The 144,179-nt window shown below is 43.8% G+C and overlaps 1 protein-coding gene across 2 annotated transcripts; it reads left to right on the forward strand.

The window, feature by feature from the left end:
• The first annotated feature begins 6,196 nt into the window (after positions 1-6,196).
• Hn (phenylalanine hydroxylase) lies at positions 6,197-89,644 on the forward strand. Of its 2 annotated transcripts, none has more exons than XM_077637154.1 (13): positions 6,197-6,421; positions 37,379-37,501; positions 39,827-40,007; positions 50,513-50,607; positions 52,336-52,403; positions 53,538-53,588; positions 59,059-59,204; positions 64,714-64,849; positions 66,373-66,499; positions 84,307-84,402; positions 85,335-85,468; positions 86,261-86,376; positions 89,382-89,644. In XM_077637154.1, the coding sequence occupies exons 1-13, from the start codon at positions 6,383-6,385 to the stop codon at positions 89,420-89,422; spliced, it is 1,353 nt and encodes a 450-aa protein (XP_077493280.1). In that variant the 5' UTR covers positions 6,197-6,382; the 3' UTR covers positions 89,423-89,644. The 2 variants fall into 2 exon arrangements, with proteins under 2 accessions (XP_077493280.1, XP_077493281.1); XM_077637155.1 differs by lacking the exon at positions 6,197-6,421 and adding an exon at positions 29,665-29,811.
• The last annotated feature ends 54,535 nt before the right edge of the window (positions 89,645-144,179 follow it).

Here is a 144,179-nt window from a genome sequence, read left to right on the forward strand (position 1 = left end):
GGGGGCACAACGGAATACCGTTAACAGGGCCCTTCAGCGATCTGAGGCCCTTTCCAGATATTTTGCAGACACGGACACTCTCTTCGGACGAGACACACAAGACTTCCCTCTGACCAAGCCCAGCGCACGTGCCTTCATGCGCTTGAGGTAGCGTGTATGACTCTGCACCCATGGGTCCCAGGTTCGATTGCCGTCTAATTACCCCAATTTCCTTTTCAGCGCCACAGTTTCACTTTGCTCTCTTACATGTTTAGTGAAGTTTGAGTCATGTACCCGATTTTTAATCACACACTGTTCGATGTGGAGCTGTGTAATCATTTTTCAATTCTACACCTCCACGTGTGACGTCACTATCTTCTCGACAAATCCGGATTGTATGGACACGCCAACTAGGATGCCGGGTTCTCTGTTGAACGAGCGTCTGAAGCTATCGCGTGGAGCTTTTACTTGCCCTTAATGCCAGGGGCTACGGGATTACGCACCGGGGTGCAACCGTACGTCATTCTGGGACCAGAATACACTGATCAATTGGCTCAGCAAAGTTGATTAGATACTAGGTTTGAACAATCATATTGCAGGAATAGTTTACTGCCTTTTATGCGGTGTGAGAAAGCTGAGAGCTGTGCAGCTGAAAGTAGACACGATAGCGACACCAACGCCCAGCTTGTAATCGAAAGAGGGTTGATAGAAGAGCACGTGGGGGCCAAAATATCGCCAGCACGCGCGAGCATATCATCGTGTCGCTATAAACGATTTCAAGGAGCACTACTATCTTTCTATTTATTGTGGTTTCCGAATGATGCTAGCAATCGAAATGGTGCCTCCGTGAAATTCAAGGCACGGATCAAATTTTCATTAATTATTTGGTGTTCAAAATTTTTTCGCCTTTATAACAGGTATTAAAGAGAGTTTTCTACTTGTTTGTTCAAGATTGCGGTTCTATTTTTACCGCACGGTAGCAAGAGCAGCTCCACTTGGCGCAGCCACACAGAAAAGAAAAAATTCAAAGTGTTGCTCGTTTTACTAACTCGAATGGAAGGATTAACCAGAGAAGGAATCCTGTGACCTCATAAACAAGCGGCAGGAAAACGAAAGTTGGTCAAGCCAAGCTTAGCACTCGCTATCATCATCGTCTAGGCTAAGTACACTTTTGGTGCAAGACCTGTGTCCCTAATCTCTAATCAACCCGTCTTGCGTCAGCTGCGGCCGGCCCAACGAAGCAATCTTCCTAAGCTCATCGCACCACCTTAGCACCTGCCGCCCTCGCGTACGTTTTTCTTGCCCTGGCATTTCTTTTGTAGCCCTCATAGCCCTTCGGTCATCTTCACTAAGCTTCACATGTATGCGACGATTCAATAAACTTTCTATTCTCAGTTATGGCGCAATCGACCCCTTTCTGGCTTTAATTTAAGCGCCTTGCTTTGGCCCTTTTAGTTATATCTAGAATTTTTAGACCACGAGCGCAAAGATCTTTCCTGACCGATTTTGCCATTGCCAGTCGGGCAAAGCAGGTTGCTACTCTTCGGGAGAGGCTCTTATTATTATTCATTTAAATTCCTCAAACTACGTTTTCCGTCCGTAAGTCGGTCAGACGGCCTGCCGTCCGTCCGTCGGTCCGTCTGTCCGTCTCTGCCTCTCACAAGCAACACCAGTGGCAGCACCTGCTTTCACAGGGCACTGGAGCACCGCTTAAGACCTGCACCACTGCAGCACTGCAGCACTGTGCCAGGAGCAGTATGACTTCCGGTTTGGTTTTGTTTATGGGGGCTTAACGTCCCAAAGCGACTCAGGCTATGAGGGACGCCGTAGTGAAGGGCTCCGGAAATTTCGACCACCTGGGGTTCTTTAACGTGCACTGACATCGCGCCGTACACGGACCTCTAGAATTTCGCCTCCATCGAAATTCGACCGCCGCGGACGGCATCGAACCCGCGTCTTTCGGGACAGCAGCCGAGCGCCGCAACCACTCAGCCACCACGGCGGCTCCAGTATGACTTCCATTGGTCTTGAAGATAAAGTAGAGAATGATCAATTACGTACAAATACTGGCGGATAGCACAGCAAAAGGAAGCCTGTCATCTGCTGAAACGGAGTGATTTATAACAATAATAGAATTACAAAGCCTGTAGAAACAATCTTAGTGAGCGCCCATTCTCACTTCTAGTTTCTCGACACGTACCTCACCTCTAAATTTTGTATTTCACGTACTAAAGTCAAGCGGGCATCAAAATGCTGAAGCAAAGACGCCATAAACGTCGTCTGTGGCGCTAGCATTCGCTGCTGTCAGCTTACATGGACTGTAGATGACATTTTAATCCATGGCATTCGGTGCTGGAGCTGCTACCTTCATGCCTGTCGCGAGAACAAAATTACTACTATTTACTCCTAATCTCTCTGTTTCGTCATTGCCAAATATTCCGCCGTGTACTTTAAAGCAGCAACCAAGCCCTTTCGAAAGCGCCCAAGCTTACAAAAACTGGTCCCACATGTTACATTAGATATGCATTTTTCTATTGATTCCCGCCTGGGGAAGACGGAGTCCTGTCGTGAATAGAAACTGCCTTCTTTCATCGTGAACTTCTTTCAGGAGATAGCAACTACATGATAAGTATTGCCACGCATAAGTACGCCTTAATGCAACGAAGAATACTGGTGTAGCACTGTAATGTTATCGACACTGAAAGTGCGCAGGAGTCTTCGAGCGCTAGCGTTTCGCTTGTTGCGGTCTCGCGTGGATCAACATTAAGCATGGCTTTCATGTGCCATAAGTTAATTGGACAGAAATGGGAGAGGTCTTTGCCCTGCAACAATCGTAGTCAGGTTGATGACGATGACGATGACTCATTCTACCTGAAATAAACAAACGTGCACTATCGTTTCCTCTCTTCCTGTCACCTCACCTCTTTCATTTCATTTCTCCATTCTGCCTGCTATCCTTCATTTTCGTTGCCCCAGCTCAGATGCTTCAGTATCGGTGGCAGATGCCGGGGCTAGCAAAAATCTTTTCCTTCCTTTTCACTATTATTTTTAATAAAGCCACTACCACCACCACCACCACCACCACCACCGTCGAATATTTTTTTTAAAAACCGACACGCTGAGACTTGCTCGGTAGGAATTGTACCCGCCTGCTCTATATGGAAAAACAAAATTAACCTTTCTACGCTTTGAACCCGTTAACGTATCATAAATAGAATATTAATGAAACTAACAAGAAGCAGAAGTTCTCAACTGCTTCATCGCCGAAAACGAAATCGTAACGAATTTCCGCCTTTCTTAATAGAATAGCACGCGCCAATATGCTTGAGTTTCCTACATTGTATTTTCAACCCTAGGCCAAAAAGATCTCGCCTCAGGAAGCGTTTCATGATGCTATCACTGCAAGCAATTGAATATACGTAATCACTGGAGCCTGAAATGTCTGAAGGAAAATATTAGGCCAGACATGGGTTTCATAGTATCTATGCATTACTAAGAGACGACTTACACAATACTACACACAGTAATAGACCCTAGATAGAAGCACGGGAGAAACTTTGCGCACCTGTCATAACATTTTCCAGTACGCTGTATGTCCGCACAGATAGCACGTTCTACCACAAGTTTGATGAAAGCCAGCAATTTTTTTTGCGTACTCTAAGGTCGAAGGCTGCAGTGCTATGCCCAAACTGCTGACAGGAGTTTAGCGAAGGCCCCTTCCCGCAGAACACGGCAACCTAACCCAAATAAAAGCGCACGGGCGATTTAGTGCGCTAAACAGAAATAAAATGCGGACCGCCGTGGCGGCGAAGTAAAAGAATCAGTTCTTCGTAGTGCGCCGTAACGGCAGCGGACGAAGTGTTCCGGAACACCTTGGAAAGATATGCAAATGAACGCAAATAAGAACCAACGATGCATACCAAATTGAGCACAGTTCATTTGAAAAGCAGCGAACAGTTTATCTCGCTGGGCGACAAATTTGTCACCGTAAGGGCTTCGAGCGAAGGAAAATTTCACCACGTCCTCCATCACGCACTAATTATCGCTGCGGACGACAATTACTAAAATCGTGGAAGCGCATGTCAGAGAGAAGGTGACGGCAATCGAACATGTTTATGAAGAGCAGGAAATGGCGCAGGTACCCCCAGGGAGTGTGCCTAGGCCGGGGCCACTACACGGCCACTATTTGGCCACGGGCAATCAGCGAGTGTTGATGGGTGAGGTTAGCGTTAGGGTTAGCAGCAAGGTGATGGGGCTCTGCCCGTTAATTTCGCAACTTGAATTGTCTCAGTATATACTCGAATCGCTCCATTCGCAATTTTGAACTTATTTCAGCAGTGATAAAAAGTTTTCCGCCGAAAATTGCTGCATGAGGACTTTTGGTTTCATTCTTGAGGCAGCAGAGCAAAGCATTCCTATCCCGATGTTTCTTGTGAACAGCTAACCTCTAAAGGAAGATAAAGGATGTTTACGGGGAGAAACGCCGATCTTTAAATATTAACCACATTCACTTCATGACAGTTAGGCTGTCAATATTTTCTATAGGAAAGAAAAACTAATTCTTTTAGGTAGAGCTCTATAATATCCGCTATATCCATGGCCGTTGTTTTCGCGTCTTTAATCTTTGACTTAAATGTTACATGTCTTATAGCTATATAGCACTGATATACGCCCGCGTGCTTTATATTCGATTCTTTTATGTTTCACTATAACTAGATGATTCACTGAAGTTACCGCAACCACAAGCTGGTTCGCAATTGAGACATAGTGGCTTCAGCAGAAGAACGTCACATGAGTGTCATGGTAGACGAGATTGGCCTAGCTACCAAAATCTTTACTCGGGGACAACTTTTTGTGGCTATGCAGTGGAAGCTGGAGGTGAACTGCATCAGGAGGTGAACTGGAATCAGGAGGTGAACTGCAAATCATGATCAACGAGTTAGACAGGCAGAGCAGATCGATGGGTCTAAAAATTAACATGCAGAAAACCAAGGTAATGTTCAACAGCCTAGCAAGGGAACAACAGTTCACAATTGGCAGCGAGAGCCTAGAAATGGTGCCGGAATACGTCTACTTAGGGCAGGTAGTGACAGCTGATCCGGATCATGAGAGGGAGATAACTAGAAGGATAAGAATGGGGTGGAGCGCATATGGCAAATTCTCGCAGATCATGAGTGGCAGTTTACCAATTTCCCTCAAGAGGAAAGTGTACAACAGCATAATCTTACCGGTACTCACCTACGGGGCAGAATCGTGGAGGCTAACGAAAAGAGTTCAGCTTAAGTTAAGGACAACGCAGCGAGCCATGGAAAGAAAAATGATAGGTGTAACGTTAAGAGATCGGAAGCGGGCAGAGTGGGTGAGGGAACAAACACGGGTTAATGACATCCTAGTCGAAATCAAGAGAAAGAAATGGGCTTGGGCAGGGCATGTAATGCGAAGGCAAGATAACCGCTGGTCTTTAAGGGTAACGGAGTGGGTTCCAAGAGAAAGTAAGCGTAGCAGGGGGCGGCAGAAGGTTAGATGGGCGGATGAGATTAAGAAGTTTGCAGGCAAAGGGTGGATGCAGCTGGCAAAGGATAGGGTTAATTGGAGAGACATGGGAGAGGCCTTTGCCCTGCAGTGGGTGTAGTAGGGCTGATGATGATGATGATGATGATGATGAGTGGAAGCTACGAGGACGAGGCGCAAGGCTTTCATAAGCGTGCTCTTATCACATGCTCACGATGGAACAAGATATGCGTTTAAACTGGCAGCGCGCGCTCGTAGCTTCCACTGCATATCCACAGAAAGCTGTCCCCGAGTATAGCATTGCGTTACTCCACTCCACATAACGCGACGCCCCTCCAGCTTTCTAAAGACGCGTCGTCCATGGTATGACGACGCGTCTTTCACTAATCTTCTCACATGCATCCACGCCGGTTCTCCAGGGAGTGACAACAAAATAGATAGCCTCCACCTCCTCTTCGAGGATTCTCCGCTGCGGCAATAGGGCAATAAGCGCTCGTTATCCGATGGCGCAGGAAAAAGCCCTTGCCCCGCGGCAGTAACACCAGACGGCTGCGACAGCCCCGTCTGCCCGAGGCTGAGATAGACGCCAGTTAACAAGGTCGCCACGATTACCGGGGGGTCCCGAGCCGCGATTGGGCGGCGCCAACGTGGTCAGATCTCATGACGGCTGGCATAAACAGGACCCCTCGTGCCGACGTCCATTCTAGCTAATTGCTGCGACGGCCAGCCGAGAGCTTCGACTCTGTTGACTGGAGAAGACCCAGACTTCCGTACGTACCCTGCTTCCCTCGCCAGATTTATCGGCTTCAGCTTGAACCAGTGCGGAAGGAAGGCGACCTTCGGCCTCAATACTATACGAGCGGAGCCCCAGCGCAAAAGGACTCCAGCCGACATGGATGCACTCATTCGTGGAGCGGAAACAGCCGGAGAGGTAGGAAGCACTTGCTTTTTCTCGGCTTAGACAGACGGGTGTGCTAGAGAGATATAAGAATTCGATGCTAGAGGGCAATGGCAGTCGTCGCACAGAGCGTTCTTGAGACCCTCAGCGACTTTCAAACGGGACGTCACAATGAAGGGTGATGTTTTCTGTCGCATAAGGTAAACGATAGAGAGCTTCCATGGAGATTTGAAGGTTTGAGAGCTGTCCAACGCGTGCCTAGTCTTTTCAGCCATAAACGAAGGCGTGGCATGCGTGCTCTTAGAAGGGAACCTTCAAATAATTTTCACGTAAACCTGGCCGCACTTATGGCCTCACGCAGTGTGTTTCTTACTGCGTCTCCTACATCCGGCAAAATTATATTACTGCGAAGATCGCCTCGTTGCTGCTGGTTTTCCTACATTTCGCCTCGTAAGATACAAGTCCAACTGTGGCCTAAAATTATTCTCCTTTGTAAACCGTTACAAAGTGCGTAGTCAGTAACCATTATTTGAAAAACCCTGTTGAGAACGTCCTTCTTTGGGGATGCTTTTCGACGAAGAAAACTATAACTGAATTGTTTCATTTTTGCTTTTTTGTTTCACACATGTGCTTTTTAACTTACCTTTATGAAACTGTTTACTTCGCCTAAAAATGCAGCTGAAAAGTTCACCAATTATCCGTAAAAATGGCCATTTATACCCATACAAAAGTGGATCGCGTAGCACAAAAAAAAACGTACAAGCTGCCTGATTCGAAACAAATGCGAACCTCGAATAACTGCCTGCAAATACAATGTTATACCTTAGCTAAAAGCTACTTAAGGGGAGAAGAGAATAAAGGCCATCAAAAGAAAGATAAAAAAGCTCGAGGATATAGTTGATTACTGGACTTCCTATATTCCTAGATTTCATTATTTCTATTTTCTTGAAAAAGAACAATTTAGTCGATTACCTTAGAAGCTTCATGACTTAAGGCTGCGTTAGAGAGATTGTGTAAGATTTTGAAGTAAGCTGCGCTTTTCCATTAATCTCTGTTATGGGCTAACACTGAAAGGCTCTTGCAGCTGATGAGAGCTCAGTGGACAAAGGCGAACGGTGTACTACATTAAATTTTTGGAGTGTCCGGATTAAAGCTCTGCTAATTGATACGAATGATTAATTCACCAAGATTTTCTTAGTAAACATTCTTTCTATTTTAGAAGAGTTAACTGCTGGGCTAGCTGGTGATCATATGTAAATACTGAAAAGATTTTTGCGCCAAAACAATACACACAGCAAAGACGACGACACCCCGGGCGCTCATTTCAACTGCTAATGAGAGTGAAAGCACTCGACATATATAGCCCTCCATAACCCCGCCATGCGCACGCGTACAAGGCAACATGGAAGTAAACAATCTTATGAGAGTATGCGCGACAGAAACTTCAGCTCAGCCTCGTAAAGGCGAAAGCCAAATGCTTGGCTCTCTGAAGAATCAAGACCAGCGTTTCATAAAGTGTGCCACAAACGTCGTATACGAAATTTCCCTGCCTTGTAGGAAATCCTACAGTGGACAGACGGGGTGTTGTTCGATCAACCGGCTTAGGGATCACGCAAAATATATAGGTAGTAATGAAGGTGAGCGACTTGAAGATCACTGCAGGGCTAGCACCAATTAGATTCCACGGTTTTATTAATACGGTTTTATTTTTGTAATGCGAGAACATTAGAAGGACCATTATGACGAGAACTCCGCTGTCGGCGTCAGTGTGAAACCACCACCAGCCACCAGCTAGAACACCTAATAGAGTGAAACAGCGGATATAATGTCACACCGGCTACGATGAAACAACGGCTCCAATGAAACACAGGGTGTAATGAAACAACGGCTATAATGACACACAGAGTATAATGAAACAAAGGCTCTAATGAAACACCGGCGCATCCAAGATGGTAGGGGCAATTTAGTGGCAGGTGAAAGCGATTGGATTCTACTGGTGATAAAGGCATAGTGAAGTTACAAGTAGCGATAGTGGTGGTAGTTGTACAGCTCTTGGTCCGTGCTGTAGATAGAAAGCACAAGGTACGACACGGTAAAGAACAATGCTCTCGCGTTTCGTCAAGAGCAGTGCAATTGATCTGCCCTGAATTTATTTCTATTTTATAAAAGCACCGCTTTCAAAGTAGCGTCTGCTTCATTGTAACAGTCTTATGCCGATACAGGCAATCCTTAAGTTGATCTCAGAGCCCAGTATGTCACCATACGGTGCCCCACCGAATGACGAGAAATCTATTGCCATTAGTTGCATCTCGTAGCTTAGCAGGAACTTACTGAAGCCATGGCGTTAAGCGTGTGCGCGGAAACATTTAGCAGATTGGAACTAGAGCCTTAATAATCGCTTTAGTAAAAACCAACAAGGATTTTGCGATATTAACCTGAATTGAAGCTTTTTTTTGAAATTTCACTACATAGAGTTATGAATTTGAAAATGATTCTACTATGAATTCACTCCCTTATATGAGGGGTTCTTTTTAGAAAACAAGGGCTGATTCTATAATCGTTAAGTCGGCTTTCTTTGGGCGATTGGGCTACGTCCAGCTGCACATGGCATGTAACTTAGATTAGTTCATTAAATGTCTGGGATGCTTAGAAATCAATTTTAATTTCCAAGAAACTCTCCAAAATACTTGGGTACTGTTAAGGAAACATTGAAGGAAATGAACTTTTCATTCTAAGTGTTGTAAAATCGTTCTAATCAAGTTGTTGCAGCGCTCCATTCGTGGGGTTAAGGCTGGCTTAGAAAACCAATGGGGACGGTTTTTGACAAATGCAGACGCATTACTAGCAAAAAAATTTAAGCCTGGCGGACGTATTGATTCCTTTAGTGGTACATAACGATATAAGAAAAATAGCGCCGAGAAACAATTTTTAATCAAAAATGTCATTGTTCAGAATTTATGGCGATGAGAGAAGCCATTCAACAGGAAAGTTGGTGACATTCGCGCGTTGCCCTATTTACTGCCGCCTCCTTTCAGCAAGCTCCATACACAGCGGTGTTTTCATTGCCGCGTTATCGCTTTTTTTCCCAACGAATATCGTACTCTGTGTTTAATAAATATAAATCAATAATTTAGGGTTTATGCGGTTTAACGTCCCAGAACGACTCAAACTATGCGCACGTCGTAGTGGAAGGCTGCGGATAATTTTGACCACCAGGAAATCTTTAACGTGGGCAGACATCGCACAGTAACTGTAGGATTTCGCCTAGATCCAAATACGGCCGCCGCAACCAGGATCGAACCACAGTCTTTTGGGTCAGCAACCGAGCCCCATGACCGGTGGACAACTTCGGCAGATAAAAGTATAAACCAATGTAAGACACCTCGTAGGATTTGCTGAAATCCCGAAAGGAATGTTTTCGCCTGTTTATTTCTCGCTTTGAATAGTTCTGTCAAAATATTAGCGTTCTTTTAGTAAACTCAATTTCTAAACTCAGAAACAGAAAACCGGAACCAAGAAAAGTTGACTGTTCGGTAATTAAAAGAAATAAGATTAAAAAGTATATTTTGAAATGCATGAAAAATGGTGACAAGCTTTAATCGGTAACAATCATAGTGCCACGTACAAAGTCCAATTAGGTCAGTTTTGTAAATGCTCCTTCATCCATAACTTTCTCTTTCTGCAGTTTGAAGTAACCAGATTATTAAAATGGTCGCGGCAAAAGCGGTTTATTGAGCGTCCTGTACTTGTCTGAGCATGTACTCCCGTTTAAGATTTCGCAGAGAAATACCGAAACCTCCAGTTCACAGAGGAACCAGTGCGTTAATTACGTGTCTGAGATGTTCTACTTTGTGTGAATCAATGTGTTCGTGAATACAGCTCACCCATGATTTTTCTAAAGAAAGAGCGGAACACTCAGGGCGTAGAGATGACACAGACACCACGAGAACACAAGAGTTAATATCAACTGCGATCATTGACAGCCTGGTAGATCATGCGGTCCTAATAGGCCAATAGAAACTTCCTGAGCTTTTTATCAATTAGCGCTAACGAAACGTTGTGTTTTGATGGTGTGTATGTACTTGCACCTTTGCTTTCCTAGAAAATGAATTTCCATTTAGCTAAAATATACTTCCATCAGTGCGAAATCAGGCATTCTTTGAAGATAAGCTGACCATTACAAATTTAGTATGAAAAAGGGCGCCATTAGGAGTTTTATCTTTATCAACAGGACTGCTCAAGCTCGCTCTGATCGTAATTGTTCTAGTTGTTTTCAGGCGACGTCAAGTCCCTCATCCCGTGAAACGGTTGTTGCCCCGTAGCCTCATACCAAGATATAAATTACTTTCGGCGCACTGTTCGGGACGCCTACTGTTTAAATCTCTTAGCGAAAGACTTTTTCGCGACACACTGGGCCGCTGTCATGGTCTACCATCACGTGACACCGTCTAGCCAGCGTGGCGCGTGACATCCCCCGCGGAAGCTTATCACAGGCCGGAAACCGGATACCCTTGAACTTTGGCGATTATCGTCGGCTGTCCAGGGGCTCCCCCCTTTCCTTTGCAAGGAAGCTGGAGCAGTTTTCGCTAAGTCAAACGGCACCGGCCACTCCTCCTCTGCTCTCTAATCTGCCTAGCCATCAGCGTAAATCACGGAGACTAAGGCGAAGGCTAAGGCCCAGTCTCGCGGCCAGAGGCGTTGCCCTTGCACGAGCAACGTCGGTGAAAATCTAGTGAGCTTTGTTTCAGCGCATCTGCTACGTCAGGCTTAAAGGTAAGCACGCCTTCTTTAACGAGCAAAGTGGCGAGAAGGATCCCGAAAGCATGCAAATTTGTTTACAGTTGCATACCTTGCTGCTTGGCTGTGCACGGCCAAAACAAAGTAGTACAAGCTCTTTGCGATTTCGTGCAAGAATTTGTTACATCAGGGCGATCTCTTCTGGAACATCTTTTAGAGCCAAGCATGCTACTGCTGCTGCCGTAGCAGGCTTTAAGAAAACTGAATGCCATTTGATCACGTCCTACGCCAAGATCATAAGAAAAAGGTGTTACTTTTGCGGTAACTTGAAGTTTTTAGAAGCTTCAAAATTCTGTAAGATTAACTAAAGGTGTGAGCACCGCAACTGGCTTCTTTCGAAAGAACTATGCGAAGGTGTCAAGCACATTTGCCGTTTAGTGAGGCTGGGCTAGCGGGATATCGACTTCTATTTGGCGACCACAGAATCTATGTTCTCTTGACGTCACCATCAAAGGCGCGATTTAAAATTAAGTACCGTGAGAAAAACACGGTCGTTAGCAACATAATTGCCCTAACTACTTTCTGTGCACAATAACATTCTCTTCTATACCCCTCCAACTAACCCTGTCCACTGACAGCAGCGGCTTTGTGTTCCCGAAAACTTTCTATCGCATTCGTCTGCTAACACCCCTTTCCGGCTTTCCATCTCTCGAAATCCACTCCGTAACCTTAAGAGACCATCCGTTACATTGTCTTTGAATTTGATGCTCTGGCCATGACCATTTTCTTTTCTTGACTTAAACTGATGTACCTCTTTTCGTACCCACTTTGCTCTCTTCCTGCATATTAACGTTACGTTGTAATTCCGATTTTCATTTCTAGCTGTGTTGTCCTCAGTTTACGCAAAAGCTCCTTTGACAGGCCCCGAAAAAGAGAAAGGAAGGTTATCAGCATATATTTCAACATCCTTTATAGGCCCTTCCCTACGATTCCAGAAAATGTTAGCACTCCTACATTATTATCGTGCGCTCGAACACGTGAGACATTATGTATATACATAGCTACCTCCGTTTTCGCTAAAACCGTTTTCGTGTAAAACCTAATTTTAACCGATTCCTGGACCCACAACGGCTCTCTTAAAAATCAAGGTAAAGTGCTGTGTGATGTCAGTGCACGTTAAAGATCCCCAGGTGGTCGAAATTATTCCGGAGCCCTCCACTGCGGCACCTCTTCTTCCTTTCTTCTTTCACTCCCACCTTTATCCCTTCCCTTACGGCGCGGTTCAGGTGTCCAACGATATATGAGACAGATACTGCGCCATTTCCTTTCCCCCCAAACCAATTATTATTATTATTATTATTATTATTATTATTATTATTATTATTATTATTATTATTATTATTATTATTATTATTATTATTATTATTATTATTATTATTTCTTTCCGAAAATACCCGTTCTGGACTGCTTACAAGGGCAGTGGAATGGAGGGCTCATAGTAGAAGAAACCGGACGAAAATTAGGGCGTAATGAGTCTTATTTCACATGAGTTTTGGTTGATCGCTAAACTGGCCTTAAACCTCCCTTAACTCTAGTTATTCACGCCTTGGCTTATTTGAGGCTACATCTGAAAATTAAATTCTAGAAACTCGTCGCCAAAAAGCGGGTACTGACCTGTCATTTATCCAGACTCATGTATCGAGAGCAACGCTCCCTGACACCTGGCTCCGGGGCTCTTTATCGTTTAAAATAGTCTCTCTGATGTTTAATTATTGCTCTCGCTATATACGAGGCAGGCAGGTCTCACATGCTCGAGCAGAAGATTGACAGTTTGCGCGACTTAACAACCGTTATAGGTGAAAAGGAAATCAAAGTTGGTGAGCATTTTTTTTTTGCCCAAACTGTCAACATTATGTTGTTTGAAAAATGTTGAGAAAAAATAGGGATTATGTGTCCGTCACACAAACGAGCACTTCTAGTAAAGTATCCTTTAGTGCAAAAACAAATAACCCGAATTATGCAAATCTGGCTGGATAACCCGATTTGCACCAGAATTTTAAGAAAAATATCGCTCCATTGTGACCCCACGAAATCTGCAACAAGCAAGAACCCAAACACGAACGGCCCTACGGAGCCAGTTTTCCCAGCGCAACATTTCCACAGTGTTAGTTACTTAATCCTCCCCTGCCGCTTTTGTCTGGGAAATGCTTTTACGGCTTCCTGTGGCTTCTTCCTTTGCTGGAGGGCTCTCACTCGAGTTTCACTCAGAGCAAGACTAGCATTTCGCTTCTTCATTCTCCCCTTTAACAGTAGAAGCTACACGAACGTTCAACAGGAAGCAGCACGAGTGCCCTCCGCGCCCCCTTAAACAGTAAGCTCCACAAATACGTGGCGCTTCAGTGTTTAAGCACGTGCAGAGTGCACTTATGGAGCTTCCTGTTGATAGGACACTGAGCGCGCACATTATCATGTATCCTGAGAGCCGCATGAGGCGGACGCATTATCGCAACCGACGATAATGTTGCTCGGTTGGGCAAGGAAATGAGTGCCCTTGACAATTTATCCAGAGTGGTGACGCCATCAAAGTGGTTGCTCTCATAGGGGCAGGCGAGGGGGAAAATTTGTGGCACAACCATTATTATTGTCCATTGTGCACACCCATGGGACGTTGGTATTCTAGGCGTTCCCAAGCAGCACAAGTAATCGGCCCAATATTGGCCAATATCGAGCCGATTACTCGTGCTCTTTGGGTTATTGTATGCCGCTGAATTCAAATCGGACGTATGCAATACATAAAAAAATGTTGTATTCTTCAGGAAAAAAGGAAGAATGGCTCTTGACGACACGTATAAAAGAAAACAAGGCCAAAAGAAAGCAACCGAAGACTGTTCCCCGAATCCTGCAATCACTTCCTCTGTCTTGAGTCGCTTGAGGCGGACTTATCTCGTTCTTTCTGCCTCGAGCGAGCACGTGGCACCAGCTCTAATTTCTCTTTGGATTGCGTAGCAATTTTCTCTGCTCGGACTGACGCAATTCATTATCGCTCGCCAGTAGACTGCACCTAAGCAGCTAGCCTGCTTTCTTTTTTTGTGGTACCTGATTTTTATGTTCTGAGGTAATATTGTAAGCGCGCTCGGCTACTCATTCGGAGTTCCCGGGTTCGAACCCGACCGCGGCGGCTGCGTTTTCATGGAGGCAAAACGCTAAGGCGTCCGTGTGCTCTGCGATGTCAGTGCACGTTAAAGATCCCCAGGTGGTCGAAATTATTCCGGAGCCCTCCACTACGGCACCTATTTCTTCTTTCACTCCCTCCTTTATCCCTTCTTTTACGGCGCGGTTCAGGTGTCCAACGATATATGAGACAGATACTGCGCCATCTATTTTCCCCCAAAACCAATTATTATTATTATTATTTTTATTATTTTATTATTCAATACTGTAATTCATATTTAAGAAAAATAGGTATCTTCCCATGAGATACTGAAACATGCTACCGGCCATAAATAAATGTACCATTAATGTGCTTCAAAGTTTATTGTAGCACAGTTTAACACTGCAGTCAAACATTTAGAGCGTAACGAGCGCGTTCTATAATGCTTAGTCTCTAATGCAGCACAGACTGTTACTGCCCTGAAAAATTTGAAAAAATAGAATTTAAATCCGCATCTGTCGTCCAGCTACTCTTCCTGCATTTATGCCGTTAATGCGAATTATGAACACCTTGCAGTTTTTAAGTAGATTTCCTTTGCTGTTTCTGCCGGTGAATCATTTGCGCATTATTGCCTCTAATAATATCAGACATAGGATTACTAGGCGTTGTCTGAGATTTAGGTTCATTGGGGTTAGTTGAACTGAAGACGTTCCATGACCGTCGCATTTAAAATCCACATTAATTCTACTATCGGAGGCCGAAATAAATGATCTTCCTCGATGTTGAGATAAGTGACAGCGCCTGTCTCAATATCCGTGATGCGTCATCAGATGGCGTCTCAATGCGCAGCAATACCTCTGAGAACATAAAGGTTGGTCGTTTAGTTTGATCTCCGACAGAATGTCATTAACATACTTGCATGGTAACAGAACACAGTAGCTACCTCTACAATATCAGCACGCTATTCTTTCATCAGAAGTTTTGAAAACGGGATTGAATTCCTCTTCCGAAAATTTAACTTTATATGTTTGTTAATGTAATTTTACGAGTTTATTGCAGTCTGTCCTAACGTACTGAGTTCCATGTAGAGCCAACAAATTACGTTTTTTTCTATACGTTACATAAACATTCAAATTGAATCCTGAGTTCGTTCGTACTAGACTTCTCAGTAACATCGCATTTTTTTTTCGACAATCTGCCGTAGGAACCATCTAGAAGCCGACATCACTTCCGCCCCAAATCTTGACTAATGAGTCATCAATTCAGCGTTTTCCGAACACTGCTATTCACCCTTGTAGCGTGTTAATTGTTCCTGCATGCCCGTTTTGTGTACGTATTTCAACATTACAGTTTGCATCTGTGAAACTGCTTATTACATTTTTGCCTTCGTAGTTATTTTAGTTCATCCCCCAATAAAACATCCTAAACAGTCCCTTAGACCGGCACACGTACAAGCAAAAGATCTCCGAACGATATACGGGTACCGTCCAACCACTTGTCATCTTTAGTAAAGCAGGGGAGCGTGACAACACAGCGTCAGGGACATTGGCCTGACAGCGATCTGGCCCCTGTACAAAAACTTACTTGCTTTTTCTGCTATACTTTTTTTGTTCACTGTACTTTGCCCTGTAAAACATGCTGTTCTATAATCTCCCGTCTCAAGAAAGAAAAGTTTCAAGGCGGGCTTGCGTGGCCCCTTTTCCGCTTCTCCTGCCCCCATGGTTACCATTTTAAGCAATGGGCCGACGTCAATAGGCTTAGCCTTCATTCATCCACGTTAGCTTGACATCGTGCCAGCTTTACCTTCCTGTGTTATCCATCATCGACGCAGTCGAGCAGTAGGTTTTTTTGGGTGGGACAGAGCGTCAAGGCTGAATAGAAGCCAAACCAAGACAAAACAAACAAAGGACAGAGACAAGGCTAGCTGATGCCGAGACTGTCGTCGCTCTAAATGACATATAGAGAGCGGGAAAGAAGTAAAGAGCAATACATGCTCTTAAATCTTCCGAACAAAGGACATGAAAACTCGGACGCCGCAGTCCAGGTTTCACAGGAAGTTCTAGACAAAAAAAAACGCGACGACGCAGGCGAACTGTGCGCTGTTCAGTGACATAGATTCTTGGCATAGATAGATTCTCCTGCTTTGATGTCAGAGATGAGATGAATTGGATAGTTTTGGCCGCGCCGGTGAGGCGGCTACTGATGACGATAAAAGGAACTGAGGCTTATCTTACACTGAAGACGACCGCGTAATTTAATATCTAGTGGTCTCACTGCCCTCCTCCTCTTCGTGCGTTGCGTCATTCCGCTTGAGTCACTTTTTGTCATATCACTGGGTGGTCTTCGTGTAATATATCTTTTTTATACAGGGTGACGTGCGTCACGACAGTATGACATACGAGCATTATACGGCGGTGTGATGGAAGTGTTGCAAACCGAGACTTGCAGCTTTAAAAGCGTCGCGCTCAAGTCCTATTTATCTGGATACTTACATCGATGAGTTATAGCTTTGCGGGCATTTGCGGTTTTTTTTTATGATAGTGTTTCTACTGAAAACAGCTAGAAATCGCATAACTAGGACATTACAGTGCAGTAATGCCGGTAGCCTCAATCCTGAAACAAATCGCTTTTGAGTTAAGCTCTTGATGATGACTGATGTGTACTATGATGTTATATGAGTGCATAACTCCTCAGGAGAAAAACATTTTGTGTCTTTGCTTTTTTCTGAATAGAGTTGCCACTGCTGCCTTGTCGACACTTCTGCGTAGTTAATCTTTTAGTGGGGGATGTGTGAAGTAAACCGTTAAGCTTTCTACTGATTCCTAGCCTCCGGCTAAAATTCGGAAACGAAGGTCTGATCACTTCAGGCGAAGTTAAAGAATGGTTATAGCTTCATAATGCAATCATAACGTGAGCCAGCTTAAGAATTAACCTTTCCTGAGAGATAGGTGCTCGTGCAGGATTATGATATCATAATGATTACGTGGCTTTTTAATGACTAACTGATTATGTCGATAATTAACCACTATTGGTGACCTTGAATAACATTTCGTTTGACAGGTGGAGCGGACACTGATTGTACACGATTCCTGCGGACAGGTCTTGCGCACACTGATGAAGCAAGCAAGGCTTTCGCATTAGAAAAGCAAGCGATTACGCGTCGATCACCCCACTCACAAGTTGGCAATTCCACGCCAGTGCCGACTCGCGCACGTGATGCATGCGCAAAGTTGTATCTCCTGCCAATTCCACAAACATATGTTCCTCATGAGTCTGGTCATGAAACTCAGTTCAAGAAGAAAAAAAACAGAGCTATGAGAGCTCGCATATATTAATCAGCGCACCCACAAGATGAAAGGAAAACTTCCAGAGAGGATCCTTTCGGGACTTGTACCACTCTAGTACTATCCCAGACTTTTATTATTCTGACCCCGTTTATACCGGAACCTTGAAAGAATGCTAAAAATATACCAACATAGCATAGTAGCGAGTTGGTATTGCATCTTGAAAGAATGAAACGGAGCAACTGAAACGAACGACCAGGGACAGGAAAGACACGTACAAGCGCTGAACTTAAAACTGGCTCTTTAATAGAAAACAAAAGACGCAGTTAAATATCTCACCACCACGGGAAAATCTCATGTCATCTTACGTGGCGTTGACAAAGCGCCAGATAGGACTCTCGGAACTCGATAAACTCCAGTAGGTGTTTACGAATCAGAGAATGAGTTATCAATTTAAAGTTTCTATTATTATTTTTAAGACAACGTGAGCTTGTCCCGCGGGGGTTAGATTATTAGCTTTTTTATTGTTAAACTGCCAGATGTAAGTTCAGCGCTTACAACGCGCGTTTATTTTCCCCTAGCCTGCGTTTTAGTTGCGCTAGTTCGTTCTTTCAAGATAATATTGTCTTAGTCCATAATAAAGGGGCTTCAAGATATCCTCAAATTGCAGACTGAGCGGAATACTCGAAGTAGCTTATAATATTCTCAATAAGATAATTGCTAATACAACCAGGACAACCTTAGACTTCACTGAACCAAAGGAAAGGCGTACTGGAGAATAGGCAAAATTTTCATTATTATTCAAATGATACAGAATTGCGCAGAACACAACCAAACACAATATATACTCTTAACAGATAACGACCAAGCATCTCACTGAGCCGAGTTATCGGCAGTCACACGGAACAAGGATGTAGCAAAGCCATATGTAAAATACTCGAAGATATCTAAAGCGTTCGCCCCAGAACCATAGTCGTCCACAAATAAAGTAATTTGATCCAATTAGTAATGATGTCAGGCAGGAAGATACGATCTCTCCGCTGCAATTTACCACTTATTTACACGAAGTATTCAGAGACCAGGATTCTAAACAGTTAAGGATAAGAGTTATAGGAGGATATCTTAGTTATCTAAGATTAGTTGCTGACATTGTCTTGCTAGGTAAGTCAGGGGACGAACTTCTAAGAATGACTAATGATTTAGACAGGCAAAGCAAAACGGCGTTTCAAAACTAATAGGCAGAAAACTACAGTAATCTTCTGCAGTCTCAGAAGGAAATAGCAGTTTACGACACGTAGCTAGGCCCTTGAAGTGGTGAGGTATTTCCTCTACTTCAGGCAGCTAGTGACCGTAGGTTCCGACCACGAGAATGAATAAACAACAAGAATACCAATGAGGAGCAGCTTATCTGGCGGGTACTCGGGAATCGTTAATGGCAGTTTGTCAGTATCTGCTGCTTCTTACTTGTAGAAGTGAACAAGTGCGGACAAAGCAGCGAGCTTTGGAAAACAAAATTGACAGTGTAACGTTAAGAGGTAGGAACAGAAAAGAGTGGTTCAGGTAATGAACGCGTGCTAAAAAGTTCTTGTTGAAATCGAGACGAAATGATCATGGACTGGGAATGACAGGGAATTCGTCCGGACAGGACAAATTTTTCTTAAACTACGAACTTTCTGAGAAAGTTGTATAACTTTCCTTTGTAGCCGTATGGCGGCGCTCGGGTGGATGACAATGAGTAATTACTCCCTTATTACAGGGAGTGCAACGTGAAGGAACGATAACCAAGAACTCGTTAAGAGTAACGAACTGGATTCCAAGAGAAAGCAAGCGTAGTAGGGGGCGGCATAAAGTTAGGCTTGTGGTGAGAATATGAAGTTTCTTGGGATAACGTGGCCGCTGCTAGCACGGGACCTGATTAATCGGAGAGATATGTGTGAAACGTTTGTCCCACAGAGGGCGTAGCCACGCTGCTCCTGATGATAATGCTTAGAAATTATTTAGGTCAAGATAACAGAGACTATAGTTAAGAAGCACTGCTCGCTTCTTTGATGCCCAGAGACCTGTTCTTTTGTGAATGTTTGCCTCCAGCGCACCAGAACTGTTGCACTTTGCCCTCAGTGTGCAATATGGCTTGAGGGCTCCTGAAAAGAAAACGCGCCAGACTCAGGTCCGGAAAGTCATTGAATGCATAAGGAAAAGAAAGAAGAAAATGATTGAAGACATCAGTGAAGGATGCCTTCTTTAGAACGTCAACATCACAGGAACAACCAAAAGAATCTCTGCATTTAAAGCACGCTTAAAAAGATCGAAGGATGGAGTAATAAATCACACTGGTGAGGCGGCGACGTGAAAAAAAATGTTCTGCCAGCGGCGACGCTGTCAATTTACGCTTTCCGCCTTTAATCAGCGTCTAACTGGAAGCGGGCCCATCAAATAGCTAGTCGGAGTCTTCGTTCAAAGTATTGTCAGTCCTCAAAGAAAGCTTCCTGATGCTAATACTCACAGTGCGGGATAATATCGGGAATATACGAAATAATCTAGGCGGCCCATGTTGCAATACCCGCATTTGTGTGTTTTTGCACGTTATTTAACACGTGTGTGACGGCGAATAAAAAAAACGCATCAGACTCAGGTTCATAAAGCGATTGAGGGAACATCAGAGAAGGCCACTCTCTTTGGAATGAGAACATCGCAGGAACAACTAAAGGAATGTCTGAATTTAAAGCACGCTTAAAAAGATCGAAGGATGGAGTAATAAATCAGACGGGTGAGGCGGCGACGTGAAAAAAATGTGCTGCCAGAGGCGACGCTGTTAATTCACGTTTTGCGCCTTTAATCATCGTCTAACTGGAAGCGGGCCCATCAAATAGCTAGTCGGAGTCTTCGTTCAAAGCATTGTCTGTCCTCAAAGAAAGCTTCCTGATGATAATACTCACAATGCGGGTTAATATCGAGAGTATACGAAATAATCTAGGCGGCGCGTGTTGCAATACCCGTGTTTGTGTGTTTTCCACGTTATTTAGCACGTGTGAGACGGTGAATAAAAAAAAAGACGCGTCAGACTCAGGTTCATTAAGCGATTGAGGGAATATGAATAATAAATAAGAAAATTATTGCAGACATCAGAGAAGGCCGCTTTCTTTGGAATGTCAACATCGCAGGAACAACTAAAATAATGTCTGCATTTAAGGCACGCTTAAAAAGATCGAAGGATGTAGTTATAAATTACACGTGTGAGGCGGCGACGTGAAAAAAATGTGCTGCCAGCGGCGACGATGTAAACTCAAGCTTTCCGCCTTTAATCAGCGTCTAACTGAAAGCGGTCCCATCAAAGAGCTAGTCGGAGTCTTCGTTCAAAGCTCTGTCTGTCCTCAAAGAAGGCTTTCTGATGCTAATACTTATAATGCGGGATAATATCTGGAATATATGGAATAATCGAGACGAGGCTAGTTGCAATACCCGTATTTGTGTGTGTGTTTTTTTTTCTCGGGGACAGCGCTCAACGAGCAACGAACACGCTTATTATATTCGATAGCTTCGGCTCGAAACAATGTCATGAAATGCAAATAACTACCATTTTCATCAGCCTCACGTGGTACTCTCTCCGTTCAGCTTTCAATGTAACAGTATAGAAGCGATAAGTTTCTGCTAAGAGTAAAGTATAAAAATCCTTTTAGTAGAACGATGGCGCAGTAGAAAGCAATTGTGAACAACAAATTTATTTAACATTGATCAGTTTCTTGAGCAGCCAGCTGAATTAAGTTGGAGCACGATGACGACGCTTTCCAATGAACACAAAAAACTTTCATTTAACGCTTCTTCGAATTTTCGTAACGCTTTTTTTTTCTCATTCATCATGACGGTCTAAGCACTTCGGTACTAAATCTAGCGACGTTGCTGGGGGGAAACGACTTGGTAGCACTGATGAATACCATGCAATGTCGCACATGAAGTCATTAAAATAACTATGAATTCTGCTTTTCGCTATTTTGTCGCACATTTCAGGAATAAGAACTGCTGGATCATTGACACACAACCTATAATTATTTGCGATGAATATATCTTAATCTTCTTCGTACGACTAGGCACAAATTTTCTCAAAATTTTTCCAAATTGCAGGACAATCTTTTTTTTTAAATAATAACCCATATAACGCGTGCGAAGTTCACGTTCCCAAACAAATACGATCTCCTTATAATCGCATGTTGTGAAAATTATTACTACCATGACTAGTAGAGGCCTCTGTCAAGAGGATTGCGCCACGTGTGCAGCATTTCTTTGTAAACACAAGCGGGCAGCACTCATATCGTCACCCTCAATTCATTGATGCATACGAAACTATTCATCAGTATATGATCTCATTTTTTGTACGTCATGAGATGTCCTAATAGCTTTGCAGGTGCAGTTCGGCGTTGGGCTATGAGAAGGAAACATTTGGATTGTAACGAGCAAAATGCTCTTGCAAAAAAAAAATAAACATATGAGATAAATCTCACCTGCATTTGAGCAAATATCAAAATGAAAGAAAAACCTTAGTCGCCTCTCTGTGCAAAGAGCTCTGAGGTAACAATAATTAGTTAGGTGTAATGAACGGCAGTACAAAATAAAGAGTTGATTAAACCGTTCCAGATATGACTGTTGAAAGAATTTGAAGCAATCAGTCCTTAATCAAGACCTCTCAAGAAATGGACTTTGCTTTATGAATTTCCGTTCCTACGGAGTATGAGCAAAAAATCTGTTATTTCTCAATAAATACTAGAATTCTTAAAAATTATTTGATGCTGACGCAGCTGTTAAGGTTTCACATTAATTATCAAGAGTATTTATTCAAAAAACGCTAAAAAATCTTGATGTCACCATGACATTGCGCCCGCATACAATATTGTTGGAATGTTATAGTTTGAAACCTGAACAATCGCTCGGTTTCTGCCATCTGTCGGTACTTCGAAGTGATTTTCGCCCACTTACTTTTTTCGCCAACACTATTTATCCTATTTTTGTTGTAATTGAATGACATGTCTACTGATATTTTTTTAATTGAGATTAAAGCAAAACCCTCTTGTAAACTAACTGGAGTTCTCCAATTTGGTAACAAATATAGTTGTCAGTATATTCAATAAAAATAGAGGCCAGAACAAAACTTTTTTGGCTCGCTTCCCACGCTTGATTCTAACTTCCTTTGTGTGCTTGAAGGGGGCTAACACTCTACAACCACACCGACTTAGTCGTTGCTTGCTGGCACATTTCTTCGCTGCTAAAATTGGACCGAACATCGTCGTTGGGGACGTGTAACTATCAACACTTGAAAGGCTAAGCAATCCGTCATGTGAAACTAACCGCTTTGCACACCAAAAAGACAATTCTTTGATACAATGGGAATTCCTAAATGCCAGAACATACAGGCGCACAGAAATAACAGGGGCCCTGTTTAGACTACGCTACCAGGCTGAAAACAACTCCGCACCCTGAACACAGTACGAGTTGTCAACAAATATGCACCTTGATTTCTAAAATATTTTCGCTGAAACCCAAGTGCGCCCCAGCCAGACAAACACGAAATTGTAGAAGAATTTTTTTTCTGCGCTAGTTAGTGCATAATCCAAGAGTGGTTTTCTAGCTTATTACTGCACAGTAATATCTTCCGAGGTTAAGTGTTTTCGTGTTTTTGTAAGTTCACCCTGTGAAATGTGCACATCTGATGATGCTGATGATTTTTTATGGCGCAAAGGCATCTGTGGCCAAAAAATGTGTACTTATGATCGCGCATCTCGATGCAGTGAAGATATGCTCCTCTCCCACAGGGCCAAGTTTCATGTGCTTGTTTTCTTAGATAAAATTTACTTGTTAGTCAGCTTCCTGTAAGTATAGGCAAGGGAATGGAAAAACGTACTCGTTATGACAGCATGACCGAAGCCAACAGTCACATAAAGCAAGGAGCATAGGGATGCCTTGTTCTTAACTTCGTAGTTCTTGTTATTTAGAGATTAACTAAATCAGAAGAAAACACAACCACATGCGGCCTGTGGGATTCGAAACCACGACATCCCAATGTTGCGTCCGGTGCTCTGCCAATTGAGCTACGGTGGCGGCTTTCCAATGCTCTGCTTTTAGGGGTATTTCTGTGCAGTGTAAGTGAGCCTTGAGAGTGATCACCAGCGTCACCCCTAGCCCATAGCAGCAGACGTAGTACGTCCTGTATTACCGCGAGTATAACGTGGAGCGTCATCGACCGGCGAGGGCGGAAGCTGTGCGAGAGCCCTCTTAGGCTACCTCCGGCATCAAGACTGCCAGATTCGAGGCCCTCGGTGAACTATTCGTCAGACAAGGGAATAGAGAGAGGTGCTCGTTATGACATGCATGACGGAAGCCAACAGTCACAGAAGCCAAGGAACATTGAGTATTACTTTTTTTTTAATTTGGTAGTTTTTATTAATGCCAGATTAAAAAAATCATAAGAAAAAACAACCACATGCCGGCGGTGGGATCCGAACAACCTGCGAATTTCGCGTCCGGTGCTCTACAGGTGCTTCCGTCATGGATGCCGGTGCAAATACCGCAAGCCAGTGCTAAGGCGCAATAATAGTCCTATTACCTGCCGCGGTGGCTCAGTAATTATGGCACTCCGCTACTGATCCAGAGTACCTGGGTTCGAACCCGACCGCGGTGGCTGTGTTTCGATGGAGGCGAAACGCAAAGGCACCCGTGTGCTGTGCGATATCAGTGCACGTTAAAGATCCCCAGGTGGTCGAAATTATCCCGGAGCCCTCCACTACGGCGCCCCTTCCTTTCCCTTCTCTCAGTACCTCTTTTGTCCCTTCTCTTACGGCGCGGTTCAGGTGTCCGCCGATACGTGAGACAGATACTGCGCCATTTCTTTTCCTCAACAGCCAAATTGAATTAATAGGCACACTACAGACGTATTAGCCAAGCATCAGCCACACACAATAAAAATATGGGAAATTACCGCTCTTATCAGGAGGTAAGTGCGGTAAGTGCGGTACGGCGACGGCGGTCCAATCTTCTGTTCCTGCTTTTATTAATCTCCCAGATTTAAATAAAAAACATTCCCCTATGCTCCTTGTTGTTCTCTGACGTTTAGCTTTCGTCACTCCTGTAAGCGTATTCGTCCCTGTGTGGCGCCCATTTTTTGGCTTAGTTCCTTCGAAAGCGTAACACGAAAGCGTTACCGCAGTCTGTCGAAAGCGTACACTGGACTTGCATCAGCACAAGTTTAAGGTATTTCTGCGGGCGCGTATCGCCAAGGCCTGGCAAACGCCCAGCAGCGTGCGATCTGTTTTCTCTGCACGTCAACACTGCCGGGCGCTTGCATCAGAAATTCTTTGGCGAAGCCCGGTAGCCACCGCACATACCTCCTTTCCCGTCTGCGCCTTCTCCGTCGGCCTCTAAACGGCTTCGCGTGAGAGGCAACCCTTAGCGAAAGACATCTGAAGAAATTACGCTGTTTATGAGAACGAATTCTTCGTCGTGCTTTCTCACTTTGCACCTTCTCAGCCCTTTGCTGGTCAGCACTAGCAGCGTGTGAGAGGGTGACTTGCCAGTAAACACGGATTGATTTCAATGTGCGTACGCCGGCGTCTTTGTTCTGTCGAGAAAGCCAGTAGGGAGGTCTGTGATGGCGGTCGCTTGACGGCATGCGGCTCACAATGCCTGAAGCGATGGCGGCAGCGGGGCTGCCGTGGCCACCAATTACCGGCGTCGACAACTGCGCGCTGACTGAATCCGCTGACGGGATCGTAAACCGGCCGATCGAAGAGAGGAGGTAGATAATGAGGTAGTTCGGCCAGTTTTGTACAAGGAAGCACGGAAGAGAACAAAACTGCATAAAGGCCAAGAACACACACACACACACGCACACACACACACACACACACACACACACACACACACACACACACACACACGCGCGCGCGCGCGCACACACACACACACACACACACACACACACGCACGCACACGCACACACGCGCGCACGCACACGCACACACACACACGCACACGCACACACGCACATGCACATGCACACACACGCACACACGCACATGCACATGCACACACGCACGCGCGCACACACACACACACACACACACACACACACACACACACACACACACACACACACACACACACACACACACACACACACACACACACACACACACACACACACACACACACACACACACACACACACACACAAAACTGCAATAGCCTAAGGCATAATAGCAAGAAGAACCGATTCATAGGCGAGAATTTTAAGAAATGAGCACGAACGGCGCATTCAAGCATCATGGCGAAAGAAAGATGGTAGCTGGCAGCGTGTGCCGATTTACTGTACCATTCACGCCACAGTTCTTTGCTTTGAGGTCAGGTCTTTCTAGTGCGGGAACAGCAGTTTCTTTCAGCCTGCGAGCCCGTCATCGCGGCCGCAGTTTGTCGGATACCTTGGCTTTTTTTCTTAATGGGCTTTGAGCCACGCTCGACGCAATGCAAACGGTGATCCGGCTACCAGTGTGTCTCCGCGGACAAAAACCACGCCTATTGTTTCGGGAAATTAGGTTTTCAATTTCATTTCTTGCTGTATATATTTTTTTCTTTGTTCTCGTTTCTGAACTTTTCTACGTGTCCTCTCATCTCTGATTTCTTTGGCAGAGAGTGTAAGGTGCAGGAAATTTAGATGTGCAAAAAATCTCTTGAAAGCTGTTATGTCACGTCTGCATGTTTGTAGACAAAGAAATTGTAGGTAAGTTCATTATAAGAGCGGAGGCCTGAACCTGTGCTTTCAGCAATACCTCGTTTTCTTTCGGTTCCGGGTTTTAAAATTCACCCATCTCTAGAGCGAGTACAAGGAACTCGAATGAGGCTCATGTTGAAAAGCATTATATAAAGTCATTATCTAATGCATTAGCATCGTTCACCGCGGTTGTGTGCAGACATGACTGTGTAGCATCTTTTGTAACAAATTATTTCTCCATATCTTTTATTAATTTGGTTTGAACTGAAAAGCTGGTTTGTCTTTAAAAAGACTTTGTATTTAAATACTGGAGCCTGAAATGCAATTTTACCAGCGTAATGAGAACGCTCTGCTTCCTTTATGTCGCACTCATATTTGAGTTTTTTCATGTTAAAAACAGGCTTCAAGCTGCGGCGGAACAAAATGAATGATGACATGCAGTGTACAAGCGGCCACGTTGTATTTCTTTGGCACATTATTCGACCCTCACAAATACATACAATTTGAAACTACAGCATCAGAAGCACGTCTGTTTCCATGATTAAGACTGTGGTGTCTAGGTAGTCTGTTTTGATGTTTTCGTTTTCTTTGTTAGTTTGGCAATGTAAGAAAGGACTACCTTTTTCAGCACGCTCACTTGCGTCATAATTGCCAATCTATGCGTGCACCATTGCAGAAATTGAGACGACGTGTATAAAAGAAGCTTTTTCTTAGCGACCACTACTACAACCTCCGTAAAATGAGCGCTTGCTCCGCCATCTTCATCCGCCATCCCCCGCACATGGACTGTTTCACTAGCCTAGGTTCAACAAGACAGTCAGGTGTGCTTGGTCGTGCAAGCCGCGGAGATTTTAAACATTTATTTTATATTTCTTTAATCAGGACAAATCTTCATCTCTGTCTGTCCTCACTAATTAGCCGAATGGCAGGTAAGAGGAGCACTCCAGCTAGAAGCTGGAAAGCATGGGAAATAGAATAAATATATTTTATTGATTTATTTATTTGTAACAATATTTCAGACACAAACGGTCTAAGATGAAAGATTAAAAGGCAGATGCTCTCTGTCTGACGAGTACCCTGTCACCCATACAGTGCTCAGACATGTACAAAGGATTACAACATTATGCAAGTGCTAACGCAATAACAAGAAAAAATAACATCCAATAGAGAGTTCGTGAATAAGCGTGTTACAGGTGACGTACACACTAATTCAAAAACAGCGCTAAAAGCCTATATTCGCCCTTCTGTACACTGTATGAAAAAATCACGGAAGGAGGCAACAGGCAATATCTGGGGATGCTAATAATGATAATAAGCGTGACCACCGTCTCCCCAGAAAAGGGACGTTAAGAGAGAACGTCCGGGCGAATTGTACGAGCGAGACGCCACTAACGACATCAGCGAGATCAGCATTTTTTTTGTCCTTTGCGTTCTTTTTCGATAGCTTCGTTACGTATACAGCAATGTAGGCTCGAGTGCATCGCTGGTTTGTTGAAACGACGGAAGGGTTCCTTGTAGAACGTCTCATCCTACAGCTCCGAGAACATACTACGGCGAGGATCCAGCCGACTTAGCAAGTCGTGCGAAAGGAAAGCACTGCAGTGCCTAGATTCGGAGAACGCGGAAACCGGGAGTGTCATTGCACTAACGGGCGTATATTGCTCTGCAGAGAAGAGATGAGGACAGCAGTGGGTAGTAGCTTGCGCTTCTTCAGAATCCCTAGTGCTCGGTAAACAAAAGGATAAGAGGTTGTGCTGCAAGCGTTGCATTGCAGGTACAATTTCACAATCGCTCGAGGTTTGGGAGGCAGCAAAATGCTTATAGAAGAGAGAGAAATAATCATCACGGCGTGTATTGCATGCGCTCTGTGGTCGCAAGGGACTCATTGGATGCGGTGTCTGAACATGCAACGGTTGAAGGAAGGAACGAATTTGTCTTGCGCTGCTTAACGACTGATACGCTACAAACAGGCACTTCGCTACAAACAGGCACTTTAAAAACAAAACCTATGCAAGGGACAGGACACAAGAAAGTAGACGGGACAAGCGCGTACTTGCGTCTGTTTATTCAAGGAACGCCTCCTTGCTTCGTCAACAGCAATACGCACGTGCTTCAAACACTCACGGGCTTATCCAAGCAGGAAACGAGTTTAATCTGGTTCAAGTGAACAGAAGCCTCGCTGACACACTTTTCAGGGCCATGTATTTGTATCTGCAAGGGCTCGAAAATTTCCTGCGGCTTTTTGTCTTTCGCACCACAGATTATCATAGCGTGCTTAAAAAGCGGTGTGTATTTGTTGGCACCGGATTGGCAGTGTTTTAGCAAAACAGCCCGCAATGAGAACCGAAAGATTTGGTGTGCTCTTGTATACGCTAATTACTGTACTGTCCCCTTTATCTTTAGCAAGGGCATCTGCGGCCAAAGAGCGCCATGGCACAAGGTAGGTTTCATTGCACAATGTGGGGACAAAGACCCGTTTGCCAAGCATTTCAACCTAAAGAAGCAGAGCACCAGGCAGGGGAAAGCTTGTACCCATTGCATCACCGGTGGGTACCCGGAGGCACTGGGGATCGAACCCCGCACCTCCCACATGCGAGGCGGATGCTCAACCAGTGGGCCACCGCTGCGGTCATAGACCGAGTCATAGATGAGCACGATATCGTGTGTCATTTACATTCTGCAGGGCACAAAGAACAGTGTGGCTGATGCCTCACCAGCCTGCTTTCCTTCGCGTATCTTTCTTGGTTAGTAGCCACAGATCATTCAGCATGCAAGGCGCTGAATAGAAAATATCCGCACCGATTTCTCCTCCCACAACACCATCTTCAAGCCAACATCTTCGCGTTCCTTACCTTGGTGATCGATTAGTGCGGGCCCGTACAATAAGGAGCTGGTAGTGATAGAATGTATCAGCGCTATGAACACACAATGCAGTCGCTCTCTCCACACCCTTTACAATCATTAGTGTATGCTGGACGATAGCAGTGAAGTGTCTCGAGGCTGATGACAGATAGCGGCGCTCAGTTCAAAACGTGCGCTGCAGAACAACTCGAAACTGGCATTCAGACAAGAATATGGCGAGATTCGCTTGGAGGTAAGAGACGAATTCGTACCACGACGCAGACGGGACGGAATGAGACGCGGAAAAAGAAAGAGTTTTTAGGAGAGTAAGTCGAGCAATGTTCTCTGCACTGCCCAGAAGGCCGGCGGGAGACTTGCCAAGAAGAAAGAGGGGCAAGGGTGAGGGTGCGCAAATTACCTACTTGGAGGGCAACTCACGCAGCCGTCTCGCAGGGCAGACTGGGCGAGGCTGCATAAAAAAAAAAGATTCCGGTAAAAACCTCAGCAGAAAGAGAGAACCCGTCGAACCTGACAGTAGCTCTCGCACGAACCGCAGTGTCCCCGATAAATTCCGACAGTCGGCCAGCGGACGCTGAACACAAACAACGCGCTCCTTCTGGGATAGTTCTCTTCCTGTGCTCTTGACATGTCCACTCAGGTAAGCTGAGAGAAACACTCTTTTCCGTGCTAATAATCTGCACGTGTCTCCAACGTGTCTGCAAGGCATTTCGAGTTTTTTTCGTGCGGCAAGGGAAGCATTTCTTTCGGGATGTCGCTTTTGCTGAGCCTCGGTTTTCCTGCAAAGCTTTTCCTTTTGTTTCCGTTTGGCGTCGTCCCGACAATGTACGGCTCAATGATCGAGGATCGATGTACGTCAGCAACGACACCCACCACGTTTCGATTCCCTCCCAGCTTTCATTTCCATCCGAGCTGAAGGAGCTCTTAGCGCTGCTTGCTAATTTAATTACGCCGGGTTTTCCGAGGCATGATTTAACACACAAAAGAGGATAACTTGGAGGATGCGGGAAGACGGGAAAGAAAGCCTCGAGAGCTTTTTCTTGTCTCAAAGAAACAGAGAACACAAAAGTGCGCTTATGAGCTCAAGAAGATCCGAAACTTTCGGATGATTCCGTGGGTTCACTCATTCGTTCAAACAACAGGGCTCACCGGGAGCTGGAGAGCAAACGCACCTCGCTGACATGCCTTGGAGTGAACTAAGCTATCGTTCTCACGCGAACTGACGCCAAACCGTGGGACTCAATACGGAAGCAGCGGCCTCGAAACAAAAATGAAAATGAAATGAGGCAGTCTGTTTTCGCCTTCTTGGAGCACTAACAGTAAAGCGTAAATAAAAGCTGGAATCAGGCGGGAGATGAATACATAAAGAAAGAGGGTTTGATACTTTGTCGTCGTTCCTCACTCTGTTTATGCGCGGTTCTGCACCCTCAAGCAAATATACCAAAATTGCTAACATTAACTTTGCTTTCTAAAAAAAAAATGATGTTGCGGCGTGAACAATTTGCGGAAACCTCTTCGCTTCGCTAGATCCCGGACGAAGTGAGCCTTTAACCACGATATCATTCTTGCGCACAACGCTCCATGCCTTGAACTTTTTTCTTTTGCGATTGCGAAACGTTCTGCATTCATAGTCAGCTTTTACTGATCTTACGTGTGGCAACGTTATTATCTGTTCATCACACTGAATTCTAGTTTTTTCGCCGAAATATGGAAAATCAGGACAGTAAGAAGAGCGCTGTCATATCCTTTCTTTCTAGAATTGAAAAGTAAATACCTGAAAGCGTGAGAAAGAAAGACGCTGTGAGTGAACACAACGTTGACTTCGTTCCTTCGGAATTATCTGCGCATTGTGCGCGACAAAAAATGCCGTCTTGAGATTGTTCTTCGATCTTCCTTTCCTCTTCATTCTATCTTCTTTCGTTATAGAGAGCAGAATTTCATAGTGACACCATGCGGAACATGTGCCGTTGACCTGCAATCTCCAAGACATTCACTTACAGGCCAAAATTACGGACCACAAAAGAAAGCAATCAAATGTCGTCCCGTCAAGAATGCGCTGTAGGGGTGACATTTTGTCTAAAAAAACATTCTACACGGTGAATTCTCTCTCATAAGAAAGTAACGCTCGGAACGTTCTCGGAACTCTTGTAATCATTAGAATCTTGGAAATCTTGCTAAGCTGGTGATGGTTGAACAGATAAACCGGGTTGCCAACACAACGATAAGCTAGCTGGAACCGTCATTCCGCACAGAGCCACACATGTGATCAGGTAATGCGCTGCACATCTACAGGTTCACTGGCAGTAGATTCCAGCTCTTCCCGATATCCCGCCCTTAGTGACTCCGGATACCGCACTGCTCTGCTAAAACTCTCTTATAGACGGTTATAGCGCTACCAGCGTAGCACAGTGCATCGCACGTGGATGGCTGTTTCAGGACAAGTAGATTAAATTGATTTTGGCGCTAAGATTTAAATGTGTCGACAGGTATGGGATAACCATGTATTACTTATTCCTATATTAACGCGAAAGCACTACTAGTTCCATTACACAAAAACCGGGCGGCGTGTATGTGTGTCAGTGTGTGTACATGCGTGTGTTCTCGCAGTTTGTACAAAAATCCCCGCGATGGCAAGAAAATTAGTGTGGTGTCACTAACCGACCGTATGACGTGCACAGCAATCCCAGATAAACCTATACATGTAGCCAAACGTCTAAAACCATGTAGAGCCGTTCGTCTTTTTCTGTTCGCAAAAAAAAAAAAAAGCAGACACGATGCCACGGACAACAAGCCAAAACAGTAGTGGTAAGTCGCCTAGTCTGACACCGAGGAAGCTTTTGAATTCTGGTTTGAACGACCTTGGAGGGGCGGAATTCATGCGCGGCCAAGCCTCACACTTGACAAAGCGGCTTCTCGCCGCACCTAGATTCGGCTGCTGAGCCCCAATACAGGCGCTACTAGAAGGGACCTAGCCAATTTCCTGGGGATCCGGAACTGCCTGCAGCTGGATATCCCAAATGACTGTCATTTTCCAGCTCAGCGACGCGCCTTGGAGCTGGGACCGCTAGAGGGCAGTGCGCAAACGCAACGGGGACACTTCTCGACCTGTGGGAGAGTGCATCTAAATGCGAGTTGGAAGTAATCAGCCTAATGAAGAAGTAATGAGCCTAGTGACGATGAGCCTAGGCGACTGTGTATTGAGATGCCCCAGGGGGGAGTACTGGCTATCGACAATAGGAGCTCACGGAAGGAACGGCCGACTCCCGGCACTTCTCCCACCGTTCTCACTCCTCCTCCACCCTCCTCCCCCTTTCATATGCGCAAAGGTTTAGTAAGAGACAGTCATTAGAGGCATGTTGCAGTTGGTGTTACTTCCGGAAAATAAAGACAGGAGGGTTACATTTTGCACTACAGGGCAGCGTGAAGATAATTATTCTGACACTTTGTCTTGGGTCTTGTCTTCATTTCTTTTTCTTTATTCCTTCTTTATCAACAATTTGGAACTGTTCATAGCTAGCACCGTCAAGCTTTGCCTACCATAGCTCTTCAGTGCAAGAAGTAGTGCTTTTCGGTGTCACTAATCGTACGGACTGCGAACTATTTTTTTTCTTTTGGATTTATATTTGGACCCATGATTTTCATCAGAACTTAGAGCCAACAAAGCTGACAGAAACTCTACTTTGGAAAAATCTGCTGCTAGAATCTATTTTCGCCAACGGCTTTATTTAGAACAAAGGATGGGCTTTCGTTTATTCAGTACCAGGTTGGACGAAATGAAGGAAATATTTGCATAATCTTAACTTTTTCACACTATGGTTACCTTATTCGCGCTTTATGGCTAAAATCCAAAGCCCACATGCGTAAATACGGGTGGTTCACCTAAGACGTCCTGCAGTTATCGAACATAGAATTTTTTATTTTTAAGAGCGCTCTTTTCTGCATTGCATCGTCAGTGGTGTAGCTCAACAGGTCACAGCTAAGACATACAATTATTAAGCTGCTTAACGCACACAGAGTAATTAATGTTCTAGCAATGATTGTTTTTCACCCTATTTTTTGACGGGCGAGTAGCCCACCGTAGGTAATATCTTTAGTAGTTTTTAGAACTTATAAAACGCGGTTACCCACGGCACTGTTGTCCAACAAACTCTCCATACATTGCGACAAATTAGGCTACATGCACTATCGAGAAGATTGAAGGCAAAAGAACCCCTTCATTGCATGTCACTTGTAGAGATAGCCAATACTGGGTTGGCCACAGCAGCGAGAGTAACGCGTTTTCGAAATAATAAAATGGATGTGAATATTATTTGCGGTTGGCTACACGTCTTTCAATATATACGGCGACTAACAGTAACACTAAAACGTTAACTACCTAGTATTAATTAAGAAGTGTACTATTTAGCACGTCTTAGCTATATTCTTAGCTGCATTCGGTGGAGGCGAAATGCTCAAGGCCCGTGTACTGTGCGAGGCCAGATCACGTTGAAGAACTGCAGGTGATGTAAATTATCCGGAGTTCATCACTACGGCGTCCCTCATAGCCTGAGTCGCAATGCGACGATAAACAACATAAACAAAAAATCAGATACCCAAATCGGGCGTTGTTCCTCGTTTTCAGACAAAATAATTCGTATAACTCAGCTGCTCCTCGAGCGCACATTGGCTTAGTGATTTGTTGATTGACTGAGAAGTATTGTTTGTTGAATGGGTAGGCGTAAGGTCACTACGGCGGCTGATGCCAAATTCAATTATGTTCGCCTAACCGCATGATGATGTCTTGAATAATGAGTGAATGAGCCCGTGAGTGGCCTGTTAGGAACAGGCAAGACCGGAGCAGAAAGGGGTTTAGTCAGCTTCTGTTTACAGCCCTTAACAGGCCGCTTTGGGTCTCAAATTTTGCAAATGAAGTTTTTTCGGGAAATGAATTTGTGCGCACCTACGCCGCGAAACTTAACTTGTAAGCCGTCATAATTGCCTTCCTTTCTTCGTTTATTACGCCTTCAACCTATTCAAGGAGTTTTATTGAGAAAAAAAATTGCCTTCTTTATGCACGTGCATGTTTCATGTCTCATCGCATAAGCCGAGATTAGGCTAGCCTTTCTTTTTTGCTAAAGGTTTTTCTTTCTTCCAGTCCTAATCAGTCTGCTCAGTCGGTTCCCAGATCGCAAAAGCCCTGCGCAGCGTGGTGTAAATACTTCTCCCAACGAGTGTGCCCAAAAGAAGTTATCTTCGACTTTTGCGCTCCTCCAGATACAAGCTGATTTCTCAGAAAACCTCTTTGTTGGAGAATGTTCCGTTCGTTCGACAAATGAAAGGCTTCTTCCGCTTCAGTAATGAAAAACAAGAGTTTGAAGGCGTTGCTACTTTGTCATTTTTCTTTGTGCACGCGAGTGTATGCGTGTGTGGGCGTGTTCTTTTCGGCGGCTGAACATCATTGCTGAGAATGCGCTAGTCGAATAAGAGTTCTTATAATTAAAAAACCTGATGCTTAAAAGATTCTATTCCAAGTTCTGCGGCTTAAAGCACTCAGCAGACAGAACCTTCCGCGCGAGCCTTTTCTTTTTTGGTTTCCGTACGCATCAATGAGTGGCTGTTGTAACTCATTCCTGGAAGGTACTTGCATGAAGTGTCTGTCCAAATAAACGGCTCACGGACACAGACGTAATCAGATATGCCGCGGGCCCCCAGCTGCTTTTATATGACCATCCCTTCCTTTGCGGCGATTTAATTGAATTTCGCATAAAGGATTACAGACTTCGGTACCACCAGCCACCGATGTCAAGCAGCTCTCGCGTGTGAGCTTTGTCTAGGATTCTCAGAACAGGGTCTTGCACCACAAAATAAACCCTTGAGCAGCTTGCAATCCCGGGTATTCTAAGAATTACCATGCGTAAGGTGGAAACGAACTTCGCTAATATAATGAATTGTAATACCGGATGAAAGACGCCTCCTGGAAATTACAAAACAGGGGCTTAACACTTCGCTTCATTTGGTCGGTCCGGCAAAATATAAAGTTCTTCCAGCGAAAACACAGGAATAAAATATGCATGCCGAAGAATAAAATTAAGATTGCACGCGGTGCAAAACCTGCTTACTATGGCAATGTATGTGATAGCGAACCTCCAGGTTGTAGCAGCCTGAAATTGCTGACCGGTCAATTTTTCTCTTTGCATAATGTGTATAACCACAATAATTTCTCGTTCAAATTGGTTGAAGTCCATCGCTAAAGTTTTCGTCACTCTAGAAGAGCGATATTTGGACTGCACTTCTTGCTTGCACGGCATCCTACTTAATCATGCGCTCAAAGATATTCAAAGATTGCCACCCCCTCCCCCCAAAAAAACATTGGGATTTTGGCAGTGTGTTTTTATCAACCTAAAAGGTAAATTTTCGAGGCAATGAAGAATACATAGCAAGAAGGAAAACGCGCCAACCACTTATCTGCGGTTTTTAGGAAATCAGGAGGTTCGCTAGTCTATTCAGCGCTGTAGTGGACTGGTTTCCCACCACATGGAATCTTAACTTTATAGCAATGTCATCATCAACATCATCATAATCAGCCTGACTACATCCACTGCAGGGCAAAGGCCTCTCCAACGTCTCTCCAATTAAACCTGTCCTTTGCCAGCTGCATCCACCCTTTGCCTGCAAACTTCTTAATCTCACCCGCACACCTAAACTTCTGCCGCCCCTTGCTGCGCTTACTTTCTTTTGGAATCTACTCCTTTACCCTTAAGGACCAGCGGTTGTCTTGCCTTCGCATTACATGCCCTGCCCAAGCCCATTTCTTTCTCTTGATTGCGACTAGGATGTCATTAACCCGCGTTTGTTCCCTCACACATTCTGCCCGCTTCTGGTCTCTTAACGTTAAACCTATCATTTTTTTTTCCACGGCTCGGTAAGTTGTCCTTAGCTTAAGCTGAACCCTTGCAATGTAATCTGCTTATTTTATATATTCTGCGCGTTTTCTTTAGCGCATCTGTATAGGGGCATGTCGCCTACGGCTCAAGTAAAGTTGAGCATAGTTCAGCGCTTGTAATGCCATTTCTGGTGTTAAAGCTTTCGCTCTGTTTCATTCTTCAATATGACACCCTGCCGGCACACTACCATTACTCCTAGCTGTCTCTAAAGCTAGACTGCATTTTGTTATGTGTGCTTTGTCTAAAGAATTCAATGACATAGTCATGCATTCATTGCCGTCGGATGGTATTACAGCTCTTCAAATTAAGTGATGTCACATTTATCATTCATGTACTTATATATAGGTCAGAAATTTTCTAATTTTCCTACTATCTAAAACCACTGAAAACTGGTAAGACCTGCCAAAGCCGTAACTTCACTACATAAGCCTACTTTGCCTGTTCAAAACTATATCACTTTTTTTGCTTTCAACGTAACATTACAATGCAAATAACATTTCAGAAAAAGCTTGTTCAAAATTATGCCACAGGGTCTAACTTACGGTAAGGCATGCCATTTTTATTACCATCAAATTTTCAAGTTTCTCCTTTTATACAAGCGATAACCTGAACGAACTTACAAATTTTGAAAAATTATTTCTTTTTCTTGATTGCTCTCAATTACGCATATGCGACAAATTATTCATTCTTAATATGCAAAACATAGGCCTCTTTTGCGCACAAAATCAAATTGTATTACCGCTGACATCACAATTTATTCGTTCTTTCCCTTTATTAGACATTAGAATCAATATACGAAGCATTCTGAATGAATTCTATACAACCGCCACTGACAATATAATTTTGGGTCGCTTCTTTCACATCAAGCCGAGGTTCATAAATGGCACAGTCCGTAAATATTTCTTGTTTCTTCGTATTTGTTAGTGTATATTAGTTCCGATACACTTCAGATTTAGGGCAGTTAGCCTTTCATCCTCGAGGATTTATTTTGCGTGAGATTAGTTGTGCGCAGTGTCTTTGGAAAACAACGTTGTAGTTCACAAATACAATTCGCTTAAGAAAATGACCACGTCGAATGCGCTTTCCAATGCACAGCTTCGAAAAACGGGAATCGTTTGATATGTAAGATGGAGTACGCTTTCTCATTTCTCACGTTTCAAGGATTAGTTTATTTTAGCTCTGCTTGAGATGTGACTTGCTCAATATGCGCATCTCTTTGTTTGACGCTCACTGCGTGTTTATGCCGGCAGTGTTGTAAAATGCTTCTATTGGCCTCCTTTGCAGCCAACACGAATCTCCAAGGGCTACATCATGGAACCCAAAAGCAATGCTAGCAGCGCAAACTCGGTCATCTTCTCCCTGAAGGAAGAAGTTGGTGCTCTCGCTAGAGCTCTGCAGATATTCAAGGTGAGATTGATTTGTTATCTCTATAGTTGGCTCGATTTAGGATAATTCTTTCGGTCTTGACATATAATCAGGCATGCGCTTCATGCTAGGCAATTTGTCCCTCTAGGCTTTTCAAGCTCTCTATTATCCGATGAGAGAAACAATGGGCCACACAAGCTCACGTATTAAAAACACGTGCACTACAATGACAGCCACGTATTCATTTCAGCCATCAATAACGTAGTATTGGCCGCTACGTAACACTCCATAAATCGGGCTCGAATTACGTTAAATGTTATAAATCTCACACTGTAACCCAAGGTGCAAGGCCCCATGGGTTTTTAAATCAAAGTATCCTTGTATAAAACATATTGCTGGGACTTACCCAGGCAATATTGATCCGTTTTTGCTCAGGAATTCACAGAGCATCCTTGGAGTCTCGCCTTGCTTTCTGCAAATTTAAGAATGCATTTGGTGATACATGTGACTTCAACACTTTTTTTATACAGTTACGCTGCCGTAAAACTCCCCACATTTTTTGTTTACTGATGCAACTAGCTTTGTTTAGAGCAAAGCAATTTATTCGTAAATGCATTTACGTGGTAATTTGCTTCCGCTTTTGGCGGGGCATGTTCAGTAGTACATTCGGGCATATATCTATTCAGGTATAAGTGCTGGTCACAAGATAAAGAGTTGAAATAATAATAATAATAATTGGTCTTTTGGTAAAGTAAGTGGCGCAGTATCTGTCTCATATATCGTTGGACACCTGAACCGTGGCGTAAGGGAAGGGATAAAGGAGTTGAAAAGCATGCGAACACATTCGGCAAAATTTATGATTTGATGAACACAATGCTTAGAAGTCTGAGCTTGCAGATATAATACATGCTTCAGCGAGGAGCTTAATTAAATGTTGGCGAACTGCTTTTGAGCGCAACAAATACGACTGATGGTCTTAAAGGTTCTCTACGAATTCACACGTGCTCAGCACATATTTCCATATACTTTTAGTGCTAAAGCATTTCTAGCCTCACAACCAGGGGTTCAGCGGCGTGCATCTGTTTGAAACCTCTGACTACCAAATGTAACTGGCTCACTCGGTCTATGCACACCTCGATCGCGCTTTGAGTATGCTGTAACGTCCACCAACAAACTGCGGCAGTTACGTGTCTTTCCTTTTCTCAAATACCGCGGAATCTATAGACGCCGTTGATTTTGAGAGACCTAAAGGCGCCTAACTGGCTCCCTGGTTCAGTGGACACCTCAATCGCGCTTTCGGGTACGCGCCAATAGTGTCCACCTGCAAAAACCCGTGCTTTCGCACAATATTTCGTGCTTAGCAATATTAAACCGGCAGTCAGTTTAGTTATTCTTTCCCCACCTATTCCATTTCTTGTAGTCACCAATCTATGATAATGTTTGCATTTATTTCGCCCAAACTGAATTAATTCATTCGAAACGTCCCAATCTAAGAAGGCCTATGGAAGTGCAATTTGCAAACAAAGTAAATAATTAGCGGTGAACTGTTCTTACTTTACCTTTCCTATCGAGGAGTCTAGAAGTCAGCTCATGGCACGCATGGCATTCTCTTCACATTCATTATGGCCGGGCTATCCCGGAACTTACTTTAAGGTCTGCTTGTAAACGCTACATGTGAGATTCGCTCCAAACCTGCCACCATGCACAGAGCACAACGTTTAAAAGCGTACTACAGTTGAGCTAAACATGGCTTCGAAATGTTTAGCACGTGCATGCTTGCTCAGAAGCCACGCTGTCCGCCAAAGAGCACTAATCTCCACTGGCGCCTCATGCAAATTATACGGCCTTCATTATTATGAAACGACACACTTCAGGACCAGGTTCTTAGTCCTAGGACCTGTATGAAGGTGCAGTAACTAACGGTCGAAAATTAACTCCATGGCACTGGCCAACGGAAAGTAAAGCGTATGTACAGTCGTGGACAAAAGCTTGCGGGATGCGAATTGACGAGAAAAAAATTATTACTGCGTTTCCTCGCTAACAAGTCATGATGTTCCAGCAGATGGAGCACACCTGTCTCGTTATGCTTGTATGTATTTCATTCATCTGCAATAACAAAGTGCGCCACAATAATTTTTTTTCCATGAATCCACAACCTGCAAACTATTGCCATGACACTACTGTGGTTTCTTTTGCTCGGTTTTTCTCTTTTGATGGTAGGTGAACGTGGAAGGTTGGGCTTGGTCATGACTTGTTATGTTGCAGATTATAACATTAAGCCCACCTAAACGACGAGTGACGTTAGCATGTTAAACTCTGCTACATGAATGTTCAAGGGCTAGCATGTAAGGACTCTGCAAATTCCAGGACAATGGCGTCAACTTGGTGCATATTGAGTCGAGGTCTTCGGCTCGCTTCAAGGATGGCTACGAGTTCATTGTGAACTTCAGCCCGACCGAAGGCAAAGTGCACGAGGCCCTGGAACAGATTAAAAGCATGTCGCAGTACGTGCAAGTCATCTCCAGGGACCTGCCACCTAAGTCCGATGGTAAGCGTGCTTGCTGCAGTACCTATGAATATTTTTCTAATTTTGTAAGATCACTGCAGAGCTGATGACAGGCTTGTCATGCCTCAGCCTTAAAACTGGGACTTGAAGCACCGCAGGTTGTCGTTAACGGATATTTTGTCATTAAGATCACCTTGTTTGCATACAAAATGGCTTCCATTTGTTCAGCTGGGTGATGCCTGGAGAATAATTGCATCACTGCAAAACAGGTTAGACTTGGCGTTGTTCATCGACAAGAACTAAGTGGCAAACACCTTAGGCAAAATGCACACAAACACTCGCTCACTGCCTTTGAAACGCGGTTTCCAGAATACGACCTTTCGTTAGAGTTCTAACCCAAGCTTCTGCGTCACCAGAATCAGACCTTTGAGTAAGCGATGTCGTAATCTTCCTACTTATGCCTAACCGAACAAGCAACGGGTAGTGGGAGAGAAAGAATAATAATAAGGAGGAATGGCGGGCGGCAAAACCGTCTCAATCTAGCTGCACGCCCGAACTATGCAGCAAAGAAGTGAATTATTAGGATGTAGAGTAAAAGAGAAAAAATGGCGCTTAAAGGCGTTAACTCAAGGAAAAGACCATTTCACCCACACACGTCATGAATCCGTACATTATGCCGGTGTCGTCCGATTCATTAAAACATCTGCAGTCTCCCTAGACTGCAAAGTGCTGGGGAGGGACTATTTATTCAGCCAGGCGGAAAACAAGAAAAGTTTACCGGGAAGATAAGGGTTCCGTGATGCTTGCTTCGGCACGGTAATTTATGTGTGTGTGCTGGCGCAGCATGAGGGATGCAGTGAGCTCACCCACGTTGACGTATCAGACGTTGACGCTTTGGGCCACCTCGACCTATCTCCGTATCGGGAGTGCTTTGTATTTTTAGCATTAGGGTTTCACCCCTAAATGCTCTCTCATAGGCCATTGGCTGCTCTGAAGATGATTGAACTCTACGTTTATAATGGCGCTGCAATTACTTTTAACAAAACAACCTATGGCGGTGGCTATTTTTGTAGACCGCAGTTTTGTACTCTCCACTATTCTCCTGTCAGTTCCAAGCTCATGCAATTTTCATGAAAGCTTTGTGATGGCTGTCGCACCTGTGTCTAATTCCCTTCCAGCTTTTAAATCATGACATTTTCGCCAACCTGCCTTCTCAACACGTCTCTAGTTTTATGACCTTCAACCTACCCACTTTCTGAGGCAAGAATGGCACGACAAAAACAAGACGCTGGAAGAGGAACACAACCTGCGCGTTATCAACAAAAAAAAAACGATCTAGTTTGTTTTGGGTTATGGAGGTTTAACGTACCAAAGGGACAGAGGCTATGAGGGACGCCGTATTGGAGGGCTGCGGAAATTTCGACCACTAGGAGTTCTTTAAAGTGCACTGACATCGTACAGTACACGGGCCTCTAGATTTATTTCTTCCTGTGAAACTATGCACCTGTCAGTCTAAGTAGGCACTCGCCTCTATCTACTCTCTTTTCTAACTATACTAACTATTAGGCTCAGCTTTAAGTCTTCTGAATTCACTGGTTGAGAAAACACGCGCCGCGTAAACGAAGGGTGCGAAAGAGAGGTGAAGGTTTGCCTGTGAAATCTTGATTTCTAAAGTAAGAGGGTAATGATAAAGTAGTCTGAAACACCTAAAAAAACATGGCTTGTTTCAGATTTTATTTTCTTCAGTACATTTCATTATTCCATGAGTTACAACTTTTCCACCGATTTTTACTATTCATGGTCATTACTGCGAACTGTCTGGTCGAAAGGTAAAAGCTGCTGGCTATATTACCTTTGTTTATTTGTTTTTTCTTATAGTTCCATGATTCGCATGTCGAAGCCAATATCTCTCGCGCGCTCCACCAATACCACCGTTTTATTAAAGAGGCTCATATGAGGCTCGTTTGAAAGTCAATGTGCACCGGCTGTCTTTGGCCTTCTGTTTAAAGACAGCAAATGAATTTCTCACTTCTGTGCTCCCTTGCTTCCTTTGTGAGGGATGTTTACACCCGTGCAGATTCCATACAGCTCTGCAGGCGTCCAGGAACACTAGAAGGAGTATGAAAAGAAAAATAAAGCCAGCCATGTTCAGAAGTTTCGACCAATATCCATGTCCAATAGCACGCAGATGACAGCATCATGTGAAGATTATTCTTGTTTCCTTGGATGACTAAAATATTCGCCTTTTTTCTGTGCGCTTGTTTCTTACTTCAGAGCCTTCACACTAAGCGAGCTTCCGCATGCCACACCTAAGACAAAGCACGCAAAAACTAATCGAAAGAGAGAACAGTGGACAGGAATCCCAATATTGTGCCAATCGATATCGAGCTTCCCATCTAGTGAAAGCAGCACGCGGAACAACTTCTTCACCTCAACACAGCCCCCCCCCCCCCCCCCCCCATCCCTGGCAAACATCCCTTCCTGTTGTTCACCCATTGTTGCCGTTTTCTAGATAAGTATTTTCCGCCTTGTGCCATGAAAAATCGATCAGCAGACGTGTGAACGCCAGAACGCAGCCAGTTTATGTCGTGTAAAGGTGAAGCCCACTCTCAATAACGATCTTTTGAGACCCAGCCCGGCGGATCCGAGGTGTTGCGGCCAATTCAACATCGTTACGCCATGTTTTTCTCCTCGCCAATGTCTTTTTCAGCTCGTGAGTTGGGTACCGGGATGGATGTGGGCTCCGGAACAGAACATTGATATGTAGGCACGGTTCGGGCCTTTTTACTTAAAGACATGGGGGTCACGTATGCACAATCATCAGGTTATATAAGCAACGATTTTGCATTCATCACTTTCGCTGCCTGAATTGGATTCACTGCAGACATAACCAAAAGCTCTTCAGGTCTCACTTCCTGCTAAAAGCCGCGGCAAGACTGTTGTAGGACATTTTCAAATAACTACTTGCCTGCGTCATGTCACGTCACTACCGGCTACAATCCCCCTTTATCGTCACAACCTACTCTATTGGCGTTATTTAATATTGCGTTTCTTCTGGCATTCAATTTCGCATACTTCAACACTCAAAGTTACCTTGGGTTCCTAATTCCTGGTGCTATTATAGTGTGTCTCACGTTTACCCCTATAAATTCCGTCCGCGTAATACGCTGCGAGGTCTTCGGTTTATTTTCATGCTTTTTTGATGCTTTCTAGTTAGCCTCAGTGTTTGCGCCCCATTGGTTACTAAATTGTCATTGGCAGCAACAATTGTTCCACAGGTTTCTTTGAGGCGCATCGTTAAGCTGCTTGCTTGGCATGACATCAGCAGCCGAATGCATTGCAACGTACTTTTCAACTTGTTAACTGTTTCTTGCTGTCGTAGTCTGAGGTCACTGCTTCTCAGCCTCGGCAGGTAGACTCTCATACCGCTTCCAAACCTTCACTATCTTTCGAAATATGTAATTCTCTTCAAAGATTACTGAAAATTAGGGTCGCCATTAATGTCGTCAGCCTAACTACGTCCACAGAAAGATGAAGTGTCCTCCTATATCTCTCGATAACTCGGTCCCGCGAACGCTGCTGCCCACATCGCCATTTCCTAATCCCATCTCAAACTTTCTAACCTCACCCGTCCACCTAATTTATGCCGTCCCCTGCTACGTTTTATATCCTTAGAATTCATTCCGTTTCCCTTAGCAACAATTTGTTATCATTACTCTTCATTACATATCCTGCGCATACTTGTTTCTCCCTCACTTTAGTTGGTTTATTCTTGACACGCATTTATTGTTTCCTCATTTCATGTACTCTCTTCCTGCCTTTGCCGTTACCCCTATGATTTTTCCATCCAAATCTTACTTCCCTTAGCTCACTTTATTTTGCGTTAATTTGCAGGCCTACTTCTTGTTTCTTTTTTCAACGAATGATATGCTTGTTTATAAAACTAAGAAAAAATCCTTAATGTCCCACCATCCTTGGCGATTAATTTGAGGCATCGATAGATGCTTTGCACCTTACTACCCCCACTGCATGAATAACTCTTTCATGTAAAGAAGGGACCACAGTGCGGCTACTCTCGACATTATTAGTGTCGGACCAGGAAGTCCATTATGGCTCAGACCTGCATAGGCAATATTTTGTTTTGATAACAGCTACACACGGAACAGTCCAATCAAGAAACCCTACAGCGGGGGTCGGGCTATAACCCTAAGATGTTCTTTATTGTGCATCTGCTCTAAAGGCCCGCATAACCAGCAAAATGAATGTGGGCTGACATTATGAAATTAACAGCTCTTGCAGAGATCCAACGGCAGGTATGTGTTTGAAGCCGAGTTAATGCCAACACCAAATCCTGATCATCGACAGCCTCACAATTCCGCCTACCAGACTTTCATTTCTACTTGCCAGCTGGGGGAGTACGGTGCTTGCGCTAAGCACACACTACGTCTTTCCAGCTGCGCACGCAGTCTCAGTGGGGAAACGGCCGTGAGCAAACAATTGGGCCGCTGCTTGCCGCGTGGGATTCGCGTTCACCATCTGCGACTGCTGTTGGAATTGTTTAGTAAGGAGGCACGCAGAGCTTCACCGATCTTGCCTATTGGTTAGCGCAGTCTGAGACCCAGACTGATCGAACATGGACCAGGCACTAGACTGTAGAAAATTATTTTGTTTGTTTGACTCTCGCCGATCCAGACATACCCTTGGGCGCGGGAGCTAAGGACAAGAGTAACGGAATATCTGACTGAGAAGCGTTTATTTTTTTTAAGCTATCTTAGTCTTGTAAACATTAATTGATCCGGGAGTGGGGAGGGGGGGGGGGGGGGGGGTCCAATAACTCTTCACGCTATGTTTTAGTGTTTTTTTTTATTATTGTAATGCCGAGACAGCGACACGAAGGCGAAAACAGAAAAAAAACATAGATTCCAAAAACTAAAAACAATTGCTCTTCTAGGACAAACCTCCGCTAGAAGTTACTTTGTGCAAATTTAAATCTATATCCCTCCGTCTTTAATTCCTTTACTATTATTCTCCAAGTCATTATAAAAGTTAATATCATAGTCTTTGCGAACTGTTTCATATTGTTGTAATGTGTCTACTGCATTTATTATTAACAAACCATTTGTTTGCTTGTTTCTGTTGTGTTATACTGATGTATGCCTTTATACGCTTTTTTATGTCTACTCCTGCATTGTTCATGAATTGTTCATTCGTTTCTGTTTGCTCCTGCCATGCCATGTTTTGTTTTACGGGGCTTTTGTCAAACTGTTTTGTAGAGATTTGAGCCTCGGCGAACATCCAGTTTCAGGAAAATAAGTTTCGTTTGATTTGGTTTGGAACACAAAATGATGCCAGCTCGTTGCGACAGTGCTCCGTACAGTTGGTACACTTCGCGATTTTTCGGCCGCGCTTTATTTACGCGCACAAAAAACCGTGAACGGTGCCGAACACGCTAGAAGCTGATATGCGTGACTGCAACTTTTATAGAATGTTTTAGTTGTGTACGATAATAACACGAGAAACAAAGAGAGCATAACTGCAAATATCGCTTTTTAGGGGAATGGAAGTAAGTTTGCAAGTATTTTTTTTTTCTGTTCTGCAGCAAATTAATATGTGGTGCTGCAATTGACATTTAAGGAGCAAAAAAAAGAATTGTCGTATATAAATGCCACGTTGCATTCAACTTCATCAAAATTTAAAGAGAGGAACAATGAAGCAGGAAGAACCATATTTGCAATCACAATAACTTTAATGCATCGTTAGCCGTTAAGCTAATGACTATTCATACCTATCTTTTGTAACACCTTGGAACGCCGTATAACTCAATACCCGATCGCACCAGAAGACGGAATTTCAGCCTGGACTTTCTCTATAAACTGTATCGTGGCTGCTGTTGACTTAGAGTAGCTCTTCTTGGCTTGGCATACCATACATCGTTGCGCTTGTATCATCCATAAAGATAGACGCCATCTTTGCACGCTGCAATTATTTGAATATTCGCCCTCCTCTTTACCCCTTCCCACTGAGACAGCGTGCCCAGAGCGACATCCACGATTTCTAATCTCGTTCTTTCTTCACGCCTTGATATATTATCATAATAATAATCTCTTCATGTTGTGACAACTATCTTATTATGGGTATATATCATATAATTACATTGCTTAATGTTTTCGACTAAGAATGTGTATGTAAAGATAGCGCGAGTGCAGATATTCAAGTAGCTGCCTACACCCCCCCCCCCCCCCCCACTTGTTATTAAGGTGTAGCTCTGAATATATATTTTTTTATTATTTAAATATGGTTCCTATGAATGTCGGTCCAGAATTTGTATAGCATAGGGGCGGCCAATTACTTCTTATCAACAATACATGAAAGACAAGAAACAGAATAAGCAGTGATTAGAAAGTAAAAAAAGTACAGCCACTTGGTTGGAAGATTAAGCCAGACCACCCAAAAATTGAAAAAAAAACACACGAAAGACCTTGAGGGACGGTAACGCTATCTTCGCATTGAAAGCAAATATATTTTCTTTTTAATTAAGCCGAGGAACTTAGATTCCTATATTCGTGAACCATTAGGTAGCATTCAGCCCATACAATAGCGCAAATTGGCTCATGGGCGCCAATTTATGCCCAGGTGATATTGAGTTAAATTATTTCTCCTTCCGGCAGCTGCTGCAATATTCCGGCGGTAACATCGGGCACAAATCTAAGAGAGTAATTTCTGCCCCATTTCAGTAGAACCCATTGCACAACGGCCAAAAACAAAAGCGGCTGAGCACATAGGGGTGCGATAACTACGATGAAGAAAGAAAAAACATCCACTTGACGATGGAATTTCTTTACGAAAAATCCAATTACTGGTTCGCATGGCAGTTTGAGGCTTTCTGCAATCCTGAACAAATACGTTCATCTACCTGGAAAGCAATGAAGGAAGTTTTATGCCTCTGTGACAGCTTGTTTGAGAAAAATGTCGAAAATTCACGTGGAATCCGATAATTTTCGACGAACCCAGTCGTCCTCTTTATCAGATTATGAATCCACAGTGCATGTAAGGCTGATTTGAAAACTCCTGAGGAATGCTGGCGAGGTTTCAAAACTTTTTTTTTATTTTCACGCACCAACGCTTTCTTTAGCTTTTATAAAAATTGAAGGCCTCTGGTCAGAAAGTATCAAAAGCCTTACTTTTGAAACGGGTGCCTTCCTGCTTGTAGCTGCTTTTATGAGACCGGAGAGCAGGGTTATTTTCTCTCAGTAGCGGTTTACTAACCCATGGCTGTAGGCGCCACAATAACCGAAATATGTCGCGTCCTTAAGAAAACAAGAGTAAAAAAGTTCGTTTAAATGATCCACATTACAGTCTGTGGTCGCGAGGGAACTCTGTAGTGACAGTGGGGACTGTTGGAAACATGCTGCACATGATGTAGACGGTGCTAAGGGAATAGAGGCATAATTACCCTTAACGGAGAGTACATTTCTTGTAGCTAAAGCGAACTTTAACGCGGTATTACAACGCACATACACAAACACAGCATTCGAGTTATTCTGAGGAACGGAAATGGCCCAACAATCGCCAAACAAGGCTAATCTAGAAAGGACCCACTACTGATGAGAGTCATTCACTGCTACAGGGAAAACAAAAGTTAATTCGGCTTGGTAATGGGATGGTTGGACTCGCCCCATCGGCTGTTCTGCACGCAGTCAGAACAATTTAAGTATTCAGGCACTAATAGTACCGAAGACAGGATGCTCTTCTGGGACTATCGATCATCCCGGGACTCAATGAACTAAGCCCTGATGAGAATACAACAGCTGCTGAAGCCTGGAAATAACCTGATAACGGGAATTGCTGATAGCCATTTTTGTTCAACTATTTGACCTCGCTGGCTGGTTTAGCGATTTAAGCCCTGCATTGACGTACGGTATTTTACCTTCCGCAGCAGAGTAACTGCTTTTAAGAAGTTACCAACAAATATCTCCTGTGCGTAGACGTCTACTTACTAATTCCAATCGGTCAATTATTTCGGGACCAATGATGGCTTACCTGGCGAATCAGGATTGTAGTGTGGCGACTGATCTCGTTGTCGTCTTAAGAAGCGCCTTCACAGAGGTCACTTCATTAAAGCTTTCACCAACTCTTAAATGGGTTTCGTAATCTGTTGTTGAAATTTGTTGCATGCCTTTGTCAGGTAGTACGGCTGCAAGATACGCCCTTTATAAGCACAAGAACGATATACGATAAGCACATAACTAAGCACAAAATACCCGATTTCGAGCCACACTGTGGCCTCCTCCATGTGAATAGAGTCATGCGAGGAACAAGGGGAACGGAAGTGAAGTCTTTGTAAATAGTCATATTCGAAGGCAAGGTTCTGGCTTCGTTCACGAATTTTAGCAGCATGCTAAGCCGCTACAGCATATTCTCCTGGAGCGCTCTTTGGAGCGTCACGCGGATTGAAACTCATCAAAGCGCCCTTGAAAAAGGTCACAGTAGTTACTTCGAATTGGTTTTGGTCATCTACGATCTAAGCCTCGATTGAGCGCACCATATCAATACTTCTTCAAAGGAGCAGGTTTGCTAGGATGAGGCTACTCTCCCTGTCTACACCAATTACAATATATGTTATTAGGTGCATGTGCCTTGTGGTCTCCGCTGCCACCCTGTCTTAGCACGGGAAAATGATCTAATTGGCTCATGCTTGGCAGAAATGCGGGATTTTTACTAGTACAAAACGCCGGTTCACGGCTTGTCTATATACATTGTATATGCATAACAACATGCTTACCTTCAGCATATGCTTGCCTTAGCATCAAAGGGAACCCTCATTAATACAAAGTGGAGTGCCCTTCGAGCAGGCAGCTATCATGCAGTATGCAAATCTACATTAGCGCCGGTGAACTTCTGTTTCGAGGTGCCTGTACGCGCGGTTTCTGCGTGTAAGGGCGACTAATCCCTAGTACTCTGCCAAGCGAGAATGTCTTCCTATGCCCTCAAAATCACACACACACACACACACACACACACACACACACACACACACACACACACACACACACACACACACACACACACACACACACACACACACACACACACACACACACACACACACACACACACACACACACACACACACACACACACACACACACACACACACACACACACACACACACACACACACGCACGCACGCACGCACGCACACACACACACACACACACACACACACACACACACACACACACACACACACACGCACGCACGCACGCACGCACGCAGCATACACACGCACGAACACACAAACACGTGCGCGCACACACACACTCAGAAACACACACACACACGCACGCACACGCACGAACACACACACACTCACACACACACGCACGAACACGCACGAACACGCACGAACACACACACACACACACGCACGCACACACGCACGCACGCACACACACACGCGCGCGCGCACGCACGCATACACACGCACACGCACGAACACACAAACACGTGCGCGCACACACACACTCAGAAACACACACACACACACGCACGCACCCGCACGAACACACACACACACTCACTCACACACTCACACACTCACACACACACACGCACGAACACGCACGAACACACACACACGCACACACACTCACACACGCACACACACGCACACACACACGCACGCACGCACGCACGCACACACACACGCGCGCGCGCGTACGCACGCACGACCGCAATGCTTGCGTTATCGACTATATATTCCTTTCTCCCTGAGATGATTTCAGGAAGGGACACATGAAGTAAAGAAAGCAAAGATATGGCCTAGTTGGCGTTTTTTTTTACAGAGTGTGGCCGTGGTTTTTGAAGGCAGAAGAAAACCATTTCAAGAATATTGCCCCCGCGGTGGCGTAGTGGTTATGACGTTCGGCTATTCGCCCAAAAGACGAGGGTTCGATCCCGGCCACGGCGGTCGAATTCAGTCGAATTACGATGGAGGCGAAAATCTAGAGGTACGTGCACTGTGCGATGTTAGTGCACGTTAAAGAATCCAACTTGGTAGAAATTTCCGGAGCCCTTCACTACGGCGTCCCGTATAGGCTGAGTCATTTTGGGACGTTAAACCTCATAAATAAAACCATACCATTTAAAGAATAAAGTTCGAACAAGTGGCATGTGTTGTCTCAATCGACAGAAACAAGGAGTCTGGGCCGTTCACCCCAACTTGCGTGCTCTTAGGCTCCTTGTTTCTTCAACAAGCGGGGTTCCCCACTTCAATACAACCCCTATGGCACGCATTCTAGGTGCGTACAAAAATAATTCAAGTTTCCGCATTTTCCACCCATTGTCTAAACCAGGGACGAAAAAAAGGAGTGAAATAAGAGGAAGTTTAACCAGCTTGTGCTTGGTCCCATAGGCTGGGGGGAGGCGAAAGGAAGTGAAAAAAAAAAGAAAGGCAGAGCGAGGAGTGAGACGTGAGGCTAAAGCATATATACCTCAATGCGAACATACAAGGGTACTGTTTTTATTGGTTATTTACTTTTTCCAGACGCTGTACCTTGGTTCCCGAGAAAAATTAAGGACCTGGACATCTTTGCCAACCACATCCTCAGCTACGGATCTGAACTGGACGCTGATCATCCGGTAGGGGTCACCGTGTGCGGTGTGTGGCAAATGTAAAGCAACAATTGAACATCTCATGCTAGAATGTCGCAGTATCCATTCGGATGTCGAGGCAGGCACAGTCACTGTCCTTTTAGGACCTAGAACTTAGACATATCAATCGTAAAGTGAAAGGTAACATCCAGGTGAAGAAGGTAACAATCAGCGTTCGCAAAATAGTTGGATCAAAAGTATGGCGCTGACGCAGGGTAACAAGTTAAGAAGTAAAAATTCTACTCAAACAAAAATAGAAAAATCTTTATTAACATCATACTTTCAACGGACTCCTTGATGAAACACAAGGCAAAATATTTTATGCGTGGGGGCAACTGCCACCACCACATTTCAAAGGCGACGCTCCTCACTTCCTTTCATCCATCTATCGCTTGTATGCCGAGGCCATGTACTCCTTTGTGAAGTTATTTTTACTCGGTATTGAGGGTTCACACGCCTTTTTCAAGTCTACTTAGTTTAGCGGCGTCCTTTATGACCGTCACCTTCCCACAGTAAGTGCAAGAAGGATAATTATGGCTTTTAAGATTGCCCCCTTACTAAATGTTAATAACATTCGATCGTATAATTCTTTAATTAAGAAAGCACTCTTCTAAGACTGAAATCAGGTTTGCGTTTTTTCTTATATTATTTTATATCTGCCAGTTTTACAGAAACCACTGTCACAACTGAAATCGATGCACACTCACAGAGCCGAGACAACGCATGATTGAGGACTGTAAACCTTAGTATTAAGTTGATTATTCTCCAAAGTGTCTTTAGAACAATTTCTGATGAAATAGAGAGAAAATAATAAAAATACAAATCCTTCAGGTTCGAAATGAGGTGTTTCGTAATTTAGAACGCTTCAGTTAAGCTTGCGCGTACAGACGACAAGGCTTCCTCAGGAAAGAGCTCTTGTTACTAGGTTAAGCTTAGCTTGTCCGCGGCTTAAACTAAGCAGCTTGCAACAGGAGTAACGTTAGGCTACTCAGCTTCCAAGCGCTAAGTGGCCATTGGCCGTGTACGCTTGGGCCTCCACAGGGATTATGCGTAGAGTCGCCGAAGAAAATTCTGCTTCAATAAAATAGCTAGCTTCATCTCAACTGATAATTACGAGCGGAAAGCGTTTAGTCGGTTCTTATGTTTTGTTTCCTGCTGTGAAAAACATGTTCTTTAAAAGTTAATGGAAAGAAACCTTGAGCGCGCGTCAAATTTTCGTTATCTCTTATTTGAGACTGTATGGGATTTAAATCTCATCCGGCAATCTTCGCAGGGCCGGAAATTTACATTACCTCGGGTTCCAGCGACTAACTTTGCAAAATGACTCCACCAAAACCAGCCAGAATCAAAGTAGAACCCTGATTCCCCCCCCCCCCCCCCAATCACTTCCCAAACGCTTACACAGCCGCTCTTTCCCAGCCGTATGAGAAAATAACAAAATCCAACGGGGTGACAAATTAGGCTTCACGCCATGCATTCAATTTACATATAATAATGCGCCATTCCAGTGGTTCCCACCCATCCGGAACGTATTTCTTCAAATCAGCAGCGCGTGTCGGCTCTATGCGGGTACAGACATCTAGAGAAATACTTTCATCATTACAAACCTCCAAAGTTCCTCGGAGCCTTCGCGATCTTTTTTTTCGACATTCGTCATCTTCTTGCATCAGTTATCTTTACTTCACACTTTCTCTACTCTGGTTTCTTCCTCCAAAGGGATTCACCGACGAGAAATACCGCCAGCGACGAAAATACTTCGCGGACATTGCCTACAACTACAAGCAGTAAGTTTAATTTTTCCACTCCCTGGGAAAACGCGGGAATAAAAGGTATTAGTGCTTGAAAAACCTAAAATTTTTTATATGTTCCGGTGCCACTTATCGCTCATAATTTCTTCCCGAAAGGAATGATATTTTTTGTCGTAAGATTCATTCTTCAATGCTGCGTTTGACTCCACAGCTGAAAAGAGAGCGCATTAGTGGTGACGTTCAACTGCTCTGGAGGCGGGAAAAACACGTAAGCTAGCAAAAGAAGAGCCCTTCATAGCAGACACCTCAAAGTCTAATTTTCAGCCGCGCAGGGGTTTCTTTCTACAGAATTTATCTCTAAAACAAAAATAATGAATCATTAAGTTTCAGACAGAATAAAATATTCTTGCTTCAACAAAACAACACAAACTTCCTCATGAAAAAATTATTTTTCTAATGCATCCATACTGAACAATTGTGAACAAAAGCATTTTTGAAATGGAAAGAGTTTATGAGAGCAATTTTTTTATATATTGTAATTTTCCCCTATAAAAATCAACATATGCAAAGAACTCTCGACAGGCTTGCAGTTTTTGCTGTTAATGTTTTTGCTATCGTCAAAAGCGTCCCCGACTGGTTTTCTAAGACATTATTAACTGCTCCATTTGCGCAATACAAAAAGTTGAAAAGATTTTGCTACGCGTCCGAGGAATGTACCGTTACTTTTAATATTTTCATAAAAAGAGCTTAAAACTTTTCTATATTCAAGATCTTTATCGAGGAACGTTGGACAAGCCAGTGTCCGAAATGCTTACAGTAAAATTTTAAACAAGCAAATTCCAACGGGTAAGTATGACAGGAATGGCTGTTGAATCGAATTTGAAAACATTTTGAGAGCAAAGAAAAAATCGCGCTTCAAGGCTAAAGCTTCCGACTTGTTGCTTTCGAAAATAACCCAAAAAGTCTAGATCAGTCCAGCAAGATTCCCAGAGACGAGTTTGATGTGTCATCTTAGGCCCTCTCAAGTCTGCGAAAATTCTATTCGAATGATTTTTCAGTGTTCTCAGCCCCACAAAATGTCCGCGAAGTACTCCTGTATAAAATGCCGGCAGTCACCTTATTCTGGTTCCTCGCTGCTCACAATTGCATTCTTGCATGCTATTCTTGCAGTGGGCAGCCAATTCCCAGGGTTGAATACACCGAAGAAGAGACGAAAACTTGGTATGTACTTACTTAAGACAAACTTCAGCAGACCGAAAATTTTACCTTATAAAAAACGGTATGATGTTAGATAATACGGAATGCAATAACATGTTGCCAGCAACACAACATCTTTAACGTGCATATTTTGTATATACATAGGATATATAGTGCTCCACCTCTGGAGCATTGGACTTGCGTTCAGTACGAGAAAGTGATAAGTAAAACTCTTGCTTGGGCTATTTCGTTCATGCTTCAAGATGTAACGAAAATATACTTCAGTAACGTGTTGCTGGGCTAGTTGGGTATGCATGTTACACTTCAAGAAATACGGCGCTACAAAACACGCGAGACGGGCCAGCACATCGATACAGGCGGCAACTTCCCGCTGTTTATTTGGATAACGAGGTACATACAACCCAGAACCACCCGCATTCACTTCTTTCGGTGCTTATCAGAAGCCACCACTTATCGAACTGCACTAACGTGTTGGCACAGAAAATCGAACTCTGCCATATACAGGTTAGTTTATGGATAGCTTACGCACGCATCAGCCTTTTTCTTGATGTGAAACGCCTCTCCTTTCGTGTACTTTGCAGCGCCTTATTTCTTGAAGTGTAACATGTAATGTCGAACGGCGCGACGAACGACGACTTAAGTAGAACACACAGGTAAGGACCAGTGCCTTTTTCTCCGACTTCAGTATCTTTCATACGCGTCTGACGTGTCGTAAAGATGGCTCCAAAACGCCTAAAATAGACTGTACTTCCAATGGCGCTGGTCCTACCGCGTGTGCTCTATTTTGTCCTAGTTTGTCCCGCCGTTTTTATTATATCTTCCAACACTGACAAACTGAATTTATCGCTATATCGCCTCATTAAAAAAACAAAGTAACGCGGTTTTTTTTTTTTGTGCCAGTAGCAGAAACACCACGATGAAAGTATTTATTTTTAATTGTCTTTTATACACAGATTAGGTGTTGCAATAAGTGCTATTTGCGCCAAATAAGTTGAAATTTTCGTGTAGGAAATCATACAGATTTTATGCGCCGTGTGCCATTTCAAAGTTTTATCAATAATATTATTCTTCTCATGGCAAAATGTTTGACAGAATTAATCGACTTACTCAACGAGCCATGAACACACTTCAGACGTGCATAAACTAGAAAACAAAATAAAATATTAAACGTTTACCTCTGCGTTCGTCACTCAAGCGAAGAAACACATGGATAAGCACTTGATTAGAGCTCTGCTTTTCATATTCTCATAAATTGTCCGCTGCTCTGCTCACAGATCTTTGACCAATATGCATAACAATACAGTAACTGTCGCTGCAGCACAGGCATGCGAGGAAGATAAAAACCTGTCGACTTACGTTTACCATAAAAGTACTACTAATAATAATAATTGGTCTTTTGGGGAAAGGAAATGGCGCAGTATCTGTCTCATATACCGTTGGACACCTGAACCGCGCCGTAAGGGAAGGGATAAGGGAGGGAGTGAAAGAAGAAAGGAAGAAGGAGGTGCCGTAGTGGAGGACTCCGGAATAATTTGAAACACCTGGAGATCTTTAACGTGCACTGACATCGCACAGCACACGGGCGTCTTAGCGATTTGTCTCCATAAAAGCGCAGCCGCCGCGGTCGGGTTCGAACCCGGGAACTCCGGATCAGTAGTCGAGCGCCCTAACCACTGAGCCACCGCGGCGGGTGGTCTTCAAGCCTAGCATGACACACGCGCAACATTATTTTACTCTGTATTTATTTCCAAGCATGGGAAACGGTGTTGAAAGCCTTTGTCCTAAGCTGGTGCCTCAGAGCGGATGCTTATACCTCCTCATTAAATTAGTTCAAAGTCATATACCTACATATCCTTGCAGAGAAAGGTTCAGTTCACTAGCCTTGCCGGTAGAGGCCTTCTCTGCCCATGAAAAAGAAGCTGCGCTTGTGTTGGTGTACAAGAATTTGCTTAAATACCGACAGAAAAAGTGTGTCAGCCTGTTGTATATCAAAATTCTTGAATTACGTATGATTGTCTTCGCTTAAAATGAATCCACATCCAAACTCACAAGCAAAAATTTAGAAACCTAGAAAAAGGAGAAATTTTGACCGAACGGTTGCTTGCTTCTGGAAAGGGGTTCATGTTCGTATTGCAATCCGCAGAAAAACAAGTGGTCTCTAAGAACTTCATGAAAAACAAAGAATAAATACACTAATGTGTCAGCAAAGCTCCAGGCTATTATTTAAAATGCGGCATAAAATTGCTAGAATTTTGTTTATGAAGACAAAAGATGGCGCACGAAGAAAATCTGGATCTCAGGCACTTAAGCTCATTTCTGATATTTCGGCTTCATTGTTAGTATATAAACAGACTTGATCATCAGTAAAGCTGAAGAAACATTTTTTTTAAATTTACGGATGCAATTTCAGTCAGTGGCTCGGCCTTTGTTTACTTTATTGTTTAAAGGAAAACAACAAGTCTTCTCGGTGGCTCAGTGGTAGGGCTCTCGGCTACTGGTCCGGAGTTCCCGGGTTCGAACACGACCGCGGCGGCTGCGTTTTTATATAGGCAAAACGCTAAGGCGCCCGTGTGCTGTGCGATGTCAGTGCACGTTAAAGATCCCCAGGTGTTCGAAATTATTCCGGACCCCTCCACTACGGCATCTCTTTCTTCCTTTCTTCTTTCACTCTCTCCTTTATCCCTTCCCTTGGGGCGTGGTTCAGGTGTCCGCCGATATATGAGACACATACTGCGCCATTTCTTTTCCCCAAAAAACCAATTATTATTATTATTATTATTATTATTATTATTATTATTATTATTATTATTATTATTATTATTATTATTATTATTATTATTATTATTATTATTATTATTATTATTATTATTATTATTATTATTATTATTGTAACGCAAAACAAAAGTGTTAGAAAATCGTGGGCCATAACATTTATTAGGAATCATCGTTATTATTGTTGAAGAACAACTTGATCTGCTCTTTTCCAGTACTCCGGCGGCTACCAAAACAATAAATTGGGCACGAAGTAATGTGTGCTAGGCATACATAAAGGTTACGTATGCTACCTTTTTGGTTTGTAAGCAAAGGCCATCGAATTTCTGCCCTACTCTAGACGAAGCGCCCGCTGCAGGGTCGAGGCACGAATATAATAACAATAACTTGTACTTTTTGACCTACTTTTCATCTTTGATTTTCTTAGTGACCGGGTGCTTTTTTTTCCAAATATTAGAATTTCCTTCAAACTCTGAATTGTGTTCCTATCCTACTTTTACTTCCAGCGCGGTGTAGGAAGCTACTTGTCTGTTCTCTTCTGTGGGCACGCCCGCAATAAACGTAACAGTTTATTTTAAGACAGCCAGATGTCCTAACGAGGGGCAGGAGCCTCGTCATTTTTCAAGCAGATAATCGGAGGTGGCATTACGTAAGGCTTCCTCCTGCAGAAATAGTGCCCGGCTGCCACACTGCCTAACACCACAATGCGCAATCAGTGGTTAACAACGCGCAAGCGTAGAAAGGCAGAACCAGCATCGCGATGGTGAAAAAAAGCCCAGCTACAAATTCCTCGCAACACCTTTCTGCGTGTGCTACGATGGCCTCAGCGGAGACCAAGGGCCACTCGATAATCTAGTGCCAAACTAAACTGAAGCAAAAGCTAAACTAAAATTCAGTAAATAACACGGAAAGAAATGATTACCGAAGCCTGCGATATTTCCTTTCTCAATGAATGAGAAATTCGCTGAGGGAGCCTCTACGCATTCCTTCCGTGACGTGGGCACACCATTTCTATACAGTGTTTAGTCGCCTAACAACAGACCCTTCATAATTTCTCCGATCATCGATATAAGCCGTTAGTTAGAAGGCCTGTACAATCGTCGCACTGATGTTAGCGTTCGAGGGGCTAAAGGTTTATTAAACAAAACCACACATCACATTTGTTGTCTTTCACAGCCTTCCTCATATCTTCACAGAGGAAGAGTTAGTTTACCCCTCTCAGTGATAAGTCTTTTGTAAACCCATGATTTACATGGTGCACTCATTACATCAAGCAAGCTGAATCCGCCTTTCTGCGAAGAACCGCCGGGCTCATGAATGATGCTAATCTGTTACCATCAAAAATTTCCGCAAGTAAAAAAAGTTGCTGACAGTATTCAGTGTTTTTCAGTTTTTGAGCGGGTGATACTTCATTAAATTGAGAAACTAATACCCAGGATGACGCTGATTATTTATTTAAACATTTTTGTGTCTTATTTACCTGTTCCAACTACAGAGCGCCTGTGCGCGAAGTTGGACGCCGTCTCTTTCAGTGTTTCACGCCCTGAGATGCGGATTAATTAAGCCGTCTGAATTCTGAGTTACAAAACGACCGTTCATCGAGGCTGATCTTGCAGCGAATGCATGGGGGCAAAGAAAATTAATTTTCGCCTCGAGATTGCGAGTACAAGTTAAGAAAAAGTTAAACATGCGCTGGATTCTTTCATCTGAATTTCCGCACACTAGTGGTAGCGACTCAAGCATAAAGCATTATCGTAAGCACTAGAAAACAACCTTTATTGAAATCCGTCATGATGGAAAAGAAGGAACAATGAAGAATTTTAATGAAAAATTGATGTGCGCTTCACGCTAAGCCGCAGTAGAAACAATGAAGAAGTTAATGAAGAGCCATATCGTCGCTTCGCGCCGTAACTTTGCATCTCTAACGTAATAATTTTCTACCGTGCTCAGCGCAGAGACTGGATAGCTGCTAGGTCGACGAATAAAAAGAAAAGACGAAATGTAAGCGACTTTGCTTTGTGGTATGATAGTTTCATTTCATGTCGAGCCGCAATGGAGACGTCTAATATCGCTTACCTCTTCTTCAATGCATTTGCGGTTTCAGCCGTATCCGGTGAGTATTTATGCGACTGAGGTGCTTTGTACAGGCTTCATTTTCGGCAGAAAAAAATATATTCATAAAACGACAAGGCTACGCTCTGCTCTCGGACTGATGAAATTTACGTCATTTATACGGTTGAATACATTATCTGAGCTCAGCCTCCAAGAAGTATAAGGTCGTGTTAAAAGAAAGTCACAATGTTTTTGTACTTTTTCCTGTTTTACACAACCGAGGCGCACCGTCATTCTTTTTCTTGTTAAACGTGTCCCTTCACTGACAACAACTCTCCTGGAGGCATGTGAAGTACTTCAATATATTGTCACAATCGCTATTTAGGTGCCACTTCACAAGGCGGTCCTATTTAAAGCCGCATCTTGCAGCCGATGTCTTTACAACCCAGACATCCACCAAGCGCAACGCAAAGCCTTCAAGCTAATACTCTGTGTTAAACGTCAAATGCATCCTTTTTGGGACTTTTCAGCTAGACTGCAGCATGATTTGAAAGAGTGTGCTGTTATCCCTGCGAATACCAAGACCGACAACAAACATGTTTTTGAGCTTGCATTCTTATGTCAATCGTGCTCTCTCTTCGACCGCCAGGGGCACGGTGTTCCACGAGCTGACCAAGCTTTACAAGACACACGCTTGTCGCGAGCACAACCACATCTTCCCTCTCCTCATGGAAAACTGTGGCTACCGGGAGGACAACGTGCCGCAGCTCGAAGACGTCTCCAACTTCCTCAGGGGTGAGAAACATTCATCTATGGATAACCTTTACTCTCTGATGTCCGATATATTTGACGCAGTGACTTAGAACCCAGAGATATCCACGTCCGGGCTGCGGTGGCTCGATTAATCAACGGCTTGTCGGACCGTTCGTGACTTCGCTTGCTGGCCCTGGTGGTCCCAGCGAACCACTGCAACGATACAGTGACATTTTCCGCGCGGTGCAATCCAGACGCAACGTATGAACCCAATTTCCTCTAAACAGAAGAGGTTGAAATCAATGAGGAGCCTTCGATAAAATAACGTTTAACGTAGGCTTTTGGCCGCATACAAAATCAACAAAATCAACAGTCTCTGATAGGGTAGGACGGCATCAATGCATGACAGTGGGGTCGACATGCACGTTGCCGGGCCTTTTGCATAAAGACTGCAAGCAGCACAGGCCATCGACCAAATATTGGGAATCTGTTGGCACAGGCCAGTCGTACAACCATCAGCCTTTGCCAACATACTTCCAATATTGTGCCGATGCCCTGTGCTGCTAGGGACAGGACTCATACGGTTTTTTTTAATACGCCTAAACGTAATAAGTGACAAAGGTTATTAGTGAACAGATATCTGCTAAAGCTTATACTATGCTCAATTTCTGAAAAGAAATTTCAGAGAGTCCCGCGGAAAATAAGACGGTTATTTCAATTTTTCAAATGAAGTTGAAATTACTTTATTATTATCAAATGTATGCCAAGAATAGATCACAGGTTAAAGCCTAAAAAACTGCTAGTGAATACTTGTCCATTAAAAAAATACCAGGTTAGAAACTACATTGCGCGCTGGCAACGCACAAATAAGCGGAAAATATTAGCGCTATACTGATCACGAAAACAAAGCAACTACTCCTACAAAGAACGTTCACTAACAGAAGGTTCATAATAAAGTATGCCTCTATGGTGGGGCGCCAAAAGCTAAAAATTTGTCTGAAGTGCTAGGTGGGTTTGAATTTGGGCCGAAAAATTTTTATTAAGTGGTAGTGTTTATTCGCTCAGGGATGGGTTGGAAAGGAGCATGCGTGAAGGCAGCGAAAAATTATAACGTTAATTAAAGCACCTTTTCGGGAAAAAAAATGAGGCCAATGTTCGTTTCAAGAGAAAAGTTATTATAAGATGCTCACCTCCGTATTTTGTCTGAAAACCAGTGACCATCAGTGGAAAGAAAGAAAAATGTAATGAATATCTAATGTATTCAAGAGCAGATCATTGGGAAACGCCATCAGCAACTCAAATCGATTGCCTCTAAATGTTACCGGATTGTATATTGAGAGTGCGTTCATTCTCTTCTGTGAGGTGTATGATGCCTGGAGGGGTTCCCAGGGGTTTCTTTCACACTTTCCTTTTTTCGAGTGGCACGTGGTTCAGGAAAAAAAATTGCTTATTGTCCCCTTCTTATTAACAACTCTCGGAACTGTAGGCGTCTGTCATTAAATTCAAGTCGGCTCTCATCCCTATATTCAAGATACATTCACGTCTTTTTAAGTGTCTTCACCATATTAGCTTCATTTAAAAAATATATAAATGTCCCCTAACGCAAACTACATGCCCTCAATAAATTTGGTAACATCTTACCAGATGATGTCAGCAGGCTGACGAAGCTTGCACACCAAGCTGGAAAATTGCTGCACTGCACAGCAGTTACGGTTGTTTTCTGCTTTGCCAGACTGTTTACTTTCCACAAAAAAAGAGAAAAAAATATCTCAACTACATTCAAGTCTTGTTTTGCGGAAATACGCAGTGCACTCCATGGTTTCCGTCATATATCAGCCTCAACATGATGCCACAACAAATGGCGCTGCCTTGTTAAAAGCCCTTATGTGGCGGAGGCGACTGGGGTTGCGTGCATAGCCAACATTAACATCGTTTTGATACATGGCCTGACGTGGCGCGTACACGGCATGCTGTTGACAAATGTAGGGGAAAGGTAATGGGTCCGCTATTTCCCTCGAGTACACTTTTCAGCTTAACTCGTATGTGTAAGCCCTCCTCGCCAGCTCTGGAAATAACTTAGAAGGCAGAGGAGGAGTCTGTGATAGTGGTTATCCCCATCCAATCGTCCCAGTCACAGCGCCATCACCTGCCGGTAGGAGTGCATCTTGTATACAACAGCTTCTAAACAGAGGAATCAGTATGTGAACTTTTAGTTACCTTCGTCTAATGTGAAGTTTCATAATAATATAAACCGCAACTTCGCAGCCATGCATCATAATCAATCGAGCTGCATTTTAGGCCTACTGTGTGCCATGCAAAACCTTTTTCGCATTCAAAAAAGAACAACGAAACAATCGCTAAACATCGACGCCGTTTGCTACTTCGGAGACTAGTCCCTCCGCTCGTCGTGCTTTCAAATAGTCCCGGCAGTTCGAATGAAAAGCTTGCGCACAACGGCTACTTCATCATAGTTCTTGCGACAGCGCTTTCAGCTTTCTTTTCTTTTCTTTCTTTCTCTCTCTCTCTCTTCCTTTCTTTCGTTCTTTATTTCTTTCTTTCTTCATTTTCACTTCAGATACTACGAAACGTTTGCAAAAACTGCTGGGCCAATAGCCGAAGCAAGTATAGGCCGAATGCACACATTTGTTTTTACACCAAAAAAAGGTACCAATATGAAACTCGGTTATAAATGATCAGTGAACAAAGTAATAGCGAACAACACTCAACAGCAGACATGAACAAACTAACAAACATAACCCTCAATCTTCGAAAAGTAGAACCGCTTGATAGAAAAAAGGAAATTGTTAGCCATTTTGATATAAAGTGGTACACTATTCCATACTTTTGCCCCGCAATATTGGATTAGGCGCTGACCATTGGCGTTCCCAGTTACAGGATAATTAAAATTATTAATGCTTGCATTTCAAGTATTCCTGTTAGGCAACACAAAAACATTAATATAAAGCGAGTAATTGTTTTCTATAATGTTATTTACTACCACTGCGTTTCTCGTCTCATATAACAAAGGAAACTGCAAAATATGTAACCTATTGAACGAAGGAGCACTGGACTGATACCTGTTCGAATATGTTATTATCCGCAGTGCTCTTTTCTGCAAAGAGATAATTTGATGAATCTAAGATCTGTATGTACTAACGCATGACTCGCAGCAGTAGCTCAAATGACAATGAAGAGAAAAATAAATGATCTTCAGCACAGATATGCGCAGCAACCTCCGTGTTCTTTATATAATGTAACAAGATGAAGCAAGCTTGGATAACAGGGTATCAAGATGGTTGTGCCAATTAAGGTTCTTTTCTAAGTTTACGCCGAGGTATTTAGTTCCGTAAACTTGCTCAATTAAAACATTATCGAGGCAAATATGTAATTGTGTATCTGTTGTTAGTTTGTTCTTTAACCTAAACAGGATGTACTTTGATTTCACAGCATTTTGTGTCAGTTTAGTAGCCTTAAATCAGGCAGAAATATTACTTAACTCGCCCGTCTTAGCCTCAACTTCAGTGAGAGTGTTGCCTGTAAAAACTACTGCAGTGTAATTAGCGTACATTAACGTTTTGAATTCTGCAATCACAGAGGAAAATCTTTAACATAAATAGACAACAGCACAGGGCCTAGGACTGACCCCTGGGGCACTCCAGCACAGACAAGTTGTCGAGATGATTTTAAGTGTTTTAGGTGGACAAATTCTTTTATTTTAGTAAGGTAGCTTGTAAAGAAATTAAGAATGGAACACCTAAAACCACAGTGTTCTAGCTTCCGAATTAAAATGTTATGATTAACAGTATCAAATGCTTTCTTCACTTCTAGGAACAAGGCTACAGATATTTCATTATTATTATGCAATAGGAAGCGGAGTTTTTAACCAACATATGAAAGAGCTGCTGAGGCAACCGGTTTGAGCGCATGGTAGTGACAAACGGTGCATTACAACGACACTGATATCCTAGGCACACACGAGCAAAAAAAATTCTCTCGAAGTCTGAGAAAGTCCTAGGGGGCTGTTCTCGTTGCGAACTGCAGGAGGTGGTAAGCTGAAAGAAGTCCTACGCTAACTACTTCCCGACAAACATGTGAGAGCTTGCGAGTTCTGGTGCAGTCGCGTGCAGTTGACATACCGTTCAAAGAAGTCTTCTAACCAACTGGGGCGATTTCTTTATCGAGCATATGTTTCTCAGCTGTTTCTGGCAGCTGTGAAAAGCTTGCCTGTGTAGAGTAAAATACGAATAAATGCGTTGAATAAGAATAGAGCATGAGCCCTGGAACAGCCTAGGGAGCAAGAAAGGCAGCTCAATATTTCTCGCTTTTTTAAAGCCCTTAGAAAATGGCGTAAGCGACAACTGCGCGTGTTGAGGCAGATTGCGAAATAGAACCGTGCCAGCGAGCAAGCTGGATTATGCATACAATCTTGAGTAAATCCAAGGATATTTCGCAAAGACACAGTACAAAATTGAACTCTTCAACAGGAAAGCTGAGCTGTGCCATTTCAGTGTGTTACTCAAGAGCTCTTTTTACGCAACAGATCACAGTTATATTACAATACTTAGTTTAGAAGAACTTCTTGTTGGGCTAGTTGGTGCATTGCTCTGAAGAACCACTCTTCTTCTTCACTCGTCTTCTTGTCCTTTTCCTGTGTTTGTCTCTTTCGAATGCGCAATGCGGTTCTTCAAATTACAATACTTGCACGCATACGCATTTAATGAATTTTTTCTCTGAAAGATCTCTTAGACTCTGGGGTGTCATCCTTTATTCAAAATAGAGCTTGGTGACATTTTAAGACCATATTTACGGAAAGAAATATTAACCCTGTCGCGTTTAAGAGACTATAGCGTAGTCGACGCTATTGCTTCAAGTCTAACTCCCAGTTCAAGGCAATATTTATTGCGGCCTCTACACGGCCGTCGTTCGAAAATAGCTTTCATTAGTCTTCATTTTTCTACAAAATCCACGCTAAAATTGTTTGTCCTCCTGTAGTGGATATTGATAAAGTGTATCGAAGCCAAGTGTTGCAACTGAGGTGACATCTGAGGTCTACACGGGCTAATACAAAATCATTAATTAAAAGACTAGCGCATAAAACTGGGACGCAGACAGAGAAGAAGATAGGACGAGCGCTGATGATGACATACCAACTAGCCCAGCTTTCCGCATTGCTAATAAAAAATCTTGTGCGAAAAAATATAGCCCGCTTAAGGGCTAATTGTCCGACTTTCATGAACAAGAGCATTGTCGTGCAAGTGCTTACGTATTTGTGAGTTTCTCTGCATTTTTCTGAGCTTTTCCGATTTCCTGTCACGATTTTAACTTTTGAAATTTTGTAATAGGCCTTTGAAGACGTTGCGATTAATCTTTTGTTAAGGATCTGTGTAGAAACTAATAAATAAAAACAAGTGTCTTAAACGCACACAGCACTACCATTGCGAACCTAAATCATGATATAGAAGGCGTGCGCAACAATTGTGCACTTGCTTGCAAAGGTATGGCAGCAGATTTAATTACTAGTTTGATCTTGCTTCCTGTTTTTCTTGCACAGACTGCACTGGATTTACGCTCCGACCAGTCGCAGGACTGCTCTCATCTCGTGACTTCTTGGCTGGACTGGCGTTTCGCGTGTTCCACTCGACACAGTACATCCGGCATCCATCCCAACCACTGTACACACCAGAACCGTGAGTACTTTTCTCGGATCAAGAGGAAGCGTTACATCCTGCATCAATCCATATGACTGGCAACAACAAGACGCTCAGCTACAGCTGCTCTCTATTCCTGAGAGCTTTATTTTTTTAGTTATATCATTCTTGCACCAGAAACGCGCATGAAATTAACCAGCAAGTCGCTATCCAGTGTAATTTAAAGCTACAGCTACATCTTCACCAGAGAGCTATGGTAACACACAATACGCCTTGAATTACTAACTGCCGTGCAAATTGGAACCCGAAAAGTGGACGTAACTGGAACATTAGTAATAATTACAAGTTGACAGTAAATAATTTCGCCTCTGGGATATCTGTAGAAATATTTATTCCAGAGTCAGGCCAAAAAATAAAGCAGTAATTTCCTTAGCGGTCAGTATACGACTCAACATCTGAACCATACCAACAGAAAATAGGCGGCCGAAAAAGCTCCATGTGAAAAGGATAAACCATACCACCCTGCTGTGGAAGTGTCGCTTTGTGGTTGTTTTCTATTTTTTCAATCATTATCAATTAAGAACCACCTTTAAAATTTATATGAGATACAGTAACATGAACGAAAGTATTTGTGAGGCCCGTGCACAATTTTTGTCGGTGCAGCTACTTATTAAAGACTTTCCCAACAATACTCTACTAAATCCTGAAATTGATCGGACTGCAAAAGTCATTAGGCTACTGAAATTATTTGTTCCTTTATTACAGCCTTCATGTATTGGTTCTGTCGGAACCTAGAGTCCTCTTTCTAGCTGAAATAGAGTTCTTTTTACTCCACTAGTATTTTAATAATAACTAAATATCTTCATTGTGTCTTATATGCTTCAAGTGGAACCATTTTTTCCTGTGACGAGTATACTGACCAGCACCGAGGGTAGGCGGCCCTAATAGAAGGCGGTTCCTAGTGGCAACCATCATTTTTCGCGCAGAAAACCCGGAGTATTCTTTTCGCTACAAATTTCTCGTGCTTCAATACTAAGTTTCTTACTTAGGTCAGAAGACACTTGGTACAAAGAATCTTATGTGTTTGCCAGTAAAAATTATCCAGCAAATGCAGATCTTTCTGCTCGTTCAAGCTCCATCCTACGTCCTAGGCGCCATTTGTCCATGCCGCAGTGCGCCATTCACGCAACATTAATCAGAAAAATCGATCTGGCAATCTTTTTTTTTTCTTGGTAGTGTAGCCTATATTAAGAGACAGCTAATGTTTTTGGGCGCCCATTTGTAAAAGACGAAAGCTCTTCTTTATGTTCATAGAACAACATGTGGATACATTAAAGAGAAACGCGTCATTTATTTTCTGCTGGTTCATTTAACTCTTCCAAACTCTCTCCCACTCTGTTTTAAACGCATATTTGTTTAGTTGAACTCTTTTTGTTTCCTGTCTTGCCGTTTTTTCACCACTAACTACGGTGTACGAGAACGCTCTTGAACTTCGCTGGCCATTTAGATTAACGAAATCATATTGCTTCACCCCGTTCTGGTTTCTTCTTTCCACTGCGCAGTGACATCTGTCACGAGCTTCTAGGACATGCGCCGCTGTTTGCCGACCCAAGTTTCGCCAGGTTCTCGCAGGAGATCGGCCTCGCTTCTCTGGGTGCTCCCGATGACTACATCGAGAAGCTGGCCACAGTAAGCGTCCCTCATTCTGCATGGAGGAGCAAAATAGACTTGCGCTCGCGAGCAATAACCGCTGTGCGGACTGAGGTAAGTCAGTGAGAGAACTTCACTGACGAATTATCAGAGTATCTGGCAGAACAGGTACGAAATCGTTTACTTGCTATATTTTTTTCATTCCCTCCTCATCATTATGTATCGAATTTTGGTGACAGCAGGGCAATCAAGTATTAAGTTAAAAACGTTTGAGGTCACTGCGGTAACCCGCATTATAGCCTCCTCGTTTCTCTTAGCCCCTCTTTGCCTTTCTTTGCCTCTCTTTGCTTCTTTAGTCACCTCTCTTTGCTTCACTCGTCCCTTCCGCTCACATTTACTCGATTAAGCACGAATGTATATTCATTGAATTTCTCAATTACCACATTAATTGTCTTACTTAATCAAGTTTCATTGATTGCCCATTTTGAGTTTTCAAACGTGGCACCACGCTTCGTTTTCAAATTTGGCGCCACACTTTGCACTGGCTCCACCCACTTTTCGGACATTTTCGATCTAACTAATTAGCTAATCACCCCCTCGACATAATTTTTTTTTTGCGCAGCATCCTCACATAATCTTCGTTCGATTACAACTATTCGTATGGTGCTACCTCTTCTAAGTTGCTCAGTACTCATGCCGACACTTTTTGTGGACACGACCTTGCCGACATAGCCTAGTGAAGCTTTCGCTTTAATAATGCTAAGCTATTTTGACACACGATGGTAGCCAGGTGGTATTGAGGTGAACTACAATTCGCCTACAATATCTACACAGCCTAGAAAAAATCGGTTAGGGATTCGTAGGCTGACGATAGGATCTCGGCAAATAGCGACAGCTGAAACCTAAGAGCAAGAAGCCAAATTCGGGCTCGCGACCATACCTGCCGCCAATTTCATGCATATTCAGCGAAGGTTCGGACCCTCCATAACTCAGATTCGTAAAGCAATGCCACTTCGAATCACGCACTACTAATGCATTAGAAGCCTCGTCTTGAAGAAACGGCGGCTTCTGGCGTAGCGTTGTGTGTACTTTCCGCTTGCCGCCTGACACGTTTGGTACAGAAGTGGAGAGAGCGAAATCCTTCTTCGTTCTTTTAGAGAGAGGGCGAGAGGCTGCAAGATGGCTGCCAGGGGAAGAACCCGAACGTCTATATATATAAAAGAAAGTATGAAGAGAAAATATAAAGAAGCAGACAATCAATTAAAAACAAGAAGAAGACCTGATGCTACGACATGTCCAGCACATATTGGTAATTAATGTCCCCAGTAATTTTTATTCATGTCAATCTGTAACATGCCCAATGGCCTAAAACCATGTGACCCAGTTTTCATCTCTTCTGTTACTGAATTACCACTGGGAAAGCAGGCTTTGCCATTGGAGCATTTTCCGGCCTGAAACCCTATTCGATGAATGCGCGTGCCCCTCGCCTATTGCTCAGCTAACAGTTAAACTCATGCACCAACAGTTAAACTGAGTAAAGCAGACAAAAATTGCTTTTTCCCAACACTGGGGCCAATGGCGAAGAGAGATATTGGGTCAAGCATTAACTTTCTATTGAAGACCCAGTGTTCCACTTACAGAACCGTCAGCATGCCAAACGCAGCTCTTATCTTATGCCGTCGAGTCCTAAAGTACAGACTGGCAAGCATCGTTCTTGGCTCGCAGGCTTAGGAGCAAACTGATGAATTCACTAAAGTTGGGGCTTGTTCCGGATACTCACGAAGAGGAAACGTATCTAATCAAGGTTACATTTCAGGAAGCAATTACGGATGAATGGAAATTAAGTGCCTTCCTCGATCAACATCAGTTCAGTTTAATTTCTTTTTCAAACCATTGAAATGCTGCTAAAGCAATGTTCACTTTAAAATTGCGCCTTCAGTAGACAGCACCTCAATCTAGTGAACATCTCGACTTTCGGCGAAGGCAGCTTGGCTCTATATGTGCATTAAAAAATTTAGAATTACTCAAATTTTATTATTATGGCATCATAATCATTAGGTTGTTCAAAACTTATCATTGTCGTCATCATCAGCATAAGGACTTAACTACCATAAACACGATTAAGGGTTATTCGACAGTGCTTAATTATATTCGATAATAGGAAACAAGGTAACACAACTACTATTCCTTGAAATGCAACGGAAAATACAGGCTTACGAAAAAAATAGTACAAACCGACCGTGATCAAGACGTGCGAAGCCACAGTAATCATCGATTCCTGACAGTAAAGCCAGGAAAGTGGGGCTGTTTATTCCTTTTTTTAATGTTCATAATCTCTGTTCGTCCTGTTCCTTGAACTCTTGCCGCCTCGGAGTTTTTAGCCTGTAGAAAGTATTTTAAGCGTATTAGTGAACATGCTTTTACTTCAAGTGTACTCCAAGTCTCTACTAGGGAAAAGGAACCTTAGCGTGCCACTGTGTTTTTCTTGGCTCCTTAGGTTCATGCCTTGCCTTTCCAGTTTTACGCCGTTTTCTAGCTGATTCGCATATGGCGTAGGCAAAGCAACGCGAATGAATGACCTCGAAGGCTAAACAAAGATGAGACAAAAAATAGCGCTCAACTGACAACAGATTTTACTCAGCGAAATGTAGACAGTAGGCCTATATAGGAAAGCAGCGTCAGTGGTAATCAGATGCAGTGAACGTCACTTGGGGTAAGGGACCATAAACGCGATAAAAGCAATAACAACAGGTCAAGGCAAAGAGACGATGAAATCATAAAAGAGTTGGTACGAAACATTAATATGCACTGGGTGACTGTATAAGTTGATTTCACGTTGAGTAAATTGCCATCAAATCGATAAAAATCATCTATAACCTAGTGTCAATGTGTCTAGATAGAATCTGACAAAATTATTGGTAGAAAAATATGCACCCAATGAATATATCAAGGTTGACTTCCTCTGATCAACATTGCCACTGGTTTGAAATACACTGCGTACGTTTCACTCAATAAAACCAGTTGTCAGTTCTGCGCTCTGTCATGTAAACCTTCGTTTAGCCTTCAGGCGCCTTCATTCGCTTTGTTTTACTTACGCCAGAACGGACGGACAAGCACTACCGGAAGTTATACTTCTCCATATAACGGGTGTTTCAAACTATTCAAAACAGATTTTTCTTTGTAAAGCCTTGTAGGATACGTCACTAAGGTTTGTGCAGGTGGGCTCTATGGCATGGCGGGCATTATGCACTTGATAGTGCTCTATACCATAAGGATTAATTTAAGTAATCAACTTTTGTGTTTCTTATTTAGGGGCAAGATTATATTGCGAAATTCAAGGCAGCCAACATCGCTGCGTAGCTTACTTTTTAAAATTTCTTATTCGAAAGTATGGTTCAAAATATCGAACGTCAAAAATACGCATTTGAAAGCAAGGTCAACTGGCTTTTGCGCATTGCACCTTTATAAAATGCGGTCGACGCGCGTAGGAATGCCCCAGAAATCACTTCAACTGCTTCTACGTCAAGAAATACACGAATGGCGTCTATGTTTGCTGCACTTAAAATGCTAAAAATATTTTTTTTTTAATGAAACAAGAAAAAGTACCACTCAACGAGCTTTCAAATGAGTTTTTTGACGGTCGATATTTCAAACCACATTGCAGATAAAGAAAATTCAGAAAACTGGACTCACTTCAGATTTTGACGGCCTTCGTTTGGAAACAGAATGTTGTCTCCTAAATTAAGGTTGATTAGATAAGTTTAGTCAATTCATCTTACAATTATATAGCCTTATTAGATACATGATGTCCGCCATGCTCCACAATCCACCTGCTCAAAAAAAAAAAAAGATGGCGGCCACCGTCTGGAAAACGTTGAAGTAAGGAGTGTTAGCTCTTTGGTTTACTAGATGAGGAAAGCGAAGAAGAACGCACCGCTCGTCTCGAGAAACGGATTGTAATACCCTTTGAAACGGGGTGGATTGCCACCATGCTCGGCTACGCGTGCACGCGCGCCACCTAGCAGAACCATAGCCACCTAGCGCCATCTAACAGAGAAATTACGATGGACGTCTGCCCGATTGTCGAGTTGCACCCCCTCAAGATACGTTCCAAACAAAATTTGCTTCCTTTGGGGGGTCGAGGTGGGCCTAGAATTCAGCTTGCGATGCGATATGGCAACACTTCAATTAGTATTTGCATGTCTGCAATGTATACCTATCATTATTTTTTGTGGTTTTGCCTCCATACCACAACCCATAGGATTTTATTTGCCTACCAAATTCGGTATACAACTGTCCCCGGATGGGTGCCCTTTGTTGTCGGAGTATATATATACTCAGCGAAACAAATGTATACATGTGTAGCGGTCCCGTAACAGGACAGTTTTCCTACCCGTTTTAGCATATTTTTTTGGAGAGGGGGGGGGGGGGGAAATGGGAGGGCACAACCAATTTTAATGGCCGTGACCTTAATTCGAGAAACCGAAACTGTGCCACCATTTTGTCCACTGACGTCATACTCACATAGTTCCACCTGTATCCACAATATTAGACCGTGACGTCATCATTGGCACTCGGCAGGTAGTTGTTTCTACATCCTATTGTAGATGGCGCTACAAGTCTCAATGCGAGAGGCGCTGTTTTCTAGTTGCAGCCACAGATGATGCTTTGATCTCAGGGTGGTAGCAGACCCCACTAAATCTAAACATGATGAATAAGAGCTAACGTTCTTAAAAGTGCATTGTCGTGTCTCTCGGGACTTAATTTTAAAAGAAAAATTGGTATTAAAGATACCTACGCGATGCTTTCACTACACGCCTTTCTTGTGTTTGTCGCTTTATTTAACGTTTCGCGCGACATTCTTGGAAGAAAATTTTGGCGACAACCCCTCAGAGGCACGTCTCCCGAGTCGTTACAGTACTCGCCGTGCCCAAGCTTTACATTCCAAATGCCGGCTCTCTTCCGCCTTATGCAAATGCATCGTCCGGATCGAAACTGCGTTTGTAAGCGAATTTAACGATTCCCGCAAAGCAGGTCTCGACGTTCGCCCAGAAGTATGCGGCACACCTGCGCCACTTCTCACGACAGATACAGCAGCGGGAGGAGCACGTTCAACGAACTTTCGAGCAGTTTTCAGCTCCAGTACAAACAGACCACGAAGAAGCGGCGATGCAGATAGGACGGAAGAAAGCATGAAACTGCTATCAACATCAACATGACAGCCAGAAGACATTTGCATGTTTAGAATGCACGACGTGAGATGCGCAGCCTGAAGTTAGCGCTTTCAAAACTGTGTGCTTGTTTAGTCAGCGAAAATAACGGTGAGCACTAGGCTGGTGAAATTACACGTTGGCGGAACGCTGCTTCGCTCAAACTCTATTCGTTCATTCCTTTTTTCCTTCCTTCAAAAGCCGCGAGCTTTTTGCTTTCGTTTTGTTCAGAATGCAAGCTGACAGGAAAATGATGTTATTTCTGGCTTTGAAAACATTATGGTTGTTAGCACTTTTAGTTTTTCACGCGCAATGGAGAAAGAGAAGAGTGCGTAGCAACTTGCGTGCAACGTGTTGGTAAAGCATGACTGGATCTGCCACATTTGTTTGCTTAGGAGAATGTGTTGGCACTCCAAGAAGCAGATATCCCTGCATGTGTGTGGGTGTTCCAGATCAGGCACCACACAAACAGACACCACACACACATATATATATATATATATATATATATATATATATATATATATATATATATATATATATATATATATATATATATATATATATATATATATATATATATATATATATATATATATATATATATATATACACATATAAGGCTGGTCCTCCAGCCGAAACGTCGTGAATTAAATCCTGTTATGTTTCTTCAATTTTCGGTGATTATATATATATATATATATATATATATATATATATATATATATATATATATATATATATATATATATATATATATATATATATATACACACTCAAAGTATACGCTTTGTTTAAGGAAACGTTTTTACTCGATGCTTCGACCGGGCCTCCGATCGAAACATCGAAAATGTTTCCTTAAACGAAGCGTGTACTTCAATGTATATTATTTTAAGCAGTCAAGTACCTCATGTTTTCGCAACTGCTATATATATATATATATATATATTTTATGAAGGGAGCCAACAGTCACCGAAACCAAGGTGCATAGGGGAACGTTAATTTTTTTTTTAATGTGTTATGCTTATCAGTAGGGTAATAATTCTTAAATTAATAAATCGCTTAAAGAAAATTACTTATAAAGCAGCAGAAAAAACAACCATGCCGCCGGTGGGATCCGAACCCACGACCTCCGAATATCGCGTCCGGTGCTCTTACCAACTGAGCTACGGCGACGGCTGTCCAATCTGCTGCTCTCGTGGGTATTTATGTTTACTGGGTGTAAGCGAGCCTTGAGAGTGTTCACCAGCGCCACCCTCGACCATAGCGGCGGACGTAGGACGTCCTGTAATACCGCGAGCGTGACGTAGAACGTCATCTAACGGCGAGGGCGGAAACTCTGCGAGAGCCCTCTTATGCTACCTTTGGCATTAAGACTGCCAGAACCGAGACCCTCGTTAAGCTATCAGCAGACAAGTTAAAGGAAATGAGGGGCCCGTTTGACAAATTTTATGAAGGGAGCCAACAGTCACCGAAACCAAGGTGCATAGGGGAACGTTAATTTTTTTTTTTAATGTGTTATGCTTATCAGTAGGGTAATAATTCTTAAATTAATAAATCGCTTAAAGAAAATTACTTATAAAGCAGCAGAAAAAACAACCATGCCGCCGGTGGGATCCGAACCCACGACCTCCGAATATCGCGTCCGGTGCTCTTACCAACTGAGCTACGGCGACGGCTGTCCAATCTGCTGCTCTCGTGGGTATTTATGTTTACTGGGTGTAAGCGAGCCTTGAGAGTGTTCACCAGCGCCACCCTCGACCATAGCGGCGGACGTAGGACGTCCTGTAATACCGCGAGCGTTCTATGTCACGCTCGCGGTATTACAGGACGTCCTACGTCCGCCGCTATGGTCGAGGGTGGCGCTGGTGAACACTCTCAAGGCTCGCTTACACCCAGTAAACATAAATACCCACGAGAGCAGCAGATTGGACAACCGTCGCCGTAGCTCAGTTGGTAAGAGCACCGGACGCGACATTCGGAGGTCGTGGGTTCGGATCCCACCGGCGGCATGGTTGTTTTTTCTGCTGCTTTATAAGTAATTTTCTTTAGGCGATTTATTAATTTAAGAATTATTACCCTACTGATAAGCATAACACATTAAAAAAAAAATTAACGTTCCCCTATGCACCTTGGTTTCGGTGACTGTTGGCTCCCTTCATAAAATTTGTCAAACGGGCCCCTCATTTCCTTTAACTTGTCTGCTGATAGCTTAACGAGGGTCTCGGTTCTGGCAGTCTTAATGCCAAAGGTAGCATAAGAGGGCTCTCGCAGAGTTTCCGCCCTCGCCGTTAGATGACGTTCTACGTCACGCTCGCGGTATTACAGGACGTCCTACGTCCGCCGCTATGGTCGAGGGTGGCGCTGGTGAACACTCTCAAGGCTCGCTTACACCCAGTAAACATAAATACCCACGAGAGCAGCAGATTGGACAGCCGTCGCCGTAGCTCAGTTGGTAAGAGCACCGGACGCGATATTCGGAGGTCGTGGGTTCGGATCCCACCGGCGGCATGGTTGTTTTTTCTGCTGCTTTATAAGTAATTTTCTTTAAGCGATTTATTAATTTAAGAATTATTACCCTACTGATAAGCATAACACATTAAAAAAAAAAATTAACGTTCCCCTATGCACCTTGGTTTCGGTGACTGTTGGCTCCCTTCATAAAATTTGTCAAACGGGCCCCTCATTTCCTTTAACTTGTCTGCTGATATATATATATATATATATATATATATATATATATATATATATATATATATATATATATATATATATATATATATATATATATACTTATGAAGGGAGCCAACAGTCACCGAAGCCAAGGTACATAGGGGAATGTTTAATGTTTTTTTTTAATGTTTAGTACTGATCAGTGCGATAATAATACTTCAATTAATCTAACGCTCAAAGAAAATTACTGATAAAGCAGCAGAAAAAAACAACCATGCCGCCAGTGGGATCCGAACCCACGACCTCCGAATATCGCGACATGGCCGCTCAAACAAGCCCCTCATTTTTTCCTAACTTTGTCTGCTAATAGCTTAACGAGGGTCTCGGTTCTGGCAGTCTTGATGCCATAGGTAGTATAAGAGGGCTCTCGCACAGTTTCCGCCCTCGCCGTTAGATGACGTTCCACGTCACACTCGCGGTAATACAGGACGTGCTACGTCCGCCGCTATGGACGAGGGTGGCGCTGGTGAACACTCTCAAGTTTCGCTTACACCCAGTAAACACAAATACCCACGAGAAGAGCAGCAGATTGGACAGCCGTCGCCGTAGCTCAGTTGCTAAGAGCACCGGACGCGATATTCGGAGGTCGTGGGTTCGGATCCCACCGGCGGCATGGTTGTTTTTTCTGCTTCTTTATAAGTAATTTTCTTTAAGCGATTTATTAATCTAAGTAATATTATCGCACTAATCAGTACTAAACAATAAAAAAGAACATTAAACAGTCCGCTATGCACCTTGGCTTCGGTGACTGTTGGCTCCCTTCATAAGTTTATCAAAACGAGCCCCTCATTTTAATATATATATATACATGAAGCAAGCCAACAGTCACCGCATCCAAGGTGCGTAGGTGAATGTTTCTATATTCTTTTAATTTGTAAGGAAATCAATTGGAGAATAACACATCGATTAATATGTCGCCCAAAGAAACTTACTGTTAAAGCAGCAGAAAAAACAACCATGCCGCCAGTGGGATCCGAACCCACGACATCCGAATATCACGTCCGGTGCTCTACCAAATTCTATAATATATGCCCTCATCTTGAATTCAAGCCAAATTCATTAACTAAATCCTATCGTTTGAAAGGCTTGGGGAACAGCCCCTTATCTAGAGATTACGCCTTTTTAATCACACCTAGAATTGATGATGCGTCTACTGTTTGAATAGAAGTTTGGGCACGTTACAAGAATTGACCAATCAGCACGATCTTACAGCCAAGTACGAAGGTTTTGCTGCTTCTGTTTGCAGAAGAGGCAGCACTACGGCAAAAAGAAATTTACAATTTTTTTACTTCCAGCTTTTCTCTGTTTACGCAATTGGCGAAATACTGCCCACAGCAAAACATTCCTCCTAGAGAGCAAACGCGACACGTTAAATTACTTTCCTGGCCATGTTGAAAATGTGCGCTGGTTCCACGAAGGGCAGAACGTTTTTAGGGACGTCTAGGCACATCACACTATGCAAGGAAAATGCAGGAGGAAACGTATTTTCTTCGTCGCTTGAAACAGTGTGTGAAACCTCCTACGAAAAATGCCCTCGCTACTCGCGTGGCTTCGTACATCCTTTCTTAGTTGGCGACGCGTTGCTCGTTCGCTGAGAATGGCGGTACATCCGAATGGCCTAAAGACGTGTACCACGTTCCAGGAATCCTGAAAAAGGGAGCCCCTAGAGAAACACACAGGTGGCATTCAACACACCACAACGGAGCCAAAGAAAATCACTCTTTGAACTCTTCCTTCCTGCTACTTCCCAGCCAAGAGCGCTCAGTTTAAAGTCTGAAGACATCCAGGTTTTCTTTTTTCTCGTATAATCGGGTAATTGAGAGCAAAAAAAAAACGTTTTTTGAAAAGTACAATTTTTCAGCACTCGACATTACCCGCGTGCCATGGGTTTATACTATGAAAACAAAAGAGAAAATGTGCGTGGATGAATAGGTTATCATAGGAGAGAGGAGAGGCCGAGGAGCTACCTTTGCGACAAGGCTTAGGACACGAACATTGCTACGAAACTACGAAATCCGGCACCGTATTTCGTTTCGTATGCAAAAGTGCGCTCAGTGAACATATTCTCGAAAAAAAAAACATAACGCTTCGGTTACTTACACTGTGTTAAAAAACGCGAAGAATGCTGGAGCACCCTATTTGCATACAATTCTCCAAAAACTTTTTTAGTACATCTGAGGCGGAACACGTGCTCTTTCGTAAGGCGCATGATGAAAGGAATTAAAATAGCAATCAAAGCATTCAGAGACCCGGAAAAGTGGATATGGCACGAGGAACTCGTCTGTTGAGACTGATCCATGAAAGCGCCCGCATGTATTCGTCTCTCCTCAGAATAAAATTGCGAAATTGCAGAATTTCGCGTCTTAGAAAACGCATTACTCCGCATCAAAGAGTCTTCAATGCTGCGAGCGTGGAGAGAGATGAAAAATCAATTTTTGCGAACGCGATCTTTGCGCGCTTACCTTTACTCTCTCCTAAAAGCGCAGTCGCGATTGAAGCACTCAGAATATTGCGGGAAAGTGGTTCGGGGCAAAAATTTTCGCATTCGTTTCAAACCAACAAAAAGGAAAATGAAGACTAATCTCCATCTACTGCGAATACGTCTTCGTGGCAGGTGCAAACGCCGCTGGAGTCATCAAAAATGCGTGCTGTACCAACATAACAAACAGAACACGACACAGAAACCATTTTGGCTCACGGTGAAAAAATAAAATAGGGGGTAAGTGAGGGGGGTGGGGGCGCTGAGACAACACGGACGACAGAAGAACCGGCTGCTCTAATTGAAAAGTCTGATTGCATTCCGGAATCGTAATCTACTGAAGTGAAATATCTCGGTCCCCTACTGGTTAAACTTAAGCACTTGTAACGCTATTGAGTGTACCTGCAAATGTCTCTCGAAATGAGCCAAATGCCACAACTGCCAAGAACAGTTTTAACTTTCACTTCAAGCAGTATGCTCTTTTAGGCATGAGAGATTATTTTTTATTTTTTATGTAATCCTGCCACCACCTGTACAAACGCGCATTGACGTAATTCCACGTCTTTACGAATTTTGATATGAACATTGCGGCTCAACCATTACTTACTCGTTAATTTAGAGTCTTGCTCATGGCAGGGATTCGAACTGGTGACCTGTGTTAGGTGTGTCAACGCTCAATATTCGATCGCTGCCTCAACGTCCGCTAATTTTTGAATACCGATTTCTTCGGTGGTAATGAAACTAACTAAACAAAATTGCGGTACGATGACGAGTGATAAAATACCGATTGCTCGCGCGCCTTTCTTAATTGCAGTAAATACCGTTTCATGGTCGCTTGAGTTTGCATATTTGTTTAGCCGCAGTAACCCTGTCGGGTGCTTTTTTTACGAACACAATTTTTTTTTTGTAGTTAGCGGCATGTTTTTCAGCTAGTCCAGTCTTCATGACAAAGTGCCAAAGTTAGAGGTTTAGTGATAAGTACTAAAGTCAAAGTTCGTCTCAGAGTCGACCTGCTTACAGACATCAGTGGATGCTCACCTAGAAAGGCTGATGCACACCATTCGGAACCAGTTAGACATGCAGACTCTCTAACATCGCTTTTGTAAGCACCTCGACACCAATTTATCTACTTCCAGAGCACTGCACTTTTGATTTTCTCGGAAGGTGCTGTTTTAACGAGTTAGTTTCCCTACATTGAACAATGTCTCGTGTAAGGGTTGGCACCCGCGCTGCTTCTTTATTTATTTGTTTTACAGTTTCCAATAATGAACGATTTTAGCGAAAATTTATACAGTATATTTTTTTCTATGAACTAACCGAACTTCAAAACAAACTAGCACTGCTCATGATCGGTTACAGCAAAATGGACTTGGTAAATTGAGCACGAATAAGATTAGCGAGGGCCTTTAAAAGAAAAAAAAAACTCCCTGAAGGCTGCCCACGTTTGGCAGTTCTGCGTCAATTTTTTTCGTTGGTGATTCGACGACGAAAATTTCTTCCTGATGTTATGCACTTTTTTTTGGTTTCTCTCCGAGCTTTTGTATTCACATCTATGACTGGATGTATTGAAGTAAACGGAGTAAAACTCGCCTAAATTTTTTAATGAGTTTAATGGGGAACGTTTCAAGCATATAGTGTTCGTGTCGGCGTGTTTATTTCCCCGACAAGTATTTACTTTTTAACGCGTTGGCGTTAAAAGCCCCACTGCCGAGAAAATCCGGAGTTGGCATTGTGAGCGAAATATCATGAGCCTAACTCTGGCAGGTGTTGCCTAGTGAGCAACCTAGGAGACAGGTAGGACAACTGGGTCACGTGACCTTGCAGCCACAACATGACCACCGGATAGTTAGCAAAGTGCCCACCGTAGCACTATTCTAGTGCAAGCAGTGGCCCAGGAGTATTCATTGCATTGATAAGGTTTCCCTCAGACGCCATTGCTTTGTTAAGGAATGGGAAGGCTTCTTTCATCCATGACTGCTTGGTGTCATTGAGACATTGGCAGAGAATTTTCAGAGCGAAAGCGAAAGGATGGCATTAGTTTCCAGTTAAAGAGTAAACCCAGCTTTATTTCGAGGTGGTTGCTCGACGGAGCGCCCGCGGGGTTTCTTAAAGTAATTATGCCCCACGCCGCATGCAATATTGATATAAACACCCTGGCGGCTGGACCCCAATCTCACACACGGAATAATTGTCGCTCATAACCCTCATGGACTCACTGAGCGTATAACAGCGTTCCGACACCTGGCGTGGTGTACAACGTAATAAGCCATTCCCCGCAGCGTAAACGTGCTCTCTTACTCCCAACATGAACAAAGAATGCTAGCACCGGCTGTGTAGGAGTATTCTCATCACCGTTCTCGGTTGGCCAAGCAGGTTTCAATGCCTCAACGTGACTGGTAGAGATCACACTCTTAAACTGTGCCATACTAATTAGCCCAGCAACAATTCTACTGAAGAGGGTTCTACATCAGTCCTTTCAAACTTGAACATCGCATTTCGCGCAGCCGTGCGTCTGAATATCTGGTGAGATTTTTCTCTCTGGAGCCGGTCTACATTGAGGCTAATGTAACGTGACAGCCATACCCTGAGCAGCTCTTCATTGTAGCTGCAATGCAAGTTTCCTTTTCTCGAGGAATATTTTATAGCAAGCGAGTAGGTGAGACTTCGAGCGATCTTTTTTTTTGTTTGTGCAGCTTTTCTTGACAGCGCCTGTTCGTGACATTACCACGCAGGAAAGCGTTCATACTGCGGAATTTGCGTAGCGTATGCCTGAGAGGAAAAGTAAAAAAAACAGTACAACGTGCAGGATTCTGGTGCGTTCGTCGTTTCGCATCGCTCGCCCACCTTGCTTTAAAGAGCTGTGTTGGCAATGGAGAACATTTCAACAGTGATGGAAACGTATTCGTTCAGTGTAACGGTAAGCAGTACAAATGTTGTAAGCCTGGCGCGCGAAGTATATGAAGGTGTAGCTAACTTCAGCCCCTGTATTTAGATTTAGGAATAACGACATGAGGGGCGAGTTGGTGCATGATGAAATGAACGGCTGTGCAAATCAGGACACAGACAAGAAAGAGACACCACATGCGCACACTACCAACTGTTTATTCTATGGAAAGGTGGCATATTTAAGCAGTTCCGCTCAAGCATGATACTCATCCCATTATCACTTCGAACCCAGCACGTGGTATGAAAAGCCGCTACATCAGGTTAACAGACTATATACTGCAGATTATACTAACAGATATCTCTGATCAAAGCAATTAAAAAAAACGAAACAAAGGGGTCATCTCTTAGCGCGCATGTGGTGTCTCTTTCTTGTCTGTGTCCTGATTTGCTCAGCCGTTCATTTCATTTAGATTTAGATTTACTAAGACTTATGAATGCACTGCAGCCAGCCGACCACAAAGAGCCCATTCCAGCCCGGATACCTTTTGCAGGGTCCTCGAATCTTGCAATAGATTAAATTCGGTAGTGCATACTAACCCACCTTCACTTCTTAATCTGGTGGCCTATTGCAAACACGACCATCCCTGCACCACACATAAACGGCAGTGCAGTCTTACTAAAATCCAATAGGTGGGCTCGGAAATTGTAATTCGCCAAAGCGTATCCGCTGAGCAGAGCTACGGCTTCAGAATTATGCTGGAAACCTTGCAGAAGTTCATTGCTTTCACCTCGTTTACACCTTTTTTACCTCATCCAGGTATTCAGTCGCTTACTTAAGCTTTCTTTCTTACAATATCTATTTTTTTTTAATTTTACAGTGTACTTTAGACATTGTGGTCACAAAAGAGCTATAAAAACGTGCTCATTTTGGATTCTCGGGACACGTATTACTCAAACACAGCCCATGACTGCTGCACTGACGAGAAAAAAAAGAAAAACCATTCTTATCATGCAAACTTCGAGAACAGGTGAAATGCGAGATTGAAAGAAAACCTTCATGTATGCTTTATTATTGTTTCCTGTCTGGGAAAGCGTTAGCTACATGCAGTTTTAAACTTTTATTTCGTCGTATCAGCATACCGGGGGAAATATACAGGCAAGTGAAGCAGCAATTGATCTGGCTTTCAAGTTAAGAAAGCAATCTCTTTACCCCCCCCCCCCCCCCCCCGCAAAAAAAAGTGCTGCAGGAATGCCAACATTAATAGGCGCGATCTTACATGAAAGTGAAAACTTCTCGTCTGTTTTGTCCGATATGCTTCGGAAGAAGTATTCCGCGCCTCAGGAAGTTGGAACAGGGAAAATGAAAACGAACAACAATCGCACAAACTTTCAGGACCGGATTCAGTTCTAACCAATGCAAGTAGTTCTTGCTTCATTCTTACAAGCTAATGTTTCGCCATTTCTTAACTGCATGCTAATACACGGTTGTCTACTACGCCAGGCGCTAGACTGTCTTTTCTGCCTAGCATTACTTAAACCCTAAATCGCCTCCCTCGGTTGCTATTTTCATTCAGTGGCGATGTCTCGTTTTTTCATGAACATTCCTTCTAATAATAATAATAATATTGGTTTTGGGGGGAAAGGGAATGGCGCAGTATCTGTCTCATATATCGTTGGACACCTGAACCGCGCCCTAAGGGAAGGAATAAAGGAGGGAGTGAAAGAAGAAAGGAAGAAGAGGTGCCGTTGTGGAGGGCTCCGGAATAATTTCGACCAATTCCTTCCTTCTATCGCTGTCTTCACTTTCACTATCATGCCACTTTCATACTGCACCGACGCAGCCATTTTTGCTACTTCAAGGACGAAACCGAGCTGCAGTCTTGAGAGCCGAAAGTATATGCAGCATTTATATCTCCAAATGTTTGGCACCGCTAAAGGGTGCACAACCACTTGTCTTTCTTGCAATCGTCCCTGATCAACCGTCCCTCATAAAAAGAGCGATTTTACTCCAAGAAAGTCACACGCCATTAAAAAGTCATGAACCATCGATTACAAAGGGCGTAACAGCTACCGACGTCAATCAACGTCGGCTAGTGTGCACATTTCTATTTTTTGCATGATTAGGCGTCAAGCCATATTCTTGTATCTTCTTCACCTTCTTTAGTTTTCAAGCAACGATTTCTATTTCTAAAATAATTTATTTCTTTAATATCACAAAACTGCTTCTTCAGGTCGCTCCTACATGTTTCTCGCCGCCGGAACGGGCCTTTGAGTAACTTAGTTGCCCTTTCTTAATCAGCAAGTACTTCAAACAAACTGCACTTTTCCTCAAGTTTAATTTGATTTTCCTCTGCATGAAACGCCCTTTTCACCCCCAGAACTTCATATGAAAAAAATATGAAAAAAATGCTTTTTATCAGGTATTTTTTCAGTTTTGTTTGGTTTCCTTCTCTTTTTAGCATTTGCACGTTTCCCTTGAGGCGCAATAAATTTTATACAGTCGCCCCGTTTCTCAACAGACTTTAAAGATAACAAACCCCAAACCCATTACCTGTTTCAAACTAAAGTTTGTCGCACACAGAAGTCTCAGCGACTGCTTTTGTCGGCCGTTGCGAGCTGGTTTTTTGTGAGAGCCCACGTTTGCTGCTGGCAACACTGTTATAAAAAAAGCGAAAGTCGTCTCAAACAAATCTCAAAAGGGCAGACTGGAAACTAAGCCGGAATGATGGAACTGATGGTGGAGATCCTCGGAAAGATTTCACGTAGTTTATTTCTTTCTGTGCTTTACCTCTTATTACAGCTCACGGGACTGAGCTCTTAGATACGGGAAACGCTTCTCGTTTTCTGTTTTTTGACTGGGTTTCTATGTCCGCTCAAAGGCTTTCAGAAAGGATGGTTTCGCTCCTAGCACGGGGAGTTATCAGGAGGAGCCAAGGGGGCAGGTGACGTGTGTATGGGGAAAGAAGTGCATTATGCCATTTCCTACCCTAGAGGAATGCACCACTTACTCCCTAAGCGACTCTAGTTTGCCGAGAGAACTTCATTTCGTTCTTGCCTTTCGACCTGTTCTTTGTGTCCCGCTAAATTGAACTAGAACGTGTCTTTCATAGTTGAGGGAAAAAAATTTTGACGAAAGATTCCTGCTTACAATTTTAAGTCGCGCTCGCAGAATTACGTCACGCAACGCAGGCGGGCGCCAAAACATGATGACGAAATAATGAACAAAAGCTACAGACTCAAAGAAACTAAGCAAGCTTCGAGGAAATGGGTTCTTGCTATATAAATTGGATTTATGGTTCATGGGGGTTTAACGTCACAAAGCAACTTAGGCTATGAGGGACGTCGTAGTGAACGGGTCCGGAAATTTCGACTACCTGGGGTTCCTTAACGAACACTGACATCGCACAGTACACGGGCCTCTAGAATATCGTCTCCATCGAAATTCCACCGCGGCGGCCGGGATCGAACCCGCATATTTCGGGCCAGTAGCCGAGCGCCGTAACCACTCAGCCACCACGGCGGCTAATATAAATTGGCCTCAACGCGCTACAAAAATAAATCATTTTCAGCATCTGTCATTGCTCTGGTATTTAACGGCTCTTCAAAATTTCCCGCGTTATATATATTGCAAAATTAACGCAGTTTTGAGAGCGCTATACTGACTTGATAATAGCCTATGCTGCTGTGTTGGTAAGAAGAAATGCAGCTCTAAAACTTAAAATCTGACAATCAGCAGAAGAAAGAAAAATCTTGGAAAGTGAAGGCGATACGAAAGACAATCTGTACTGGGTCCGTCAAAAGTTCCCAAGCCACAGGGTCTGCCTTTGAGCAGCACAGTCAGGTAGTTACGACACCCTCGATGCTCAAAATATCTGGAGAGGATAAAGGAAATATTGTTTTAACCTCTGACAACATTGATAGCTTTAACGAAATCTCAGCTGCTAGGATATGCGGAAGAAAAGCAGACCCTGTGGCATGGAAACTTTTGACCAACCCTGTGCCTGGTCTTAGTGTGTAATTTTATTCTTTAGGCGCTTTTCATGGTTCCTTCGTAAATTGGACTGAAATTACTAGCCAAAAAGATGCGGGCCTTTGCAACCTCAACACTGCGGACCTAAAGGTGTTCGTGCAAATTCTGTAAATCTTTTTCTCTTTTTTGTTAGGGGGGTGGCAGGCGGAGATATTTAGAACGGTGCTGCCGTGGAATGCGCTCTAAGCCATGTTTCTTGACTGAAGCTGTGCTAATGCTTCCACTGACGCCGTTTACGAGGTGCATGCATCTTCATGGCAGACTTCGTGAGTCGTGCATTCTCCTTCAAAAGGGCGATATTGCAGCAATATTTATAATGCATGTTTATAGCAATTGACTAAGCGAAGGTAAAGGGCGAGGAGTGCTTCTTTTCTAAGCTACTTCTGCGTGTCTGTCTTGTCCTGCCACAACACTACGGGTCGTTACCAATTAGCTAGCCCGAATTTCACCCCTTTGTTATTTCAATGCGATGCTCTCATTTTTCTGAGCTCTTCTTTTCCCCTTGCAGTGCTACTGGTTCACCGTGGAGTTCGGAATCTGTAAACAGGACGGCCAGCTCAAGGCGTATGGCGCTGGTCTGCTGTCATCATTCGGAGAGCTTGAGGTGAGGATACCTTTGTACCCTATATATAACAGTTCGAACGAATGTGGTTTTGAACGTGATTCAGAGCAGCCTCTTCTTTTCCTAGCTTTTAGTGTGATTGAATGCAAGTTTTTATCTCGCATCTAGCAATCGTAGTCGGAGTTCAACTCACGCTACAATTTAAAAACAAACATTGCGCGCGAATGTGCACGTAAAACGCAGTGTGCCATTGCTGCAGCAATGCATTCCTACGGAATGCCCGTAAAACAGTCGCCCTTTTCAATCCACTATATCTTCTTCTTGGTGTACTACTTCTTTCCCTTATATGCTTTCCAATTCTTCAAGCTCACCTGAAAAACATCGCAACTTATCTCCGTATATAGCCTGGCATGTGTCCACTATACACGATATGTGGACATTATTGCAGTTTACCCTGTGCACTATGTATCAGGATGCATTGTCCCTAGACTGTTATCTAACCACTGCTGTGGTGAATGAGAATCGTCCCACACATCGCGGACGCAACTCTCGATCAGCGAAAATATACTGAGCATGATCTAGAATGAATTGCCAGCATGGACAAGAAAAATTCGTTGCTGTTGATGCTGTGGTTGTCATTTTTGTGGCCCCATCTTTTACGTCCTCAAGCTGAGATTCACAAAATACAATATAAAAAAATATCGTGTTTTCTATCCCACTTTTTTGTCGCTTCAGTTTCTAACCCGAAGCAAGCAATGTTTTATCAAGGCTTAAAATTCGTTCTCTTTTGTTCGGGCAGCTGTATTGATTACTGTTCTGTTGTACTTGGTGTCGCGCTTTTATTTGCATTGATCTTACAGTTCCCTCAGGTACCCACCCAAACTACCTTAAAGAACAAGAGCGAAATTGCAAATCTCCACCGCCGCTCACCTTTTTCTCATAGATTTCGTGTTCCCGTTTTTTTTTTAATGCAGTACTGCCTGAGCGGGAAGCCGGAGATGAAGCCCTTCGAGCCTGCCGTCACCGGAGAGCAGAAGTATCCCATCACTCAGTACCAGCCTGTCTACTACGTAGCCGAAAGCTTCCAGAACGCCCAGAAGAAAGTCAGGTAACGCAAGGCAGGAGCTCTCGCTTTAATCCAGAAATGTCACATTTTTCTGTGCATCTTTTGCACTCACGAGAAAAGAAGCGCTGATGTGTTTGACTTGGAATAACATTTAGGGCTCCTTATTGTCGTGGTCATTCGCCCTCTCTTCTATTTCGCCGTCTGTGCAGTCTACAGTAAACGCCAACTCAACGGTTGTCTCCTAGCTGAAAGTAATGTTATTTTGTTGGGCGCCGTCTCTGGAGAGGGTGCACGGTGCTCGCTGCCAATTTATTCAATTTTGATGAGAGCCAAAAAGCCAGTGAGCTGGTGCTTTCAAGATTGCATTGTTCGTGGTTATGTCGTCTGTGCTGGTTTCGTAATGAGCGCTTTTGAATCAGCTTTCCACTTCTCCATAAAACATAGGAGTGGTCACTGCCACTTATGAGTAGTACATAGGCAAGGTTTACCAATTTTCTTCTGTAAGTTTCTTTTTTTCACTTGCAATGAAACGTGCAACCAAAGTTACCGAATTATTATTGAGCCCGTGCTCGTCACAAAGGCTACTAAAAGGTAAAGTTGTGAATCGGTATCTTGGGATCTAAACGCATGTAAGCAAGGAAGGCCTCGCGTTCAAAAAATCCCGCCCTGACGACATGACACACTGAGTTCTCAGATACAGTGGATCTCCTCGGAACCGTGCTCGAACGCTTAGCGCACCCACTGAATAATAAATCTATAGGCAATATGCTCAAAGTGCACCTGCTCATCTCTCTAACCCGACGCTAGCTGATATTTCCTGTGCTTGTTTTTCAGAGAATACGCCCTGTCTATTCCGAGGCCATTCACTGTACGCTACAACCCTTACACACAGAGTGTCGAGATCGTGGACACCAACATTCAGGTGCAGAACCTCGCCCAGGACATCCAGTGTAAGTACTACAATCGGTGTCTGTCAAAATTAAAGCAATGCGATATAAAATTTTGGAAATGATTCCCTAACTTTTAGCGCACTTGATGTCACGTTCTGAAGTACAAGAAAGGCGCGTCCATACTAATCAGCTGCTGTACCACATCCTATTATTTCAGGGATAGAGATAAGTAATAGAAAAAATGGTAGGCAGTAAAACAGCGGAGGGTGCGCTGCAACCCATCGCACAGTCTATGCCTTGCACCCTCTAATACTTGCTGTTTTCTTATACCGAGTCAGTATACTCTACGCAGCAGAAGGGGTCAAGCACTTGAACTTTTTTCCAATTCTAATAAAGAATGGCTTAAATTTATTTGTTTTTAAAATATCATTCTTATTCAGCGTGCCTTCTTCATCTTCAGCATCTATAATCTCCAATAATTACGAAAGGTTGTTACTGAAAATTCCCTGAATTCATTATATTCAGCAGAACCATTCGCACACGTTTTCTCTGCTTCGCAAAGTGTTCTGTTGACGCCTAATTGAAAATGTGCTTCAAGAAAATTGAAGAATCTGTTTCGAAGTAGTCGATGATAGCTTATATGAAGCAATATGTTTCATGGCTTATCTTCAAGAACGGTGAGAGAAAAAAAAATTGAGAGCAAAAGCAAGCCCCTTCACGGTGGTTTTAAAGTGAAAGAACCATCTAAAATCGGTGAAGAGAGATTCGCATACCGAAGGAATAAGGCGGCGTTCCCGTGACTTCTAAAAACCATTGATTTTAGTCAGATTATATTTCTTGCAGTCTAGCGCAACAAAGTACCAAGCAAAGTAATCGAGGTCCACACTGGCCTGCTCGGAGGGAGGAGCTTGTACGGCAAGGAACACTGATTCGTGGAAGTTGTCTGTAGGCTTCAGCCTAAAGTAGTTTTGGGCTTCGCTATAGATTGTACGCCATGCATGATACTAAGACGTTGCAAAAGTTTTATCATCTGGGTTTACAGGCAGAGTGCCCTTAGTTACGCAGCAATCAAAATTAGTCATGACGCAAACGGAGGAACCACGGTATCCCCAGCAAATGTTTGATTGGAGTGTTTTAAAGAAATATTCTTAGTATGATTTGAACTTAATCATTTGAGAAAGTCGTATAGCATTGTCTTGTCACGTAGTATTTTGATTAAAACAGCAAGCTCCTCTTTCTCGTTACTCAATTCAGTGCAAACTAACTGCAAGTATCCAAAGCACATCTGTTCATCAGGATAAACTGACGCGGTAATACTAAAAACTTCGAGTATATAGCTTCAGATATTAATACAAGAGCACAGTCAGAGGATCACTCTACAGTGAAAACAAACGATTCACTTGACTTTGAGACTGTAAGTGCAGACATTTTGTGTGGCCAAATAAACTTTCGACAGGTTTGCATGCTCATAACACTAAACAGCCCCTTGCGAATCCTGCAAACAAACAGAAAACGGGGATGGCAGCAAGTCAGGCAAGAACTAAAAATACCTTCTTGACGAAAAGTCTGTGCAAGCTTAAGCCGTCAATACAAGTGTCGTCCTACGCTTTTCTACGGCCTGCAATACGTTTGAAAAACATGCCAAAAGGGCACCGCGCCATCTGAGGCAAACGCGTATTTTGGGAAGACGAGACTTTCGAGAGCAGGACCACTAAAGGAACTGCCGCCACGTCCAAAAGGAACGGATGCTTCCGTCATAGGGCATGACAGGTTGTTGCCGGCCGCCCTCGGGCAAGTGCGAATGTAAACCTTCCTCCTAGCAAGGGACACTGCTTCTCGAACCGGCTCATGACTGTAGCCGGCCGATGCAATACTGCACAGGTCCTTTCCACAACGTTTCGCTTTCACGTTTTGACACGAGCATATAGGATCAACGGTTTACCTTCGAAAATAGCGTGGCACTTTATTTGCTTGCAATTTTTCCTGTACATACTTTCTGTCATTGCCTGCGCTCACTAGTCCGAAAAATCATATTTGACATGCAGAATCTGAAACGAAAGTCATCTATGCCGTATGCTTCGCCCAAGATTTACTGAAGATTCTTAAAAATCGACTTTTTTTTAGTTCAAATGGCGCATTTTTTCCAGATATCATTTTCAGCGGCGTAGTGCGCCAGAATACAGCTAAATCGTGCTAACAATAGGCTGGTTGAGTTATACATAGTAGTTCACTTTTTAACTATAACTCTTACTCTGCTTATGCACTGAAAGGCGTGTAGCCAAACGTATTCATATTAGTTTCAGAATTTCGAAAATGCAGTTACCCTCGCCACTGTGAACACATTTTGGCTATTTCAAACAGTTAGGTGAACTGGAGAGGTTGCTGTTCCTGCAAGCTTCTCGAAAGCGCATTTGTTTTTCCGCGATGTTGCCAGAATTTTTTTGGCCGCCGCACAGAGGGTAAAACTGATCCAGGTGTTACCTACGGGGGCTACACGCCCCTCAATCAATAAGGACACAAACAGTAATCGTTAAAAGGTTACCTACATAATATTAGTCAACCAGCCTCCTAGTTGGCACGTCTTAGCTATGTTATGAAGCGTTACATCGCCAACTATGCAGTGCCAAAAAACGTGCCCTTCTAACTCAAAAATCCTAACTTAAAAATTTTCTGAACGCATGAAGTAAAACGCCTATGTGCGACATAGAGGCGAGAGTAAATACTGGGTAATCAGGGTCTTGGAAAGGCAAGCTTTTCTTCACTCGTTTTCTTCACAACCACATGCCGGTTCCTTCGGCTTGCGGTGTAACCCTGAAGTCAGGCGCTGGTGGCTTTTAAGCTGGTCGATGTGTTTGCGTGCCTAAGCTGGGCAGCTAGAAAAGACAAATGTTTTTATTTCAGCTCAGACTCTACAGCTTTTACTTAGGTCTTTTAAAACACCCAGTTATGTAACAGTCTTGGAAACGACAGAAAATCAATGAAGAAAAACAACGTGCAGAAAGTTTTAGTCCGCAGGAATAATGCTAAGCAGGGTATCTAACTATAAATTTCTCTTTTTCTCATAGCGGATATGACGCTCCTGGCTGATGCCCTGAAGAAAATCTGAGCAGGCGCCCAACGGTCCAGATGGTCTTCATCCAAGATGGAGGGTCTGGCTATGAGAGAATCATGACTACTACCAAAAACGAAGCTTCTTCAAACACGAGGCGACCGAAGCCAGCGGCAACTTTTAAATAAGCTATCGCTTCGGAACTGTGTACAACAACTCACGAATAAAGCTCCTGTATTCTGGTAATATTTGTCATCGGAATACAAATTGCAGCCCGCATTGGTGATGGATTGGCTAAAGCGTACCAGTAGTGAGACCGTGGTTACGGGATGAAACCACAGTCGTGGCAGCCTGGAAGCAACCTAGACACCGAGGGCAGTGCCAAAAGGCCTGAGTGCTATGCGATGTCAGCAAATATGACATAAAGCCATCATGTCTAAACCATTCTAGAGTCCTCCACTGCGCCGTCCATCATGGCTGCTCTGTTGCTTCGGCTCTTCAAACCATACACATCAAGAGATAGCAGGATCCAAATTTAGAAATGCAATACAGGAGCCTCAAATTTTTTCTGTAGTCCGGACATGCATAATTGAAGGACCTATGTAAGTGAGACAAAAGTCAGTGAAATCGATAAATAATATTCTCATTTTGCGTGCCATTTAAACGTAGCCTACCCGAAGTGTCCAGATTGAATGCAAAGTCACTGCGCTTCGTCGCAGATGAGGAGGTTAACACGAGGCAGCTTACTCATTCGCATTATGATCTTAATCTAATATTTTAGGTTATTCACTCCAAAGAGCAGATAATTGAAGTTCATTAGCCTCCAATTAGTGGTAGCGAGCAGAGTCGAGTGAGAGTGCGTATGCTCAAACGTATTTTTTTCTGGTTTCCTTGAGAGATCAAAGTCACGCTTGGGGTATTATGATGAGGGGAGCGGACATAGTGCGAATAATGTGATTAAATCGGGAGTCTTACGACGAAACAAAAAATTTTATCCAGTGACACGTGGCCTCACCTGAAAGCATCCAGCACAGCTTGTTTTACTGGTTACAAGCATGTACAGCAGTACACTTTGTCTATTCGACAAATATTGATTCACCAACCTGAAATAAGGGAGCACCCGAAGAGAAGCCGGGTGCCAGCTGGGACCAATTACAGTGTATGACCTCGTTACAACGGGGCTGTCATCAACGACAAGGAGCATAACGCTGATGTTTCGATAAAAAGGCTGTTTCCAGAGACTCTGGGTCAGAAGAGCAGTGGCGGGCGGGCATTATTTCTAGAGGTCGCAACCATATCTGTGAACAAAGGACCCGTTTCCTGTGGTGAGCCGTTCTTCGTCGACAAAGGAAACGCGACAACTCGCCTTCATCTCCGAGTTAGCTGCGGACTTCTGACTCATCAGTAGTGTTGAACACTTCCGCTGACGCCCTCAGTCAGTTCGATGCCCTCACGGCCATTCTTTCTAAAACATAAAGATAGCGCTCTTTTTACATTCGGGACCGACTGCGACCACCACATTTCCAAATGCGACCACCGCGGCCGAGATCGAACCCGCGTCTTTTGGGTCAGAAGTCGAGCACCATAACCACTTTGCCACCGCGGCGGCCAAACGCAGCGCAAAATTTGATCAGATCTGGTTTTGTCTGGGCCCGCATGAAGGATCAATCAATCAGGCGTTAGAGAGATGTGCATAATATAACCAACCCCTATGGATACATAGCCTTCATTGATTACGAGAAAGCATTCGACTCACTGGAAACCTCAGCAGTCATACAGGCATTGCGGGATCAGGGTGTAGAAGAGCCTTATGTGAAAATACTGGAAGGCATATAAAGCAACTGCATAGCGACCATATTCCCTCATAAAGTCAGCAGTAAAATTATTATGAGGAACGGCGTCAGGCAAGAAGACACGATCTCGCCAATCCTATTCACCGCCTGTTTACAGGAGCTATTCAGAGGCCTGAATTGGGAATATTTGGGGATAAGAGTTAATGGAGAATACCTACATAGTCTGCGATTCACTGATGATATTGCCTTGCTGAGTCAGTCAAGAGGTGAACTGCAAATCATAATCATCGAGTTACACAGCCAGAGCGGAACGGTGGGTCTAAAAATTGAAAAGCAGAAAACCGAAGCAATGTTCAACAGTCTAGCAAGAAAGCAGCAGATAACAAGTGGCAGAGAGGGGCTCGAAGTGGTAAAAGAATACTTAGGCACGTGGTGACAGCTGATCCGGACCATGAGAGGGAAATAACTAGAAGGATAAAAATGGGATGGAGCGCATATGGCAGGTTCTCTCAGGTATGAATGGCAATTTACCAATATCAATCAAGAAAAAAGCGCACAACAGCTGTTTCTTACAGGTGCTCACCTGTGGGCCAGAAACGTGGAGGCTAACGAAAAGGGTCCTGCTTAAGTTAAGGACAACGCAGCGAGCCATGGAAAGAAAAATGACAGGCGTAACGTTAGAAGACCGGAAGCGGGCTGAGTTGGTGAGGGAACAAACGCGGGTTATGACATCCTAATCGTAATCAGGAGGAAGAAATGGCCTTGGGCAGGGCTTGTGACACGAAGGCAAGATAACCGCTCGCCCTTAAGACTAACGGAGCGGATTCCAAGAGAAGGCAGGCGTAGCAGGGGGCGGCAGAAAGTTAGGTGGGCGGATAAGTTTAAGAAGTCGGCGCTCATACGGTGGGCGCAGCTGGCAAAGGACAGGGTTGATTGGAGAGACATGGGAGAGCCCTTTGCCCTGAAGTTGGTGTAGCTAGGCTGATGATGACGATGATGATGATGATGATGCATTAAGGCTCACATTGGCTCCTAGGCACATGCGTGAACACCATACGAGGGTGCGAAAGTACACCGCTACCGTGCGCCCCAAGTCTCGCGTTTTCTGCATCCCGACGAACCTATCGCAGTGATCCACATAGAGATCTTCGCTCCACTTACTCCTTGTCAGGGCTGCTGGTATTTGTCGACCTGCATCCACTGCTTCAGCCAATGGCCTGAGGCAGCAGCGAGCCCTTGCATCATAGCAGCCACTATAGCCGCAGTGTTTGTCTCAATATGGGCAGCGCTGTTCCGCTTTCCGAGAACTATTTGGACGCACCGCGGCCGCCAGTTCAAGTCATCGCTTTTCCGAATTCCTGAATCCGCTTGTAGAAACGCTGATACGGGCCGTCTGTTGCCATCTCCAGACTCGTGGAGCGTTTCCATGGCAACCTGGAAGCAGCACTTACAGCGCACAGCCCCTTGGCCATGTGAATCGATTCTTCTCCGCTCTCGAAGCTCAGAATCCGATCCGCGTTCAAGGAAGGCCTTTTGTGGGCCAGTGCCGAACATGTTTCTAGAACCTCTCTACGTTTACCGGCCGACTTCTTCGAACCTACCTAACTCGCCGCCTCACCCAAAACAAACAAATACGTCGACAATCTGCGCGATGTTCTCCGCCATCTTCGACCACAGCCGCCGAGAGCAAGCCAGCCGTGCAGTGTGTACGTAACCCCAGACCTAAAGACAGCGACGCCAGTTTCGGCGCGTTAGGGCACTGTGCGGCCGCTGCCCACTACATTATCGCGGCCTCTTATCTGTCCTAGAATCGCTTCCATCAACTTTCATCGCCGACTCCAACGGAATACAATACGCAGTAGTGGTCGAGCAGCTCAAGCCAGCGTACAGCGACGCCACTGCTTCTTCTGTTTCAGTGTCTGGTACATTAGCGCACCCGGCTACTGCGTACCTTCCTCGCCGACAACAAACCCAAGCAGCACAATGTAATTGGCCCAATATTGGAATCGTATCGGCAAAGGCCGGCCCTACAAAGGACCAAGATGGAACCGTCTTGTTGCAGCATCGGGCCGATTACCTGTGCTGCTTGAGAACACATCCGTCTCGTGGCGCCCCCTAACATACTGGCTAGCCACGGGAGTAATCATTCATCCCCTTGGCTTCCGCTCTCGACAAGTTGTCGTGTAGTGGCGCACGGATCAAGAGAAAACAGTATAAGTGTGTTTCCTTCCCACGCCTCCGACGCCTGTGCTGTGAACGATGGTGCACTTGGACTGTACCATGATTACGTGAGACCAACCAGAAAACTCGGTACACGCTATTGCGTTGGGCGCATTCTTTTCTTCTCCTTCTCCATTTTCTCCCTCGCAGTGGCAGTGCACACCTCACGCTCTGGTCCGTCGCAGATTACTTCACACAGTGAATAAACAGATACCGCACGATCTTCTCCTCTCGGCCTCCTTCTGATGCATGCGCCCTGCACATTCATGTTTTGCTAAAATCCTGAGCTGCAGCTCAGTCTGCACTCATCCGTTGATGCTTGAAGCACCCAAAAAAGTGCCTCATCCCTCGCTTGCAGAAACTGGCAAGAAACAAAGCGATGAACATCACTTGCGCAAGACTCCTCAAGTTATAATTCAATTCAATTCGTTTATGTTCCAGAGTGGTACAAACAAAAACTCTGAATGGTCCCCTGGACTAAAAGTTGCACCAAGCAACTTGACGACGGCCCAGGGGCCACCTTACAAGACAGCAGTCGACGCAGATTTTCAACAAAAGAAAGAATAATAAGTTTCCTTGCGTTGCGTGCTCTCCTGGTTGCAATATAACATGCATGGGCTACGGCCCTTGAGTACTGCTTCCTTTTAAGAAGAAATACCGAATAAAGGTTTAAAAAATTTTTGCGGCGGTTCACAACCACAGGCAGCAGAGGTAACGTGCTTAAACATTAGTCCGGATATCTGGTCTTTGACATATGATCCCCAAGAATGCGGTAACGCTTCCCTGCGAGCATTTTCTCTGCGAGTCCTGCACACAGTCAGAGCACGAAATTACGATGGCGATTCTCCTCTGGAAAGGGAGGCCTTCGGTAGAAATGATAGCAGCAAGGAATCTATGCTCTCTAACGGAAATCGAAAGATTTTAATTTGAGATTTGTTTGCATGTTGTTTAATACACGAGGGTTTCCGTGCATTCTAAAAGTCGCGAACCTTTTCGGTTGCTGCAATGCATCTTCCGCTTTGTTTTTGTGTATTCGAATGAGATTGGATTCCAGAAAATCAGTTTCGATTGTAGACATGTACGATGCACAAGACATGTGCGGGTTGCTTTAATAATTGAAAGTCATCAATATTCGACCTGGGGCAGAGTAGATGGCGAACCTTCAAAGAAGATGCACCCAGCGTAATCCTGTACAAGCAGCGAAGCACAATAAAACGCACGTCAGTTTTTAGTTAGTGTTTTTTTCTGTAGTCTCAACCCTTCCCAGTATTAGACCCAGAAGACTTAAGTTTCTCCTAGTTACTTCAGAATCACTAAGGTATAGTCTAGACCACCTCGAGCCAGTTCCGAGGCTTTAATTTTAACGGTATAACATCCCATATTTGAAATCTCATTTTGATATTTATGTCAGTTTTTAAATTACTTGCTTTTTGGTTTGCAGCTCAGACAAATTCACTTCAGTGACGTTTCTGTGCACGTAGTCTGTAATCTACCCTTGGGTGTTTCACTGTGCATGAATTATTTGTCAGTGTTTTCTGAGCACAGCTTGAGTGTATTTGCTTGGTAGTGAATATATATGCAAGAGTGTTATGCCACTTGGCCAAGGCGACTTTAAAAAATGCCAAATAAATGCGACTTGGCTGCATCGTGAGACCACCGCAAAGTGTTTGCTGGTGTTTGTTGAGAAATCTAGTTCCCAAAAGGATGACAACTTTTTGCATGGTTTTATAAAAGCCTCATCCTTGACGCTGAATGCTACTGTACTCCCTGCTGAGAACAAGAACAGGGCGATACGGTGTATCAAGCATAGCGTTTTGTGCTTGGAAGGCAAAAGAAAAGTGAACCGTTGTTAAAGCGCAAACTCTCGTTCTCGTCACACTTCTTAAGTTTGTGTTAACGCGCGATATTCGGTGGCTGCCTCAGCATCGGTTCATTTTTTGTGTATTCCATGCTAACTTTGAGCGCTACTGCGTAGTACAAAGTCACATTGCTTCTTTTGCGACATAATATTTCTTCTTCTTCGTCACAATATTACCAGTGTGGCGGACACCTGAAACTTAGCTAATTTGCACTAACTAACTTAGTAGAGTTTGCGCTTAGTTTTAATTAGAGATTTTTATAGCCGGACGTTAGCAATAGCATGTCGAAAGCACTACGCCGTTCCCACCTCTACTCTGTAGCTTCGGGTCACAACCGTACACATCAAAGGACAGCAACATAGAAATTTTGCAATGCAGTACACGAGCCTCTAATTTATGCTATAGCCTGGCCATACATAACTTAATGATCTATGTAAGTGATGCAAAAGCCAGTGAATCGATAAATTATATTATCTTCTTCTATGACATTTGAACGAACCCGACCCGAAGTGTAACGTCAGAACTCAAAGTCACTGCGCGTCGGCGCTGATGAGGAGCTTAAAACCAAGCAAGTTACTTATTCGCAGTATGATATTTATCTAATATTGTAAGTTTTTCACTCCAAAGAGCCGATAATTAAACTTCATCAGTTTCCAATTAGTGGTGGCGAGCAGGTTCCCGAGAACGTGCGTATGCTTAAACGAATTTTTTTTTTCTGGTTGGTCGGGAGATAAAGTCACGCTTGGCGTTTTAATTATGATGAAGGCGGAGAAGATAGCACGAATAATGATCAACTATAAGCCTAACGACGAAATAAAAAAAATTGATCCAATGACACGTGGCGATCATTTCAGGTTAAAGAGCTTCAGGCCTAACTCGGTATTTTATTACCGGCACTATGTGCAGGCTTTTAAATCAACGTGTAGATAGATCAGTTTATGTTAGATATAAACTGAACATATTCCTTCTTATTATATATCACGGTGTAAGTTGTAATATTTAAAAAATAAAAGATCTTCAAACTTCTGGACAGCTACACGAGGTGCGAAAATATCTTATAACAGGAAAAAAAACGGGAACAGCTTTAACACACACAGCCTTAAGAAATAAAGGCTTAAGAGGAGCCCTCCTTTGTTTTTTGAAGTGACTTCACAACTAGTCGGCAGTTTTAGTAAGTTAATAATAGCCAATCCCATCCGCTATTTCTATAGCAGTAGTACAAATTTTTTTTTATTGACAGAGCTGAAATATCAGTGACGGTGGAAATGTCCATGCATGACTCCCTAAAGTTAATCAGCCATTGTTTTTTTCTTGTCAAACAGGGAGTTCTAAAAACACTCAACCAAACCTGATGATTTATCTCGATAGTGCAACATAATGCATGCCTAACAAACGACCCCACGGACACTGACCACCAACGACTGGAGGAGCGTGCGGTGACGATGGCCGCGACATATGGGGCCCCAGACTGGTGGCACCAGCAGGGGGACTTCATTTCCAGTAAAGGTAGTGTTACTACTAGTAGAAATCAACCTAATGAATGGCTCGGTCAAAACAAAGAATATAAGATAATGTGATATGCGGGCCAACTAATAATAATAATAGTAATTAGTTTTGGGGGAACGGAAATGGCGCAGTATCTGTCTCATATATCGTTGGACACCTGAACCGCGCCGTAAGGGAAGGGATAAAGGAGGAAGTGAAAGAAGAAAGGAAGGAAGAGGTTCCGTAGTGGAGGGCTCCGGAATAATTTCGACCACCTGGGGATCAACTCCAAGCGCAAGCGAAGGTATGAGATGCTGTTCTCATCACACTGCTACTTGATCACACTGCTACAGGCCACAGGAGCGTATGGCAGGCAGAGGTCATGCTGATAGCCATGCCCCATCTGTGTGGTTGCCGCTTTTGCACTTAACGCATGCCCCAGTATGATTACTGCCTGCTTGTGACTTCTGCCGCCTGGTTCACATGTTTTGTTTTCCCGTACGAGGCATTTTATGATTCGGCACAACGCCATCACTACTTGCAGTTTCCTACCAAGCTTTGGAAGTGGTGCGCGATGCTGAATGGTAAACTGAGAAGTATATAGTACGCCGAAATTTTAATATTCAGAGAGCAGTGCCGTGTCGGACTGCGTGAAATTGTGCTGAAAATTTTGCCATCGTTCTTAACTCTCTGCTGAGTCTACGTGGCTTATTAATCACTGCTTAGCAGGTTGCTGTAGCAAATGTTGATGGATGTCAATGTCGAAAGTTTTGCGGCGTTAATAGGGCAGGAAATAGAATGTGAACCACGAAGGTACACATAACAAGTGCATGTTCCAGTTACTCAGCCCAGGCATCAATCTTGTATCCAAGAACACATAAAACTGACATTAAAAGACTGATAAATTCGGCTCTTGTTAGCAAGCGGTGATTCATAGCACTCATACTACAAGACGCAAAAAGCAATTTCCACAAGGTACGACATCCATTAAGAAATAACTACTATGCTTGAAGACATTGACTTCAGTTGTGCGCATTTCAGTACCTAGAAAGCTGATGCATGTTTTAGCCTTCTTGAGTGCATATCGGGACTTCTGCCATGGAATTCTGCGCTTAGCGGTCACTTGCTGGTACAGATTTTGAACGGCGGCTTCGGACGATCTGTTGCATGTAATTGTCAGGGATCTAGAAAAATCAGTTCAGAACTGATTTGTTAGGTGTGTGTGCCACACAAAACAGATGCCGCACATATGAAATAATTTTGCATTGTATTACCTCAGCGTGAATGTAGGCGAAAAGTAAACCCTTAGTTTTATTGACAATCTTTTCTTACGTCACCTTGTTTCTTGCTTTGCAAAGAATAAATAAAAAATAGTTTATACACGCAGCAAACTGCCAGGTGCATGAAATCTGTGTAAAAGGTGCTTAAAATCATACGTTTAAGAGAGAGGCATGTCCTTTATTCAATAAGGCCCCCCTTATAAAATTGATGAGTTGAACGTTATCGCCACTTTATCCAAGCTTCGTGTGTTTGATGAAAGCACTGACTATATGATGGCAAATTGATGACTATGAAGGAGCGTTTTTATTTATGAGATATTGACAGAGACTCTTTCATTTGCTACTTTTACCCTGCATGTAGCGCATAAAATCACTACAAATGTTGCGCGCCTTGTGCATGGCGCCGAAGCAACAATAGCAAAAAGCAAGGAAAAGAAATATATTATTGACGTCAATCTTCTGGTATTTTTTAATATACTTGCCTCAGCTTCTTTAGTGAACAGAACACTACTTCTCTTATTTGCTTTGCAAAATGGTAATAATCGCGGAGCTATTTAGGAAAGCCATTTTTGTTTCCAATGTAAACACCGCGCTTTCATTGACCCGAGTTTTGCACATCACCTGTAAAACACTCTCAGGATTATAATAATTGCACCGCGTATTATGTTTAGGTCACACGGGAGTGAAAGTCAAGCCTCTTCTTAGGAACTAAAAACCCGAAAGGTCTGAGCCCCATCTACTTCACAGAAGTGGTATGAGCTTGACAGGATGGTGTTCGCTGGAAATCACGATTGGCGGGATGATAGGCGTGAGCCATGCATAAACATTTTTTTACTGGTGAGATATCTAATTCTGACTTTGATTTGCCTTCTATAGTTGGCTCTCACCTCAGCGCCATCACTTCATGAAAGAAGGCACAGCGATAACCCAAGGAATTAGAGGATCACTCATGACAAGTTGGAATTGGTCTGTAGAAATGTCTTACCTGTTTGTATTAAAAAAATATATTCTTTCAATACAAACAGCAGTTTCATAGCATCTAAATGGTCAAAACTTGAAATACAGGTATTCCCATCGCACCAGGGCCATTCTGTCGCAATCTTAGAGCGATAGCGCCAAGGAAGATTTTCTCTGTGCGCGGATTCCTGTAAGTACGCTGCCCCACCATGCTTTTCAAGCCTTGATTACAGAATCCTGCCCGATCACTAGTTTGAATCAAATGAGGAGGAATTTTTAAATGTAATTTCCACAGGATTAAAATCCTCTTCTGTTGGAGCAAAAAAAGTCAACATAAGAATCAAGACCCCCGAAATCAATTTTGTGAACAACTGAATTTCATTGGAGCTCTCCTCAGCGTCTATAAAGGTTGAATCTTGGAAAAAAAAACAAGGCAGCCAGTTGCAGACAACTCTTCGCGATTATTCACCGGGCATTGGTCTGCTGCTTTCGATTTTGATGCCAGTGCCGAGGAAATATTGAACTAGGACATATATGTTGGAGTGACGCTCCCTTTTTTCATTCTTCTGCGTGTTTATCACACGCTCTGCTCACTCAAATACTGGGCATTAGCGATAGTATGGCTTCGCGTAAATTAGTGACCGTGGCCGTAGGGAATAAGAATGAAATAGGGCTGAAACTGGCTGAACCTATTACCGGGGCCTATGTTTCCTGCGTGTGTGACATCCAGCATATCCAGTCCCACGTGACCAAATTTCAGAGTTGTCTCTGGGCACCGTGTGCGCACTTGACGTGAAGTTGGTTCTAGTTGAGCGCTCCGCGCCTCTGTAGAGTCCCGGGGTAATCAATACAGTCATTAACAATCGGAAGCAATTGGAAAACACAAAGGAACTATTGAAAGTAATTTTAACAATGCACGTTGCACGAAGACTAACGCGCGGGTTACGCTTAGTTTAATTCGAAATGGTGACCGTTGTAAAAACTGGAGGAGAACCCTGGGTATGGCATTTGCAGGATTAGAACGAAACCGTCCATCCATGTTAACTGAAGCAGTACTCGCAGTTTTTAGCGAACAAGTTTGCGCGAGTTAGAATTGTAATGATGCCGGTAAATCTAATAGTTCGTTCCTGAGGCACAATCTCTTCCGAACTAAAATTCAAACCAATAAAATACTAACAAGGTTTCCAGTTTTAAAAAGTGCTCCTCGCTTTCCGAGTGAACTTCAGGGCATGCAGCGCAAGCAGTTACGAAGTGCGTGCAGAACTGCGTACCAGAACTCCTTAACGAATGGTTAGCCTTAGCGACCACTCGTGCAATAATAAAACTGGACATGTCCTACCTAAGTGCGTTAAGGAGATGATGCTAGGCCCTATAACTGTTTCCTATTTACCCTGTCCTAATTGGTAGCTAAGCAGCGGTCTAGATATTTACAACGTTGGCTTAAAAACGATCTATAACGTCTACATAAAACAATGAAACAGCTACAAAATGTTAAGCCTTTCGGTATATTGAACCTATCGCGAAAACATCTAATCAGAATCCCATCATGCGGGTACTCTCCAGCCTTGGATGTCTTCACTCCAATGCGTGAAAAGCTTAAAGGGACACAGATAAAAGCACCTTGCTGTTTTCTAAAGAGTAAAAATGTATTCTAAGGCCCGCTTGTCTAGGTTGGCGTCTATTGGGGGACAAAAGACACGTTTATTGCTCAGATAATTGCGCCTAAATGTTTTCCCGACGCTGGATTCAACTTCGGGACGTCTAACCGAAAAAGGACTCCGCAGTTAACGCTTCGAATCGAATGAAAGTGCTGCCTGACGTCTGAAATACGCTCACCAAAAATTACAGGATGGCACTTACGTCCGCTTATAAGCGCGAATGGGAAAGCCTTTCAATGTCCTCTTTCTCTCTTCATGCATGATTTCCTATCATTTTCTGTAAGTTTTGTTCTTCTCTTCTTTTCACTTCTGTTTCTTTTTATAATTTATATATATATATATATATATATATATATATATATATATATATATATATATATATATATATATATATATATATATATATACATATATGTATATATATATATGTACATATATGTATATATATATATATATATATATATATATATATATATATATATATATATATATATATATATATATATATATACATATATACATACATATATATATATATATATATATATATATATATATATATATATATATATAATTTTTACTTCTAGCTTTCGTTTTTAATTTTTTTACATATATATTGCTTACGAACTGTTGCGCAATCAATTATTACATTTTCGTTTCACTTATCACACAACTTACGACGGACAATTCGTGCAGACAGCCTCAGTGCACAAACTTCCGTTCACTAACTTCCGTTTACAACTTCCGTTCACGCCACTGATGAGCCAAGAAAGGCTTTCGCCCCAAAAAACAGCGTTCACGCACTAAGTTAATTTATACATTTATTTATTTATTTAGAAATACTGCCAATCCCTATCGGAATCATCGCAGGAAGGGCAAAAGCAGAATTCAACAAAGCAAGTACATAAAACACAGCGTTGAAACTATATGTGAACAGAGACAGTTAGGTTAATAGCAATATTAATAATTGGTGAGAAATAACTTGTGCGCAACAATTAAAAGAAAAAGAAATGAGAACAACATAATGCATTACGCAGTAGAAAGAACAATTTTCATTACTTAAGATAGAGCACTGGAGCGGACGAAATTAAGTTTAGAATGCACATTGTAGAGCTTGTAGGTGCGCTTCATATGTCTCTAAAATTTTTTCTAAAGGTGAGCTGCTTACACTTGATGCAAGGTTATTCCATTCTCTAATGGCTAACGGAAAAAACGAATGTCTAAAGCAGTCTGTGTTGAATCGAGATTCTTCCAGTGTTTGTGAGTGGTTATGTCTCGTTGTTGTGTCTCGTTGTCTCGTATCGTCGTTATGTATCGTCGTTATGTATCGTCGTTATGTCTCGTTGTTATGGCTCGTCGTTATGTCTCGTTGAACTATACCTTGTACTATCCATGTTCATCATGTTTCAAATAAGTTGATAATTTTTTCTGTGGTGCAAGCCTGGCGCGGTTTTGTCATGTGTGTATTTCAGCGTTGTTTATCAGTTTTGTGGGTGATTCAGTTCATCTGTATTTGTCGTAGATAAATCTTACAGCTTTCCTTTGAACTCCCTCTAGTTTCATTATTAGTTTATCTGTGAGCGAACACCAGGCTATATTCGCATATTCTAGGCTATATTCGCATAACTTCTATAGTAGGACGATGATGGCGACAGCTATGTTAACGTGATAGCGCTAGCGTTGTTGGGGTCGTCGATGGTGCATGCGGGAAAACCGAATTCATCGAGAGGGCCGTGGCGCCACTTATTAATTGTAACATGAAAACTGATTGTGTAAAAGTGAAAAATGAAAAGACAAGTGTGGAAGTGCTGAATACAAGTTTGCAGCATACTAAATGTCGTTAGGACGTCGAAATGTGCAAAGCAAATGATGTTTGCTTAAAGTAAAATTTCGATATTTTGTTGGGAATCGAAGCTCCGGCCCTCTGATTGCAAGTCGGACACGCGACCCATAGACAGCGCTTAAAGGTTCGTGCGGCTTAGCAACAGCGGGATTTTATATTGTGTAGTAAATACATCGTTATTGCCGTATGTCGTATAGTTCTTCACATAAAAAAGAAGCAGTGTCTTTGTGTGGGCAAAAGGAGACACTGAAAAACCCATTAACTGCTTTGCGTCATACCCTTCAAGGTAGAGATTGTTCCACCAATATTTTTCATCTCGTGTATGTATGTGTGTGTGTGTGTGTGTGTGTCCCCTTTCTTGTGCATCTTTTTGTGAACAAAATTTCTGTCCACTACAACCAATACTTGCTTTATACAAAGACTAGGCTTTACCTTCACATAAAAAAGAAGCAGTGTCTTTGTGTGGGCAAGAGAAGACACTGAAAAACCCATTAACTGTTTTGCGTCATACCCTTCAAAGTAAAGATTGTTCCACCAATATTTTTCATCTCGTACCCTTTTGTAGCTTATAAAAGCTGCGTTTCCTGTGAAATTATAACGCGTCTATTTTCCACAATACAGTGCTATGTGGACAGAAGCCAACATCAAATTGTTCTGAGTACTCCTTTAAAAATAACCCGCCGGCAGTATTTTGTATTGTTCACGTTTCGAGTTGCGCGAAAACTTTGCAGCACTGGTCGCCCAATGTTACGCATAAAAAGATGCCTCGTTGAATACGCCTTTACACTTGATCGTGCTTGTCTCCATGTTAGATCGTCTATTTAAGCAGGTATACGTATTGAACTTCTAATATTTTATAATCTTGGCAGCGGGGTTTGGTAGAAAATTTTCATACATTAACAAAGGGATCAAGAAGTGCAGTGACAAATTTTTTTCTTTTTGCGAAACAGATGCGAGAGTTCCGGTATACATGTGCTAAGTATTTGTTTTGCGCAGCAATTAACTGAACTATTTATCTTCCGTAAGGTTGCCACTCTTATCACCATTTATTATAGTATGGCTGAGAATAGAATATTCGCCCATGGTATAGTTTCTCAGGCCGCAGACTAGCTTTTAGCTTTATGGCTCTGGATTTTCACGCTGTTTTCTTCTAGGCGTGCTAAGTTTCATCTTACAACCATTTTAATGTTGTACTTCCAATTACTCTGCTGCAGTGCATATGTTGATGATACTGAGTCATTATTTGTTGTCATTATTGGTACGGTGCTAGGTACTGATGTATACAAGTAATTTTCCTTCAACTTGTGCGCTTAATCCAGACGCGTTTTTCAGCATGAGCAATATATCGATTCTCTGCCACCCCAACGACGCTTCGGCGCCAACGGTACCCTTCTCGGCTGCATCGTTTTCCATGATGCATTAACTTTTTAATCCTCCTTTCTTGAAATGTTTAAAATATGTCATCACTTGACATCTTTTCTTTCTTTTTTGGAATAGATGCTGTTTGATATTTGTGCAATTTCAAATGCGAAATCTCAATTTGGTTACCTCAACCATTTTTCACAAATTTCTGTTACATTCCACAGCCCGTGTTCTCAGCGAACTTGCAACAGAAAACATTGGCTGTAGTATTTTTGTGTATAGATATTGGTAACTTTACAGATGACTCAGAAAAGCACACTAACGCGTTTATTTTTTCTGCTTTACTTCCTGTAATCTACTGACATTGAAACTTTCGAATAAATAGCATGAATTTTCATAATTTCAACCCCAATTGTCCCTTCATTGCGCAAATATAACACACAGGTGTATTTATGAAGACCTGAAGGGCTACTGCATAACAGAATTTTGCTGAATTTGATGGCTTCTGAATGTCTTTTGTCCATAAAAATCTACGCAAATACTCAGACACATGCAGTAAACGTAGAACAAAAACCAAAACTGCTCATCACCCACCAATGCAGAAGAGAATTGCGGCCCCAGAAGAGTTAGGCAGTTTTAACAATTGTAAAAGCTCTTTAATGAATTTATGCTTCTGCTGATGTCGTGCGTTCTGGACAGATGCCAAGTAGATAATCCTTTCTTAAAAATTTCTGAAAAAATCTTTTTGCAGTTACGTCACAAACACATGATGTTCTGTGAACATTAATAGAAATTATTCACATTTACACAATTGACATGCCAGTCATTACACCTATTTTTGCACAAATAAACTTCTGCTTCAAAATCACTACATGAACCCAGACTGAGAGAAAAAAACTTGTTCGCTTACTAGTTTAAATACCCTAATACTCGTTTCACGTTTTCGTAGTTGTCTTAAATTGACTCAGGTGTATTCGTGTGAATTAGCAAGCCAATGTGCTTTCAATATTTAGGCCCATAAACCGTTCGCAAATCTTAACAGCAAATCCGACGGAAACAATTGTTGCCAGAAAAGCCAAAACATCTTGTCTACACACGTTATGTAAATATTGTGTGCCTTAAAAATTTGTGTCTCCTTCACATATCTCACACTTCCGGCATGTGGAACAAAAATGGGCACCGTTCAGCGCGTCAATTTTTTTTCACAGTGCACGAGCCAATTTCTCGAGAGATTGGAAATCTATAATCTCCCTGATGAACACTACTTCTAAAAATGTGAACAGGCTACTAAATATGATGAACAAAAGCAAATAATGATTCTTACGGTCGTAAAAAAGTGATTCTGTGACGGCGGACACCGTAATCAATGCTTCAGCATCTTTACGTTTTGGGCAAGTTGGCTTTTCATAGTGGACGGAAATTTTGCGCAGACAAAAAACATCTACAAGAATCGGATCACATAAAGGCGCCTGTGTGTGTCCCCTTTCTTGTGCATGTTTTTTGTGTGCAAAATTTCTGTCCACTACAACCAATACTTGTTTTATATAAAGGCTGGGCTTTACATTGAATTCATCAGGAACTCCGCCAAACCTCTCTGTAAAGCGCTTTCGGTTTCAACCAAACTAGAGCAAGCCATTAGGCAAGCACAGTTCCTCACGAGCGCCACTTTATTACGAACAAAGCACCGAGCGGCAAGGAAAACTCTACAAATGATATCCAATGACTTCACTTCGACTCCGGATCAACGCCGAGGATTCCTTTTCAACAAGAAAAATATTCTATGCTGAAAAAGATGTACTGGTCGCAAGAGAGAATAAACCAAAAGGAACACAGTGAAATGCAGCAGCGAAAGACTGACTCTGTAATTCGACTGAGCGAGTTCCACTTGGCCAGCTGTAGCTATCGCGTCACTGCAGGTTTAACCAGAGCGAAACCACAGCCACTTTTTTCCCTCTCTCTTATATTAGTTCAGTTTAGGTGCAAAAAGTTTGTTAAGTTGTAATCTTTCTCGATTGTTACTTTGCACGAGTTGCATTGCATTCTACATCACTGTGTATGTGCTCCTACGAGTGATTCTGAAATCCTCTGTATCAGGTCTTTGATATAAACTTTTGTTTGTGAACCTATGGCTCCAGCCCATTCTCTGGCTTGCGACCGGCGAAAGCTCGGCACCAAACGACCAACCCTATTTTGTCACTTGGTAGCTGGTCTCTGGCTGAGCTTGCCACGCTGAGGCGAGGTCATCTCTTTTGTGACCGAGACCACTGCCCTCCACGTTTTAAGGGTGTCTAGGAGTGCTGCACGCCTTAAAGTGCGCGAAAACGTGACACTCGCCTTTTTATTCTTTACACTTATTTAACGATGTAATATGTGTGTTCAGAAATTCTCCGTCTTCTTCAATTACGTTTTCAATCCTAGCTCGCCAACCTTAGGTAACCGGTCTGCCTTTTAGCTACCAATCTTTCAACCGCTTTTTCTCACTTACACAGCGGATTAAATCAATAACTATTGTTATCTCTAGACCATAGGGCTTCAAAGGAAGTGTGCCTGCACCGACATCCGGATCCGTGCCAGCACATTCGAATAGAGATTTAACACACACTGCACATCTGTCTCTTCTCCGTTAAATTATTTTTGTATCTTCGCGTTTTAATATTCCCTGTTCTCGCTTCAAACAGTAAGGCACTACCTCTTGAGTTAGCATTTAACGATTACTTTCTGTTGTGCATTTTCTAATCGCAGTATAATTCTACACACTACTTCTTTTCTATTGAATTAAGACAGTTTTTGCCTGTTGCATTTTTACCTATCGTTTAAAGCTCTATTTCTCCGCAGGTACAACCATACTTTAGAATCCTATTCTCTTTCCGCCACACTGAGCGAACGATCGTTCTGTAGAAGTACTCAAACACCTTTCCTGCCCACCTGCTGTCGTCCAATTTATCCCACATAACATGGAGTCACGCCTCCCTGCGGCACATCGTGTTGTAGTTCCAGTTCAGATATGCCTGCTCACTCCACGTCGACATACAACATGTACGCTCGCAAACTAGATACCGGCCATTTCTTTGTATTTTAGCTGTCTTGCTTAGACAATATTATGATGTGCTGTTCTTGTGGCACTTGTCTACAGAATACAGTTCACGTGGCCTGCACCTCCTAACGAGTTCAGAGGCCGGCCAGTGAAGTTTGTATAAAATATTATGTAAGGAACTGACACTTTGGCTATGTATTTCGACACACTCGATTGCGCCTTGACCTGAAAAGGTGCTGATATGTTTTTCACGTGAGTAAGGTAATAATGGCGCAGTAAAATGAAAACATTCTTTTTATAACTCAGTCTTTACACTAAGGGAAAGGATAGTTGCCGGGAACACCAAACAAATACTGGATGACAATGCGAATATTGGATTGGATAATCTTATGACTGCATCCAAATACGCCTTTTCTCAAAAAGAAACGACGCTAACCTGTCCAGCTCCAAGCCCGTTTGCATATTTTAGGCCTGTTTGCCTTCCAGGATAAAACTGCATTTCCAGTTTAAGGAAGTGTAAATTGAATAAACAGGCATGATACAAACTAATTGTCGTAAACAGGGTTTTTACCTCCTTCGCACCGTATACCGGACTTCTACGCTGATACTAGAAAAAATAACCCCCCATAACAGACGCAACCATAGAACGAGACACGAACCACCAGAGTTCTGTAAAGAGTCCACACCTTCAAGAAAGCAACGGGGCCGGCCCTCTTGATTTCTTGCCTTCGGGGCTACTTCTCTGTTCGCTGCAATCAGCTGACGTTCTGGAACGCCAGGCTCCAAGACTTTAATTGTGCTTTTCTGCAGGAGACGCGTTCGTTCTCGGGAAAGTAAACATCCCGTGTTTTTTCGCGGCTACTGCTGGCTGGGTTTTGCCACTGCTGCTGTTGGTGGTTTTTGCTACTGCTACTACTGCAACTACTACAACTATTACTACTAACAGACGCAACCACAGAACGAGACACGAACAACCAGATTTCTGTAAAGAGTCACCACCTTCAAGAAAGCAACGGTGCCAGTCCTCTTGATTTCTTGCCTTCAGGGCCACTTTTCTGTTCGCTGCAATCAGCTGACGTTCTGGAACGCCAGGCTCCAAGACTTTAATTGTGCTTTTCTGCAGGAGACGCGTTCGTTCTCGGGAAAGTAAACATCCCGTGTTTTTCCGCGGCTACTGCTGGCTGGGTTTTGCCACTGCTGGTGTTCGTGGCTTTTGCTACAGCTACTACTACTACTATTACTACTAACAGACGCAACCACCAAACGAGACACGAACAACCAGATTTCTGTAAAGAGTCCACACCTTCAAGAAAGCAACGGTGCCGGTCCTCTTGATTTCTTGCCTTCAGGGCCACTTTTCTGTTCGCTGCAATCAGCTGACGTTCTGGAACGCCAGGCTTCAAGACTTTAATTGTGCTTTTCTGCAGGAGACACGTTTGTTGTCGGGCAAGGAAACATCCCGTGTTTTTCCGCGGCTACTGCTGGCTGGGTTTTGCCACTGCTGCTGCTGCTGCTTTTTTGCTACAGCTACTACTGCTACTACTACTACTAATACAACTACTACTAACAGACGCAACCACAGAACGAGACACGAACCACCAGATTTCTGTAAAAGTCCACACCTTCAAGAAAGAAACGGTGCCAGGCCTCTTGATTTCTTGCCTTCAGGGTCACTTTTCTGTTCGCTGCAATCAACTCACTCTTACAAAAATGCTCGTTCAGGCCGTGTTGAAGTTCTTCTGAGCGGGCTCAACATGCTATCTTGAATTCATGTTGAGATCAGGAAGGGCTTGCGTTGGTCGATTGTTGAGACAGCGTAGAATGTCAACAGAAAAGAGGCCACCGTGCAAGAGTTGAGCATTCTCAACACAATTTCTGCATTGCTTTTATGTTGAATTCAGGTTGAAATTACTGGGTTGGTTGGTAACAACTTTATCTAAAAGTCCTGCAGAGCTTTCGCCGACAAGGCCTTAGGTCTCCCACGTGGGGACGTCGAGGTGTTGCCTCGCCGTCACCTCGCGGGCCTGCTGGAGTGATTCAACAAAACATTCTGAATCTCGCCTGTGGTAATAAAAAAGAATTGCTAGGAATACATTCGTATTGCACCAGATGACCAACTACCGATGCAATTCTCGCCGGTTGCTGCAATTTCACGTTAACGTGATGCTGACAGCCTCAGTCATGTAGTGCTCAACACATACGCACAGACACACGTGTGTGTGTGCATGTATCCATAAGTACATACACTCGCCTATACAATCACCAGATAATGAGCATGGAACAGTGTAGCATAAGCGGCTGCAACACGAAATGACTAAGAGTTCAGAACTTCTACATCCTATGCGCTATCTGAGCTTCACCCTTATATACTCTTACACAGGGGTGTTCGTATCTACGCAGGTAGTGGCCTGCCGATCCGCAAAGTTATGCTATTTTCTGTCTCCTAGTTCAAGGATATGATGTTCTGCTTACTACAAAGTAAAATGAAAAAATGAAAATCGGGTTTTGGGGCAAAAAAAATGGCGCAGCATCTCTCCCATATCTGCGGTCTCCTGAACCCCGCCGTAAAGGAAGGGATAAAGGAGAGACTAAGAGAAGAAAAGAAGATGGTTTATGGTTTATGAGGGTTTAACGGCCCCAAGCGATTCAGGATATGAGAGACGCCGTAGTGAAGGGCTCCGGAAATTTCGGCCACCTGTGGCTCTTTAACGTGCACTGACATCGCACAGCACACGGGCCTCTAGAATTTCGCCTCCATCGGAATTCGACCGCAGCGGCCGGGATCGAACCCGCGTCCTTCGGGCCAGCAGCCGAGCGCCATAACAACGCAGTCATCGCGGCGGCCCAGAAGGAAGGAAGGAAAGCAAGAAAAGGGCGCCGTAGTGGAGGGCTCCGGAATAATTTCGACCACCTGGGGATCTTTAACGCGCACTGACATCGCACACACACACGGGCGCCTTGCGATGTCAGTGCACGTTAAGGATCCCCAGGTGGTCGAAATTATTCCGGAGCCCTCCACTACGGTGTTTATGCGTGCTGGGCTACTGATCCGGAGTCCTTGGGTTCGAACCCGACCGCGGCGGCTGCGTTTTTCTGTGGGCAAAACGCTTAAACACCCGTGTGCTGTGCATTGTCAGTGCACGTTAAAGATCCCCAGGTGATCGAAATTATTCCGGAGCTTTCCACTACGGCACCTCTTTCTTCCTTTCTTCTTTCACTCCCTCCTTTATCGCTTCCCTTCCGGTGCGGCTCAGGAGTCCTACGATATATGAAACAGATACCGCGCCATTTCCTTTCCCCAAAAACCAATTATTATTAATATTCTTTTTGCGTGCGAGTGTGGATGTTTCATCTATATGTTTGCGCTGTTCTTTTGTAAAATGTGGCTTGCCTACATAATGAAAAAAATTCTGTTGTGATCTATCTGATGAATCTATCAGGAACTAAATAATATATATAATCTATCTACAGAAATAATAATAATCTTCATGGCCACAGTGAATCGGCATTTCGCCTCCTCCGACAAGGTGTACGGCGCAGTAAATAAGAAAATATTTTTGCGCCAGTGAGAAAAACAAAATTCAAGACTCCTGTAGAATTGCAGCGGATTTTCTCTAATAGTTCAGAAAAGAATTAGATTTTTTCTCGCAAGGGGTTTTAATTCTCTGACTATTTATTTTGCGGGGAGCTCGTGCATTGCACTGTTTCCGCTCCACAGAAGCACATGGAAGCAAAACAAATTATTAATTATTTTAATTATGAATAATTAATTATGTTGGCCCTTGGTGCCAATGCTTTTTATATGTTTACATGGAAGGTCTCTTTCAACATGGATCTTAGAGTAAGTCATTTTCTAGTCTGTAAACGGATAATCGAAATTTTTTTATTTGCATTAATTTTTTTTATTCAACATGCCAATTACTCCTGCTGACAATGGCGTCAGTAGGAGCCTAGCCCTGATGATGCGCTGAATTGGACGCGAAACGGGTACACATATATGCAATATGCAGTACAGATAAAATACACATGCAAGTGGAAAATGCACGTAAATTATGCCTCTAACTAGGCTAACCTCACACTTGGTTTCTTATGCCGCTATTTCGCAGCTGGAAACAGTCCCGTTAAACTTCATTTGTACCGGACGTTAATGACACCCAAACTAGAATACGCATGCTCTATTTGGTGTCCCAATCAAATATCTCCAATTAACACTGTAGAGTTTCAAATTTTTGTTTAAAGTTACTCACGAACAGCAAGTGTATCTGCAATAAAGTCAACCCTTTGTCTTCCACTCATTCTCTGCGCCGTAAATATTTTTGCTTATGCCTTTCCACCGAATTTATTATACTAACCTTATTCTCAAAGATCAGTTACCGCTTTGTCCATCTTATATATTCTCACATACTGATCACAGCTTTAACGTAAGAATCCCACACTCCAGAACTACCCTTCTCTTGAATTAATATATTCCTCGAATGAATGCCATCGCCGATGTCGAAAATTTCAAAGAAACTGCTGCTGATTTGACTCCGGGCCTTTAGAGTATTGAAAATACACAAATAAATGCGCTAAACTTTACCACTTCCAAAAAACTTTTTTTTTATCTTTGTAACATTTTTCTTCAGCCTTCTGGGAGTTTCGTTCGGAGCATTGAAGCTCTCCTTATAGTGCCTTTCTGTGTTGCTACCCTTCGTTTGTAAGCATTCAGAAAGGTGTATCCTTTTTTCTAAGCACAGATCCCTACTTCCAAACTTGGGCAAGTGTATATTTTACAAGCTTTCATCTGATTGCATTTCTTCTTTGTTTTTATATCCGCCCTGCCTTTCGGTTTGCCTCGATGACGACGCTCTATCAGTGTTTTTGACAGCATAAAATAAATAACGGCAAATTTTGTCCTTTTTCTCACTTGTCTTATGATCGCAAAAAAACAAAATAAAAAGAAAAAGGGAGATAACTGTCGTTAGCTTCAATATTAGCATATTTAGACAAGAACCTTGAGACTGAACTAAGCTGACAACACGTGGAGCAAGAGCATTAGGAGCATTATAGGTTACACAAAGCGCAAGTGTCTGCACAAACGCTGCGAGGCCTTAAAATGCTGCTTCTAGAGTTCATTTCTCTATCTTTCTATTTTTCATGTTAAAACTTCAGTACTTCAGGCGGAAATGCATGCATCGTTACGTCTCGGGATCGAGAGGGTGTGCGGACATGCATTTCCCCACATCGCCCAACCAGAAGCCGTTCAAAAGGGCAACCTTGTCTGGGTGGAAGTTTTATGAAAAAGCAGAAGAAATGAAAAAGATGTAATCGAAGAGAAAAAAAAATGAGCCACGTTGAAAAGCGCTGACATGGAACCGCCTTACGCTCCAGCACTATGCAGCGGCTATCGCGCATGGCAACAGGGTTGTTTCTTTACTTTATGATAGACCACTGTGTTTATACGGTTCACCGGGTTCGAACCCGACCGCGGCGGCTGCGTTTTTATGGAGGAAAAACGCTAAGGCTCCCGTGTGCTGTGCGATGTCAGTGCACGTAAAGATCCCCAGGTGGTCGAAATTATTCCGGAGCCCTCCACTACGGACCTATTTGTTCCTCTTTTCTTTCACTCCCTCCTTTATCCCTTCCCTTACAGCGCGGTTCAGGTGTCCAACGATATATGAGACAGATACTGTGCCATTTCCTTTCCACCAAAAACCAATTATTATTAATATGAGTTTGACACGCTTAGCTACGACATACCACATCCCTACCACCAGTGGCGCTGCTGTCTAAAGCCAGAGGAAGCGGGGAATGCAAGTGGAAGTGGCCAAACGAAGAAAAGGAGACAGGCGATGCGCTGTGGGCGGAAATCTGATAATAATAATAATAATAATAATAATAATAATAATAATAATAATAATAATAATAATAATAATAATAATAATAATAATAATAATAATAATAATAATAATTGGTTTTGGGGGAAAGGAAATGGCGCAGTATCTGTCTCATATATCGTTGGACACCTGAACCGCGCCGTAAGGGAAGGGTAAAAGGAGGGAGTGAAAGAAGAAAGGAAGAAGAGGTGCCGTAGTGGAGGGCTCCGGAATAATTTCGACCACCTGGGGATCTTTAACGAGCACTGACATCGCACAGCACACGGGCGCCTTAGCGTTTTGCGTCCATAAAAACGCAGCCGCCGCGGTCGGGTTCGAGCCCGGGAACTCCGGATCAGTAGTCGAGCGCCCTAACCACTGAGCTACCACGGCGGGTTGCGAAGGTAGAAGAAAACCGGTTTTATGTCAGCTGCAGCCACGCAGAAAGGAATAGAACCGTGCGCGCCAGCTGCAGCCGAGTGGAACGGAAGGTAGCGTGTCATCTGCAGCCTATTGGGGACGAACTTGGTGGAAACTTAACTTTTCAGTTGGGTTGCACTGGGCTGGGTTCTCACTAGGCTGCATTAGGAATCCCAGTGCAGCCTCGTAAAAATAAACGCCGCGACCGCAGTGCGCCAGTTGTCGTTTATAGTGTCTGTAAAACCGTGATAAGCAATATACCAGGTGTTTCAGCAAAGGTGAACGAGAATTTTTATAAATTTTGCTTTTGGAGGTGTGTAGGCGGCTTCTGTCGCACAATAACATCAGCAAATATGTAAGTGATGTTAACTAGTTAGCAACTTGACTAGTTTCTGATAATTAACTTTTTAGCTATAGCAGTTAGCCTACTACATGCAATTAGAGGCTTGTAGCCGGTCGTTAGTAATAGCCATATTAGTTTTTAAAATTTCGACAACGCGACTGTCCTCGGCGCTCTGGCTCAAAAAAAACTGGCTACATCAAGCCAAAATAGATGCACTTTCGAAAAGCACGCAGGCAAATAAATCTGTAATTGCAACCAGTAGCCTAACTGTAATAGACAAAAAGTTAACTACGTGAATTAGCTATGCGGCTAAGTAGTTAGCATTATTTACATGTTTTTTGATGTTCACCAACACAGGTGTTACTGAGCCGCAGAAGCCGGCTTAAAACATGAAAAAGCCTTTTTTTTTCAAAAATGTTGCTTCACGTTCGCTGAAATACCTGGTATATACGAAGGGTTATAACATACCGTGCTGGCGCAGCTTCGTCCCACTTAGATTAACGAAGTAAATCCTGGTTAATTTTTCGTCTTCCTCTAATTCATTTTTTTCTTTTATTCACCAAACAACCGTTGCAACACTGATGCAGAGATTATTGAACAAGTCCCAATGAAAACGCATAAACGTAAGAAACCCGGATGGAGAGCACTTACGAAATTACGCCGGCGGCAGATTTTGCTCTTCGACCATGTACCGGTACTCTTCCAAGAACCGTGGCACTAATCCGAAACGATGAGGACGGATGTAACTAACGCTCTGGAAAGGTGGGATAGCTGTGGTGAAAAGCAAAGCTGCTCCGCATCAGCCGGACGTAGCCTACGAGGCCTGTATAGTCTTTGCAAGGTTTTTCCCCTTTGCTGGTACAGAAACTGTGCCTCTGGGCCCCCAAGTTTGTTCTGAGCCTTTTAAGAGGAGGCCCCACTTAGTGTAAGTGGTGACAAGGCCTATATTGCGCACGAAAAAAACCTTCGGTTAAGGTGGATTCAGGAATCTGGGAAACCACTTCCTGTTTCGATGCTGGCCCGGGCGGATTAAGTAAAAGCAAGTTAGTCATTTCTGCCCACAAGTATAATATCAGTATGTTTCTGACTTTCAGGCAGGAATGCCTGACTTGTGGAGCTTTGGCTGAGGTACTAGGACAAAACTAGCAATTTCGTAGTCGCAAACGTTGAGCTAAATGAGAAATCATGCATGGTAAAAGTCACGATTAAAGTCACAACACCCACAACACCCGCTGGGTTTATGTGCGCCCCTAGACAAGATAGCAAGGTATTTGTCTCAATTACACACGGTAGTACCATTTATGACCGCTAAGAAAGTTCGCGTTAACTGTTCATTTCCTATTTGGATATGCGTTGTGCTCCAGTACATTAACTACTGACGGAATCGAAGATTTATTCAAATTTGAGCCATACAACTTCGCTTCCTGCGCTCAGTTTTCTACTCTCAAGTCCACCTTTCTCGGGCAGAAATTATGAAAATCAGACGTTTGTAAGACACTCTTATGGGATTATTGAACGTAATGACCCATTATTCTGATATGCTGCAAAATATTTCTCTTAAAATGTTTCCAGCAGTCGAATCGAACAGTTAAGACTGCCATAAAAAAGCAATGAGGAAAGCTTTTGACGAGAGCCAAACGTGAATGGAAAAAAAAAAATACAGGACTGCCGTCGGGTGATCTGGGGGTATATTGATTGTTATGGTGAATTCTTACATTATATGAAAGAACTGCGTTCATAAATGGTTTCCCGCTCAAAAGTGCTTTTGTCCAGGATATTTAGGTGTGAAATCTAAAGTCTGACGAGAACTCGTCTGGTCGGGTAGAAGAGTTATGGAGGAAAAACGCTAAGGCGCCCGTGTGCTGTGCGATGCCAGTGCACGTTAAAGATCCCCAGGTGGTCGAAATTATTCCGGAGCCCTCCACTACGGCACCTCTCTCTTCCTTTCTTCTTTCACTCCCTCCTTTACCTTTTCCTTACGGCGCGGTTCAGGTGTCCAACGATATTTGAGACAGATACTGCGCCATTTCCTTTCCCCGAAAAAACCAATTATTAATATTATTAGAAGAGTCATGTATGAAGAAAAAGGAACGCCGACCAAAAGGTTGTTGTTTAAAACGAAGACGTTCCGGCTTCCATACGGAAGCCTTGATCACTCTTCCGATCAAGGCTTCCGTATGGAAGCCGAAACGTCTTCGTTTTAAAAAACAACCTTTTGGTCGGCGTTCCTTTTTCTTCATACATGAATATTTAGGTATGGTTTAACAAGACACCTGCACTTTTTGGTTGAACCGAAATTATGAAGAAAATCGAAAAATCCACAGCAGCAAATTATACCGGACATGCCGCCGCGGCTTTCCTGGCGAAACTTCACACAGGCTCGCTAGAAGTAATTTACATATCATGCCCTTCAGGCTACAAATCCCGCTCGAACTCAGTTTGGCTCCTGTGATTCACATACGAAAGCGCGTACGAGTCGTCTTGGCTGAATCGCTCATATTTAATAATAACAACAACAACAACAGCAATAATAATAATAATAATAATAATAATAATAATAATAATAATAATAATAATAATAATAATAATAATAATAATAATACTTTATTCAAACATCATGCGGTACATGATGACAGGGAGCCCAGAGTAAACGCTGCCCATTGTCAGCTTCACTGACTGCCTATCACGCAGCTAGCAAGATAACCTCCTCGGCTCTAACTTCTGTGCAGTTCCTTGCATATTCGCCTGAAAAGAAGCACTTGAAGAATTAAAATTATTGGAGTTTCAAAGTGGGAATGGGAGAGCGGCTACCATGCGGTCGCTAAGTTCTCCATTCTGCTTTCTTGTGCAGATTGCTGTCTACGGGTTCCTGTTCTCACCGACTGGCATGTGTTATGCATCGATATCTGCTTGGGAATTTGGCCTGGATATGCGACTACCAACAGCTGACAACGGGCCTTATCTGAGCACAGTAGGCGTCATCACCTTCTCGTCCGAGTCTCGTGGAACATCGACGCATCCGTCAGCGGCAGCATTGCGCCGCCTCTATTTAGGCAACTGGCATCTACGAGGCGCTTCCAGTGGGCATGGGAGAGCGGCTACCATGCGGTCGCTAAGTTCTCCATTCTGCTTTCTTGTGCAGGTTAGTCAACCTGAATCGCTATTTTGCAAACGTACAAGCAATGTATGTTTGCTGCTCTTCCCTTGCCCACAAGTGCTTGCTGCCACCTTGAATGATTGTGTATCCACTGCAACGTTGCTGTTACTTTCCGGCGATGTAGAACTAAATCCTGGTCCTACCAAGGATGTGGACCGTCAGCATGGTGAAGTTATGGCCGCGATAGCTGCTTTATCGTCCAAGTTTGATACATGACATGAAGAAATGATGAATGCCATTGCTGAACTCAAGGTTAACCAGGAAGCGCTGTCCGACACTGTTTCAGACCTTTCTAATAGAATGACTGCTATGGAAGCCGCGGTTGAGTGTCTCGAAAACACGCCTTCTAGTATCGATCTTACTGCAGCAGTCCAAGAGGCTGTTTCAAATGAGAGCGTTGCGCTCGCATCCAGACTGGACAAGCTGGAGGACCAGTCAAGACGCGACAACTTAATATTCTATGTCATCTCTGACAATTCGTCAGAAACGTGGACACAATCGGAAGCCCAGATCCAACACTTTCTTTCCAAATGTCTCAATCTGAATTCCTCGGAAGTCGCGATTCACAGAGCTCATAGGTTAGGCAGCTTTGGAAATGGCAAAACACGACCTGTTATTGCTAAGTTTGCGTCCTAGAAAACTCGCGAATATATACTTTAACAAAAATCAAAGTTTAAAGAAGAAGGCGTTTCTATCGGCGAAGATTTTTGTAAAGCTACCCGTAAATCACGGAAAGCCCTTAATGATTTCGGCAAGGCTAGCGGCCAATTCTATTACGCCACCACAAATTGATCATAGGTAAAAAATGCTACGCTTATTGTGCAGCTACTGACGAAGTATGCGAAATCGGACCAGCCAGGAGTGCAATTACCCCAAAAAGAGACATCACACCACCAGGTTCACCCACCACACATTCAAGCTCAGCATAGCTATCTCATGATCAAACGCAAACCGACTGCATATCGCTTCTTTTCACTAATATCCGAAGTGTCATCAACAAACGTACATCACTATCGTCACATATCGATGCATGCTCGGCTGATATTGTTGTGCTCACCGAAACTTGGCTCTCAGCAAAAATAAAGAACAGCGAAATACTAGACTGCGAAAAAACATATAAGGTTTACAGATACGACCGCGACTTCCGATCAGGCGGAGGTGTACTGATTGCCGTGAGCTCTGCTATCAATTCCTTTGATATCTCTATTGATTCCCCAAAAGAAATCGCTTGCATCCATGTTAGCTTTCCAACGGGTGACCTTATCTTTTGCGCTTGTTATAGATCCCCATCCTCACCTACTACCTTTTGCGTCGACCGTAATGATGCCCTGAACAAATTAATTGTTATAGATCCCCATCCTCACCTACTACCTTTAGCGTCGACCTTAATGATGCCCTGAACAAATTAATTGTTCGACACCCGAAATCACACTTATTCCTACTGGGTGATTTTAACTTCCCAAACATAGTGTGACGAAACTGTATTCCCTCCCTTAAGCAGCCATCCTCTGAGTGCACTAATTTTTTAGACACCTGCGCCGATTTTAATCTAACCCAGCTAATTAACAAACCCACACGTACCACCAGCACATCGTCTAATATTTTAGACCTCTGTTTTACTACAGCTCCAGATTTGGTTTCTCCGCCAATGTACCTGGAAGGACTGAGTGACCACTCACTGCTTCACTTCACAATTACGAAGAATGTTCGTCCTAAGAAAATAATTAAGACCATATGTGATTACAGCGCCGCCGATACCACGTCCATCACATCTGAACATGCATCATTTTTTTCCGACTACACTCAAAACTTTTCCGAACTTACTATTGAAGAAAACTGGTCATTGTACAAAAATAAACTGATAGAATTAATAGATAGATACGTACCTAAAGTTAGGATTGTCTCAAATACTACCTCTCCGTGGTTTACCAAAACCCTACGCCGCTTATGCAACAAAAAGAAGCATATTTTTCGTCGCGCTAAAGCATCTAACCTTCCTGAACGCTGGACAGCATATCATCGCATTCATGCTGAATATTTAATAGCTGTTAAAGATACAAAACAGAACTTTTTTGACAACACCCTCCCATCACTTCTGCAATCTAATCCGCGTAAATTCTGGAATATTGTTGGGGGCAAAGAAGATAAGGTAATTCAACTAACCCGTTCTGACAATATTTCCATTCCTCCGAACTAGTGTTGTTCCGTTTTAAATGATGCGTTTGCTTCCGTTTTCCAGAAAAGTGCTAATATTGTACCGTCTGTAACTACTTTCTCTTATTTGCCAATGGACCCTATCAGTATTGAGTGGGTCGGCGTGCAAAAGTTGATTGGAAACTTGAAAATGTCTTCTTCACCCAGTGACGATGCAATCAGCTCTAAAATGCTAAAACTCACTGAACCCTACTCTTCTATTATGCTTTCAATGCTTTTTTTCCCAGTCACTCTGTTCCTCAGTACTTCCAGGCGATTGGAGGGTTGGCAAGGTTGTTCCAGTACCAAAATCAGGTAACACTCATTCTCCCGATAACTATCGTCCTATATCACTCACAAGTATACCATGTAAAATTTTGGAGCATATCATATACTCTCATCTGATTGATTTCCTTGAGTCTAATTCCTTCTTTTCAGCAGAGCAACACGGTTTCAGAAAGACATTTTCATTTGAAACACAGCTTGTATGTTTTACTAATGACCTTTTTGCTTACACTGACTTGAACATAGATGTAGACTGTGTGTTTTTGGACTTCGCGAAAGCTTTCGATACTGTTCCCCACGATCTCCTAATTTTTAAGCTTAGCATTCTTAACATTGACCCTAACGTACTTAACTGGATTAAAAGCTTCTTATCGAATCGAACTCAATATGTCTCTGCTAACGGCTGTTCCTCCTCTCACACCTCTGTGACATCCGGTGTACCACAAGGGTCGGTACTGGGACCTCTTCTCTTCCTAATTTACATTAACGATATTCCTGAATGCATCTCTCATTCTTTTATCAGGCTTTTCGCAGACGACTGTGTCATCTATCACAAAATATCTAACCAAACTGATTCTATTTATTTTCAGTATGATCTCACAAGCATATTTAACTGGTGTGATAAGTGGTGCATGCGACTAAACGTTAATAAATGTAAAACGATGCATGTGTCACATCGCACTAACATCACTGATAACAAGCTTACTTACGTTCTTCACGACATTCCCCTTGAATCAGTTAACTCCTATAAATACCTAGGCGTACATATCTCACGTAACTTATCATCGCATAGACCCGTCGAACATGTCGCAAATAACGCCAACAGGACTCTCGGATACTTGCGCCGAAATTTCTCTACCGCCCCTCTGCCGATAAAACTAACCCTTTATAAAACATTAGTACGACCAAAGTTAGAATATGCATCTGCAGTTTGGGATCCTAATATAATCACACTGTTAAACACACTAGAATCCATTCAAAATCGTGCAGCGCGTTTTATCTTATCTAACTATTCCCGTTACGCCAGCATTACTTCTATGAAAAACACACTTGCCTTACCAGACCTTTCTTTGCGCCGAAAGTGTTTTCGACTGTGTCTTTTCCACAGACTGTATCACCATAACCCTCTGTTAAAGGATCATCTTTTTTCGAGCCCTTCATACATTTTATCCCGTTCCGATCATATATTTAAAGCCGGTGTTCAATTTTCGAGAACAAAATTGTATTATGATTCTTTTATTCCTAAAACCAGCGTTCACTGGAACGACCTTCCTCCCTCCATCGCTGCCATTACCGATGTTGAGAACTTCAAGAAAACTGTGTTTTCTGCCATCATATAACTTGTTTTGTGTAACTATGCACTGTATTTTTTTGTTTTGTTGTACCACTCCTTTCTGTAATGCCTTCGGGCCCTGAAAGTATGTGAAATAAATAAATAAATAAATAAATCTCGATGATTACACTTTGAAGAAACGCGGTGTCTGTGTGCAATGCATGTGACTCATTAATGTTCATAAAAAAAGTGCACATTTTGCTAGCTCCATTCTTTTAAATACCCAAGTGCCCTTGGTCGCGAACAGAGCAACGCCATTCTCCCCTTAGCGCTGGCTCGTATTCTGTATTCACCCTTTTCCTCCCAATAATTATATTGCACAAGTCGAGCCAGCTTTTCAAACGTGAGATATTGTCTGCAAACGAAAGTTATCAATCCTTTCATTTAAATTCCGCGCACAAGAAAAGAACCCTCAAAACCTCCCGTGGTGTGAACAAATATTTAATTTTCTGAAACTGGTGCGCCTTCCATCGGCGTGAATATTTCGCACCTCTTGTTGCAGGTCGTCGAGCTTTGTACGAGTGAAATTCGAATACATTGCACTCACACGTCCGCACGAGAATTACAATCACATGAGAACGAGAAAGCATTGCTTTATATTTTGTGTGGGGAAGGGGGGGGGGGGGAGGAAGCTGAGAGAGGGCGGCCTTAAAGCGAAAGCCCCCCTCCCCCGGTCTGCGGGCGCTGCTGGACCATAAAATGCATTGTTTCACCGGACCGGGGTGGACCCTGGCTTGAATCTGGAGGCCAGGTTTGGACTCGGTATTATGCACAGAAGGCCTTTGTCCTGCTTTTGATTGATTATTGTTAGATGAAGTCAACCTGGGATCGGTTTAGAAGCACAAATCAGGAAACAGGCCCATGGTGTGGGGTGAGAAAATAGATTATTCAACGCTTATTTACCTACTGTACGACGATTTCTACCGTAAAATCTCGAGCGAGAGAAATGACAAAAAAATATTTTTTTTTTATTTTGACTTTGAACACGCAACCCCTTTGAAATGAGAGCATACTGGCGCGAAAAGTCTTCCCGAAGTGTTTGTTGTCGACTCGGGATGACAAGCTCAAAATGCTTCAATTGAAGATGGAGTTTCATAGAAAGGCCCATAGTTCGATCTGCTACAGACGCTCGAATAGTGAAATATAACATCGTGGAGTAATTCAATTACTGCTCTATTCATGCCTCAACTAGTTCGCGTATTACAGAAATAATAAAAAAAAACATTAGTTTTAATCAGGAACTCTGCATTTTGTTGACTTAAGGGGCATGTACAGATTCAACCAACAAGTGACAAATGCTCCACCAGGTTCCATTTAGTTATCCTTATGATCAGCCTGAAGCCCAATTTTTTTACTTTAATGGAAGCTGCCTGAAGGCACTATTGGGAGCAGGGCATGTTCATATGACTCGAACTTCGGTTGCACTCTAATGCAGCGCCACTTTTTAAGATCGCCTTTTGTCGAAACATACGACAAAACTAAGCGTTTTTTTTTATTTAGCGACATGTATTTGCATTTGTTGCTAACGACGCACTTTCTATTTGGCCATAAACTTTGGAACTTTGGAAGAGCATCGAATTAGAGTTGCATACAACACTAATGACCGAAGCACATATCATCGACTTTTCAGTTCACTGACGCCCACCTCAAAGCGTTTCCGCAGTTCGCTCTGTTGGCGATTTTAGCAAACAAGGCTGTACACCTCCGTGTTTAGAAAAAAAGCTCTCTTCTCGTGGCTGAAAAAACGGAAGTGCGTTATTGGCGTCGATGTTTTCCAGTTAGGGATGGCAGGAAGTCTTTCACAACTGATAGGTGTTTTTGAAGAGGTGTTCACGTCTGAAATGTCTGGATGCTGCTAGGAAACGTTATCACGTAGATTTTGCCCGAAAAAAAAGATTTACATTTTTAATACATACACATTAATGTTCCGAAGCGACTCGAAGGTGTTGAGAAAGGCCGGTACGCGTCTCAATGGAAATGAGATAGGACTTCCATCAACTTTGTTCTTCTTCAGTCGATGGCCGTAGCGTGAGAATATGATCATTTTTGTTCGCGCCTAAATTGGAATGCATATGCTACGGGACAGTTTACAACCTTGTACCTTGTGTCATGAGTACTCCACTGCTGCTCAGCTACCTCTGCAAGCTCTTAATGTTGCCCTAATGTTACGAAACATATATGCTTTAAGGTACTGCTGGAACTTGGAAGATTTTGAATACCTTAAAGGAAAAAAAAACGCTTTAAAATTCTTTTGTACCACCCTTTTGACAGGCTTAGTATCGCTGGGAAGAACCAAGTAAAAATCCGTGATGCCACTGTGATAGCTGCAAAGACCTCTGAAAAAAGTTAACGAAGTGAAACTCCCTCAGAAAGGGTGGTTGATGTAAATACCAGTGTTTTTAACATGGTCATATTGTCACGTAGTGGTGACGGCAGTCGAAGCAGCGATGAATACGGACGAAAGGATCTTCTAAAAGAACTGTTTATTGGGCTGACTTGCACCCAAAATGGACTGAATCACTCGGCGGCGGCGAAGCGACAAGCGTGCTCGGCGGTCGTCGAACAGAATGCCCGCCGCTGTCGGCCGTGCTCAATTTAAAGCTGATAGCGAACATTCGAGATAAAGGGCGCAAAGTTACTAGAACATTCCGGAACAACGTAGAATCAGCTTTGCCTGGCTGCGATCAATCGAGATAAATCTAGTCGCGTCTTGCGTCGCAAACAAAGTGATAAGGTGGTGTCGCGGCAGATTTGAAAAACGAATAAACACTGCAAATATTCGCGGCATTACTCCCCTCTCAAAGAAGCATCGACCCGATGCATTAAAACAAATAATGCGACTAGTAAGGGAAAAAAAACGGATCTTGCGAAAATAGAGCATGGAAATGCAGCGGCCTTTAGCGCGCATAATACGGCTTCAGACGAACTACATGGACAACTTCTGGTCGTACGCGGCGTCGCTGGGATGCAGTCATTGCGTCAGGGATGACTTCATAATCCAGTTCACCCAGCCGACGAAGAACCTTGTACGGGCCGAAATAGCGGCGCAAAAGCTTTTCACTCAATCCACGGCGGCGAATGGGTGTCCACACCCAGACTTGGTCTCCTGGCTTGTATTCCGCGTTGCGTCTTCGTAGGTTGTAGCGTCTGGCGTCGGACCGCTGCTGATCTTTGATCCGTAATCGGGCAAGCCTTCGAGCTTCTTCTGCGCGTTGAAGGTAGGCGGCAACGTCGACGTTCTCTTCTTCTGTAACGTTGGGCAGCATGGCGTCTAGCGTGGTCGTGGCATCCCTGCCATGGACGAGCCTAAAAGGCGTCATCTGGGTGGTCTCCTGCACTGCGGTGTTGTAGGCGAAGACGACGTAAGGCAGGATGACATCCCAGGTTTTATGTTCGGCATCGACATACATAGCGAGCATATCGGCGATGGTTTTGTTCAGGCGCTCGGTCAGTCCGTTGGTCTGCGGATGGTATGCAGTTGTCCTCCGGTGGCTGGTTTGGCTGTAGCGCAGGATGGCTTGCGTGAGTTCCGCCGTAAATGCTGTTCCTCTGTCCGTGATGAGCACATCGGGGGCGCCGTGTCGAAGAAAAATGCACTCCACGAAAAATTTGGCCACTTCTGCTGCTGTTCCGTTCGGTAGGGCTTTCGCCTCGGCGTAGCGGGTCAGGTAGTCGGTCGCTATGATGATCCACTTATTCCCACTTGTTGAATGACGCCACGAGTCGGCCAGAGGGATCCTTCAAATTGGCAAGCCAGCAGAGCGCGTGGTGGTCGCTGACCACCTTGAACGGCCGTCCGTAGAGGTAGGGGCGGAATTTCGACGTAGCCCAGATGATGGCAAGGCACTCCTTCTCAGTGGTCGAATAGTTAGCCTCGGCCTTGGAAAGGGAACGGCTAGCGTATGCGATGACCTTCTCCAGCCCGTCACTTTTTTGAACGAGAACGGCGCCTAGTCCCACGCTACTTGCGTCGGTATGAACTTCAGTATCAGCGTTTTCATCAAAATGCGCAAGGATCGGTGGGGACTGTAAACGACGCTGAAGTTCCTTGAAGGCTTCTGCTTGCGGCGCTTCCCATTTAAACGGCACGTCTGCCTTCGTCAGTTGGGTCAGGGGCTCGGCGATGCGCGAAAAGTTTTTCACAAATCGTCGGTAATATGCGCATAGTCCGAGAAATCTGCGCACTGCTTTCTTATCGGCCGGCGGTTGAAACTGTTCAATAGCGGCTGTTTTCTGCGGGTCTGGGCGTACTCCTTCCTTGCTAACGATGTGGCCTAGAAACAGCAGCTCTTCGTAGGCAAAGTGGCATTTCTCTGCTTTCAAGGTTAGGCCAGACGACTTGATTGCGTCTAGTACTGTTCGAAGTCTTTTGAGGTGCTCTTCAAAGTTCGAGGCGAAGACAACGACGTCATCTAAATATACCAGACAAATCTGCCACTTCAGGCCTGCCAGCACTGTATCCATTACTCGCTGAAACGTCGCTGGTGCGGAACAGAGACCAAATGGCATCACCTTGAACTCAAACAGCCCATCCGGAGTTATGAATGCTGTCTTCTCGCGATCTCTTTCGTCGACCTCAATTTGCCAGTAGCCGCTCTTGAGGTCCATCGATGAGAAATATTTGGCGTTGCAGAGGCGGTCCAGTGTGTCGTCGATGCGGGGGAGGGGGTAGACGTCCTTCTTTGTTATGTTGTTCAAGCGGCGGTAATCCACGCAGAATCGAAGTGCGCCGTCTTTCTTTCTCACTAGAACAACCGGTGCCGCCCATGGGCTGTTTGAAGGCTGGATGACGTCGTCGCGAAGCATTTCTTCGACTTGGTCCCGGATGGCTTGTCGTTCTCGCGGAGACACACGGTAGGGGCTTTGACGGAGAGGTCGGACGTGTTGATCCGTTATAATGCGATGCTTGGCAATTGGCGTCTGTCGCACCTTCGGCGATGTCGAAAAGCACTCACTGTAGTTTTGAAGCAGATTGCGGATCTGGTCTTGTCTGTTCCGGTGCAGGGCTGGGTTGATGTCGAAAGTGGGCGAGTTCTCTTGGTCAGGCGGATCTTCTGCGGAGGGGTCGGAGAGGGCGAAGGAATCTCGTGCGTCAGATATTTCGTCGTAGAAAGCAATCGTCGTTCCTCTGTTAATATGCCGGTATTCTTCGCTGAAGTTAGTCAGCAGTACTTCGGCCTGGCCATTGCGGAAATGTGCGATGCCTCTTGCGATGCTGATTCCTCGGTCTAGTAGCAACTGCATGTTCCCCTCGATGATGGCTTCAGTGTTTATGGCTTTCGTGGCGCCTACCGTCACGATAACGCTTGAACGGGGTGGGACGCTCACTTCTTCTTCCAGGACACTTAGGGCAACGTGATTTTCCCGAGTTTTCATCGAAGCGATGGCTTCGTCCGTCGAAAGCGTGATCAGCTTGGATCGCAGGTCGATGATCGCCTGATGCTCATTAAGGAAATCCATACCCAAGATCACTTCGCGGGAGCATTGCGGTAGCACAACAAAGGTCGCAGGATAGGTATGTCCTTTGACAGTCACTCGCGCTGTGCATCGTCCTGATGGCGTAATGAGGTGGCCCCCAGCGGTGCGAATTTGTGGGCCGTCCCAAGCCGTTGTGACTTTTCTCAGCTGCGCAGCGAATGTTCCATTCATCACCGAGTAATCAGCTCCTGTGTCGACTAGAGCGGTCACTTTCCGGCCGTCGATGGTCACATCTAAGTCGGAGGTCCTGGCTCTTGCATTGCACGTCGCTCTCGGCGTTGGGTCACGGCTTCGTCGCGTATGCGAGTCGCGGGTGGGGCGTGTGGTCGAAGCTGTTCTGGGTGGCGGCGTCGTGTTCAAGGCAGCCTGCGTTGTGGTCGGGGTTCTCATTGTGTGCGGCGTCGGTGCAGCGAGTGTCGGTTCTTCATGTGGCGTCGCGGGTGCAGCGTCTTCATGGGGCGTGGTCGGTGGAGGATCTTCGGCGTTTAGCTCGTGAGCAACCTCACCTCCAGAGGTTGCTGCCTTTAGTTTCCCCTACGGGGGCTGGGCGACCTTCCTCGTACCGCGGCTGCGTAGCTGCGGCGTGGCGACGCAAAGCGCGTGGTTGACGGCGATGGTGAGCGCGAAAAGCGGTTCGGCGTGTACTCTTCTCGACGCAGGTACTCGTCGATTTCGTGCGGACGTTGTCCGAAGCGTGGTCGTGGGGCGTTAACGGCAAATCCTCGAAGACCGATACGTCGGTACGGGCAGTGACGAAGAATATGGCTGGCCTCACCGCAATGGAAGCACAACGGCCGGTTGTCGGAAGTCCTCCAGGCGTCGCATTTCCTGGGGCTTGAGGGTCGGTCATAGGCTGGGCGGGCGGGGGCTGGGAGGCGGCGTTGTGGACGAAGTGGCTCATTTCGGGGAGGACGTGGGGGTTGTCGTTGGGGCTGAGCAGTCCTTACTGCAGCGGCGTAGGTCATGGCCTGGGGTTCTGTGGCCGTCGGGGTGCCAAGTGCCTGTTGCACTTCTTCCCGTACCACGTCCATCAGAGTCGATGCTTGTGGCTGTGGGGAGGATGGCAGTAATCGGCGTAGCTCCTCTCGGACGATTTCGCGGATAACGTCCCGCAAGCTGTCGCTGGTGGTGGCCGGCGTGTCCGAACGGATTGTATAGGCAGAGGAAGGGCGGTTGTACTGCCGAGCTCGGACGTCGAGGGTCTTCTCAATCGTGCAGGCTTCCTGCATGAATTCTTCGACCGTTTTTGGCGGCTGACGGACGAGGCTGCCAAAGAGTTGTTCTTTTACGCCGCGCATTAAGAACGGAACTTTCTTTTCCTCGGTCATCCCGGGATCGGCGCGGCGAAATATGCTCTTCATCTCCTCGACGTAGCTGCGGACGGGTTCATTCGGAAGCTGGATCCTGGACTCGAGGAGTCGTTCGGCTCTTTCTTTCCTCACGACACTGGTAAATACCTTCAATAGTTCTCTCTTGAATAGCTCCCATGTCGTAAGGGACGACTTGTAGTTTTCGTACCACGTGCGTGCGGAGCCATCCAATGAGAAAAAAACGTGTCCAATCTTTGCCGCATCATCCCACTTGTTGAATGACGCCACGCGCTCAAATTGATCCAACCATTCTTCAGGGTCTTCGCCTAGGGATCCATTGAAAGTTGGCGGCACCCGCGGCTGCTGCAGTATAATCGGTGTCGACATCTTCGGCGAGATTGCGGTGCTCGTAGCCGCGTCTTTTCGCTGTCTTGTGCGGTCCGGCAGTTTCCCGAACTCAGGCTCCTCTCCCTGGAGACGTCGGCTGGCTCGCTGAGCTGCTGGCTCGTCCTCGGGTGCGAAGCGCTCAGGGCTGGCTTCACGACTTGAAGGGGGCGTCCGGAACATGGAAGGCTACTCAGCACCTCCACCAGATGTCACGTAGTGGTGACGGCAGTCGAAGCAGCGATGAATACGGACGAAAGGATCTTCTAAAAGAACTGTTTATTGGGCTGACTTGCACCCAAAATGGACTGAATCACTCGGCGGCGGCGAAGCGACAAGCGTGCTCGGCGGTCGTCGAACAGAATGCCCGCCGCTGTCGGCCGTGCTCAATTTAAAGCTGATAGCGAACATTCGAGATAAAGGGCGCAAAGTTACTAGAACATTCCGGAACAACGTAGAATCAGCTTTGCCTGGCTGCGATCAATCGAGATAAATCTAGTCGCGTCTTGCGTCGCAAACAAAGTGATAAGGTGGTGTCGCGGCAGATTTGAAAAACGAATAAACACTGCAAATATTCGCGGCAATATTATTGACACGACGTCATGGTGATATGGCGTCATGGACACTTCTCTAGTGGAAGCGCCTGTTAGAGACAACTCCATGAAAGAAATAAACTGTTGTAACTTCCTATTATCCAACATGTTCAACGAGGTTGCAGGTTTAGGGCTGTTCGCGCTCTCTATGTCATTTTAATTGGAAGTTCTAAACCACCACGGGAGAAAGTGAAGAAGCTGCTTCAAGAGCAGCCACTTAAACTTATATTGCCACGATCAGCCATAATGGCCTGGTCGCTCCGGTCTCATTCTCAACGCCTCCCATACCGTCGAAATGATTTTCATAGACCAAGGCATCGCCCTATGACCCTTCACTATAGACACATGAAGGCGCCGTTCCCCAGTGCACCGGTGCCATTAACAGGTGGCGCTTTAATATGAGAGCTGCTTCCTTCATGTCATATTAGCGTTTTGAATTCCGATTGATACTAGGCGCTTATCTCCATAGCGAACTTGATCAACCAACTTATGTCTTTGTTGAAAAAACACTTCTTCAACCACTGTCTCTCACTCCCATCTTCCTCCAGGCGCGGATCCGTTCGGCCAGTAAACTTTCTGCGATTATCTGTTTCCTTCGCTTGATATCCGCCAAGCCCTTGAATATCATGTGTTCTTCCGCTTCCATTAATCAGCCCTCCAACTTGCTCGCAAGCCCTTTTCTTCCCTCCTAAAGAAATGAGAGAAAAAAGAAAATTCTTCCAGAGGCAGCCTGAGCACTTCTAGCACCTTGTTCCTAAGAAAAAAAAAGATTACTTGCTTTGTTGGAAGGTTCCGAAAGAACCGCTAAGCGGAAAAAAACAAAAACTAAGGAAGTACGCGCACTGCATCGCACTCAGCGGAAGCATCCAGAAATACCCTTAGTAACAACGGTGAACAATTAGCTGCCTGAGCGGCCAATCAGGAGAACACAATGCACACTGGACAAGATGTCTGTGTGGCGAAGCACTCTGGTAATTATGGCCTGGAAGGGGCGCGAGAACAGAACAGGCGTGAGAACACACCACATCCGAGGAAAACGCCGGGATAAAAAGTTGCGCCGGCAAAGCAAGGTAGCAAGATAAATACCCAGACACTCGAAGGTTTCAGCATGGTGAAAGCGGGGAAATTCAGGAGTGCGCCTTGAGACGTGGGCGTACAGACCAGCTAAGCCTAACTCAACAAAAGGCGCCCCCACCTTCAGCTACTTCGTTCCACCTCACGGTTGGAGTGATGCAACATAATTGCTGAGTGGAAGCACGCCGCTCTATCATGCACCAGTTCAATCTAGCGGTTTCTTCTTTGAGTTATTAAGAAGGAACTTTGTTCAGATACTTTACCTCAACCGCTGTGGGTCAAAACTAGCAACATGCTTTTGGAGCCTGCAAGCGATGTACTTTTCCTGTGAGCCCACACAAACTGCAGAAAACAAATAGTCTGTTTCAATTCTTTTTACGAACAAATTAGCTGGCATCGTAATATAAAAACGCTAATGCCAGTATACATATTTCAAACTGCAAAGAAAACATCTGGCTTCTCTATTCAATAGTGGCTGATCGATATTATTTTCGCCAAAGCAATACTTTTTGCATATTGTGAGGTTGCAGTTTGGTTCTTGCGCATTTTAAACTCTGGTTATGCTATTTATCCACGGTTGCATATGTATGACTAAAAATATATTATTGGATTCCTAATTAAATCATGGATTAGCTACAAAATCTTCCACTTCCATAATGGCTGACGCTGTTCAACTCTATCAACATTTTATGCAAGTAAACTTGTTACTACTCCTCCTCCTATCGTAATAAAAACCTGAGTTTTTCATAAATAGACTGTAGAAACGCTGCTTTCGAGGGTTTTCTTGAAATGCTACGAAGACGTCGTGATTAACAGTGTCGACAGTACAGTAAATATTGTAGAAGCAGTTTCCTAGTCTAACATAATGCCAGGTGCAACTCCTGTACACAGAGCGAGAACGGCATAAATAACAAGAGATCTGCAAAAGACCCGCAACTGTGCGGTGTTCGCAGAAAGGCTTGCAGAAATATATTCGGTTGTGGGCGATAAAAAAAGACAGATGACAGAACGGGCAAATTTTTTTTTAAGATTGTTATGATTACCTCCACTCTGATCTTAAGACCCAAATAATCACAATATTCATCCCTGAAATATTATGCTGCGCTTTTTACGCATACGCAATTATGCGAGAACGCTTCCTTACTTCTTCAGAATCTCTAACCGCACGGAGTGTCCGTGTCAGAAGAAGGTTTTGTAAGAGTACAGCCTTATTTAACCGGCTCTCCAGTATACTTGTTTTCAGTGCCTGCCAATCTTCAGAGAACGCACAGTAAACCTCATTCAACCCACCGTGTCCTCAAACCCGCAATTTTTTATAAAAGTGATTCTGCCAGTGAACAACTCCTCAGCGCCCCCGGTTGAGATACAAACATAGTATGGTGCCAGGCCTTCACGCTGAAATAAAAAAGGTTCTTTTATTCTTCGTTTGGCCGCCTCTTTTTATCCCCTGTGTCAATGCCCTCTTTATCATCATGCTTTTCAGTCTTCAGTAAATAGGCAACATATACACCATTGTCCAAAATGAAGGCTCTCCAGCCAGCGGCTAAGTGATAACTCTGAGACATTACTCGCATTCTGAAAATTAAATCCACGTTCTTGTTCTTAATATTATAAGGAAGTTCATTCCACGGCGATTATAATTACAGCTTTGGGTCACATTAACAACGGTTCCCACAGACCAGAAGATCAAATGCTAATTTACTCGTTCAAATACACGCCACTTCTTTACGCTGCAGAACACTGACGTGAACTTTACATAAACCTGTTAATCTCCGAGCCAATATGGCACAGGAACTGTAGTACAGCCAGCTCGACAAAGAAAAAAGAGACACAGACTCACAAAGAACAGCAGTCATAAATATTCCACGATTGTACCACTGAAGATTTTCTTCCTGCGCTATCCGGACGCTGTATGACTCCGCCCATCCTGATTTTAACACAATTACCAAAAAATCTGCATTGAAGGGGACTTGCCACTGAGTTGCCTGGCGAAAAATAAGTAAGCCTAACACTGAGTCCCTTATGTCGTCCGTTATCAGAAATCTGGGGTTTTGCTCTGATTGACTTGTTGTCTGCCAGGAGGCGCAAACCAAGAAAAGAATGGCTACATTTTTTAAAATAAAAATAATGCACGGCGGCAGCGATGGTTAGATATGAGAAACACTCTCTTTGATGTAGTGTAGACCACTCAGCTCCGGCGCGACATATGTTTTGTGTTAATGCGCGTTGACTCGTACACCACCCAGCGGAGCTACACTCTAATCAGAAATACACCTATATGGTAATAAAAAGAGAATAATGTCTCCTCTAGCACACCCCCTCTTATGAAAGGGAGTGTGCTAGTTGACACCTTGCGCTCTTTACTTCCTTTCTTAATGGTTTAATGTGAGGTTTAATTGTTAAAATTGGACAATTTTCCTTTCTGTTTTTGAAAAATCGACCCTAAAAAATGAAAAGCTTTGCTCCAGGTATATTTGAAGCCACAAGGAAATATGCTCTGGAGTAGTATATTTTTAAAATTGTGTTCTTAACAGGCTTTTCGTTAAATGTTTCAAGATTTTGGAGCAAATGCTCAGTAGGGTACCGAGACGCCACTGCCGATGACTTGTGCACCAGGTCACCCGGAATCCTAATATAGGTTACATTATGTCCGTTAATTAGCGTTTAGGTACACAAAAAAGGGGTCTGCAGTGATGAAGTACAATCCGGGCCTAAAGCTTCGCGGCACTAACTGGGAGCTCTCCGAAATTTCTGATGACGTACTGGGCCAAGTGGTAATGCGGGAAATGAAGTCCAGTGGAAAATGAGATGCCGGTCTATACTGGAAAAGCTGAGCTCGGTCATCGAGTACGGAGGGGAAATATGAACACGCTTTCGTTACAGTGACTACTAATATCTGCAGCCATATATTAAACACTTATAATATTCGAACGATGGGGGGAACCAGTGAACGCTCCTCCTGGCCGATGCCTTTGCCCGAGAAACGGGACTGAGATACGCAAGTTTCTGCGAAGAAAACTCCCCAGATTTTTTAATGCCTAGCTTCGTCGCAACTGAGTACACAGCGAAGGTTAACCACAAAAGAAGGTCATCAGACAATCACATTCGGATACACAACTGGAAGTAATCTGTGCCAAACGATGTCTGGTCGAGAACCAAACCAGAGCTTACTAGAAGTCTTAATTAAGTCCTTTATGCTTCGCAGTGTTCTTTAGAACCAGACATCCCACTCAGGGAAAAGTGGGATAATTGGGAAAGTACAGAGCACGGAGGTTGCATCCTCATTTGAAGAATCCGCCCGCATCTCTGCTTTCAACTCTGGACCGCCTGAAGCGCGCGTTCTTACGCTGAAAGTATCGCGCAGTGCCGTTAATATACAGCCTAGTTACAGAACCTGCGACATTTCATATGAAGACTGAAATGTGCTGGGTTTAGTCAAATATCTCTCGGTTGAATATAAGATGCCTGCTCTATCATTACCTTTTGAGTTAGCGCACGGTCAAGCGTTAGTACTCCCGCTCAGCAGGAAACTGCCATATCGTTACTCTTGAACGTTGCGCGGCCACGATCGAAACAACATAAATAATGAAAAAAAAAATGTGCGAGCCTAACCATAAAAGAACCCAAGAACTTCAAACGTCCTTCCTCTTTTGCAGTAGTACTGAATAAATAAGCTAAACTGAAAATCAGACGACCTTTCGCCCAGGGGTTTTTTGTGACGAACATTAGGCAGGCCGCTAATGAAGCCGACCAACGGAGAACCTGAACTTCATGAAAAGCAGCCGACTCTGAACCTCAAGCCCGCCGTGAATGAAATCCTTTGATCTCGACGTTTCGGGTAAATGGGGAGTAAATAGCTGGGAGTAAAGTCTGCTGGTAGTGAAGTGAAAATATAAATAATGCGTATAAAGAAGCCAGTGCAATGTAACTGCCCAGAGGCGCGTTCAAGCTTGCCCCGATATCATCGGTCATTAAAGCTCTGGGGCTGTGCAATAGGAGTTTCGAAGATAGCTAGAATATCTCTGAACGCAGTTCTATAAAAGCAACACCGAATACTGACAGTGAGGCTTTCGCCTGCACATGGAGGTATGAAAGTGGTTTGCTTTCCATTAGAACACGGTTTATTATCAAGCTTACTTAAGATCAACGGAACTCTTTGATCGTTAGCATATGACAGGGATATATTTTTTCCCGCTTATCATACCTTCCTGAAAGTATTAGAGCGAAAGCTCGGTAACATCATTAGTTTGGCCTCGCTTTAATCAGAGTACAAAAGAGCTCTTAGGAGAACGGCTCTCGACAGCGCCTGTTGAAGGGGACAGCATAAGACAGGAGACGCATGCTGTGTAAAGGACTGTTTATTTAATGCTGCACGGCGGACTAGTTTAAGTGAAAGGTGATACATACACAAGTTTATCGCGAGTTGGACGAGAGCCGTTGTCCTTTGAGCTATAACTTTCATTGTATTGTCTGTATACTTGGATGGGTAAAGTATTGTAAAATTAATGTAATATCAGCTGCGAGGTAGAACGAGTCTGCGAATGGGCGGACAGATGAAGGGTAGTTATGACCTTTATTGGTGGTCTTGGTAGTAGTTCAGAGCTGTACTCCTATTTTCCAATGCTAAGTAGCAACATTAGAAGACAGTGTAACCCCTTCAATCACAAATTATTTTATTATTTGGAAGAATACACTAACGAGAGATTACTGTAAGAATCATGCTTACATTTCTTACAAAAAATTCTATCTTCTCTAGGTCCTGGTGTCTCCATGTCGTAAACGTACATTGCTTTCAAAGTAATCGCAAAATGAGCAATGGAGAAGAAGGCCTCACTGTGCCCGCCAACGTTTCGACATAAAGACTCGTCTTCGTCAGGCCCAGACGAAACAAGTCCTCTCATCGAAACGTTGGCAAGTACCCTGAGGCTTTTTGTCAAGATCTGCCCATCCTCTCCGTACCATTGCTTTCAGAGTGTCAGATAGACTTCTTTTGACTGATTTTTCTAACAGCGATTCTCTGTGCACACAATTCAGTTAATTTTACATCTGTGATAGCGAGAGGTTACAGTTACGGTTGCGATCTATGAGGTTACCAGAAGCACGAAGTACTACACGTTTAAAGAATTTTTTCGCCTTCATTTCGCATGTCTGGCATAAAATTTTTTTCACGCGGCTTCTCGCACTTGCTTCAAAACATAATCCCATGCGACTGCGGCACATTGCAGCCTCCCAGTAACTGACGCGAAAAGAAAACAACATGCGTAAACAATTGCGTCCGCCATAGCACAAGGGGATAAATTTTTATTTCGAGCCTTTACTACAGCCAATCTGGTTTCTTTGACAACAAAAGATCATTGTGCACTTTTTGTGCTTAAATAGTGTTAGTAATAAAGAGCGCCGTAGCGTAAAACTTTCGCAGTGGCCCAGGCCGTGGTAAAGGAGGTTGATAATTACCCCAGGACAATTAAACGGGCCGCTAATGGTAATGCGCGGTCAAGCATCACATGATTCAGGTCAGCATGGGAGAGGACGTTGTCGGGAAGAAGAGGTGGGTGAGGCTGGGTACAGCTGCTGTGTGGCATCTTGAATTGGGTGGACAGCAAAACATCTGGAATTGTCCTTCCAAAACTCTTCTTTTGATAACTTCTAAAAATCGTCCAACCTGCGTTTACTCGCGTCTTCTGCACAATAATCATTTCTTTCTTATTTCAAAAAATCGAAGATTACTGTTACCAACGTGGCTACTTTTTTTCAAACCGAGCTTGAAGCCTTCGGCGGATCAAGAGCGCATCCCATCATTATTATCATCAGCCAAACCGCGCACAGACCCACTTCCTTTTTATTAACCCGGTCTGCCGACATTCCCTACAACCTTATTACTGCAAAAATTATTCACCTAATCCACCCATCTGACTCAATGAAACCATAAGTGTACACTGCTGTAGGCTGAGTGGTTTCCCAAAACTGCACGCACGTAATTCAAATTTAGGACCGTTAACTTTAGAAAAGGGTTGTGACAACTGCCGCCATTACAATAAACCTTATTCCGCACAAGAATATTCCCAACAGTCGCGATGACTTTAAACGTGTAATTTTGATGTATAAGTTTTTATGTGAGAACACTGACGGATACTTATTTCCTCCACCGGTTAGTGATTCATCTGCCATTTTACGGCGCACGTCCACTCGATGCTTGTTCTCGATGCTTGTCTAGCTTGTCTCCACTTGGTTGCGATTACCAACAGTGCAGATGAGCAGGCACGTGCAAACCAAGCGGAGATTAGACTGCATGCTGTGACCGTTGCACAGAACCGAATCCCTGGGCCCGAATCAAAGGGCTCCGCCAAATTGCACGCAAATTGCAGTGGACGGAGCCAGAACTTGCGCTTACAGCGGACAAGGAACACACTGACACACTGTTAATTGTAGGCGGAGGAGGATATTCGATTCTGGCGGGTAGTAAACATGAGCGGAAAATGAAAAGAAAATATCAGGAGCCGAAGAGGCTCAAGACAGCCATAAAACTCGGCAGTCACAACTTCAGCATAAAATGCATCATCTGCTGCTGCGTTCACCAAATGATATTAGGTTGAAGTTGAAGTTTATTTTGCAACAAAGTGTTGTGAGGAAGGCCAGAAAAAAAGCTGTATAAACAGCTCGAGGGATACTGACTTCCTCTTTACACAGCAGCATTGACGGTGGAGAAGCACGAGAAGAGAGGGTACCATGAGAAACGTGTCATCATTGTGGTGCCTGTAGTACTTCTGCTTCTGCCTCTTGCCCATTTTGTGTATTTTTCATTTGCTTGTTATTTACTGCGCTTCTTCTCTTCGCTGTGTTCTGCTTTAGTTTTGCGCAGTTCAAAAATCCTTGAATAATGCACCTGCTTCAACTCCTCCGCACCTGCTAACGCAGTAATGCACCTGCTTCTTCTTGATCCGCCTTATGTACAGAGCCTTCCGCAGTGGGAGACCTGCACCTGTGTTCCTAACAATTCGCAAAAAATATTCTTTCACCAAGACCAATCATATGCTTAGTTTAGCATGTAAGAAACGATGAAATATTAGTACATCGTGTTTAGCGTTAGGCATTCCTTGAAACTGGCATGGAACCACGTGTTAAAGCGGCCAGACCGGAAAGACGCTTTTGCTTCTCGAGTTCTGCTTCTCGTTTGGTGAAGATGAAGCAAACAGGTGCTGAATTATTAGTGTTTCACTTTCATGCCTTTGTTTTAGCCAGCGTACTTTTTTCTTATTCACTACGGCTTTCCCTAACCAGACTGCCTTTCATTGAAACCAATAGGAACTGGCCATTTGTAGTCACTGAGGATGCACTTCACGTGTGGCACAAAAAGCTGAGCGGTCAGACGCACCTTCCATGCAAAACGATATTTCGTGAATAAAAATGAGGCTAAAAAGTAAGAGAAATTAAAAGTCACAGAAACAACCTGGAAATTGTTCATTACTTTCGTTTCTAGTTTTCGACAGCACAATTAAAGTCCACGATTCTTGGGCATTGTTGAAGGTGGGCACGGAGTAGCATCTAACTGCTTGACGGAGCATAGGTCAAGTCGACGCCCGTTCTGACCACCAGGACAGGAGTGCAGTCTAGTGAAGGAGTTGGGCGATGGGAGAAAGATTACGAGGGGGTTTATTTACATATTTTTCATCGTCAAGAGCAAACGGGGGAGTCTCTAGTACACATTCACCGCCGAATTATATAGGCCTCTCATCCCCTAAAATTCCTAGGCAGAGGACGGCCTCGCACAGGGGGGAGTGGGTTGAACATTCACTTTCGCGCACAACCTACACTTTCTCTCACTTGTGGACACTCCCTTGTCACGGGCTCGAGCTTGAGAGTGAGGAGAATATCGTCGAGGTCGCGTAGGCTGTGGTAGATTATCACGTGTTGTTCCATGGCCAGCTGGTGGTCAACACGTGTTGCCGCAAACTGTGCTTCAAACTCCCGACTCGTGAAGCTGGCACGCAGGAGGGAAACACCGGAAACGAAGACCTCTGTCTTAAGACATGCTCGCGGCAATTCGGAAAGATAACGCCCGCCTGCTCGCTGCGGTGTGTCTCGACACGTGAGCCGACAACGGAAATTGGATGCTCTCGTGGCCAAACTTCGGCCCGTCGTTCTTCTCGGTTCCACACTCGATTTCGGCAAAGCTCGTTAATTGAGGCCAGATGAGAATCGGGCCCTCTAATGGTGGTTCATTAAGGCAGTCTTTGCAACAGTCGTCGTCGAGTCAACAGGAGGTACTCAGAGCCACCCAGCAGACACACGTGTGCGGGCTATTTCCAAGCGAGACCTTCTGACACCGTTCTTGGACATCATCAATTTTAATTGGGAGGCAACAGCGGAGTATTGTGCGTTACTGATATCGAAATATTGAAGATAATGGCCGATTCTTGGGATACGTAACAAGATCTTTAATGTTTTTCCATCGCTCGGATCGAGTTGTTAAGACTGCCGTGGAAAATTTATCCGGAACGTTTCTCACGATCGAAAGAACGTTAACAGCGTTATAGTGAAATGCTACGATGATGAAAAAATTGCGTTCATAAACCATCTCCAGTTGGAAAACGCGCTTGTCCAAACTTGCTGGGTATGTATAGGTTTAAGCTATTGTTAGCGTAAGATGTTCGCGTTAACAATGACCGTAAATTGTTAAACTGAACATAATCTTCCTACACAGAGCGCTAGGGTGCCTCGATGCCAGCGCCACCGTTCAGGGTGGTGCCATCCTTTGACCGCACCCACGCCGCCTTTTCTCGCTGCGACGCCATTTTGAATCACAGCAGGTGGGCGCAGTGCTTGGTGCAAGAAGATGTGCTTGCGTTCTTCCAGGCACAATGGCTGCAGACTGCTCGCTGGTGGTTCTACTTGTGCAGCTGTGCTTGCGTGCAGCTGTGCCTGGAAAGGCACAGTGGCTGCAGACTGCTCGCTGGTGGTTCTACTTGTCTGAGAGTGTTCGACAGCATGAGTGACGAGCTTGCCAAATCCACCGACCCATCATAACGGACTGTTGTGTGCCAATGTGCTCCTGGTCAACGTCTAAAGGCCTGCGTTGTTTTCGCTTCCACCAGGGCTCGGAGCAGTAATGAAGCTCAATGTTTAGGTAGCAGTTATTTTTTCAAAAGCCTAACCCATCACCACCCAATTTGGCAGGAAAAGAAAGAATTGCACGCATAGGCATCGTTAAAAATTGCAGTTTTTTTTTAAAGTAAACTGTCTCTAGTTAGTTCTTTTTCACAAAGGGTGACTTTTCAAAGGCGATCACAGTCGTGCCTCATTAAGTCGTGGGCACATTGGTTCCCGGGCTAAACTGTCCATAAAGCGAGTCACCCGTGATCCCAAATCACGAAGAAAAAGAACACAAAATATGTTGTGATTAGGGCCTGCAACTGTGCATACTGGTGTCCAGCGAAGTTGGGCTTAGATATGATTTTAAGAGCTGCAGACCCATTATCCTGGCCGCCATTGTGCTTGAAATAATGTGAAGCTTTACGCGCCAAGTGGTGTATGATAAGCTTGAAGGAGTCTCGTGGCTAAATGTCCCAATCACTACTACGACTGCTGACATCTCATGAACCGCTACTATACGTATATCAATACACAGTCGGCCGACGACTGCTGAATGCAGCTTTCTGCGTGGCACAAGCTGGGGAGAGTTTTCATCACAGTTGTACGCGCAATATGGAAAACAGTGAAGCCCGTCAATTGGGCTACCGTAAAGTATGAAACCACCAAAGAAAAGGGCCATCATTCAGTCATTCGCACTTTTTCACTGCATTTCTCTGATGTCATACGCTCAAAATGCAGAAATCTTAGCACCTCGTCGGGGCAGTACAGAGATTTTATTCTCATCCTCGTCCATATTACCGAGACAAAAATACATGGGCCCTCTTGGGCACTGTGCATCTTCCCCCTGTCCATTGTCCGGACAGCGAGTTTACATATTAACGAGGCTGAAATACATTGAAAAGTTTGATCCCCAGAAAAGGTGTACCTAAATCGAGTCGTCCATATTAACGAGGGTAGTATTAACGAGGCGCGACTGTACTTTAATTAAAGATTTAAAATTTTAAGGAAAGAATACTGCAGATATTTAATGACCTCAAATTCACCCTTTTAGTGTAGTTTTATAAGGAAGGTTTATAATGAGTTCAAATGGGCTTGAATAAAATAAATAGTGAAAAAAATACATGCAGCAATGGTTTTCATAAACTGAGCAATCGCAGCAGAGCAACCGGTGCGCATCTTCATGGAGCAAGCGAAGTCTGCTTATGAGCGCACGCAAGAGCACTGGCTCGGAGTTCGTGCGCCTGTCATAAAAATGCAACGAGCGAAAAACTTCCAGTAATTCTTTGCCCTATCCCCAACGAGGGGCAATCAATTTTCGTGCACCTCGAGAAAGAAAACGCAGGCGGAGTGCCAACGTTGGTATACGGTGGCATCGTTTTTATATACCAGCGCCCGCCTGTAAAGAAGCGTAATTGCACCCCTGTGAGCAATAAACAGGCGAGCAACTCGCAATTACACTTTGAAAGATTAACAAGCAGATAGACATCAGTCTTTGCGAGCACAACAAACGGAACCAGCCTGCACGATGAAAGCGAAACCAACCGCAGCGCGCGCGCGGCTGTTATCAAACCGCAGGGCTTGAAAAAACAAAAAACACGTAGCAAAAGAAAGAAAGCAATTTTTTCCACTCGCATGGAGCGGAAGCACCTGCTGGGCAACGGATCTTTAAAATGATAGCCTGTTTTTCAAACTAGCAGACGGCACACTAATTGTCCAACCTCGACCACTCAGGGCCCTACAATTAATTCGCACAATTGCGTCTTCGACCCTCGGATGTTAAGATAGCTATTATGTGTAAAAAGATGCGCAGTGCGATACTGATGACAAAGACTGTTCAAGTCGAAGCACTCTGAAGCGCGCCGAGAGCATGAACGGTACCGTTAAAAACGTTAGCGCAGCTGATCCCGTGTGATTCAATATGGCGGTGCCGTTGAAGTTGTCTCCACACTGAACAGCGGCGCTGGCATCGAGGCACCCTACACTCTGTTCAACACACCGCACCCGCGTGTTTGCTGTGTGTCGTGCCGCCAATTACATCAAAGTTGTTACAGTGACGCCCGTAGAATGCCTCCAGAAAATATGTTTCGCTGTGTGTGTGAAACATGTATGAGCAAATTAAAAACTATTGGCATATAGAGTTCCGAGCTCCGTTAAAGATATGCTTCATTACGGTCATTGCTTAGCGCACGGCCCTTTGATTAAGCCCCTTCCGGCAAATAAACTGCTTTGATAGTTAAAATTATATTCGGCTGTCGTGAAGCATCCAATAACCCGCTCAGATATTTGCCTAATACATCAATCACCGTAAGCCTTCTTAGGCTGATGCACTCGCAATAATCGAGCAACGGGGCTTCGCCACATGGTCTTGTCTTCCGCAATCGTCTTAAACGGATTGCGTTCTCTCTGCCTCTAAACCGGAAGAAAATGGTCGTACTGTGACTTACATGCATCCTTATTTACCTCCCTTGCCTTTCAGCTTTTCTAGTCCTAACCGCGAACAGGCGTTGTGGCCTGCGTTCTCAATTTATACATTGCTGACATATTAGAAACAAAATTCTTCACACTTTTTCCTGTTGACATCAGTGGCTTTCTTGTGGTCTTCCTTTTTCATAACCACGATTTTGTCGCCTTTGGCCTAAATTTGGAACGTCAAAACTTGTTTTGACAAACACTTGAGAGTGTCAGTGACTGCATAGCCGCGCTCATTTTCTTGTTAAATTTCTCACACAGTTTTCATAGTCTCTGAATCACGGGCAGCTTTTTCCTGAGCAGTCCCAGTGCCCGGCTAGCAATGATGGCAGCATGCCGAAAAACTATGGTAGTAGATTGAAGAGGTGCCTCAAACTTGAGACCCTTGGCAAGAGTGTACTACAGCTTTGTTGGTAAGTGCTGAGAGTGCAAAATGACGAAATTTTGTGCGGAGTACCCGGGTTCGAACCCGACCGCGGCGGCTGCGTTTTTATGGAGGAAAAACGCTAAGGCACCCGTGTGCTGTGCGATGTCAGTGCACGTTAAAGATCCCCAGGTGGTCGAGATTATTCCGGAGCCCTCCACTACGGCACCTCTCTCTCTTCCTTTCTTCTTTTACTCCCTCCTTTATCCCTTCCCTTACGGCGCGGTTCGGGTGTCCAACGATATATGAGACGGATACTGCGCCATTTCCTTTCCCCCAAAACCAATTATTATTTTTATTATTATTATTAAATTTTGTAAGCGATATATCAATCGCACGCACGTGAAGGTAGTTTGCAATGATCGCAATAAATTGGGAAGGAAATGTGCAGAGTAAAAGTACTCCCTTGCAGGCATGATAGTGCTTATTATCATGATGTCGTGTATAAAAAAATATGTTACTTGAGGAGTAATAAACATTTTCTTGGCCTTGGTTTGTGCGTCCTGTCAATTTCGCGTTGTATCCTAAGCAGCGAATACATTTTAAGAGTGATCATTCAACTGGCCGATGTGTTTGCCTTATTAGCAGTAATTTCAAGTACACCTACCTTATTTTTACAAATCGCTACTATATCGTTAACTGAACAGCCGAAGCAAAGTCAACAACTCCCATCGTCATGTACATTTTTAACAATTGTCTAGTGAATCCTGCTCTGACAGCAATGTTAGGAGACATGGCCCTACAGAAAAGACAGGTCAAATGATCTGTAAAATTACTGGGTGCAAAGCTAGAAGGCTCATTGGAGTACATCGACTGCGCATCGAACCGAAAAGCACAGAAACCGTGGACATAGAGGGACCTAGGTTCTTGGTGCGATACTTCCTGGAAATGGCGGAGTTCCTTAGAAAAGAGAAGTGGGACAAGGAATTTGCTACAAACAAGGAAGCGACGAGTGCACAGTTGAAACAAGAACCACATCTACGTCTACGGGAGCCATCCACCAACTAATCCACACTGTGCTCTTGACCCCAACTTCGCTGTACCGCTTCAGACTGCTACCCTGCAGCTATAGGCGTGGTGCACAACCTTTGTAGTCGGGCGTCTGGACCGGAAAAGAGCCTCCGTTTCAGAAGACAATACCTTTGAAAAACTCTACCGAAACAAAATACAAATGGCTACGCAGTGAAGGAGACTGCGGAGTGTTTGGTACATCATAACCTTACGCTCGAAATTTCGGATACAACGAGAAAAATTTCGGTTTTGAAAAGGAACGACAGTATAAAAGTTTTCAACGAGAATTTGGACGAACCAGGTTTAATTAAATGAGAAAACAAGCTGCAAGCCCATGGGTACGGATTACGGCATGAAAAGCAGACGATAAGTTAGAGGCAGCAAGTAAATCGCACTACCACCGCTACTTTTGGTTCAGGCGCAGAAACAAGGAAATCTTTCTACAGTGACTGCAGAAACCAAGAAGGTGAGGCAGAGCAACGAAGTTCGATATTTGCAAGCGCATTTGTATAAGCTGACATGGGATGATTCATACATTTTGCAAGGATTCCAAGAGGTTATTGTGTTCCTGAAGGAGGGGCATCCAGCACGTTCATATCTGCGGCCGTCAGACATTCGATATAAAATTCGTCAAGAAGCAGTGATATGTGCAGCAGAAGGAAGCATTGAGGACTTATAATCTGCCAGGTTCAAAATGTATGTTCGACGAGCGTCGGCAGAACTCTTGATTATTTTGGGCGACCTTGACATTCTATATGCGAGAAATCAAGGAAAAATGTACACGCAAAGAAGGGTATCATGCTTTAGTTCTGCGCCTTCGATCTTGTACAGGGTAAGTGGAGTCCACAGCCTTAACCACAGTAAACCAGCGTGAATGTTTTGTCATGTTTTCGTTACGTCGGTTCATTTTCCGGTGCTTTCGTAAGAAAAGGCGAGCGCGATTAATGCCGATGAGATCATCACAGTTTCTAAACATGTGTTCACCTGCCTGGATTTCACGTATGAGATATCTGAAAGGTCGACGATCAGATTCTTGGACCCAGAAATACATTAACGTCCATTTGCCGATGGCAAAAGCTAAAAGCTGGAAAATCTTCTTGAGGTAGGACGCAGGCCATTCCAAGCTCTTTTGAATTAGCGTTGACCTTGTTTGCGTGTTATGGATCATTTTGAAATTTTACAAACATAGTATCAGTGTCGAACTTGGAGGCTACTATAAATAAGGGCGGTCGTAATAGTGGGACAGAGTCCGTGGCAGGGAAACTGCGTAAATCACTGTTAAAGGGAAAACACGATTTGAGAGCTCCGCAGAGGAAAGAACGGCCTGTCATCATACCTAATAGTAATATAGTAGCGCACCGACTTAAATAGTAGCAAGCAACCAAGAAGCGACTGTATCATTAAGGCACCAGGAAAACCGATAGGCCTATGCAGATAGATCAACCTAAAAGAAAATAAAGCTCGAAAGAAACAAAGGTCGTGAAACCGCGCACGGTAAAATCTTCATTCAATCCAAGAAACAGATCATATCTCAGATTCGCATATCATGCGGAAGGCAATATATTCGGGAGTATGGCGGGTGTATCAACAAGGGGCCACAAGAACGTCCAAAATGGCTGCGGTAGAAATACTCATCCCAGAAATGTAGCCTTTAGTTTAAACCGCTGCAAAAAAAAAAAATGCGAGTCAAATTTTACACACAAAAAAAAGAAGGATTGTAGGGATTGAAAGAGAAAGACTGAAGAGGAAGCATTTTTTATTACATCTGCAGACAAAATAAACGTGTGCAAGAGATCCGTGAATCACACCTACGAAAATGGAGCTTAAAGAGATCGCATATAGCGTCGAGAAGATGAGCAAGGTGTAGCTAATTCCTTGCATGCATGGTATTGCTTGTAACCATG

Source organism: Amblyomma americanum, chromosome 9 (genome assembly GCF_052857255.1).
Source record: "Amblyomma americanum isolate KBUSLIRL-KWMA chromosome 9, ASM5285725v1, whole genome shotgun sequence".
NCBI classification, from domain to species: domain Eukaryota; kingdom Metazoa; phylum Arthropoda; class Arachnida; order Ixodida; family Ixodidae; genus Amblyomma; species Amblyomma americanum.

Excerpts from the sequence above, each read along its gene's own strand:
- Hn (XM_077637154.1), top strand. The coding sequence starts at position 6,383 with ATGGATGCACTCATTCGTGGAGCGGAAACAGCCGGAGAG. Across the intron at positions 40,008-50,512 it reads CCTGCCACCTAAGTCCGATG|ACGCTGTACCTTGGTTCCCG; the intron begins GTAAGCGTGCTT and ends TACTTTTTCCAG. Across the intron at positions 86,377-89,381 it reads CCTCGCCCAGGACATCCAGT|CGGATATGACGCTCCTGGCT; the intron begins GTAAGTACTACA and ends TTTTTCTCATAG.